We start from the raw sequence: 114,534 nt of genomic DNA, 5'->3' as shown, positions 1-114,534 counted from the left end.
ACTAGAGCTGTAGAGTTCTCTAGATGTTTTTAGGATCTTAAGATCCAAACTTCTGAGTGTTGGGAATTTTGGGAGTCATGGACTAATAGATTTGGAGAGTGCTAGTCTGGAGAAGGATACTGTTGAACATACCTTATGACAAAGTTTATAGGATTGTATAATCCCCTTGTACCAGGGTGACATGCTACCGGTTTGGACCGGTTCAGGCGAACCGGTAGTGGACATTGGGGCTCCTTTGCCGAACCGGTAGCGACTGGTAGCTGGCCACGCCCCTGAACTGGTCCGCACCCGCAGCCCTGCCATGCTTCCCTGCCTTCCGCGCTGCCTTCCCAGCATCCCCATGGCCAGCTTGCGAAGGCAGGCAAGCGGAAGGCAATGTGGAAGGCAGACAAGCATGGCAGGGCTGCAGGGAAGGGAGCTAGTAGCCTACTCCCTTCCCTGCAGTCATGCCATGCTTGCCTGCCTTCTGTGCTGCCTTCCCGGTGGTCCCCCATCCCCATTTGCCTTCCAAGGTCAGCATCCAGCCCGGCCCCACCAATGGGTGGGTGGGTGGCCCTTGGTGGAGACGCTGCTGCTGTGCTACCCCGAGACATGTGCAGCAGCCCGGGACATTTGCCTGCCCTCCCGGAGCACCACCACAGAGCTGCTGTTTGCTTTCTTCCTTCTCCCGCCGTGAAACGAAAGCGAATGGTGGCGGCAGTGCTCCAGGAGGGCAGGCAGACAACTGCAGCCAGGCAGGGAGGGAGGGCAGCCAGTTGTTCCAGAAAGGGCCTGGCGTTTCCCTAAACTGCAAGCACTGAGATTTGAGGTCTACAAATCATGTTAAAGGACAAGCTATTGATGGTTGCGTGGAAGGGAAACGAACTGAGTGTGGGACGGAGAGAGCACAGGACTGGCCCTGGCCACAGCCAACTTTATCATCCCACTGCGGCCTGCCTATGAAGTCTTCAGCTCCCCATGCAGCACCAATGGAAGCTTGGGGGGTTCAGGTGAGGAGCTAGCACGCACCCCAACCCTGAGGTTTTGGCAACAAACTAAAAGGCACTTATTTCCCCGTCGCTCCAGGATTCGAACCCTCCTTCTAAGTAAACATGACAGGTGACAGGGAGTCTTGTGCAAGTTCTAAGAAAGCCAGCTTTTGGGTTCCCAGGCCCCGTTTAAAACCCTTCGACCTCAGGAGTTCTTCAGGAAGTTTAGAATGGGATTGGTTGCCAAGGAGGAAAGGGCCCGGGACTGAGCTTCCCAATCATTCTTTAGGCAGCCTTGAGCACACTTAAAAAATGAACGCTTCTGCCCGGATGCTTCTCTCAGCATTCCTAAACAAACCTTGACAGCCCCAAACAATCCACACTGAAACCGGAGTTGGCAAATGGTTTATTGCTGCTGCATGGTAGCTCTGAGGCAACGCTAAGTTACATTAGTTTAAAGTTGGCTTTGAGAGCAGCCGCTTCTCAGCGCTTTTTATATGTCCATGCAGGCTCCACCTGTCCCACACACATAATGAACAGCTGAGCTAGTCTTTAGCTGATCAGTGCATTCAAACGGGCCACCAATTATCCCTCCGTCGGCCCATGATGTCATCAAATGCTGCTGTCACCTCCATTTGCCTCTGAACCTCCATTGCATCCATTCTCTGCCAATCCCCTCCCCGATGTGTCCAGCTGCCTAACACCCAATGCCACCATTCCCATCCCCTGTGAAGAGCTTCCCCGTTTCGGCATCCAGGTAGCTTGAGTTCGTGTTCCCACAGCCTCCTCTCTGCCTCCCCTATGCGTTGTCGAGCAGGAGACCGAGCTGCTTCTCAATCTGCCTGGATTTTTCTCAGTGCTCTCCCCGTCCCACACCAGATGGCGGAGGGAAACTCAAAACGTTGGGGGCTTCAGAAGTGCAGAATGTGCTTCAGAATGTGCAGCTCCTGGCTCTAACAATGAATGACGTGAGTGACATCAAGTTGGCCACGCCCACCCAGTCACATGACCATCAAGCCATGCACACCAAGCCATGCCCACAGAACCAGTAGGAAATTTTTTTAGATTTCACCACTGCCTTGTACTTAATTATTCCTTGACAACAGCACTTTCCTATCTTGATTCTCTTATTAGCTATTCCTAATAAATCCTATTTTTCCCCTTTTGTAAACTATCCCACATCTTCAACATATTTATTTAATTTAAATAAAGATAAAGATAAAGATAAAAATTTATTTATTTATTTATTTATTTATTGGTTCGATTTATATGCCGCCCTTTCTCTGGAGACTCAGGGCGGCTTACAACGCGTTAAGCAATAGCCTTCATACTTTTGTATATACCTGCTTAGTAGGGCTTTCAGGCCCCCCTAAGCGGTGTTCTTTTTTTTTATACAAAGTCAGCTTATTGCCCCCACAATCTGGGTCCTCATTTTACCTACCTCGAAAGGATGGAAGGTTGAGTTAACCTTGAGCCTGGTGAGATTTGAACTTGCAGTAATTGCAGGTAGCTGGTGCTACTTAACAGCACTTTAGTCTGCTGCGCCACCAAGGCTCAGTATATAATCTGCACAAGTAGTTCTTGATTTAGAACCATTTGTTTGGTGACTGTTCAAAATTACAATGGCACTAAAAAAAGTGACTTATGACTAGTATTCACACACAACTGTTGCAATATCTCCATCGGCATATGACAAAATTTGAATGTTTGGCAACTGGCATGTATGGTATATATGACAGTTGCACTGTCCTGGGGCCATGTGATCACCATTTTAACTTTCTCAACTAGCTTCTGACAAGCAGAGACAACGTGGAAAGCCAGATTTGTTTTGCAAGTGCATGATTCACTTAATAAATGGAGCATAACAAGTTGTAAAATGGGGCACAACTTACTTAACAACTGCTTTGCTTGGCAATGGAAATGTTAGGCTCTACTGTGGTTCTAAATCAAAGACTACCTGTGATATGTTGTCTCTCATATATAAGGTGATTCACTATCACTGTCCTATTCAGAATCCAAAAGTGTGCTTTGAATGCTCCAGGCTATTGTGAGCATGCTTCATTTCTTCTGGTGACAGGCCAGCCCCCAAAGAAGCCATCTCTTTCTCACCATTTCCCTCTGTATTCCTTTTGTTTTGTGTTCCTTTTATATTCCTCATCCTATCCTTGACACCAGATTCTCTTCAAGATTCCAAGGAGACAAGGAGAACAGGGGACAAAAGCTGAGCTCTGCAACTTTAATTGAGGAAGAAGAGGTTGTACTAATCTACTTTCACACAATACATATCTGAAATACATTCCATTTATTTGGAGATGTGGAAGCTCAACTTTTCCTCATTGCAACATTCAGAGAATTAGAGATTTTTGTTGCTTATTTTCAAATTTCTCTGTAATTCTGAGTTTTGAAGATACTGTATTTCTCTCCCAAATTGTTTTTATTTATCAGGATAATTGAAGGATCTGACTCTTAATTGTACATAACCTCAGATCAGTTGTCTAAATCTAAACCTATGTTTGAGATGAAAATTAAAAGCCTCAAATCACTGAATGACTTAGAAATAGAATGTGAACCTCTTTCAGAATTTTATCCACAGCCTGTAATAGCTCACCAATTAATAAATAACGACCTCTTCCAATCAGATGCTCTTTTGTTTTGTTGGACTACAAGCTCCATGACTATACTGATTGGGAACAATGACAACTATCGATGGCCAGTATTGTGGTCCCTAACAGAAGTCTCATATCTCCATTTCTGTTCTTATTGAATAACAAACTAAATCATTTATTGCTTGAGAAGAAATCATTTATTGTCAGTGTGAGTATTGACAAACTCATTAATAAAGGGTACAAAACAGTTCAAATTGAAAAAGGAAAAGTAGATCCAGCTTCTTCCTCTAGGAATCTATGGAATCCTGAAAAATTATAAATGAAGATGGTGAAAAATCTAGTTTGGTAATAGCCTAATGATTTGAGAAAAAAAGGGAGTGTATGATCAGTACAATCATTTTTATCCATATCTTACAAACCTCAAACAAATTTTTCACTTTGAATAGTTTCAGTATATTGGTTAAATGAAGTTTCTGCAAATAATTACAGTAAACTGTATATCCCCCCCCCTCCCTTGAAGCAATAAATGTATGATTACTGACTAGCAACAGTGAATAATATCTGAGAAGTTCTATCACATATATTTTAATTGTGGACCTTGCAGTAGACAGGATACTGTTTTTGTGTTTCAATGAAAGACCCATGAAAACCACCATGTGTTTTTATGTACAGTTGATATGGTCCTAGTCTTCAGAACAAGGAAGATGTGAATAAAAGAGTGATTTACTCACACTAGCTTACAGAGGTCAGCAAAAATCAGCAACACCAGAAATTCTTGCCTCTGGATGTTCTTCCATTCATCCAAATCCATTGGAAAAGAAGGTCTACAAGAGAAAGACTATGGAATCTCAGAGACCAAGACAAGCAAATAAAAGAAAGAGTTATTAATTTTCTGGATGGAGCTTAGAGGAAACCCCCCCCCAATTCATAGTTGCCTAGGCAACCAAAAATATTAGGCCAGTATCTAGGAATGTGGAGTGTCTTTCAATATGCAGAACCTATTAGGGCATTTCATAAGAATTTTATACTTGACAGCTATTTCTATCTACAGCATTTAGAAGAGATTGTCACCAACTTGTAATCAGTTACAATCATCAAATTTAATCTGTACTACAGAAGAAAAACCAATTCAAGAACCTAAATTAAAAACTGTTATAGTCCCTTTGAATATAGCAAAGGTGGAGTTTATGCCCAGTTAAATTGTCTCCGTAAATATACAAAATGTGAGTTGTAGTCTTCACTTTTATGACATTTTATTTTTAGTCTTTCCTGCCTTTTTCCTTTTGCTTAACCAAACTGTTGTTCAAAAATGAAAGTATATCGGAAAGAGATCAGACTGGAATCAAGCTCATTCTTCACGGAGACTGTTCTGAATTTTTAAAAAAATCAAAAGGAATCTGATAGCATCTTCTCTGAATACTGTAATAATGCATTTTATTAAAAGACATAAGTTTTCATGAGCTGCATCTTTATTCCATCAGATGCTGTGGAATTTGTAGCAGCTTTGCTTGCCATACAGGAAGAGGATACTCAAGAAGAAACAGGAGAGAGAAATGCCATCCTTAATGTCCCCAAAGGCATTAAAGGTCCCTTCTCTATCTCTCTGGACATTAGCTGTTTGAAATCTCATGGTGGAATGGGAGAAGCCAGGGAAACTTTAATCTGAAATTAATATATCCCATTGCCTCAAATTAATTTGGAATTCCCTGAAAAGTTAGAAAATAGAAGTACAACTAACTTAAAAACATCAAATATTCTACAAAAGCTGGGTGAAACAATGAAAGCTTGAGAGGTGCTTTCTTAAAGGAGTTTCTGCGTGATCACAGCCACTGTAGTTGATAGACCATGGTTTTCAAAGCCATTGTGGTGAAATGGTTAAAATGCATTACTGCAATCATAGATTTCTCACAATCAATGTTTATCTTTCCTAATATTTGATTGGGGTTTACAATAATTGTAATCCAAAATAATTGGAGGTAACATGGTTGGTAAAAAGGCTGGTTTTGCTTTTAATCTGGAATGCAAACACTTCTCTTGTGAAAATCTTCAATGGTTATCTTTTCTCACCTCAGCTTTCCTATGATTTGCAAAAGCCATCCAACATAGTCCTTTGCTTCCCGAATCTCTCCAGCTTCATTGCCTTGATTCTTTTCATCTGACATTGTGATATCAGCTTGTCTCTTGGATGGTTCAAGTTTGTTTCTGGAGTGCAGAGAGGTACAAGAGGTTTAACTTGGGAATTCTAAGGAGTGCCATTCCAATTTATACCTGCTAATTTATATTCAATTTTACCTACAAGTTAAATGAAGCATACATATTTCTCCCACAATAAGGCTGCAAGAATATTTTAAAAATTTTTTTTTGCATACAGCCTTGCATTTTTCTGCATTTAATCCAATCCTCTATTATAATTTTTACTATTTGCTTTCAGTCTAGAACAGAGATAGATGATTCCTTTTTTCTCTGGGCCAATATTTGTTTAAGATTTTGGGGTTTTGTTAAAACAACAAAATACTTCAGTAGGAATTGTGCAGAGGTGGTATTCAGCCAGTTCGCACCAGTTCGCACAAACCTTTGGTGGAAATTTAGCCAAGCGTGGCCGAACCGGTCCCCCTGTCACTGCTCGCTCATCCCACCCACCATGTTCATCGCCACGTTCTTCACACACACACATCCTATTGCCTTGCAAGTCCAATGGGATGTACATGCGAGAAGAACATGGCGGCAACGGCAGCAGCTTTTTCCATGACTTTTCGGCAGCCTGTGGCAAGCTGCCGCCTCTTCGCCAGCTGCTTTCCAGCAGTGGTGGCTGGCTGGGGGCTGCCGAAAATTCCTGTCAGCTTGCCTTCCAGATTCTGGACCAGCCACCATGGAAGGTAAACAGCCCGAACAAAGATGCGGTGGTGGGGAAGGAAGCGGGGCTAGGGCTGGGGCCACTAAAGGAGGGGCGACTGGCAAAGGGAGGGCGGGGGTAGATAGGTGGAAATTCCAAAAATTTTCCTACCCTTTCCTGTGGGCATGGCTAGGTGGGGGGGGGGTCATGTGACTGAATGGGTGTGGGTGTGAGTGATATCATGTTGGCCACACCCACTCAGTCACATGCCCCCTAGCCACGCCTACCGAAGCAGTAGTGAAAATTTTTGAAATCCACCACTGGAATTGTGATGATATTATATCCCTTCAAGGTTGGATACAGTGAATTTTTTTATATCATTTTTGGTGGTTCAAGTGTCTTTAAAGGTTAAGGAAAGGGTTAAGGATACATGTGGATTAGGATGCCTATTTTATTTTATTTTTAGTTAAAATCAATAATAATTGTACCAATATTGCTCAGCAGATTGGAACCATTGAAACTTTGGGCTTATCTGGTCCATGGGTTATATTTTATATGTCCTTGTTATATCACTTCAGTTCTGAAAAACCTATCTGTCTTTATAGTTATCCATCTGATTTTCTCATATTAAGTTCCTTCTTATTTCTTAAAAGCTCATATAGCATCTAAAGAAGTTATTCCATTTAAGAGTCATAATGACCTCAGCAGACATTTTTGTCCATTAATATGGCATTCCATCCATGAAGCCACACTAAAAATATGTGAATTCTTTCTTCCTTTGAAATATGTCCAGTGTAGTATTGGGTGGGGATATTTTATAAGGTTACAACACTTAATCATAATTAGAGGTTGGTTTACCTTGAAGAATTTTCCTAAGCACTGAAACTCAGTTTAGAGTTCCAGAAAATCTGAGCTAATGCCAAGATTATCTTTCACATATTCATTTCATTTTCCTTTATATAAATTAATTATTTCTAGCAATTAATTGCATCAGGAGGTAATTTGGAACAGCTCATAATAGTAATTATTTCTTGGTGTACTTATAAAATGAATTAATGTAAATATCTATACAATATAGATCTTGGACAGTAATGTTGTTTAGATAAGAATCTTGGGTAAAAAGTTGAGGAATTTATCAAGAGTTAATTGCAAGGCCTTGTAACTTTTGAGACCCCACTGTAATATCATTAAGTTTAATTCGTTATATTAATTAGTGTTTAAAATGGCTTTGCTACATGAGTGATTTTATCTCCAGGCTAAAGCAATGGATATCATAATTCATGCCAAAATGAAAAAAAAAATCAGACTCTAAAGAGATGGTCAAAGTTTCTAAAATGTTTAGAATTTGAGCCCTAGGACATCACATATTCTTTTATAAAATTGCACAAGACTTTGGTCATTTATAATTTTAATTGGAAATGGCATTTGATTTTGTCAATTCATAGACAACATCCAGAGAAATTGGAGATAACTTATATGATTACTTCTACTCTAACTGTCTTTCTGAATCATAGTGAACATTTTTTACAAAAGAAAAGCATATTGTATGCATGAAATACACTGTAGGCTTTTGTTAATTTTTGGTTTACAAATCACAGATTTTTTTTTTTAAAAAAATATTTCATACCAACATCTCCAGACATATGAAGGCATCAATTATCATAATGGATGGAGAATGACATGAGTTGCAACACCAAGTTGTAGAAGATTGGTACTAAACATACATTTTAGCTGAAGTCAGTCTTTTCCCCCTTAAATTCATTTCTCCAATGTTACTGGGAATATTTTACAGTATATTCAACAAGCTCATTTTTAACACTGCTATGAAGCAGAAAAACAATAATGAGCTTCTTATATGATTTTCCTTTTCTTATGCATGCACTTGATCTTTCAAGCTACAGATTGACTAATATATTCCTTCTCCTGGATAAATCAAAACAATCTGTGATATTGACTTACTCATTCTTGTTCTCCCTATGGTTCAAGAGCCACTCCACAAAGTTCTTCTTCAGCATGTTATCCAAAATTCGACTATAATCACTTGCTAAAGTTCCCTCAGAATACCGCCTTTGCAGAAATGTAGAGTTTCTTAGATTTCCCCTAAGAATATAGAAGAAAACACATGGGCCAAGTTTACATATTGCATCAAGATATGGCCTGTATAACTATGGTTTCTTGAACAAATGCTATTTGATTGGCTTTGCCCTGCATGATAAGCTAAAATTAACCTTGTATGCTGAGCACAGTAACTGACCCTAATCAAATATGTACTTGTATGTATGTGAGAAATCAGTTTCTCTTTTCCATTTAGAGAGATAAGTCTAACAATTTATTGATTCAACATGGTTTGTCATATTAGGAATGCATGCAGGGGAAGTATCAAAGAGAAAACCATTTAAAAAACTTCAAATGATCATTTGGAAAACCATCTGAGTGCAGGTTTAAGATCTGAGACCTACAGTATATTTGATCTTCACCCAGAGATGTTGAGAGTTGGCATACAACTTTAATTAATAATAACAATAATTACAATGAAGATTTCTTTTTAATTTAAGTATCCTTTAAGTAAATATCTCAATATGACAAGAAATAATCTGCAGATTTGCTATAGTCTCAAACAAAACTCTGTATTCCAAAAAGCAGAGAAATTGGAAAGAGTGCAGGGAAGATCAACAAAGATAACTAGAGGACTGGAGGCTAAAACATATGAAGAATAGTTTCAGGAACTGGCTTTGTCTAATGAAAAGAAGGACTAGGGATAAATTGATAGCAGGCTTCCAATTTATAAGGGGCTATCAGAAAAAAGAGAGGATCAACCTATTTTCCAAAGCTGGGGTCCTTGCCTGCCCCTCTGTACCTATCCATGGCCTGATAGGAACTAGTGCAAGTTAGTGAAGCTTAATCTGTAGATGCACGGGATCTAGGTAGCATGTAAGACTATCCTTCTGGGTCTGTGGAAAAATTGTCTTCCATAAAATTGGTCCATGATAGCAAAAAGGTTGGGGACTGCTGTTTCATAGCACCTGAAGACAGGACAAGAAGTAACAGATGCAAATTAATCAAGGGGAGAACTAACCTAGAACCAAGGAGAAATTTCCTGACACTTAGAACAATTAATCAGTGTCTTCAGAAGTGCTTCTTCACTGAAGATTTGAAGAAGAGATTGGACAGGCATTTATCTAAAATAATATAGGAGCAACTTCCAACTTCCAGGCAGCCGATGAAGGGACCAATCTATCAATCTACCCAGCCTCTAGGATAGGACTAGTCTAGTGAAACTTCAGGCAGCACTATGGCAGAGTGACAGCACTGAAGTGGCCACCATTTTGTCAAATTTCTATCCCACAGGGATCATGAGTACAAATTTTGGATGCATTCCATGCGTTATCTTAGCCCCCTTTAGCTGAAAAATTGTTACCCTATGATGCATCGTTTTGCCCACTTGAAGATTACAGACTGAGAGTTTTAGTAATATATAGATACAGATGGAGCTACTATATCTTTAAATGCCCTGGTTAAATATGTTAGGTGAACATAGCCATTTTAAAATATATTTCATACATGTAATATAGAAATATATTTGACTAACAATGAGATCATTACTAGATTATGATAAAAGTGAAATCCAGTTTAATTGCTCAATATTGATGCGGAGGTAATTTATTAATTACCTCAGCAAAAAAATGAATATCAAAGCATCCCTATTTGTGTATTTACCTGGTGCCATTTTCTTCCATCAGCACAAAACTGAGAGAGATCAGAAGGAGAGAAACAATCTTGAAGGCTACCATGTTCACAACTCTGCAATTTAAAAGCATAGGAAACAGAAAAAGAAATTCTTCTGAACCAGAGCTTAAAAGGAATGTCTTCTACTATGAATTTTCCAAAATATAATTTTCAGAAGTTGTGTACAGAATTATAATGCAACCTTATGGAAAGAATGTACATTTGCATCTAAATTCAATAGAATGAGGCAGGTGCCACAGATGCTAGGATCAATTTATCCTTAATTCCTAACGGTACTCCTAACCAGCCTTCTGTAATCTAGTGCCTTCTAGCTGTGCTAATTTTAATTTCTATAAATCTCAGCCAACTGAGAATTTGGCAGCTGAAGTCCACCCCATCCAGTGATAAATTTCAGATGAAATAGAAGACTCTACTCCCTTGCCCACATTCAAAATAAGATTCCAGTACAAATAGCATTGTCATCTGTGTGAGGAATGGGGAGGTAGATTGACTGCTGCCTTGAGGCTTAGAATTGTCCTCATCAGTATTTACAGCCAATCATATTTATCAGCAATTTGTCATCTTTCTACATGGCAAGCTACTGTATATTCCTACACACACCATCATATAGCATTTATATGGTGCTCTTTTGCTCCATACATTTATGGATTTGGTTTGGGAGGAGGAAATCTCAAACCGCATCCTGTAGAGGTAGAAACTGATCACATCAGTATTGTATCAAAAACTTCAACATTTTTGTAAACCATTCTCTCAAACATTTGGGAGGAAAATACTTTCCAACAAAGGAAAAGGTAGTGAAAGGGTGGGATATGGTGCTGTTCCATGTACATTAGTAATGAAATGGCTGTGGGCTGTTGTTTCTCATTCCATTATGGATGATTATTTTGTTTGTTTTAAATGAGAGTAAGTCAGCCCTCTGGCCTTCAGAACCCATCTGCTCATTCTACTGAATGAGACTAAGGGCCACTAAGCTAAATTCCTTTATAAGGGCATCATTACCTAAGATATACTTACTTTGTGGAAAGATTGTTTAACTCTTGCCAGGCTGAGAAATTCTGCTGTACATTTTTTGTTTAGTCAAATGTTAATTCAATTTAAGAAAAGAAAATTTGCTTTAGTTTTTTTTTTTTTTTTAAACTGAATGTCATGGAGAAGCCATCTGGGAGAAGGAAGATTTGAAGAGGAGCAATATCAGTCTGGATAACAATTAAGTAACCCATTTCCATCACCCTCGTCATCACTGCCATCTCTCTATTTCAAATCGCTTTCTTCCATTTTCCAAAGGGTCATTAAGCAACAGCATTTCTTAGTGAAGTAGAAACTGGTCCTCTGACAGCTGAATGAAATCTGAGAACCTACCTGGTCGAGCTGCTTTTCATGAGAGGATCTGGCATCCAACAACAAGGATTCCTTATATACCCAAGGGCATGACAAGGCAAACCATTTCCTTAGGAACAACACAGGAAGCTCTGCACCTAATCAAACTAGATTAAAAGCAATTTAGGCCAGCTACTTTTAGGTTCACTGACCTTTGGAGCATGAAAATGCCCTTTTAAATTATGTTTGTATTCCTGGCAATTAAACTTGTGCTGTGTTGCTAAAATGAAGATCCGGTGCATTTTCTATAATTAAAGCCATTAAGCATCCAGATTTCCCCAGAACCACTCCTCAGTTAATTAACAGAACCTAAGGGACCATGCTAGCATACTTTGTCCTGGCTGAGACAATCCTGCATTTGGGTTGTTTTTTTTCTTTGATTTAGTCGGCTATCTTTCCAGATGACAAAATGACGGATAGTTCAGCCATTGACCCAGCAGCAGGGAATACAAGTAGGGTATCTAGGAGTCTGTTGGAACCATATTTTTAATATGTGTTATGGATGCATACAAAGTTGAAAAACTGATTGTGGTAATTCTTCCCATTTTATTTTATAGAAAATAAAATATAGTAGTTTCACAGAAAATAATAAGCCTATATTTTATATTAATTTTCTATCAATCAAACGACTCCCTCCCCCTTATTTTTAAATGTTAAATTTCCCTTTACATTTACATTCCTTGCTTCCTCATGTAAATAGACAACAGTAAAGAGATAGAAGGAAGAGAAGAAGCAACAGCGGCAGAGGGAGGCGTATTTCAAAAGGGAAGGTTGGCAGTAGCACAGGTATTATACTTTCATGTTTGCAAGTTTCTGTCGATGTAGCTTTACAATAAGGTAGAATTAGCTCACTCAGTTGCAATTCCTATCTGGTGTACCCCACGAGGCCAACATTAATTTTGCAAATATAGTATCAAAATACAATTTCATCTGTCTCTTTTGTAGCCCGAGAAATTGGGGGACAGTCTCTTTTGGCCTCTTGCTCCATCCACTATCTAACTATGTGCTATGCTGTTTCTTATCTGACTGTTTGCTCTGTAGTATCTCCCAAGTCTTTGTCACATAAATGGAAACCATCCCTTTCTCACAAAAAAGATTGGCTTTTATCTTCCACCACAGAGACCGCAGAAAGACAGCCCAAGAACCTGAATCTAGATTTTAGTATAAATAGGGTTTGCATTCAGGGCAGTTGCTGAAATTATTTTGTAACGGCTTTAGTGTAGTTTAGGGATTCTAGGACATCTACCAAGAGAGGTCTGACAGTAGCATCTGACAAAAAAAGGTTACCCTTCCTGAAACAGAGGATGATTTTAAAAAAAAAAGAGCCATTCTCTGTAATGGTCCTTGTTACTCTCTACAGAAAGCTATAAAAGATAGATTGTCACCCGGCACAGCAAAAAGTGTGGATCTGGAATAATACTGGAATGATGCCACATATAAAACAGTCCAAATAGCCAATCTAAGCATTATAAGCAGAATTGGTAATCAATTAGTGAGAACTATTTAGCTGAATGGTTTTATAGCCTGTGCGTTCCAGGCCTTGCGCTCCAAGGCAAACTAGATATCATATCACGTTTCCACAAAGTACTACTTGCACATTTGTTTCTCCTTCATTAAGTGCTTCTATGAAATGGAGAGTAAATAGCATGAAATAAATATCTTGTAATATCACAGACCTGCTGTTAGAAGCAATTGCTTCCCCTTACTTCCTATCAACCTATTAGAGCAGCAGGAGGAATTTACTTTGGAAAAAGCAACATTGCTCTGAAAACATCATATCACACATTTTATATATAGTACTTGGAAGAAGAACCACCATGCTGGCAATTGTGAAATGTTTGATTTTCGCACCATTTTATAGTCATTGCTGTTTTCTTCTAATTATGCCTTTGGTGGAGCAAAATGTTGAACAAGTTGATTACCCTAAAAATGCTTTATTTTCTTGGGAACAGGGGAAAAAAGCTATACCCATAAATCTTCACTTTTCAAGTGCATCATTCAACAATGGTTCAAACCTACAAAAAAAGTAGATTTAGGTCTGGTCCTCAGACTTACAGTCATCCCAGTGTGATCGTGTGATCACAATTCAGGCACTTGGAACCAGCATACAATTATGGCAGTTTCAGTGTCCTGTGGTCACAATAGTCTCCATTTGTGACCTTCGTATAAATAAGAAGCAAAGTCCTTAGGAAAACTGACACTAAGTTGTAAGTTACAAGTTGTGGTCATGTTATGTCATGCTTAATGACAGTAGGTGATTCACTTAATGACTTCAGTGAAATTGATATGGTAAGTATGATGCAGTGTGGTGATGTTTCATTTAATGATTATTTTGCTTAATGACAAAGTTGCCAGTTCCAGTCATGATTATTAAGTGAGAACTTTCCGTACTTTTACTGAGTCAAGGATACTTTGAACCCTGCTATTGAAGACCTTCATGGCAATATAAAGCCTTGGTGGCACAGCAGACTAAAGCACTGTTAAATAACACCAGCTGCCTGCAATTATTGCAAGTTCAAATCTCACCAGGCTCAAAGTTGACTCAGCCTTCCATCCTTTCGAGGCAGGTAAAATGAGGACCCGGTTTGTGGGGGCAATAAGCTGACTTTGTATAAAAAAGAACACCGCTTGGGGGGGCGCAAAAGCCCTACTAAGTAGATATATACAAAAGTATGAAGGCTATTGCTTAACACATTGTAAGCTACTCTGAGTCTCCAGAAAAGGGCGGCATATAAATCGAACCAATAAATAAATAAATAAATAAATAAATAAATAAATAAATAAATAAATAAACAAACAAACAAACAAACAAACCTTGGGTTGATTCTACAATCAGTGACAATATCATGGAATATACATATCGATACATCCTTAGAGATCTAGGTGTTCATATATTTCCATAAATACAATTTTTGAACAGAACTGGTTTCTCCATTAAAGCTAGAATAATTGTGAATAAAAGCTAAGGTCAGAATGCTGACTTTGCAAATAGAAAACCAATACATTAAGATTTTAAAGAAGCCCCATTTTTAGTTGTCGTGCTGCATGTTTTTTTTCACTTGAATGTTGAAATAGAAGAATATGCAAAATCTTGCTCCATCCCATTTCTGATCCAAAATGTAGGATAAAATTGTATGACTGCATGGGTTATTATGCAAAGTGGAATCAAATTATGGCTATTCTTATATGAATTCAATTTATAATCTAGGAAGCAGGTAATTGCTGGAATGGGGCATGTAGATAAATCATGGATAACAAATGGCCTCTTTCACAAAATTAACACTTTTAAAATGTGTTCAACATTGCAACTCGAGCTCATTTTTCCTAAAATACCTGTTGAGCACTGTTCCTCTCTGATATTAAATCTTTTTCAGATTCATTTAATTGATTCTTCTTCTTGCAGAGGATAGGCAATCAGATTCAGTATTGAGTTTTCATCTGCCAAATAGTGGGATTGTTTTCTCTCTCTCTCTCTCTCTCCCCCCTTCCCTCCCTCCCTCCCTCCCTCCCTCTTTTCCTCCCAAAATTGCAATGGGCAGGCTGTTAACCTTCCAATGCCACTAGAGGGGGCCAGTTGGCCATTTTCAATCTAATATTCCTATTTCAGAATAGGAGATGGGGCAGGTAGAGTTTCAGCTTCTCTGGATCCATTAAGCCTATGGAGTATTTTCTGCTCTCAGGGATTCTCCTCAGGTCCCTGCCTCCCTTCTTCTCCTTTTGTATAACTAGAAGTACCAGAGGGACAGCATGCTGAAGTAGAAAGACCACACTCTGCAGAATGAACTAAGGCAAGGAAAACACCATAAACTTGCCTTACATTTTGAGGAATATGACATCTTATTATACAGTAGAAAAAGACACAATTAGAATCCCCTTATTGAGTTTGTACTAATGCTTTGCACATCGTGCCGGATTCTTCTTTCTGTTTCAATGTGAGAAACAATATCTTTCTGAAGTCGAAGATGGACAGATATCCAAGAATATAGGGTTATTGGCTGTAGCACTGTCTAGTGGGAGTAAGAAATTTTATTATTACATTAGACAACATGTTAAGCAGCATAAGTACAAATCAGTTTCTTTTGTTTTTTGTTCACTCACAAACATAGGTTTGTGTTTGGTTGTTTTTAACTTACAAGTAGCCAGTTACATTATATTTTAGTCCAAGAATTAGGAGTGTGATGAATGGCCTGCTCAGCTCTTTTGTATCAGAAAATAATGTATTTATTTGTTTATACACTCTAGAGACAGAAAAACTACAGAGAAAAAATTGAGAAATTTGTTTTTGCTTTCAACCAGCTACATTATTCTCCTCTCAAAAAGAGCATTTAGAAAAAAGCATGTTAGGAGAAATTACTCCTTAACAGTGCCAGTGGTGTAAATTATGATAGAAAGAAGAAATGCAAAATATAAGTTTCACTTCATAAAAGAATAATAAAGAATGGAAATTTTAAAAAAAATTCTGAGCTTAAAACCTGATTTTTATGACACGCATCCTTATCCACATTGAAGTGCAACTTACTTAAATGTTTACTTAAAACATTTTAAAACAATTACCATAAAAATAACTTATTGTTAACAAAAGTAATAATGTGCTGAAACACAATATTTTAGTATGTTCCTTAGCAATGCTCAGCTTATCCAGCCAGGTGTTCCTTCATTAAATTGCACTACTGACCCAATCACTTTTGCTTTTTGTTTTGAAATGTGTCAGCATTCTGTGGTCACTGAACATACTTTTTCCTCATTGGACTACTTTTTCTTGCTTCTTCCCCTCAAAAATGTGTATTTTTCCAGATGTATTAATGGGCAGTAGATCCATTAAAATTAAAAGCAGTTTCTTGAATCTCCTTCACAGAGATAGCTGACATTTCTTTCTTGTCAGTTGAGGATGTCTTTTTGGCTATTTTAGAAAAGGTACTCTGAACCTTGGAAATAGGGAAAATTATGAAATAATATTAAATCATCCTTATAGTTATTATTAGAGATCTTGGCTTCTGCTAGTCTCTACAGTGTTTCCATTGGTAGTTTCCCATAAAAGATATTCTGGAATGTATACCCACAGTAGTGGGTATAACTAGAAACCTTAGTTTAAACCCATTACTATGAAGAAGGATAGAAGAATTATTTGTTTCAGCTTTTATTGTAGAGAAAAAAAAGAGAGAAAAGAAAAACTTGGGAAACCTATGACATTAACTATGTTTTAATGATTTCTCCTTATTTCTTGTACTTTTTGGTGTATGCATATCTGGATATGTATGTCTGTATGCATGTAATATATGTATGTGTATACATGTGTATATATATTTAATATTATTAGCCACCCAGGGTCATATTTGAGATGGGCATCATATAGATCTATTGTAATGAATAAGTAAAACTAAATGACTTACTAATATCACATTGTAACAATTCATCTGAAAGTTCCACCAAATAATGAAAATGACAAAGAATTTAGCAAAGTAAAACCCCTGAAATATTCACCTACTTAGTTTTAACATTGATCCCCCTGATCTTTTGATAATGATAAAACAGTTCTCTATAAAGGAATTGAGGATGGTGGCAGCAATCCATGCAATTTACAAAATATTAGCAGACCAGATAAAAATATACAAGTGTACTTGTATAAACAAAATTTTGTCTAATCTTGTAGAATTATCTAATAATCATTATTGATATGGTTAGGAATGCTTACAATATGGCTTGGACTACATTGTCCATCATTTATGTTAATTATTTAGGCACCACCTCTGAAAGACATCAGTTTGGAATGACTAATACAGATAATACATGTTGGCTTGACTTGGTCTTTGACCATAAAATTGTGTGTTTGTTTGTTACCTTAAATTGTGTATAAAAAGGCCGGATAAAATAATAATATAATCTTAGGTATTGACAAAATTTCCATTCTGTCAATTACAAAAGGCTACACTGCTTGAATCTGCACATATACTATATTGATACATTACCATATTCTAGATTCTGGGAAGAACTTGATACATTCTTTTTGCAAGCCAACACCAGTAAAGAACTGGCAGTTGTGATTTCACATTGTTGTATATACATAATAATAATTTTAAAAGCCCATAAACAAATAATAACATACTGGATTTTCAAACAGATTTTTTTTTTACAAAAATGCATTTGCTTGGAAACAGTTATTAGTGCCTGTTTTAGAGGCTTGTTTGTTTTGGTCCCTTTCGAGTCAGTTTTAGACTCCTGGAGATTCCCTGGACAAAGTCCTGCAATTTTCTTGATAAGATTTCATTAATGGTTTGCCATTGCCTCTTTCCTAGGGCTGAGAATGATTGGCCCAAGGTTACCCAGCTGGCTTTGTGTTTTGTGCCTAAGATAGGTCTAGAACTCATGGTCGCCCAATTTCTAGCCTAGTGCCTTAACCACTGCACAATCTTTAAATTGAGGGATTTTAGGATTAGAAAACAATTAAATAACATAAGAGGCAAAAAGGATTAGTGGAATTTTGCTTTACTTTGGAAACTAAAGGAATAAGCAATAGAGTGGTATATGAAAGGGCAACAAGGAGAGGTAACCAACTTCAGAATTAAAATTCTAAGTATAATTTACTCAGGCTACTTAAGAACCTCAGTATGGACAAGAACACGGCAAATGTGATTTAATATGAAGAAATGGAATCTGTAACATATTTTTGTAGCTTGGGGTGCTGGTATTCAAGATTGCAGTTGCTTCATCCCACACTACCCTCTTGTTTTCTCTTTGCCTTTTAATTAAAATTGACTGCATATTTTCAGTCTTCACTAGATGTCTTTTCAGTTGTTTGCTCATTAGGTTTTATGTTTTCATTCAGCTCTTCAAATGTCTTGTATTGTCTCAGAAAAATTGCAGCAAGCAATTTAAAATTATTATGGATGTATGAGTATATGGATATATAAACAGGCAGTGGGAGTCTTTGTACTAGTTACTTTCTTTCATCCCTAGCCAGTTGAAAATATGTATCTGCCATCCCACATTGGATAGATTTCAGCTAATTTTACATATGTATGTCAGTGGTGGGTTTCAAAAAATTTTACTACTGGCTCTGTGGGTGTGGCTTGGGGAGTGTGGCTTGGTGGGCATGGAATGAGAAGGATACTGTAAAATCTCCATTCCCTCCCCACTCCAGGGGAAGGATACTGCAAAATCCCCATTTCCTCCCGATCAGCTGGGACTCGGGAGGCAGAGAATAGATGGGGACAGGGCCAGTCAGAATTTTTACTACCAGTTCTCTGAACTACTCAAAGTTTCCGCTACCGGTTCTCCAGAACAGGTGAGAACCTGCTGAAACCCAACTCTGATGTATGTGCACATGAACCTGCACATATATATGCATGCACCCCTAAACTAACACTAAAATCTAAACTGTCAGGAGAGCAAGAAATGTGGTGATATGGATTGCTCAATGAAAGCATAAATTCAAAGGTGTTGTGGAAAATGTTGTGAAAGAAATTATAAAGCAGTTTTTCTCAATCTTTGTGGCTTTAAGTCTCAGTCAGCAATGCTCACTGGGGAATTCTAAGAGTTTAAGTCCACATATCTTAAAGCCACGAAGGTTGAAAAACATTGCTATAAAGAAGGGCACTGTTATATAATGTTTTTACATCAATCTCTGGTGCATCTACGTTTAGATTATTATGCATATTCTGATTGTTTTGAACAATTAAATATAATATAATAATATAAAAAGACGTATATTATGATTGTTTTGAACAATTAAATAAAATATAATAATATAAAAAAGATGTTGAGATTCTAGATTCTAGAAAGAGTGCAGAGAAGAGCAACAAAGATGATTAGGAGAATGGATGCTAAAACATATGAAAAATGGTTGCAGGAATTGGGTATGTCTAAAGTTTAATGAAAAGAAGGACTAGGGGTGACATAATAGTCACGTTGTAATATCTAAGGGGTAGAGAAAACGGAATCCATCTATTTTCCAAAGCATCAGAAAGCAAGACAGGAAACAATGGATGGAAACTAATGAAGGAGAGCAGTAACCTGAGGAGAAACCTAAGGAGAAATTTCCTAACAGTGAGAACAATTAACAATTAAGTGGAATGGGTTGCCTTCAGAAGTTACGGGTGCTTCATCACTGGAGGTTTTTAAGAAGAGATTGGAATGAAATTTGTCTGAAATGGTATAAGGTCTCCTGCTTGAGCAGGGGGTTAGACTGGAAGATTTTCATAGTCCCTTACAACTGTATTCTGTTCTATTTGTGGTACTGGGGAAGGATCAGAAAATGTATAGTTGGAAATAGCAAGAGTTTGAAATATCTTCTATATGAAGAAAACTTAAAATGTTCTTCCCTAATCTCTTTCAAATAAGAAATAGGCTAAATTCTGAAAATTTCAGTCCCAATATATTTGGGCTCCAGGTTGGGAAGACTGATTGAAGTATATGGGATATTTTAGTTTAACAGATAATTTTGGTGGTGGGTGATGATGTAACACTTTGCAAAACCATAAATGGAATGAAGATAGCATATCATTTAACTCACTGTTTTTCAAACTCGGCAATTATAAGATGGGTAGACTTCAACTCCTAAAATTCTGGCTGGGGAATTTTGAGAATTGAAGTCCATCCATCTTTAAGTCACCAAGTTTGATAAACACAGATTTAACTCTTCTTCTCTATGCCTGTGTCACTGAAAATGTTTTTGGTAATGCTTCTTAGTTTTACTGAGGGAAGATTTTTTTTGAACTGCAAATAGCAATTTTGGAGAGGCAATATCTATGGAAAAATGCAAAGGTTATGTATTGTAGAAACATACATGTGACATTTATTAATGTGTACACAGATTGTGCTGTTTTTTCACATTCCCCAAGAATTCGCAGTAATAATATAAAACATAACATACAAAGAAACATAATTGGGATGAAAGTGATAATTCAAATATGTACTGACAAGTACTTGCATCTTAAATACATTTACCATGCTTTTATATGCATTTGCAGGTTTGTACATGTATTTGTATGGCAGACAAGATTTATAGGTTGTGTGAGTCTTTATATTCCCTTATATGTTCCTGTGTAACTCTCACTGTGTAGGTATTTTTCCATTCAATTGTAGAATCTAGTGTTTTGACATAACTTTAAAATTAAAATATTGTAAAAGTAGCACTGTCTTTTGGTAATCAGCAGGTACAAAATAATAATTACCTCTACAGAAAAATTGCCTTGTGACCATTCTTCCTGTGGCATGGAGCTATGGAGCAGTGACATTTATGAGGACAAATACAAAAGGAGGAGGGGGCTGATGAACCCACAAGCATTTATAACTTGAGTTTGCTCTTGTATCCATGTGACTTTTCACTGATTCCCGATTGTGCTGGGTGAGGAAAAGAAAAAGCAGCCTCTGGGTTTAAGAGGACGACACTTTGGGGAGCTGTCAGGCTAGGTCTCTCTCCTCTTCCCTCAAATGAAAGTCGCTTGTAAAACATGGGTATAAATTTGCCAAACAATGTATAGAATGGGAAATGCAGGCTACCAATAAACAGTTGGAACAAGTTGGTAACCTCCTTTGCTGGGGTAGAGGCAGGTCACTAGTTCTAAGGGAAAAGATATAAGGCCCCCAATGTAGAAAAGTGGAATTTTTTTTCACTCCAGCATATTCTTGCATTACATTTTGCTTGTGACAAGGTTCCAAAACACCCAAACGAACAGTAAATGTATGTGTGTGTGTTTGATTGTAATGATAATACACAATCTCCTTCCTGCCCCAAATCTCTTTTCATTTTCAAATCCAGAGCTTCCTCAAATTGAGCCCCTTTTGTATAGGTTGTACTGTGCTGGATAACACCACCATGGAGGTACATAGGGTTACTGATGTTGGCAATCAGCCTTTCATGATGAAAAGTATGCCAGAGGCTCTAATACCCTGCACTGACCAACTATACTGATGTCATTGGGTAGGATAAAAGCCGGAAGATGGCACTACCATGTTTTTTGTGCACATATGGAAGGTGAATATATGACCATGGATTTGCAAAATTAATGATGTATAGATTGATAACTTCTTTCTCTTAAGGCATCAATCACAAAGACCAAAAGCTTGATAGCTTTATTTCAAGTTTCATTTCCAAAATAAAAGAAAATTTTGTGTAATTATCTTTATCAAATTATTCAGTTCTAATCTGCAGCACGACTGTCCATTTCAATTGTTTCTTAGGTATGTCAAACTTTATCTCCAGAATGATTAGATGAAATGTAATCCCTCTAAAGATCTATATCATTATAAATGAAATTGTTTCGAGCAATACATTATCAGGACAGAAAAATGAAAAGCTATACTGTACTTAATGAAATTACCTCTAGTAGTATTTGAACTAGAGTATCTCTGTTTCACTACTAATATCTTTGTTTGAAGGTTGTCTTTTTATACAAAGTGGTACAATTTCTGTTCTCCATTGTCTTTCTATTTTGATTCACAATACTCACCAGATTGAAGTAGGATATAGATTTTTTAAAAGTACAATAAAAGAATGCCAAATTATAATATGATGAGGTTGGGTTAATTTTGGCTTGCATGCTTGCAAATTTGGTTACTGTAATCTCTTAATTATGGTTTCTGGCTGAGCATGTTATGTAACCTACCAGTTATGGTTTATTAAATAAACTATTCTTAACCAAAATTTCATTGCAACAAAAACAAAATGCTGATAGTAGATAAGCACATGAAATGCATGGGTTAATTTGCTAATGCAACCTACTACCTGCAGATATGCAGACTGCTGGCTAGTATTGATGTGATTTGTAATCTAACACATCTGGAGAAAATCAAGATTGCAGAAGGTATTTCTAAGGCTTAGTTTTAAAAGGAGAAATTGCTGTCTAAAATCATGTTGTCTAAAGTTAATATGCAACTTTCAAACGGAATGACATATCCTGATTAATCTCCCTTCAAATATTTTTAAGCAAAGAAACTAGTTATTCTGAAAAATATGCTCAACATCTGATCAAATTCAAAAAAAAGCTTGTGATTAGTGGCAATAAATGGAGATTGGAAAGTAACATAAATATCACAACTTCACAAATATCAAAGGTGACAAGGTGAAGCTAAGGCTGGGGTGAGGAAGATTTCTCCTTATATCTTTGTCCATTTATTGAAACTTACCTTGTTATTGGTTTACTTCAAATGGGCAACATATTTGGATTAATTAAAAATCAGAAGCATCTTAAAAATTAGTTTTTAAAAAGACAACTGTTTTTATTCTTTCTAGATCTTACCAGTCATATACTCTATGTTCAGAAAAATATAGATTTAAATCCTACTAATTTCCAGGGGGAGCGGCAAAAACAAAAAATGCATAAAGAGATTGCATTAAACTTCAGGCATTCTTAAGAGTTATGTAGTTGAATACATTTTGAAATAATTATTTTGGAATCAAATATATAAGAATCTCATATCTAAACATAGTAAGATAATTCTGATTTTAACTCCTTTAGTTCCATAATCAATACACAATTCTTTAGGGTGATTTTTTAAAATTTCTAATTAAAATTCCTATTTGTTTTATATTGAAGTTCTGATACACAGTTCATTATCAAACGAACTTTAAATATTAGAACTTATCTTAACTAGTTTTAAACTGTAGATGTTTCAATGTAATCTACATTTTCTTCCTAATTTTTCAGCATACATTTGATTATCTGGAAATATTTTTTCTTTTTTAAAATTTATGATTAAGTTTATTGACTGCTCATCTTACCACAGGATAATTCTGATACATTATATCTTCCTGGGCAATCTATTTACAGATACATTCCTAGGGCTGTATTCTTATATTTAAATTCAGCTGTTTATGAAAATAATAATTGGTTTAGCAGGTATTGAGTTTTCAGCTTAAACTGAAACTTAACTGAAATATAAGTTTGATAAAAATAATTGCCAATTTCAAAGATGTACAATGTATTTTTAATATACAATAAAATACATTAAATGTGTCTGATATATACAAAAAATAACTGATTTCTGTATGCATTTGATGCAAATTTGCCATTTACAACTAATGCCTTATTGAGATTGTAAAGAAGAAAAAAAATTGAAGTTTTTAAAATATTATTTTTATCAAATTTATATCGCTTATGAGAGAACCTAACAATACTTAAAGATTAAAGGAAATGAAAATGATTGCTTTATTAATAAAAATAAGTTACATTGGGCTGTTACCATTAGAGGAAAATCAGATAAATGAGAATTTCAATCATTCAAACATTTTATTTTTTCAACTTAACTTTCTTATTCAAATGAAGTATCAATTATCCCAAGGTGCTTTGAATATAGAAATACAAGTTAAAGGAAATATAATAGAAAAAAAGAAAAATGAAATGAAGATAACAGGAGTTAATTGTGCAATATTCTGAAGTTAATTTGAGGCAATATTTTAATTTTAAGAAAAGAAGGAAAAGGGAAGTGAAAAAAAAAGGCTAATATATTCTTGATAAAATGTAATCATCAAATGTTAAATTATTGTTAGTTCTTTTTGCACTGACTGAGTATAGGCAGATTGTCCCATTCTTAAAAATGATTTTGCAAGTTCTTGTAGTTTAATTATTTAGCTGTATCTACTGAAATTACTATGCATCTACTAAACCCTTTTCACTGAAGACTTAAATTTTCAGTCAGAAAAGGAGCAAAGCCTCTTGGCATTTTAAAGATTAATAAATGTGTTGGGATACCTAGGTAACATTTCCAGTTGCTCTCTCTCTCTTTCTCACCCTCTCTTCTCCCTCTCTCACACACAAAGAGAGAGTGGGGGAGGGAGAGAGAGAGAAGGGGGGGAGAGAGAGATGGAATTAGACACAGAGGACTACATAGGAAAACAAAACAAAATTAATAACTTTAAGACTGTTTACTAACTTCATAATAAAAGTATTGTCATGTTTATAAAACACATATTGTAGATACACACTTTTTAAAGTCAAAACAATTATATTAGGAAAAAAATAAATTCAGTATTATCATCTATAAATAAGTCATTGAAATTACAAAATGTTAGGTATGCTATTTTTGCAGGCATATATTTAAAATATGGTGTTTAAAAGACAGTAAATTCAGAAAAGTTACTCAGGACACCTTGATTATTCAATCTGAAAGACCAAAAAACATACAGATAAAGCTTCTCTTTAATTGCAAGCAACTATACCTCAAGGGAAGAAACTATGTGTTAGGAAAATTATTTTAATATCTTTGCTAAGAGGGTAAATTGGTTTGGGAAATCGATTCAAAGATGATATTAAAATATGTGGTACAAATAAAAATAATTTTAAGCTACCTTCAGACTGCTTTTTAAAGAAGTTGCTAGTTTTAAATATTTCTGTAAACACTTGTTAGTTTTTGCATAACTTGATATTTCTAAAGTGAAATTTAGGATATAATTTTAGGGGGTTCTAATAAAAATAGTTCAATAATTGTAGGATTTTTTTAAGTAATCAAAGAAGGGCTTATTAAGTTGCATCACATTTGCAAAAAGTTCGAATTTATTTGTAGACCTTAACGTAAAAAAAAAAAAATAACGTTTAAGGACTATCTCTGTCCAGATCCCCATTACTATGAATTTTATTCATCCAATCTCTCCGGAAGACTTAAAAAGATCAAAGCCCCTGATCGCTACCATTTTAGGAGCCCTACTTCGCATTTCTAAAAGCAGAACGGAATTTCGAGACTGCTGTTCTCTGTAGATCAAATTTCTAGTTCAATTAGAAAATCGATCTCTCCTGCCCACCTTTCACCCTCAATAGTTGTAATGGGATTTTTGGTTAAAGTCATGTTTTGCTTTTAAAACAAAACAAAACAACCTTTGGCAACCTCATTGCGAGTTCACTACAAGGACTCAAGTCTTCCATTCATAAGCCCTGTGCAAATCAAGAATCCAAATGAAAGTTTTACTCTAGCCGGTTTATGGAAGAAAGCATGCACGCTGACGCTCGCACGGCAGCCATTTAAAGGGCCAGCACATTCCGACGATGCAAGCTCCCCATCCCCCCTTGCCATTTCCCTTTCCCGCCCCTCCCCCTGCCAGTCTCTGGATTGGTGGGTTGTGACTGGCATGCTTTAAAGATTTCCATCTCTGCTTGATAATGGCAGGCACCCACGTTGCTGAGGGACAGTTGGCGTCTCTTCAGAGGCAACTTAGCTATTGCCGTGACTAAATCCTTTCATTCCATCCCCTCCTCCTTGGGAAGATGGAAGAGCATTAAAAGTGAGGCTGGGGGTGGGGTAGCGGCTAGGAGGGTTGCATCCACCATCTTCCCCTTTGTCCCCCGCTCCCTATTCAGAAAAGCGTCCTTGATGTTGCAGGCTTCCTTCAGCTCGCCAAAGTGGGGATGCGAAGAAAGCCGCGCGATTTTTCTACCTGCAACAAGAAAGCCCTAATGAATTCACGGGACTTTCTTCGTAAGTTGTTGTGCCGCAACGCTAAACAGCGTTAGGTCTTTTAAAAGCTCTTAGACCATTGCACGCAAAATGGGACAGGCGTGCTCTCCCGACTGGATGATACATTCAAAGCTGAACTTATATAAAAAAAAAAATTGTTTTTCGGCGCGCGAGACATTTTCTTTTCTCCGTCTCGCGGATCAATTAAGACGGCCCTCCGCAGCCCTCCTCTTTCTGTGCCAACCAAAGCGCCTTTTTCCAATAACTGGACTCGCCCCCTCCCCCAAAAAAGGCATATGGATGGGTACCTCAAGGGGGTGGGGTGGAAGAGACAAGGTGCACATGTTGCCTCGCGCAACACAAGGGTTAAGCGGAAGCGGCTTCCCTCGCCGCCTTTTTGGTTGGTGGAGAAATATATAATTATTTTCAGGATTTTTTTTTTTTTTTTTTTACAAATGTCCATTCGTGGAACCAAGCGGGTGTTTGCGCGCCTATCTCGGAAGCCCGTGCCCCTTTCATGTCATTCCCCCACTTCCTTTTAAAGTATTTGTATTGTTAGGTCGGGGAGTAAAGAGTTGATGAAGCAAGAAAGCAACCAATCAGCAACCAATCGCCCTACAAATTTAAGGTGCGGAAAAACAAGACGCTTGTAAGGGACAAGGTATAGGGCGAGTCTAGCGTTTTTTTTCATCCATTCCGGTGAGAGTAGGTTTTTTTTCATCCATCTCTCCTCCCATTTTAAGCTTCGGTATTTGAGGCGAAGAGGGAACCCCCCAGCCCTTGATTGTAAAAGGAGGGGGGGGGACGGTTTTAAGAAATCGCCTTGTTGCAAAGAAACACCGTAGCGTGCCGGTACTTCCAGTCATTGTCTGTTCTTGCGTGCTTTCGCACAGAAACTGTATAGGCAGTTGCAACTATCCAAAAGTGGAAACGCTTTTCTACCTTTCCTTGTGGTTAACACTAAAGTGGCGGCATGCGTAAATAAAGATCAATTTGGAAACAAATGCATTTTCGGGCATTCAAGCTCTTTTCTCCAACACCGCAAGTTCCAAGTGTATTGGTTTTAGTTCTTGAAGACTCGGGTGTCTCAATTTACATCGGTAAAGGAGGTTCACCTTCACATACCCCTTTGTCCCGCATCACCCATTCCCACGATTGTATTTGGCCAATCCCGGCTTTTTAAAATTCCATCTCACCAAAGCCTGAAAAACAGCAACTGAAAGTCCAAGTCTGGTGCGCCCACACACTGAGCGTCACCTTCCACCCACTTCGCTATCTTTCCTTTCTAGGGAAGCAGAAGTCCGATTAAGTTTACACCCAGAAAATCTCATTCAAAGAAGCTGGGGGGGGGGGAGGGTGGAAGAGCAGGCCAGGAAAACAGGAGGAGGGGGTCTGCGATGGGGGCTGGGCTATGGCCCTCCTGGCAGCGAGAGGAAACCAGGAATTAGCGTCCTATAGTTGCGCTTCGCTGAAGAAATGCGCTCGATTGGAAAAAGCGGAAAAATTTCTCTTCGCAGGAGAACCGACGGAAACTGTAAATAAAAAACTCAGTAATGTTGAGAAAATATAACATGCCTCGGAACAGGAGTCATTCTATGTGTAGAAAGGGTGCCCCGCCCCCTTTTTGGCTCCACCACGTGGCTTCCTCTTGCAAACATTTTCACTCATTTTTCCAGGTCTATTTTATTTAGGGGCGGCGCTAAGTCCTGCCTCGCAGTCGGAGTCGTCCTTTGCCTCTTTCTCTCGGTGTGCGTGTATGTGTGTGCGCGCGCGCGTGTGCGACACACATGAGTTGCGACTCAAAAGGAGTTGGGGGGCCACTGGAAAAAAAAAAGAGCCATTTTCCCAAGCCCGCCATACGAACTTGCATCCAAATCAACCGGCCCCATTGATTCTGCAAAACAGGGAACATTCCCCCCTCTTTCCTCTTAGATTATCCCCCTCCCCCTTTCCTTCCCACAACCAAAATAGCTGGTTTTTCTTACTTTGCTAGGCCCCCAACATAGAATAAGAAACTTTTAAAATATAAACCAATTGTTAAAAGTTTCGAAAAGCCTAGTCGTCTCCCTCTCTCACCACCCGGTGTATGTGAGTTATTTTCTTCTTTCCCTCCCACCTCCCGTGACTCACTCCCGTTTTGGACCTACCCAACATTTTGTGCAAAAGGCATCAGCCATGAACAAGCTGTATATTGGAAACCTCAACGAGAACGTGACTCCGGCGGATCTGGAGAAAGTCTTCAACGACCACAAAATATCCTTCTCTGGCCAGTTCTTGGTGAAGTCTGGCTACGCCTTTGTCGACTGCCCAGATGAGCAATGGGCTATGAAAGCCATCGAAACTTTTTCTGGTAAGCCAATGGATTTATCGCTCGCTCGTTCTGTCTTTTTCATCTCTTTTTTCCCCCCTTTTCCTTGGAAACTTTGAGACTTTGGAATGAACAATTGCTTTGCAAAAAAAAAAAAAAAAAAAAAGGAGCAAACCCGCATAATTTTATAAAACGCATAGTGCCACTCAGAACCGCAAATACTAACGGGCCGGTTCTTTTTGTGGGTGCAAAGACTCGTAAAACGTGGTGTACAAAGATGCGACCAGGCTGCCACACTTTGCTCGTACTCGCGCTTCCGCCCTTTCTTTCTTTAGCTCTCTGTAGTCATCAATGAAAGTTACTTTCGTTTCGTATTTTCCCTTCATCCACTGGGAGGGGGGCACCCCTTCGATTTCCCCCTCCCACTTTTCTCCTTGAGTATTGAACTAGGTGGCGAGTATTTTAACTTGTTGGGCCTAGAATTTCCTATCAACTTCCATAGGCTTTCTAGAGGGCTCTTGTTTTTATTATCCAGCCAAAATGTCCTCCTCACTTAATAAAGTACCCCTATTCTTCTTCTACTACTAGGATATTACATAAATCAGGCCTTTCCTATAAACAAAATTTCATTTGGCAAACCTTGAATTAATATATTCCATGTGTCTGTATGTAGGGAAATGGGTGAATTTTTTTCCCCTTCAGAAAGCCCCCCCCCCCTCCATTTCTCCCCTCCAAATTAGTGATCTCTTAACAAATAAACAAAACTCTCCATCACTTTAATATCTTCTCTGGGATCAACACTGCCCCACTCGCGTTCTTTCAATGCCATTGGGGATTTATCAAGCAATCCAGTGTTGTATTTTTGCATGTTAAGCGTGTGTGGTACTTCAGGGTGGGAAGTGGGGAAAAAGGAGGGGAGGTGTTGGACTTTGGCCATTTTGATTTAAACAGGGGTTTCCTGGGGCATGTGATGGGTGTATTAGCCTGAAGGTCGCCATGCTGTTTAGAGATTTGAGACAAGAGAAGCAGACGGAACTAGCAGAGCAAACCTAATGTTGACTTTTGCTGAGACCAGATGTTTTGTTCCCTATTTAAAATACCACATCAGAGTTCTGGGCCTTTTTAATGTCACTTTCTTCTCAACTGAATGTTTTAATTTATCTTCTTTTAAAAAATGAAAATATGATATGAATTATCTTGATAGCCAAGCAAGTTGGACGTTGGAATAGGCCTTACAATTCCTGTTTTTTTCTCCTTTTCCTGGTGAACCAGATCTTGTAATGTGTATATGAAAATGAGTTAAATTGTTATCCTTGGAGTAAAATGTGTTTGGTTTTTTAAATCATATATTCTCCATTTGAAATCCATTTAATTTTTTGAATTAAGAGTAGAAAGATAAGAATGTCAATCTTCCCCTTAGTTGAATTAAAACATGAAGAGTAGGGGAAGGAGTAGAAGTTGAGTAATATATGACAATTGATATCCACCTTTTACTTTTTCAGTACACATTTTTTTAAAAAAGCAAACTTGTGTTTTTAGGCAAAGTGGAGTTGCATGGGAAACAACTCGAGATTGAACACTCAGTCCCTAAAAAACAAAGGTAATCCAATTGTTTGTTTTCTTTGAATTTATCTATGTTGAAAAGCGACAGAAGATAAAATGTGTTAAAAATGCTAAACTGGCATAAACAAAGCTAAGTTGCAAGAAGAATATGGTATATTTACATTTTTGTTTTCCACTCCAGAACAAAATTACTTGAAAAACAAACACATTTTTAAAAGCCTTTTGTAAACTGCTTGTTTATTTTTTTTCACCCCAAATTACTTTGGATGCATTAAAGAAACAATTAAATACAGATAGATATTATTACTTTTCATTAACACTAACAGTATAGTTCTTTGGTTTAAATTGCAATGTTATTTATATCAATTTCAACATGACATGACTTCTTTATGCTATGGCATTTTTTTAAAAATCAAGCTTTTTAGTTTTAAATTCTTGTTAAAATTGAGGAAATTAGAAATTTATTGGCCCAATTTCTGGATGTAAAAATACTTGCTTTCTACTTATTTCTGTAACTACTTTGTATTTTTGTGTATGTATGTTTTTATGTAGTGTTATTGCATTTTATACATTTTTGATCTTTTGTTCATTATATTGCTTATCTAGCTTTATTTTGGATGCTTTCACTAAATATGTTATAGCAAACAGCTTTTTCCTTCAGAAAAAAGTTGCAATTAATCCTTAGTCATATAAATCCTAGAAAGTCAACATAAAATGTACAAAGTATTAGAAATTGTGGTTCTTTTTTTTTTTTAAGAAGAATGGGAGGGAAGGGTAGCTGCCTATTCATATAATTCAAAAGATTATTTTTGTGCATGATTGACATCACAATTTCCTGCTCTTGTATTCACACTGATTCTCATACTTCTTGGACTTCCAAATCTTATATAGAATGTATTGCTAGAAGACTAAAAAAATATCAGATTTTCTGAAACATTGCAAGAATCCCCAAATCTGTTTAATTAATTTATTGGACCAGTAGCGAGGATTTTGTATAATGGATGAACAGTAATGTTTGTAAACAGTCTTTGTAGGTTAATATACAGAGTATGTATGGTGTTAAAGGGTGTCTAAGAGAAATGTATTCAGGAAACCAATTCCACAGTGAAAAAAACTTAAGAAATATTGTGGGGGGATTGGTAGCTGGAAGAGGGGCAAGAAAAGGAACTTTTATTCTTTAATGATTTTTTAAAAATAATTTGTACAGATTATAAACGATTCTGAGAGATGATTGATTTTTACATAATACTGAAATCAACCAATATATGTAAATTAAATCAACTGCGGAATTGTGTACCTAGTGAATTTTCTTCAATGCTTATAAATATAAAAGATAATTTTTTTAAAAAAATCAAATAATTTCCCAGATTAATATTAGCACATTCTTCTCAGTATAATGGCTGGGTTCAAGATTTTAAAATCTTCCCAAAATTTTAGATCATATCATTTAGTAGATGCTAATATTTTATTGATAGATTTCCCTTATGTATTTTGAACCTTGTGTTCAAATATTGTAATGAAGTTACTGTAATGGTTTCTTCCAAGAAAATTTATATTTAATTCTTATAAAAATAGATTGTTGATTCTTCTGGATTGCTAGGTTAAGCTTCAAGTATGTGTGAGTGTCTTTTTCAACTTGTCTTGGGACTTGATTTTCCTGTTTGGAATGATAACCAGAAGAGGAACAAGTTAATTCAGAATGTTTATAATAGTCCCAATAATAATGTAGCTAGTGAGATGTTTTCTACCACTTATTGAAATTTATAAATATTGCCAGTAATTTAGGTATAGAAATACCTAGGAATGGCTCTCTATATCTTTCAAGTTATCAAAATAAAATAAATCACACTCTGCTTATTTCATTAGAAAAAACATGATCCACATTCTTGAGCCTTGTTCAAACTGTTTCCAGATGCATTGAATTTGTAGTTCCCAGAATCCCCTTCTGGTATGATTCATGCAGGCAGAGAGTTTTAGTTCACTATGACCAGAAAGTGCAGGTTGAAGAAGGCTGAATTAGACAATGAGAAATTCAGGTTATCTAAGGAGGATAGTTTTGGTTAGCTTAAATATTTATTAAATCAGATGCAAAAATTATATTAAAAAAGAGCATTTAATACATATCTTAAAATTTATCTTCACCAGTATTGAAAGTTATTTAAAAACCTTTCTTCATTTTACTGAACTGGCACTTGAAAAATACAATTTGATTTTACTTATTTTTAAAATTTGTAAAATAAACAAATTTGAGATCATATATCTAGCATAATTAGCTAACAAATGCTTTTGAGGTAAATGTTTTGCATTTTAGAAATAACTTTTAGGTAATGATAATTATACTCAATCTTACAAATTTTAAAAAGTTGCATTGATTGAAAAGAACTTCTTCCAAGAAAGTGTGCTTTAATTTGCCACTTGAATATATATAGAGTTAGAAAAAAAAGATTATTTGTGTTAGGAGTGTTTTCAGTTGAACATTTATTGAAAGAAAAAAGAAAAAAAAGTTGGAGAAAATTTGCAATTTTGTCTCTAAAAAGCAGCAAAATTCTGTTAGTGAAGGAAAGAGTTAATTAAAACAACCTCAGAGATGTTTTAAGAACTCAAGAATGTTAAGAAATGTTTGGAGGTTAGGGGCGGGGTTGTCTCCCTCTGAAAAGATTGAAGTGGATAGAATTAGAGAGAGGTTGGGTGGGGGGAGAACAAATAAGAATGGGTAAAAAAAACAACAGGAGGGGAAATTAAGTGAATCCATCAAGCAAACATTCCAAATGAGAGGATTGGAAGAAAATACCCTAAACAGAATAAACCTTTAAGAACTGAAGTTAAAAAAAACTGTTTCAGAAGCATGTTTTTAGCAAGTTAGAAATAGGTATGGTTTTAAATCTTGTTGCCTACCTACAAAAGGATTTTTAAAATCAGGATGTGTGTGTTTGTATGTATACTGATATTTCCTGTTGATAAAGTGTTATATAAGTTAGTGAATAATAAAGTTGCCCTGTGGCTTCCATGCTTTTAAGAGCCTGGGTCCCATCATGATAGAGCTAAAAAGACAATTTTGTCAAAATTGTCCTGCATTTATATATTAAAAGATGTTCTCTTACTTATCTGCTCATTTATGATATTGTTTTTTTAAAAAAAATCTATGTCTTATCTGGACTGCTATGTTTTACCAGATGAGTACCACTGAGCATTTTAAAGATGAATATAAATACTCAAGGTTCTGTAAAAAGGAGGGATGAAATATTTTGATATGGATGCTTGTGTAATCTTGTATAGCTTCAATTGAAGTTGGTAGTATCTGTGGTTGTCTGTACAAAAAATAAAGATGTCCTTTATTAATCTATTCAGATTATGCCATCAACATTCCATGGTAAATGTCTGCATCATAAAGCTTAAAGGAACAATTTACATTATTTTCTTAATTTTAATTTATATTCGTTGTTTTCCAGTAAAAAGATTAAAGTGATACTTGTTTGCATCAACTATAATAGCCTCAGGAGAAGATAAAATACTTTCTTGATGCTAAAAGAATTTTTAAAAAGTTAAAATATATTATTCTATAATTTTTTGTTTTGCTTTCCATAGAAACCTTTGGAGGATTTATTGGTATCTTTTTGTATAAATAAGAAATAAACCCAGTTTATGAACTGGGTTTGCATGTAGTAATAAACTTTAAATAAAAGAAGAGAAGCAAGCTAAAAATTACATATTGACTGCATATATGTTTTATGAATTGGTTTCAAATCCAAGAATTTGAGGGACAGCTGAATACTGATTTACCATTGCTGTTCAGAAATAAAATTAAGATGAACTCTCAAAATAATCCCACTCTGTTATGCAACCAACATGTAGGTATGAGTTCCTGGTATAGAAATGTAACCTCATGATTCTGTTTGGGATAATGCATGTTTCATATATTATGCTGTTACTGGATATGTACTGATGTTCCCATGTTTTAGGCATAATAAATCTTCATAAAAGAAACTTCACAGATTTTTGGGGGAAAAACTTGCTTTCTTATTCCTTTAGGTTAAGGACAGACATCCTATAGGTCACTTGCAGCAATCAAAATTCTGCTGGAGGAATTCATTGCAAAATGGCTTAATTTTGGGAGAGATTAATAGAGAATCGACAAGTTTGGAGATCTGCTCCCATATGTACCTTTAAAGTCTCCCTAAAACCAAAACAAGTTCAGAAACAGTTGATTATGTCCTATCTGGTGATTTCACAGGATCATTAGTTGATTTCAGTTAGTGTTGTAGTCCTTGAGCCCTCAGATGCTGTACACACTTTTAACAATTAACAGAAATATATCTCTAATTGGAAAGTTGAGTTATATTGTATAGACATTTGAAATGCAATCTTGTTGATGTTTACTCAGAAAATAACTGCATGTGAAATTGCAATCTTGCTGAGTTTTTATAATTTTAAAGTGTCAAGGGAAGGAAGTAGGAAGTTGCAACCTGTTTCATCTAGTTAAAACAGGATTTTTTTCACTAGTTAAAAAAAAACTTAAGGTTTGCAAAGAAAAAAAATGAATAGAGTTAAATTTTCACCTCAGAAGTGGGATTTCTGTTGTTGCAATCAGTACTTAGTTTACAGAAGAATAATGAAAACTATACATTCAGTTTTGAAAATCTAAACATAAGAGAAAATACATAACATCCCAGTTTTAGGAAATCTTGCGTAAATGGCTTTCAGTTTGAAGAAATTTTCAGTTATGGCTAGTATTAGATTTGATAAAAAGATTGCAATGTGAGAAAAATTAGAGGTAACATGACTTTGGGCCACTCTCTCAGTCCAATCACAAGGTTGTTAGGGAGAAAAAAATGAAAGAATGGTATGTGCATTGCCTGAATTCCTGAAGGAGAGTAGGATATAAATTTAACAAAATAAATAACTTCATCTAAGGGATAGTGGATCTTGTGTTAAGATAATCAGATATATTAATATGTGTATGTGATACTTTAATACTTGCTTGTGCACATATTAAAGACTGGTAGAATTAAAGCATATTTTTCATATTCCACCTTGTGCTGAAATCCATTTACCAATTTAAAGCATTGCCAAGCCTAGACTGGAGAATTAAATGAATGAATATAATTCCTGAAACACAAATTGCCTTGAAAAATTGCAAGTTGGAATCCTGTGAAATTGCATTCTTGCAATAGGTTTCAAATCTGCGGTTCCCCATTAGTAAAATAATAATAGTAATCATCCTCAGAGGTGAGGTTTTTTGAAGCTTGAACTTCAGAAAAGATCCAAAGTAAAAATTGGCGTGCATAATGGCTTAGTGATATGAGCCACTGATAAAGAATTCTTCACCTCGAATCCTGCTAGTGTAATGATAGACTTATAAAAATCACCTTCCCACTATAATATCAGAGGTGATTACTATATATTGTTTTAGCTTACAAAATTTTGTAACAACTACAACTAAATATAGCACATAAAGTACTGAGCATATATACCCAATTAACCTACAATAAGCCCTACTGAAATGTGTAGGATTTACTGAAGGGAATTACTTGGGTTAATAATGGATTAAACCCTAACGATTTTCAATAGGATAGTAACTATAATCAATTTCCTGAACATGTACAATAACTACAAATTTTAAAACTTTATACATAGTAAATAGGAAGATTTCAGCATGTGTTTTCTAGCACGTAGGCTGCTTTACATTTTTTTTTAATTATTCTAGGCTAATATTCAAGGCCACAGCTTTTGTCACTAGAATAATTTATTTGAAGTGATTACCACTCTGATCTAATTACAATGATGACAGCAGCATACAGCTCCCAGTCAATGCATACATACTGCATAAAAAGGTGCAGACATTTAGCTTTGGTATCCAGGTGCTTAAAATATTTAGCTCTGGTATCCATAATGCCCGGTATGCCATAACATAGTCATGTTTCAAATAGTAATAGTGAAAAATTTTATAGGAACTTAAAATAGATTCCTTGTTCTTCTTGTAGCATCCTTTGGGACTTCTTTGAAAGTTTTTAATATCAAAGCATATATCCTTGAAATGTATATATTCAAACTCCCAGTGTTTTATCCATGTAACACAAAGTTGTAATTTAGAAATATGTTATTTTATATAATATGTTATTTATATATATATATATATATATATATATATATATATATATATATATAACATAACATATTTCTAAATTACAACTTTGTGTTACATGGATAAAACACTGGGAGTTTGAATTAAATTTAGGTGTCATATTTTTCTCACTCCTGTGCAACCAATTGAAAAATTTAATTGATTTAATTTCAGTTTCTACAATTTCCAGTGGGATATTACATATATGCTAGCAATGGAAGTTGAAGACAAATTCCTCATTAATTACATGAACAACATAAGAGTTTGCATAAAATGGACCACATCATATTAAAACTATGATGCCTGAATTTGCATGAATTAAAATTATAGAAAAAAGAGGAAAGAAGGATATGTATATGTGTGCTCATGTGATATTTTCAGGTTTGTAGAGTCTTTTTCATATAAAAGCTTAGTGTTACATATGTTATTAGCTGTTATGAATGTCTGTAGTAGTTCCAAACATACTTTTACTATTTCAAGCATTACCTTTTGTTTTATTTTTCCTTTTACCCAAGATTTAGCTTGACTTTTAGAGACATTTAATCTAGAGATAGAATATGCTGGACAGAATGGGTTGATTCATCAAGGATTGAATTCTTTTATCCATATACAAGATTCCATGGATGTGCCTTTTTGTACTTAAGCAGACTATTTTGTTAACAGCAACAACAAAAAAAGGACAAAACAACTAGATGGGAGATGGAATTAGCTGGAGAAGCAAAACAGAGGGCAAAATAATCCAGAAAAAGGAAAAGGAAAGCAAGACAAAAGCTTTTAAAAGAAAACAGACAAGAACAAAAGTGGAGGAAAAAATCCCATATCTGTCTGCTAAAAGGGTCACAGCTGGCAAAGGAACATGGCTATGGAGTCAGTATTGCTTTGTCAGTCTTAAGAGATCCTCCAGCAATGCCTCAGGGACAGATTAAGCACATAGGAGTAGCTGCCTAAACCGAGTAAGACCATTGATGCATTTAGGATAGTATAGCTAACTTTGAGTGGCAACAGCTGTCCAAGATTTCCAAACAGAGTTTTGGCCCTATCTGGGGTTACTGAGATCTGAACTACAGATTTTCTATAAGTTTGACTGATGATGTTCTATCACTGTTATGCCCTCAATGCGCAAGAGCCAGCAGATTTATAGGATCAAATAAACTCTGATTGTGCCGTTATATTGCCTGATCAGGTTTATTTGGAAGATAAAGTATCACTCAAGGGATCTCCACAAAGTAGCACAGCAGAGAAGATGCCAGGGACTTTCTGTTCCAAAAATGGTGGCTGACAGTAAAATGTTCTACTACTGATGCTTCTATTTTTATCTTATTTTTTGACACCTTGAAGTCAATCTTGACTCCTGCTGACTGCCTGGACCAGTCCTTGCAGTTTTCTTGGGAAGATTTTAGAAATGGTTTGCCATTGGCTTATTTGTAGGACTGAGAGAGAGTGATGGGCCAAGGCCATCTAATTGCTTTATGCCTAAGGTAGGACTAGAACTCATCGTCTCCTGGTTCCCAGCCTGGTACTTTCAACTATTATATAAAATTCACTCTCTCTGCGTTCCTAACACTTGTTAAAATCTTGCCAGTGATTCTCAGCCCCATGGAAAAATTAAATTAGAATTCTGTAACGTTGCAGTTGCAGTTAAATGATTTTGATCAGGATATTGTCTCTGTGTTATTAGATTTTGACAGAGGATAATTCTCTTTTTTTACAAAGTACTAAGAAATTCCAACCCTTTAGAACTTGGTCACTATTTTTTTATACTAGAACATAACTAGAACCTTTGGCAGAGGCCTTATTAACAAATCTGGTAGAAGGGAGTTCCATAGAGTCATTCATATATAGATAGTCCCTGACTTAAGACCACAGTTGAACCAGACATTTCTGTTTCTAAGTGAAACATTTGTTAAGTGAGTTTTCCCCATTTTACAACCTTTCTTTCTGCAGTTATTAAGTAGCACTTGTTAAGTTAGCAACACAGTTGTTAAATGAATCTTTCTTCCCCATTGACTACCTGTCAGGAGGTCACAAATGGTGATCACTTGACCGCGGGACACTGCAACCGTCATAAATATGCGTCAGTAGCCAAGCTTCAGAATTTTGATCATGTGACCATGGAAATGCTGCAATGGTCATAAATGTGAAAAACTGTCATAAGTCACTTTTTTCAATGTTATTGTAACTTCAAATGGTCGCTAAACAAACTGTTGTAAATCAAGGACTATCTGTAGAGGGAACTGGATATCTTTTTTGTATAACCAAATGGGTCATTTCCCATTTCCCACCTTCTTGTACAAAGCAGAAATGCTCCATGCAGATGTTGTCTTCAAAAATCAAAGGTTCAGATGTGGAAGAAGCCTGACATATGGACCAACTACATGCACCTGCTCCCAAGGTCACAATCTTTCAACTGCTAACCCTCACCTCCTCTATTTACAGTCTTTTTATATTGTACTCTTGTATGAGAGCAGGTGTAGCATACAAATGTGTAAGTAACAGAAGTACCTCTGGATAAAGAAGTCTCAATTGGTCATTAGCCAATCTTAACTGTTTCCATAAAACAAGAGGGGATTATTTTTTGATCCCAAACGTAGTTGATCAGTCAGATGTGGATTTTCTTCTTCATATTATTGCAATTAAGAGATTTAGGCTAGTAAATAGTTTGACAGTTGCTCTTCTACAGTCCACCCTCGCTGATGAGATCTTGGACTTGGGCCTAGAAGATTTTATTTAAGCTCGGGGGCTTATCCGAATGATGAGCCTAAAATAGGTTACTATCATATTTTAGGTATTGTGGAATGGTCTTTCAAAACACGATTTAAAAGTTTTATCTAAATAAAACACCTCTTTATTCTTTTTTCTACATATCATAAAAAAATCAGATTTTGCCAGGAGACATTTTAGACTGGTCATATAATTACCTAAATAGGTAATTTAAATTACCTAAATTTTAGACTGGTCAGTAAGTAACCTGGATATGTAGTTCATGATAGCACTTCATGGTTTGATCCTTCCATTACATCAATTATAGGCAATTTATAATATCATCCTAAGGGACTGGCTGACATGCAATCAATCATTTCAGCTCACTCAATCCTTTCATACAAAAGTCTAGTTATAGCCTAGCATGTTTATTTTAGCACTCCATGTTAGTCTTTTAGCTTTTGCTATTGTTAAATAACACGAGAAATTAAAATCCTTATTGACATTTTGCAACTCACCCAGAGAACTGCCAATATAAATCCTGGTTTATCTACAATCTTTCTAATCGCTCTGGCTCAAGTAGCCAGAAGAAAAGCAGCATTTCTGCATAACAGAAAGGTATCAACAGGCTTGGGGCAACCACAAATATTGTCTAACTATAGCACTTCTTAGAACACAACATCTCAATGGGGGAGAGGTTCCCTCTCCATAGGGACTGAGCATGCTCCAAAGTCATACAGTACTGACTCTTGGGAGATGGGGAAGAACAGAAAACCACAGTGGTTGGGCATGGAATGGAGTAGCTGGAGTCTGGCTGCAGAATTTTGTGCAAGTTCCATTTATTCTGAATTCATAGATTCTTTTACTTCATCGTGTAGGACAAGTTCAATGAAAATCTAGTGTTCGTTTTTTTTTATAACTGTGAATGGGGAGGAGGTTTCCCCAAGACCCCTTTTGCTGTTTCAGCAGATGGGTCATTGATTTTATTGTGGAAAGCATATGAAAAGCACAACATGATGAGGAATAAAATGAATTATTTAACTGACTGCTCCAGTGGTTTCAAACATATACTTGTAACAAGGTGGGCATAGCAGGCTTGGATAACCCAAATTGTGTTTTTTGTCCGTGAAGGTGATATAAATAAAGAATATATTTTAAACAGGTCTTCTCCACAAGAATACAAATAGGTCCAAATGTGTTCCATAGAGATTATTATGAATGAATATGGTGTATCCGCACGCAGTACAGAAAACTTGAATATATTCATGTATTTTTCTAAATGGATTGCATTCGCTAGACTGATATTTCCATATAACACTGCAGAAAGTCCAATACATAAGCCTGAGATGATTTTGTAATCTTAACATCACTATACCATGTCAAGTTGGGAGAGACTGCTCTGAGCTGCCTATGTAGCTTACTGTGTCCAGTAGTTTTTTCCACAGTTCCCATTATGAAGATCAGTGTGTTGGGATAGTAGGAATTGTAGCATAATAATTTGGAGTATGATAATTGTTGTCACATTTTATTCTGTAATATTGAGCGTGAATTTTGGATTAGTACTAATGGCCACCCAAAATTCTTGATGGCAATGATTCTGTTCCTGGGTGAGAACAATGCTACAGTTGAGACTTGATCCCAAGTAAAATATAAGATCAAATATTTTCTCCTTCATAAGTGATATGTTTTCTTTTTTTCTGGACTCAGGAAATGTGCAAGCATTACCACATTGACCGGAGTTAATTTAGTGGAGTCAAAGGTATTTGGGGTGCCTATTCATAGACAGCACACCAGATTTCGAAAATGCATTCTTACAGCTTCATCACAATGATTTTATTGTCTTTTCCAACCCTCCAAAAATCCATCTGATCTAAACTCAGCATCCACTATAAACTAAACTGCAACTGCAGGCACAACTCTAGTTGTGCCCATAGCTGCCCAGTATGTTAGGCCACTTTTACTTGCAATTTAATGGAAATCTGCTTGCCTAAAGCTCTCCTGTTCAGGGCTCCTGGAGGATGATATTACCGTATGCCAGTGGACTTGCACTCAGTGCAGTCATTTGTATATTGTGATTGAGTCCTTGAATTGAACTTTAGAATCATTTGAGAAAGAGTAGTTAAATAATATTTTGATAAATTAAAAAAAAAATAGTCTTTTTTGCTACTACCTGTTAACATGATTGATTGTTCCTCTGGAATTCAGAATCAAAGTTGGCACAGTCCGGTCGGTTTCTGTCCACTTTTCTGGAAAATTTTTGTGACTTTTTCTACCGAATCATCAAGAACTGTAAGAGAGTTCTAGCATCGAGGCAATAATCTTTCAATTTTGCTTTCTACCTTTGGGAGCAGATATGTTTAAACTTGTTATTAGACCAGTTTGGTATTCTGCTGCCATCCCTCGTCCTTACTATTTCTGCTTGTACAATACTTGTTCCCCTTCCTATACATGCTTTGGACTGCAATCTCCATGGGTCCCGGTCAACAGCCAGATACACTTAACAACTGTATTATTAACTTAATAAATAGCAGTGATTCATTTAACAACTCTGGCAAGGAAAGTTGTAAAATGGAGCAAAACTCACTTGACAAATGTTAGTACAGCAACATAAATTTTGGGCTCAATTTTGGTCATAAGTTGAGGACTTCCAGTACAACACAGACACACTTTTGTACTGGCCCTGCCGTCCCGCCCCCCTCCCCCCCCCCAAAAAAAAAAAAATCTCTGATGGAGTACCAAAATCTGCAGGTGCTTGCATGCAACCACATTCTGCATGAAATCAACTGTAATTATTAATCCTTCTGTTTCTTTTAAGGAATGGATACTCTCAGATGTCTGTCCAATTCTCAGGCATATTTACTCCCATGAGTATGAGGATAGCTTCTGTTTTTGAGTTTAACTCCTATTTCTTTTCTCCCTTTTCTGAAATAGCTGCCATTTTCCTTTCTTTCTGGCTGCCTAGTCAGTGGCGTGGTTAATTTTTGGAGGATTAAGGAAATAGTGGCCATGTTATTGAACTCCTGCTGGCTCCATCATCACTGTTGGCAAAATAAAATATATAATGGTGGGCATTGCCTTGGCCTTACTGCTAAAGCATAAAGGCCTTCAGAGTTTGACAAACTTCCTAACATAATAAATTAACACATCTACCTATTCTTTTAGGAGCTAAGTTACCTATTTTCGGTAGTTTCTACCTGAGGTTGATTCATCCTTCCATCCTTCCAAGGTGGATAAAATGAGGACCCAGAGTGTTGGGGGCAATATGTTGACTCTGTAAACCGCTTAGAGAGGGCTGTAAAGCACTGTAAAGCAATATGTAAGTCTTAAGTGCTTAGTGCTATTCTGTACAATCAGGCAGATTCAATATACTCTAGATTCCTTTGTTCTAGAAAACAAGCCTTCTCTGTGGTGGAATCTTCCCTCTGGAACAGCTCCCAGCCCCCTATACCTCCCATCTGAAGATGATTGAGAAATCTTTGAAAACCTGACTGCTCCCCCAGGACTTATAGAATTCTGTCCAATATAGAATTTATAATTTATACTCATTTGAGGTTTTTTGTTTAAATTTGATTGTTCATTGCTTTTAATATTGTAAACCATCAGAGTCTAATAGAATTTGATGGCCTCTAAATTACATAAGAACATAAGTGGTGCCTTGTTGGATTGGATCCCTGGAGTTGAACTCCATAGATCCTGAAATTGCCAAGATTCAGAAACAAGGGATCTAGACACTGCTGAACTACCTTTCTAAGCAGCTGCAGTCAGCATTGTCAGTAATGGAGGAAGCAAGGAGTGATAAAATTAGCAACATTTGCCAAGTCAGAAGAGAGTTTACTGCTAGGATGTACTAATATAGATAGCCCTCGAATTACAACCATAATTGAGTGCCACTTGTGATGGTCCTAAAGTGGGTCATTATGGGACTGGATCTGATTTTATGACCTTTTTTGCAGTGATCATTAAGTGAACAACGCAGTCATAAAGTGAATGTAGTGGTTGTTAAGCAAGCCCATTGTTTGTTACTTGGCAATTTTTACCTGAAACCATAAGTAAATATTTGTTTCTGTCAAAAACATGGCATGTGACCATTGGGTGCTGCAAATAACTGTATCTTTGAACGGTTGCTAAGTGACCAATCATAATTTGAGGACTACCTGTAGTTAACTCATTTTCTGAGTATGGGTCTGTTGATTGCCTGAAGAGCTCTTAAGTAGTACCAGCAGGATATGATAGGGTGCACAGGATAGAGTGGATAGGATACGGTGGATAGGATCAACAATCTTGAGAGGAAAGAGCAAGGAGCATCCCTCTCAAATTATCTCACAGGTGCATCAAGCATAGGTCACAGAATGCTGGTTGGCTCTTGGACGAAGAGGAGAGAATGAAATAGTCTAAAAAAGAATGTGTCTTGTTGGAGTTCTGACTAGGGGCCTTTCACCCTGTACGGCTTGATGCATATGAAATATGTCTATCAAGTCAGGAGTGGAAATCACAGGGGCTGTCAAAGCTTGTACAGAAATTCCCCTAGCCAGAAAGTGCCAGGGAAGCCCCCACAGTGGCTCTCCACGCAGCTGCTGGTCTTTGCTTTGCGCTTGAGAAACTTGGCTTTATCCACTGGGGATATGAGAATAATAAAAGAGGGGGATCACGATGTTCAGTGCCTGGATTGGATTTGCAGCCTGGCACGTGCCCATTTTTCAGTCGCAGCTGGCTTTTCCCAGAGCTTTGCCAAGTCTGTCGGCTCCATGGCTTCTGGTGAGATTGCAGCCTTTGATACCATGACATACAAGGTTATTTGTTCCTACCCTGGTTTCTTAATGCTGCCCCTGATGTCTAGGAAGAGCTTTCAAGCCTGGCAGGGCTAATATAGCAACAGGTTGCTGGAGTTTTTGCTCTTTTCCACGTGTGAGAGTCTCCAGTCAACTGAACTTGGCAGCTGGTGCATTCTAGTTCCTTCCTATTAATGCTGATAGTAGCTGACTCACTGCTTCTGAATTAAGCCCGCCTACTGTTTGTAGTCACTAATTATTCTCCTTTTATGTTAGACTTGAGCTATGTTACAATTAGGGATCCTGGACTAGATGGACTAAAAAGGAGATGTATTTTTATTGCTTTTATTCAAATTCTCTACCATTCAGTACTGCTTTTCTCTTCAAATTCCTATTAACTGAATGATATTTTCCTGAAAAAGAAAATTAATGCAGAATAAGATAAGACATTAGGGATAGCTGTTGTAAATAATGGTGTCACAGAAAGCTTATGCATGTATTAAGAGGAAAAAAAATCTGGATGTTCTTTTTGCAGAGTTGAAATTGAGAGAAGAGGACAAAGAATGGAAAAAAGAAAAGATGATTAAATAGCCCTTGACCTTTGAGATATTGTACAATTTCACTTTATACAATTATCATTTAACATACACAGATTCCAAGTATGTATGCTTACACATACATGTACATGCACTGAAACCTGCTATAAGAGATTATATAGAGATTTGAAGAGATATCTATCCTATGTGAATGCCACTTAACAACTGCCTTGCTGAGCAATGCAAGTTCCCAATTATCAGTCAAGAATTACCTTAATGTCTTATAATAGAAAGAGAAGGAGAGAGAATGTTTATCAACTGCGCATATGATACACAATTGGGACACTTAATAAATAGAAGACAATAAAATATTGGTAAGTTAGAAAATGAGTTGGAAATAAACTTAACAGATAAATGCAAAGGTATTCATTTAGGAAACAAAAAAGATAATTAGCACTTGTGGAATAGTAATTGAGTGCAAATTAAATATGTCAACAATGGGATATGGCTTCAAAAAAGATAAATGTCAACTGTGTAAATAGAAATAAAGTTGCCAAGTCATGGGAAAATAGTTCCACTTTATTCTGATTTGGCTAAATTTATTTCTGATATTGTGTCCTGCTCTGGGCCCTACACATTAAGAAAAATTTACAAAAATTGGAAAAGGTTCTGACAAGGATCACATAGAGTCTAGAACAGTGATGGCTAACCTTTTCCGGATCAAGTGCCTGGAACACGCCCGAACCCCCAAAATGCAATGCGTGTGTGACCCATGCGCCCCGCCCCCTTGAATGTGCAGCAGAGATCCGAAGACTAACTGGTCAACAGGAGGCGCGAGCGCATGCGCAGCAGAGCTGAACTGGGGTGATGGCTTGCATGTCCACAGAGAGCCATAGGTTCACCATCACGGGTCTAGGATATAGAGTCTATGAAAAGAGATGGAAGGAACTGGAAATAGTCCTGAAAAAACAGAGAAGAGATATATCACTCTACAGACAGATGAAAGGATGTCATATGAAAGTTCACAGCTTGTTCTCCACTATTCCAGAGTGAAAGAACAAAATAATAACCTCAAGTTACAGGAAGGCAGATTGAATGTTAGAAAACACTTCCTAAAAGTAAAAGCAGTTGGATCCTGGAAGCAATTGCCTCTTTTTGCTGAATACTTTAGGCAAAGGCTAGATAGCCATAGAGAGGGGAGTACTTTATTTTGGATTCCTGCATTCAGTGACCTAAATAGTCTCTTCCAAATTGGTGGTTCTAGATATCATCAATATGATACCATGAGAGTTTCCCTTCCCTTCTAATCTCAGGCATGGGGAAATGGGGAATAGAGATTCTGAAGTGCCTGAGATTAATAATGGATTTCATGTGATTAAACAAACTAAATCTTACACCAGGCAAGTTGGAAGGTTGTTTGACTTAACGTTGTTTGACTACCTGGGACCTTGGTGGAGATCATAAATTGAATGAATTACTTTGAAGCATGGGTAGAGACTCCATAGTCTTTCACATGTTGCAACTCCTGAGTACCTTTGGCTGTACTAGCTGTGGCAAGTGGAAACTCTAGTTAATCAATTTGGTTGCTCTTAAGATATTAGGCTCATATCTTGGAATTGAGGAAGACTTGCTGTTATATCCAGGTCAAAGAGCTGTGTTTATTAAGGTTTTTATGGGAAGTCCTTAACTTACAACTGTAATTGAGCCTATTAATTGAGTCATTAAGCAGGTCCTCACTTGACCATGTTTTATTTTCTATTACAAAGACCTTGCTTACTGAGTTTGTTGTTTAGCAACTACTTAAAGTTATAATGGCACTGAAAAAGTAACTTTATGGCCAAGTCATATTTATGGCTTGTGCTATGACCCTGTGTTCACATAATTGACATTCAGACGCTTTTCAATTGGCGGGCATTTAACATTGTAGGAGCATCTCATGGTTGCTTAATCTTTTTTTCTGTGCTTTGCAACTGTCTTACAGCAAACAGAATGAATGGAAAAGGTGGCAGTACGTCAGACGTCATGGTCATATGATATCTTACTTACTGACTACAGATGATTAGCTTAACAACCACAGTGGAAGAGAAGGTTGTAAGTCCGTCACAGTCATGTCATGATTTGCTTAATGACTTGCTATTTAGCAATGGAGTTGCCAATCCCAATTGTGGTCAATAAACAAGAATTACTCAAGATTTCAACAATTTTTTTTACATGAACCTTGATAAAAAGCGTACATGATATATACTTGTTGGGTGTCTTTATTCAGTGAAAATGGAAGCATCATTTATGACTTCCCTGCGCATGCGCTAGATGGTGGACCTCCAAGGGGCTCGCTGGTGAGGCCGATGAGGGAACAGAGGACTTTGGGAATGTTGGAGGCTGATTTAATGATCTTGGGCCCCACGTGCAGCATGCCGAAGGTCTGGCGGTTTGGATGAGCCATCCCCCAGCAGGATCGGCTCATGGATGGCAGAGCTGCGATGAGGATTGCTATCGGAGTGCCGTGAGGAGGGCGGCGGCGGCCTTTAGGATGACTCAGCAGCCACGATGCCCCGGAGATCGGGCGATTACTCTGCGGCCCGGAGGCTCTCAGGCCGCATCAAACGGACATTTATCCCAGACCTGAGGATTGGGGGGTGTATGGCCCAGCTGCTGCTGAGGCTTAAAATCCCCCCCCCAAACGGACCTGGACCTGGGAAGAGTGAGGCAGAGTTTGCATGAGAGGACGGGTAGGACTTTGGGGGGGAATTGGCCCGGAAAAGCTAAAGGAGGTGAGGTGATAGAGGGGGATTGATGAATAGCCAGCTGGTCTCCCCCTTGGATTCATTCCCTCCCCCGTGTGAAACGGCCTTCCCCTGTTACTGCCCGGACTCTCTGTTTGTGGTCGGGTCACTTTTTCTATCACCTCTGACTCTGGGACTTTACTACCACCCTCTTTGAACTTAGTGTTGTTTGATCTCTATCTCCTCGTTGCTGCTGTTTGTTTCAGCCCTGCCTCCCGATTACCGCCTTCTGGCCTGGGCGTGGGGGAAGGGAGATTGCAGGTTTGGAAGGAGAAACTGAGAATCTTGGACAATGGCTGCTGCTCCATCAACAGGAAAAGAGTTGAACTCTGCTGGCCTTATGTCATCCAGCCGCTGTGAGAGAACGGCTGTGGCCACTTGCTTGCACTGCAGCTATCTGACCTGGACGCCCCATCGCTGTGAGAGAGTGAGAGGCTCCAGTTTTGCCCAGATCCAACCGTATTGCTATCTCGCACCTCTAGGACCATCGCTGACACCCAGAGTTACTCTCCCTCACCTCGTCATATTTATATGGCTTACACCTCGGCGAATCTGCTCGTGCTGCGAGATGCCCCCCTCTCGCGGCGATGGCCTTCCACTTTATTGAAGCCTACCTTAAGGACGGGCTTTGGAGCCCCGAGAGGTGGCATGTTTTAAAGCGGGGATTGAGGGTTTTTTTTAATTAGGGCTTTTAATAATTTTTTAAGGGGAACTGGGAGGGCGACCAAGGGGGATGGGGGAGGTAATCCACCAAGGTCGGGGCCGAGCTCGGCACGGGGTAACGGTTTGGAGGGTGCAGGATGAGGGATTGGGGAGGGGAAAGCGGGCTATTTTAATGAGGGATGTACTATCAGCACGGTGGATGGGAGGGGCAGATATGGGGGAGCAGGGGACCATATCATGTGTCGGGGGTGCACACTCGCTACTTGAGAGCAATTGTGCACCTAGGCTCCTCTCGGATACTAGGTAGCACAGTTACTCAGGACCTGGGCCTCCGGCTGATGCTGTGCAACGCCAGGTCCGTGGTAAATAAGGCCCCCCTCATTTATGATCTTATTCAAGAAGGGGGAGCGGACCTGGTGGGTATTACGGAGACCTGGTTGGGCCCGGAGGGAGGGGCCCCTCTGGTTGAGATGTGCCCACCAGGCTTCAGAGCATTCCATCAGTCGAGGGCCTGGGGGGGGCGGGGGGGCGGTTATTATTAAAGAAGGTCTTGGTCCGAGAGAGACCACTGTGTCACAGATTGCCGGATGTGAGTCCCTCTTTGTGAGATGGGGTCATGGGGCTCAGATGGGCTTGCTGCTTATGTATCTGGCTCCCTGCCTCGTAGCAACGGCCCTGCCTGAGCTACTCGACGTGATAGCCACGGTGGCAGTTGATACACCCAGGCTTATGGTCATGGGTGATTTCAACTTGCCGTCCATTGGTGAAACGTCGGACATGGCTCGGGAGTTCATGGCTTCCATGATGGCCATGGACCTGACCCAGTTAGTTCATGGCCCCACTCACGGGGGGGGGAAACACTCTGGACTTGATTTTTGTCTCTGGCCAGTGGTTGAGTGGTCTTGTTATAGGGGATATAGACATGAAACCCTTGTCATGGTCAGATCACTCACTCCTTCGTCTGGACCTTCGAACTGCTACACCCCGCCGCAGGGAGGCGGAGCCAATTAGGTGGGTCCGCCCCAGGCGCCTGATGGATCCTGATAGGTTCCAGATGGAGCTTGGGCCATTTCCTGAAGATCTGGCACATGACTCGGCCGAGGACCTGGTGGCTGCCTGGGATCAGGCGGCTGGTGGGGCCTTGGATCGAATCGTGCCTTTGTGGCCTCTGACCCGGTGTCGATCCCTCACAGCTCCTTGGTTCACCGAGGAGCTGAGGGAGATGAAACGCCGGAAAAGACACCTAGAGAGCGGTTGGAGGGCCAGTCTTGCTGAATCTGACCGAACACTGGTAAGGTCGCATATTAAGACCTACTTAGTGGCGATAAAAGCGGCAAAGTTTAATTACTTTTCCGCTCTTATTGCATCATCAGAGAATCATCCAGCCGCCCTGTTCAGGGTGACCCGCTCCCTGCTCCACCCGGGAGCGTGGGAGGACCCCTTGGAAGGCAGGGCCGAGGATTTCGGACAATATCTGTATGACAAAATCGCTCAGATCCGGGGGGATTTGGACTCTGACTGGGTAGATTCGGGCAGGGTGGTGAGGAATAGTCTCGAGAACGTTATCTGGGAAGAGTTTGACTCTGTGACCCCTGATGACGTGGACAGGATTCTGGGGAGACTTAGTGCAGCCACATGTTTACTGGATCCGTGTCCCTCCTGGTTAGTACTGGCTTCCCGGGAGGTTACACGAGGCTGGTATCATGCTGCACCGGTTGGAAGAGTTGGGGTTGGGGGGCACCGTGTTACGGTGGTTCTCCTCCTTTCTGTTAGACCGGTCGCAGTTTGTGTTGGCAGGGGGGCAGAGGTCGACCTCGAGGCCTCTTATATGTGGAGTGCCTCAGGGGTTGGTCCTCTCGCCCCTTCTGTTCAACATTTATGTGAAGCCGCTGGGCGAGATCATCCATGGCTTTGGGGTGAAATACCATCAGTACGCTGATGACACCCAGCTGTACATCTCCACCCCAGGCCACCCCAACAATGCCCTTGAAGTGATGTCCCAGTGCCTGGAGGCTGTGCGGATTTGGATGGGGAGGAACAGGCTCAAGCTCAACCCTTCTAAGACTGAGTGGCTGTGGTTCCCGGCATCCTGATATAGTCAGTTGACTCCATCACTGGCTATCAGGGGCGAGTCTTTGGCCCCCACGGAGAGGGCGCGCAATCTGGGAGTCCTCCTGGATACGCAGCTGTCCTTGGAGGAACATCTGGCGGCTGTAGCCAGGGGTATCTGTCAGGTTCACCTGATTCGCCAGTTGCGGCCCTTTCTTGATCGGGATTCCCTGTGCACAGCCATTCATGCCCTTGTCACCTCTCGCCTGGACTACTGTAACGCTCTCTACATGGGGCTCCTCTTGAAGAGCACCCAGAGGCTCCAACTGGTCCAGAATGCGGCCGCGCGGGTAATCACGGGAGCCGCATGGCGCTCCCATACAACACCTCTCCTGCGTGAGCTGCACTGGCTCCCAGTGGTCTTCCGGGTGTGCTTCAAGGTGTTGGTTATCACCTTTAAAGCGCTCCATGGCATAGGACCTAGTTATCTTCGAGACCGCCAGCTGCTACCGACGGCCTCCCATCGACCCGTGAGCTCCCACAGAGGGGGCCTCCTTGGGGTGCCATCAGCCAAACAATGTAGGCTGGTGACCCCCGGGGGAGGGCCTTCTCTGTGGGGGCACCTACCCTCTGGAATCAGCTGCCCCCAGAGATTAGGAGAATCCAAGACCTCGGTGCCTTCCGCCGTGCCCTTAAAACCTTCTTTTTCCAGCAAGCCGGGCTGGCCTAACATTTTTTAAAATGTTTTTAATTGTTTGTTATTGTTTTTAATCATGGGGCCAAATTTATATATATATATTTAATTGTATTTTAATGTTTGTAGTTTATGTTTTTACTTGGCTGTTCACCACCCTGAGTCCTCAGGGAGAAGGGCGGTATATAAATTTAACAATCAATCAATCAATCAGTCAATCAATCAATCAGATAAAGGCATTGGGAAGCACATATAATCTGTGTGGATCTAGTAGATATAGAATTAAAAGGAATTGGAACTCATGTTTTCACTATTCTATATTAGTCCAAGCAAAGGGCATTATGATTTCATTAAGATTTTCTTAGAATCAACAGGAAAAAAAGTGACAAATAAGCTTTGCCACTGGAAAGGGTTAAAGTAGTGGGATCTAGGACAAGTTCTATCCTCATATTTGTCAGTGGGTCCTTGGGTCTATCTGTATATTAGCAAAACTCTCTTGTCTGTTTGTAGCCTTCAGTTAGGCCAAATGGTTCACCATAGCACAAACATTTTTGGATCAGGATATTTCAAATCTGGTAACTTAAAGGATGCATACAAAATCGTGGACTCGTTATTTCCATGTAATTGAGATTTCAAGGATCTTCACACCAGTTGCATTTGTAGTACTGTGGCCACTTTGGCATCATTGCAGTCACATGTTTGTGATTTCAGACCCTCCCTGATTTCCCACAAAGTCAGTGGGGAAGCCAGAAGAAAGTCAGAACTCAATCCCTCTCCCACTGCTTTTTTTGCCCACCCATGGTCATTCTGTTTATCTGTTTAGGTAAGGAAATATCTCTGAAAAGATGACCGTATGGGTCTTGGGTTATCTAATACATTGCTATGACCATCAAATGAGAAATGGGAGAGGCAAAAAAGTTGTAGTGTATCCTCTGTCCTATTCTTGAACTGTACAAGGAGCTATGAATCTTTAAGAAGAGAGAAAACCAGGTAATCAGCCATTCCTCTTGGCAGCCTTGATTGAATAGTATTCCTGTAAAATAATGTGTCTTTTTATCTGGCTGTAGTGATATATCTTGAAAGATGATTCCTATTATAGAGTATAATTTGAAGCCACCTTCCTTCTCCAAGGTCAGGGGAAAAAACCTAGGAAATTTCTATCTGGATACACACATAAGCATGGCCATAAGTATTGCATATTCCCATTTAAATATCCAGAAACAACATGTGTGGCCTCAGAGTCATCCAAAGATTGCAGATTCCTGAATTTAAAAAGCAAACAATTGAAGATACAGCACTGAATTTTAGCTCACCCTTCTATTTAAGACTGTACAATGATAAAACAGTAGATTATAGAATACAACTAAACTAAAATAAAAAATAGTCATCTATGTGTTTAACAATTAAAACCAACCATTTATATATTTAACAAATAAAGTCTTGATGAAAGATGAATTTTTACTATCTTCCTAAATATGGAAACTCAATGAATATTCTGTAAAAATTTCTAGAGGAAGCAAGACCAAATCTCCCCAAAACATAGGATTTCAACTAAAGGGCTGCTTCTCAGCTCTGCTGACACTAGCTCCTATCTTCTTTTTCATCCCTTCCCCCTAAACACTGGCATAATACTCTAAAGTTATACCAGCCTAAGACTGTCATAACCTGGACTGAAGCCAGCATAAGGAATTCAGTTGTAATCCTATCCAACATCCAGCTGGCATAATTCAGATATAAGTTTCACTGGAACAGAGTGGGGAGGAAGAAGAAACTAATTTTGTGCGATTCAATAGGAATAGCATGGTGAAGTCAGGAGCCAAGAGTTGGCATAAAAGAAGATTTAGTGTACTGCAGAAGATCAGTGTGTAGGCTTCAAACAGCTAATTTCAGATTTTAGACTTTAGAAAGTCTATAAACTTTCTCTTCAAGCTCTAAAATGTATTTTTAGTTCCTTTTCCTGCCACAAATTGTTTCATCCTGTTTGCATCTATAATTTTTATTAAGAATTTTGATAATAATACTAAAATTGAATACAAACTAAGTTTAAAGACAGAAAAGAGAATAAAAAGGAGTGAAAAGTTCAGAAAAAGAAAGAGAAAACTAAAAATATAATAAAGAGAAAAATAAAGACATGACATCAATCTTCATCTCAAATATAAACAAATTTACTGACTCTTCATCCTCTCTAAGGTTACAAATATTTACCTCTTCACCCCATATCCCATCTCTTATCTGTAAACAAATCCATAAAATATCATCTTTTAAATCCTGGTGTCAGCAAAAAGTCCATAAAGGATTGCCAGAAGATTAAAAAGATTACCAGAACAGAAAATTAAATTTCATCCTGAACAATTCTTACAAATTTTCTTCTTTTGTTCTTTCTTTCATTCACACTTTCCTTTTGAGGAAATCACGTATCAATTCAGATACACAGTAAAATCAACTTTATCTTGCATTTTTCATACTATTTCTATGCTAAATTTTCTGTTAAACAACACAATTCTTTCCCATTTCTTTAACCTCAAATGCAATATGTATGTATTGGCTTTTATTTATTTATTTGTTTAGTATTTTTCTTTCTCAAATACCATTTGGCTACATGTAACAGATGGAAATCTAACTCCTGTACATACTAAGAGTAAAATCTCTCTCTCTCTCTCTCTCTCTCTCTCCCCCTCCCCCCCCTCATGAGAGAGATCTAGACACTTGATGATTTTTCTTGGAGGCATTCAACATCAGCTAAGTGAATTGTTCTCATTTTAGGATTCTCAGTTTTCCTTCTATAAATGATGACAGGGAAAAAAAGCACATTATGTTCCTTTTGTGATATATTTTAACAACTCATTTTTGTGCTCCAAAACATCCATCTGACAAACCAGGTGGGAGGATTGGTTTTTCTCATTTGAACCTAGTCTTTATGAAGGTGAAATATAGGTGAAAATGTTCTGAGGGATAAGGGTTTGTAGCAGTCATGGTTCATCACAAGTTTGGCACATGTAGCTGGCATGCTGCCTTGAGATTTGCCTGCTTGCTGCATATATTACATAGTTTTTTGCTGTCTAACGGTAACAGTCATTCATTTAGTGTCCATTCAAAGTTAACAATGGCACTGACAAGAGTGACTTTACCAACAATTCTGATGCTTACAACTGTCACAACATCCCCACATGATCAAAATTTGGATTTTTGGCAATTGACATGTATTTATGACCTGGGCAGCATTCCAAAGTCATGTAATTGCCATTTGTGACCTTTCCAGCAGCTTCTGAAAGCAAAGTTAATGGGTAAAACTGGATTTGCTTAATGACTGTGTGATTCACTTAACAACCATGGCAAAAGAAGATTGTAAAATCAGATGTTGACTCACTTAACCTTGCTTAGCAATGGAAATTCTGGTCCCAATTGTGGTGGTAAATTGAGAGCTACCTGTGGTGCCTTCCAGGTGTATTACCCCGTCTGCTTTCACCCATACTTAGTTTATGAATTATTTGAGAACAACAATCCTGAAGCCCTGCCCTGATTTTAGACAGATCTCTAATCTAGCCTGCTGGGCTAAGAACTAGGACTGGTGGTGAGTGATCTCTAGTACTCATCATGCATTGAGCAAAGAGAAGAAGGGAACTGGTTCTGTTCTGTTCTTCCATCCTAGTTACTCATCTGCATAAAGTTTCTGATACCAACCTAATATTTAGCCACCAAAGTTGCTACATATGCGCCCATCTTTTTATGATCCTGGCCATTAGGCCACTAGGTTTATTTTTATTCAAGTTAAAATTCAGACATTTTTTCTAATAATGTTATGGGGTCATCAGCTTCATGGATAAGGATGTGGCATCTTTTTTTTAAAAAAAAATAGGGATAAAACCTACCAGTGCCTACCAGGAACTGTTCTCCAAACGGTGGGAACAACAGTCACAGATGGGAGGCGACCTAGCCTGTTTCTGTAGGACCGAGTCTGCCAATCAAAGAAGTCCTGCCTCTTCCTGTGACTCTCCAGTTTTTCGACTCAGTCTGAAACAGGACGGTCGTGTCTACCCTAGCTCTCCCTTCTCTTGTTAATTTGGAAAGTTTTATTAGCGATTCCAGCGTTTTGCCTTCTACATTGATTCCGGCGGGAGGAGAGAGTTCTAATCAGCTGAGGAGCGCTCGGAGGCTTCTGGACTGCCGGCTGGCAGATCCGGGGGCAGCGCGCACGTGCCTGCACCGCCGCGCTAGCCAGAAGCTCCATTTATTTTCTTATGGCCCTTCTGGCTTACTTCTGGCGTATTTCTGATTTTTCCTGGCAGCCCCTTGGCGCAAAGTTGTTCCCGCGCCTAAATTTGCTGCGCTTTCAGCCGGATGGCTAGCGGCTTGATTTTACGCCCCCGCATCGTCATCCTCACCTCGGATCAGCATTACCAGGCGCAGTGAGTCTCGCTGAACCACCAATAAGGTTTGATCGTGTGGGGTGAGAGTGTGAAGTTGTGTGCATTCAACTTCTTATTTTTCAAGCGGAGAGGAGTTTGTGGCTCCAAAATGGCGGACGCCAGGAGCAGTAGATCAAGGGCCAAGGGGAAAAGAGATCATGATCCAGAGAGGGATCCTCAGGTAATCATCGCCCCTCCAAGTCAGCTAAATCCTCTGAGAAAGCCTCTCATTCGAAAAGCTCCAAAACTACTGCCTCATCTAGGGGGGAATCCAGGAGGCATAAGGCAATGGAGAGGACTTTTCAGAAGGCTGCATCTGAAGCCGCTAAAGTATCTTCCCCTGCAGCGGGATCCATCCATCCCTCCCCTCTCCCCTCTGCCAACGTGGTCATTTCTCCTCAACCTCAGACAGAGCAGGATTTTTCTCCAGATCAGTCTGCTCATGGGGAGGATATTAATGCACCTGATGTTTCCTCTGTGTTCCCCTCAGAGAGGCCCCCTTCTAGAGTGTCTCCACAGCCTTCTCCCAGGGATGAATCTACTGAGACTCTTAACACGGTTGGCAAGCAGGGAGCAGATCCTCCTCTAGTTATAACTCCCGTCTTGGCAGATCTGATTTCTATGTCTATCAGGTAAGGTATTGCTGAAGGTCTGCAACAAAAGGCCTCATCTGAGATTTCCAGTTATGTGAGTCACCAAAGTCATTCTGTAAGGCCACAACCATCTAATGAGCCTGTGGAAAGTTGTGTTAGAGCTGCTTCTCCTGATAATGTGAGTCAGGATTCACGCTCAGAAGATGAGATTATCCTGGATCAGGATCTTTCTGAAGATGAGGGTCTAGAACCAGACCAACCCTCTTTTGTGCGCTTTTTCAGGCCTCAACTATTTAAATCTCTTTTGTATAAAGCTCAAAATACCATGGGCCTGGGGTACTCTTCTTCTTCTTCCCAGGGGAAGCTTCTGCTTCTTCTTCCTCTCAGGATCCAACTTCCTCTTTATTTCAAGAACCTTCTATTCCTGCAGAGGTAGTTCCAGCTCCCAGATTGTTTTCGGATGTTGTCCAGAGACAATGGTCTTTTCCTAGTTCTGGGCCAGTTCCCAATGGCCTAGATAAAAGGTTTTACAATATGGCTTCTGAATTTGCTAACATTCTTCAGGTTCCTTCTGTAGATGCTCCGGTGGTAGCTCTTTCTTCTTCGTCTCCCATTACGGGTCCTTCGCCCAGAGGATAAGAAAGCTAAATGTACTCTGATTAAAGGACACCAGGCTTAGGCCTGGTCTATTCAAGCCTCATCAGCCGCTTCCTTTTTCAACAGAGCTTCAATTCTCTGGCTCCGATGACTACAGGAACGGATCCCTTCTTCTGATGTTAGATCTCACCAGGTCATCAACAAGATTCTCGCAGCTGTTGAATTTTCAGCTGACGCAACGCTGAATGCGGCCAGGTTCTCAGCCAAAGCTATCGGCACTTCGGTTACATCTTGTCGCCTCTTATGGCTGAGACAGTGGCAGGCAGATGCCAGAAACAAATGGCGTCTTGCTTCATCACCCTTCTTGGGAGACAAGTTGTTCGGATCATCCTTGGACCCTCTTCTCATCAAAACCAGGGATCATCACAAGATTCTGCCATCTCTGCTACGTCACTCGGATTTCCGTCAACAGAGTTCCTTTCGTTTCCACTCCTTTCGTTCAGAAGGTTCCTCATACCAAACCAGGCCTCAACGTTCCTTCCAGCCCAGAGGTGGACAACAGCAGGACTCCCAGGTCAGACAGGGGTCCTGATTTCCTTCCTGCAGATCCTTCCAGGGGGGCAGAGGTTGTCCTTTCCGTAGATCCTGTTAGCCCCGTCCCAAGCTCCATAATTGGGGGTCGACTAGTGGCCTTCGCTGACCAATGGGACAGTTCAGTTTCATATCCCTGGATTAGACGCACTATCCAGTTTGGTTTAGCCCTTGAATTTATTTCTCCTCCGCCCAACCTTTTTTTTCATTGTCCGGTTTCCCAAGACAGAACCGAGCAGGTTCAGCTTGAATTGGCGATTCAACACCTGCTGGACATCAGGGCTGTTCAAAGGGTTCCCCAGGCTGAGCTCCGTCAGGGGTTTTATTCTCGTTTGTTTTTAGTTTCAAAGTCCTCTAGAGGTTGGAGGGCCATCTTGGATCTTAAATCCCTGAACCAGCCTATAGTATATCGCCGGTTCAAGATGCAGTCCCTCCACACTATTTTACTTTCTATTCGTCAAGGGGATTTTTTGTCATCCATCGACTTGACTGAAGCTTACCTTCGTGTCCCCATCTACTCTGAACATCGTAAATTCCTCCGTTTTTGTTATTAGGGTAGTCATTACCAATATAGAGTCTTGCCCTTTGGTCTCTCTTCGGCACCTAGAGTGTTTACGAAGATCATGGCTTCCCTTATGGGTCACATTAGATCTTTCCCAATTAGAATCTTGTTTTATCTGGATGATATTCTCATCCTTTCCAACTTGGAGGCCCTGGGCTATAGGGATATAAAACGCACCCTTCAGGTTTTGCAGTCTCATGGTTTTTTGGTTAACCGGTCCAAGAGTCACTTAGTCCCTTCCACTTGCATTCAACACTTGGGGGCAGTCATTGACACGATTAGCTTGAAGGTATCCCTCACTCAGGAGCTTCAGGCCAGTATTTCTGACTTAGCGGGTCGGTTTAAGGCCTCCCGTACAGCCTCCCTCCTGGGTCTTTCCGGTTTACTGGGGAAAATGGTCTCTGCCTTTGGCATCACTCCCTGATCTCGTCTCCACAGCCGGGAACTGCAGTGGTTTCTCCTTCCCTTTCAATGGGCTCGCAGGAGCACCTCGGTAGCTCGGGTTCCCCTGTCTCTGACAGTGCTACGGTCTCTGAACTGGTGGACCTCCCCAGGAGTGGGAAGTGCTCCTTCCGGGAGCCTCAACGGGTAATCATCACCATGGACGCCAGTCTCTTCGGATGGGGAGCCCATCTCGGTCCCCACATGGCTCAGGGGCAGTGGTCTCAACAGGAACGGGGCCTTCACATCAACATCTTGGAGCTCAGGGCAATTTCTCTAGCCCTTCGGAAATTTGCTTGTCATCTTCGGGGTTGGGACGTCCTCGTCCTAACGGACAATGTCTCGGCCAAGGCCCACATAAACAGACACGGGGGGACCCGCTCCAAGGCCCTCATGCGGGAGGCCCTTCGCCTGGGTCTGTGGGCAGAACCTCACTTGTCGATACTCGCTGCTCTCATCTCGGGAGCGACAAATGTCCAGGCGGACGTTCTCATTCGGTCCCTAGTCGATCAGACGGAATGGAGTCTCCACCCTCATCTGTTCTGGGACATTGCGGCTCGCTTCAGCGGTCCAGTGGTGGATCTATTTGCTTCTGGAACCAATCACCAACTTCCGAGGTTCTTCACACGATTTCCTACCCAGGGAGCGGAAGCAGTAGATGCCTTACACAGCCCGTGGCCTCCTGGGCTTCTTCTTTATGCTTTCCCACCTCTCCTCTCATATCCAAAGTCATCAGGAAAATGCCTGCTAACGGGCCGAGTTAATTTTTCTTGCTCCTTACTGGCCTTGTCATCCGTGGTTTGCGGATCTGGTGTCGTTGTCCGTGGAACCACATTGGAGGATACCAGACGACAAGATCTCCCTGTGGCAGGGACCTCTAGAACACCCCAATCCACAGTGGCTCCGGCTAGCTGCTTGGAGATTGAGCGGTTCCTCCTAACTGAAGCCCGGGTCTCTTCAGAGGTTATTTCAACTATCCAAGCTTCTCGCAAGGCATCGACCAACCACATTTATAACACTACTTGGAGAGCCTTTTCTTCTTGGTGCAGACGCAGGAAGCTTCTTCCTACTTCAGCCTCCATTATCAACATCTTGGACTTCCTGCAGGACGGCCTCAAGTCGGGCCTTTCTCCCAATACTCTCGGGTGCCAAGTTTCCGCCATTTCATCTATTCTCACCTGCGGATCCTCGGAATCTGTTTCTTCCCATCCCCTCATTCGTAACTTTCTGAGGGGCGCTTCCAACCTTCGACCTCTGACTATCCATCGTTTTCCAACATGGGATCTCTCAAAGGTTTTGTCAGTCCTCACCAGGCCTCCATTCGAACCCCTTCGAGAGGTTTCCCTGAAGTTCCTATCGTTTAAAATAGCCTTTCTCATTGCCATCACATCAGCACGTAGGATTTCTGAGTTAGCCGCTTTTTCTGTTCGTCAGAATCTCTACATCATACACAGTGATAGAGTGGTTCTCCGTTTGGATCCTACTTTCATTCCGAAGGTTAATTCTACGTTCCACCGTTCTCAAGAGCTCGTTCTTCCCAATTTTTGCCCTTTGCCTCGCCATAGGTTGGAGAAAGTTTGGCACAAATTGGATGTCCGTCGGGCCATCAAGACTTATATCGCTAGGACTTCTTCCTTTCGTCGCTCTGAGGCTCTCTTTGTTTCTTTCCAGCCCCACTCTATGGGATCGAAGGTTTCCTCCACCACTCTGGGCCGCTGGCTCAGAGCGACTATTTCATTGGCTTATGAATCCCAATCTCTCCCAGTGCCTCGTAGCATTATGGCTCACTCGATCAGGAGTGCGGCCACTTCAGCGGCCTGGTCTACTCAAGTTTCGCTCGAGGAGGTTTGCCGCACTGCCACTTGGACTTTGCCATCCCCATTCATCCGGCATTACCGGTTGGATGTTTATGCCTCGGCCGAGGCCTCCTTTGGTAGACGAGTTCTTCAGAAGGTCTGCTTGCAGGATGACATTCGGGGCCGGCCTCCCTCCCAATAGGTACCTGGGCTTTGGTATATCCCATCTGTGACTGTCGTTCCTGCCGTTTGGAGAATGGACGTTGGTCTTACCTGATATGCCCCTTCTCTTACAGGCGGGCATGACAGTCACCCCCTCCCGGTACTGGGCCGTCCCCGCTCGTGCTGGGAATCAGTCGTTTGGAGGGGGGTTGCAGGGGATGTCTCATTTTTCCTTTATATTTTGTAGACACGTCAGTCTACCTAGAGTCCTCGTCTCAAAACTGGAGAGTCACAGCAAGAGGCGGGACTTCTTTGATTGGCAGACTCAGTCCTATAGAAACAGGCTAGGTCACCTCCCATCTGTGACTGTCGTGCCCGCCTGTAAGAGAAGGGGCGTATCAGGTAAGACCAACTCCCAATTCCCGCTGATGTTTGTGCAAGAGGAAAACGAGAGAAGTTCAGCTAGCTGCTATTTAGGTCATCAAATTCCTACATAACATATTTTGTTTATTAAACATGATCAAACTTAGAAACACATGATACATGTAAACTCATGACTGGTTGCTTAGCAACTATTTGCAGTTACAACTGACCTCCAAAAAATGGAATTTATGACTTAGTTAGTTCTGGGTCCTGCTCCCCCCTCCACAATTATATGACTAAACTTTGGGTGCATGGTATGGCCATTTATAGCATCTGGGATCACTTGACTGCTTTTAGTTTCACTTTTCGGCAAAACCACACCCATAGCAAACCATTGGTTTGCTTAATAACCATTGCTTAATAACCACAACATTCACTTTTTGACTGCTGCATTTACTTAATGACAACTGCAAAAGTTCTAAAATCAGTTCCATCATGTGGCTAAACCGTTTTACAACTTGTGCCCAGCTCTGTTCTGGGTTAGTATGTCAAAGACTGTCTGTACTGCCTCCTGCTTGAACCACATTGCATTTCTCTAGTTCATTGTTGTTGGGTTTGGTTTTTGTTTTTTTTTTTTGTAATGGCAATCTCTTAAAATCTACCTGAAAGATCTTTTTTCTATACAAAGTATATACCATGTTTTCCAGTCTATAAGACACTCCGGACCATAAGATGCACCTAGCTTTTGGGGAGGAAAACAAGAAAAAAAAAATCTGCCTCTGCCTCCCAGCATCCATTGGTATTCATCTGGCTGGCGTCCTTGCAGCAAACAGCCTGATCAGCTTCAGCACGTTATCGCAGCCTGATTTAGCACAAGCAGCTGATTGGCGGTTGGATCGGCCTCTCGGAATACCGCCGATCAGCTGTTCCAGGCTGCTGGGATTGCTACTGCCACGTCCGCGTGTCCCATTTTTGGCCTATTCCAGGCGGCAGGGATCGCCGCCTATCGCCAGCGGCAGTAGGCAGTGATAGGCAGCGGCAGCGATACCTGTCACTTGGAATGGGGCAAAAATGGGATGGCGGAGGCCAAAAATGGGGCTCATGGAGGCCGAAAACGGGATGCGTGGAGGCCAAAAATGGCTGAAGGGTGGGGGCTGGTGGGTGGGTGGGGCTTTGACAACATTTGCTCTATAAGATGCACAGACATTTCCACCCACTTTTTTGGGGGGGGGGAAGTGCCTCTTATAATGTGAAAAATACGGTACTTATACATCTGAGAAATGCTCCCAGATTTGTATTATAGGAATGGGAGATAAATTCCAAAATCATATGCATCCAGTTACATAATTCAGTCTGGAAAAATCACAGAACACACAAGGCAATACATGTCCAAACCAATTTAGTTTCTACATAAGAATGAATTCTTCAAGCTTTAAAAATAATACACATTGAGCAATCATGCATACTTCTAAAAATAAAAACTGAGATTTGGGGAAGCTGAACATCAGTCTGTCTTCATTCAATATCCCACTATACAGAACCTCCCCTTTGTGCTTGTTTCCTGCTTGCTTTCAAAATCTGCTGAAATTCATTTCCTTAACTCAGCCATTCTACATATTTCTGTTATTCAGTTTTTAAATATGTCTTTAGTAGTGAAATCTGCAGCAAAAAGTAGCATTATGAAGAGATTCTATCTAGTATTCTACTTACTAAGTCAAGCCTTTCCTTTTCTCTGCACATTTCCATATTTTCTTCAGTTTGCAAGGCATTCTGTGGGCAATGAATTTTGGGAATTCTCATCACTGGAGTTTCCCCTAGACATGTTTTGGACTTTTGCCAACTTTGGGTTTCAACTAAGCCTGCTGATACTTCCCATCTGTGAGTAGAGGGGCCATTCTGGCTACATAAACAATGGCATATCTACCTGGATAGAAGGAAACTTAGAAGTCAAATTACTGACATTTAATGGTTTGTTCATTCAACTCCAACTAAAATATCTGTTCTTGGATTTGATTCAGATCATTGAAGTTACAGCAGGGGCGTATTGCTTGTTTTAGTGCCATAGTGTTTAAAATTGTATTAAAAATGTTTTCTTGCCGTTATGGGAGGAGATAGGGTCAAACAGGTTTGAGTGGATGAGGGCATTTGCTTATTAGCCTCTACTCTCCTTCATAGATGGAAGCAATTCTGCTTGGAATTTCATCATGTTCCTATAGATTAGATTTAGACTATAGGCACTCCTTGTCTTATGACCACAATTGGAACCTGATTCTCAGTGATTGAGTGAAGTAGTTGCTATGTGAAATGTTATAGGAACATTTTGCTCATTTTTTAAATTTTATTTATTTATTTTTAAATTTGTATACCTCCCTTCTCCCTGAGGACTCAGGGCGGTGAACAGCCAAGTAAAAGCATAAACTACAAACATTAAAATACAATTAAAAAGATATATATAAATTTGGCCCCATGATTAAAAACAATAACAAACAATTAAAAACATTTAAAAAAGCGTTAGGCCAGCCCGGCTTGCTGGAAAAAGAAGGTTTTAAGGGCACGGCGGAAGGCACCAAGGTCTTGAATTCTCCTTATCTCTGAGGGCAGCTGATTCCAGAGGGTAGGTGCCCCCACAGAGAAGACCCTCCCCCCGGGGGTCACCAGCCTACATTGTTTGGCTGATGGCACCCCAAGGAGGCCCTCTCTGTGGGAGCGTACAGGTCGGCAGCAGGCGGTCTAGAACATAACTAGGTCCTATGCCATGGAGCACTTTAAAGGTGATAACCAACACCTTGAAGCGCACTCGGAAGACCACTGGGAGCCAGTGCAGCTCACGCATGAGAGGTGTTGTATGGGAGCGCCATGTGGTTCCCGTGATTACCTGCACGGCCGCATTCTGAACCAGTTGGAGCCTCTGGGTGCTCTTCAAGGGGAGCCCCATGTAGAGAGCGTTGCAGTAGTCCAGGTGAGAGGTGACGAGGGCATGAGTGACTGTGCACAGGGAATCCCGATCAAGAAAGGGCCGCAACTGGTGGATCAGGCGAACCTGACCAAAAGTCCCCCTGGCAACAGCCATCAGATGTTCCTCCAAGGACAGCTGCGTATCCAGGAGGACTCCCAGATTGCGAGCCCTCTCCGAGGGGGCCAAAGACTCACCCCCAATAGTCAGTGATGGAATCAACTGACTATATCGGGATACCGGGAACCACAGCCACTCAGTCTTGGAAGGGTTGAGCTTGAGCCTGTGTCTCCCCATCCAGATCCGCACAGCCTCCAGGCACCGGGACATCACTTCAAGGGCATTGTTGGGTGGCCTGGGGTGGAGATGTACAGCTGGGTGTCATCAGTGTACTGATGGTACTTCACCCCAAAGCCACGGATGATCTCGCCCAGCGGCTTCACATAAATGTTGAACAGAAGGGGCGAGAGGACCGACCCCTGAGGCACTCCACATATAAGAGGCCTCGAGGTCTACCTCTCCCCCCCTGCCTACACGAACTGCGACTGGTCTGACAGAAAGGAGGAGAACCACCGTAACACGGTGTCCCCCATCCCCAACTCTTCCAACCGGTGCAGCATGATACCATGGTCGATGGTATCAAAAGCCGCTGAGAGGTCTAACAGGGCCAGAACAGAGAAGCAACCCCTGTCCCGAGCCCTCCAGAGATCATCTACCAACGCGACCAATGCCGTTTCCGTGCTGTGTCCGAGCCTGTAACTGTAACGGATCTAGATAAGACTTTCCTCCAGGTACTGTGGAAACTGTTGTGCGACCACACTCTCGACAACCTTCGCCACAAAGCGAAGGTTGGAGACAGGACGATAGTTGGCTAATACTGCTGGGTCCAGGGAAGGCTTCTTGAGGAAAGGCCTCACCACAGCCTCTTTCAAAGCCGTGGGGAAGTAACCCTCACTCAATGAAGCGTTAATAATTCCCTGGAGCCAGCCTCATGTAACCTCCCGGGAAGCCAGTACTAACCAGGAGGGACACGGATCCAGTAAACATGTGGCCGCACTAAGTCTCCCCAGAATCCTGTCCACGTCATCAGGGGTCACAGAGTCAAACTCTTCCCAGATAACGTTCTCGAGACTATTCCTCGCCACCCTGCCCGAATCTACCACTCAGAGTCCAAATCCCCCCGTATCTGAGCGATTTTGTCGTACAGATATTGTCCGAAATCCTCGGCCCTGCCTTCCAGGGGGTTCTCTCGCGCTCTCGGGTGGAGCAGGGAGCGGGTCACCCTGAACAGAGCGGCCGGACGATTCTCTGATGATGCAATAAGAGCGGAAAAGTAATTAAACTTTGCCGCTTTTATCGCCACTAAGTAGTTCTTAATATGCGACCTTACCAGTGTTCGGTCAGATTCAGCGAGACTGGCCCTCCAACTGCTCTCTAGGAGTCTTTTCCGGCGTTTCATCTCCCTCAGCTCCTCGGTGAACCAAGGAGCTGTGAGGGATCGACACCGGGTCAGAGGCCGCAAAGATCCGATTCGATCCAAGGTCCCACCAGCCGCCCGATCCCAGGCAGCCACCAGATGCTCGGCCGAGTCATGTGCCAGATCTTCAGGAAATGGCCCAAGCTCCATCTGGAACCTATCAGGATCCATCAGGCGCCTGGGGTGGACCCACCTAATTGGCTCCGCCTCCCTGCGGCGGGTGTAGCAGTTCGAAGGTCCAGACGAAGGAGTGAGTGATCTGACCATGACAAGGGTTTCATGTCTACATCCCCTATAATAAAACCACTCAACCACTGGCCAGAGACAAAAATCAAGTCCCCCCTGTGAGTGGGGCCATGAACTAACTGGGTCAGGTCCATGGCCGTCATGGAAGCCATGAACTCCCGAGCCATCTCCGACGTTTCACCAACGGACGGCAAGTTGAAATCACCCATGATCATAAGCCTGGGTGTATCAACTGCCACCGTGGCTATCACATCGAGTAGCTCGGGCAGGGCCGTTGCCACGCGGCAGGGAGCCACGCGGTACGTAAGCAGCAAGCCCATCTGAACCCCATGACCCCATCTCACAAAGAGGGACTCACATCTGGCAATCTGTGACACAGTGGTCTCCCTCGAACCAAAACCTTCTTTAATAATAACCACCACCTTCCCTCCCCTCCCCTGGGCCCTCGGCTGATGGAATGCTCTGAAGCCTGGTGGGCACATCTCAACCAGAGGGACCCCTCCCTCCGGACCCAACCAGGTGTCCGTAATACCTGCCAGGTCGCTCCCCCCTCTTGAATAAGATCGTAAATGAGGGGGGCCTTATTTACCATGGACCTGGCGTTGCACAGTATCAGCCGGAGGCCCAGGTCCTGAGTAACTGTGCCACCTAGTATCCGAGAGGAGCCTTGGGGACCAGGGCGCCAATTGCTCTCAAGTAGCGAGAGCGCACCCCTGACACATGATATGGTCCCCTACTCCCGCCATATCTGCCCCTCCCATCCACCGTGCTGATGGTACAACCCTCATTAAGATAGCCTGCCTTCCCCTCCCCAATCCCTTTTCCTGCACCCTCCAAACCGTTACCCCGTGCCGGGCTCGGCCCCAACCTTGCTGGATTACTCCCCCATCCCCCTTGGTCGCCCTCTCAGTTCCCCTTCAAAAATTATTAAAAGCCCTAATTAAAAAACCCCTCAATCCCCGCTTTAAAACATGCCACCTCTCGGGGCTCCAAAGCCCATCCTTAAAGTAGGCCTTCGATAAAGTGGAAGGCCATCGCCGCGAGAGGGGGGCATCTCGCAGCACGAGCAGATCTGCCGAGTTGTAAGCCATATAAGTATGACGAGGTAAGGGAGAGTAACTCTGGGTGTCAGCGATGGTCCTAGAGGTGCGAGATAGCAAATAGGTTGGATCTGGGCAAAACTGGAGCCTCTCACTCTCTCACAGCGATGGGGCGTCCAGGTCAGATAGCTGCAGTGCAAGCAAATGGCCACAGCCGTTCTCTCACAGCAGCTGGATGACATAAGGCCAGCAGACTTCAACTCTTTTCCTGCAGATGGAGCAGCAGCCATTGTCCAGGACTCTCAGTTTCTCCTTCCAAACCTGCAATCTCCCTTCCCCCACGCCCAGGCCATTGACCAACATTCCCAACACTCACGCACTAGTGCTCCTTAAGCACCTGGTGAGTGGTTAAGCAGAGTCCCTGATAACCATGGGATGCTCAGGGATGGGGGAGGTTTAGTGCAAGCCATGCTTGAGTTGGGGTTCTACTGCAGTGCAGCACAAAGCCGCAGTTACTCCATCACTTCATCACCCACCCAGCCTCCCAGCCTCCCAGCAAGGAAAGCTGCTGTGGCTCAGAAAACCTCATTGCCCACCTGGCCATGCAAACCTGCTGAGACCTGGAAAGACTCAACACCCACCTGGCCTGCCAGCATACACAAAATACTCTACTTCACTGTTTTTCTCCAGTTGTTCAGAGGTGCAGCCATCCTTCTTACTGAGACTCATTCTCCAAGCGGACTCTATTCTTATGTTCCTTTAGAAGACCCTTTCTCCCAATCTCTGTACTCTGGGGTTGAAAATCCTCTGTGCTGAAATTGAAACAGGAATTTCAGCCCCAGAGCAGGGATACTATTCTTTCCATTCTGGGGCAGCCTTCCATTCTGGGGCTGAAATCCTTCATGGCTGAAAATCCTGCTTGGATCTTGGCATGGACCTTTTTCAGCCAGCCCCCATAGACTAGGGGAGTCTTTTCAGAGGCAGTAGCTTGCAACCTTCTGTGCTAGCTTCCTCACTGACTTTCTGGGGAAGCTGGCAGGGAAGATTGTAAATGGTGATTGCAGAGGATTTTGCAACTGGTCATAAATACATATGGGTGGCCAAGTGCAGAGATCACAATAATGTAGTCACAGAGTGCTACAACAACTGTAATTGCGGTCACTTTTATACATTTCTTTGTTGAACACCATCATAACTTCATATGGTCACTAACTCAAGGACTATATGAATAAGACTTAGGCACACTTGAAATAAGTCATGCTGAACTTTTCATATTGACTTCAATGGGATCTAATTGTTTCTGGCAGTCTGAATCCCCACTAATATTTTGTTACTTGATGTGATTTAAATTCTAGTACATATAATTGGTTTTGTTGCTTCAGATGGCTATTTTACTCCATTATTAAACAAATATGAACATAATAAAAGTAAAAAAACATACATTAACATAGTAAAGGGAAAAAATATGAAATTCATCTTCTAATATTACTCAAGTACAGTATTAATAATGCATATGGTCTCAATTAAGCATTAACAGTTTGAAACATTAAAAGAAAAGAAAAAATGATTGGAAATGTATGTAATGATCCAAATGAGAAAACAAAGATTGCATAATAGTCTTATGATTTACTAATTTCTCTAAAATAATCCCAAAATCATGAGATGATGAAACACTGTTTCAAGAGTAATGTTTTTTTTTTCTGCTTAGGAAGTGGATATAATAAAGATAATAATGAATGATTCCTTTGAATCAACAAATGGAAGGATGGGTAACTTCCAAATGAATTTCTTATTTTGAAGACTGAAAAATATTGTTCTGAATTGATAATTTTGCTATGCTAGTTTTTGCATTTATCCAAGTCTTTGGAAACAAAGATGATTTTTATATCTATTTTATATCTATAATATATAAATACATTATAGTTATGCTAGATATTTCTGATACGGTTTGTAGTAAAAATAGGAAATGAAAAGGAAACAGTAATCTATTTTTCAGTGGAAAGAAAACTCTGCCTCATTTTCCCCCTCCGCCCCCCCCTTTTTTTTGAGGGGGGATGGAAATTGTAATGAAATCTCTTGCTTGAATGCCGTTCCATGTCCCCAAATGAATGGAGGAGCCATTGTTTAAGAAGTCTGGAATTCAAGGAATGCAGTACTATAGGAAGGGTCAGAGGGATTTAAGTTGATAGAGGAAAACATGTGTCTAACCAATTCCTACCCCAGCCAGTTCTGCCAGACATCTACTGAAAAAGTGTATGTTGGGGAGGGAATTGGGGGTGGAGGGTAGAGAGAATGGATATGCTGTGCAAATCTTTTATGAGAAATTCAAACTGCATATATAACATAAAGTAACTGCCTATATATAGTGTGTTAATCAACTATTTTCATTAATAATCAAAATATGCCCTCCCAATTTCAAGGTAAATGTTTGCTTACTTTCTCTTGCCAAGTTTTCTGGGTCATAAACAACAAAAAAATAGCCCACTTGAAACTCTCAAACATGAGCCTTTATTTCCTAATTTTTTATTTTAATATTTCCAAGTGAAACTTCTGATACCTTCTATTTTAATCTCATTGAAGTAAAATTAAAGATAATAAATTACAGCAGATCCCACCCTCCCAAAAAAACCATCTTGCATCTTCTGCAGTAGTAATGAGTTTTAACCTTGTTCTGGGGAGTACTTGAACCTTGTACGTAGAGTTCTGACTTCCAAGTGTTGATTTCGTCCCTATTTATCTAAATACTTTATTTCATCCTTCATTGTTACCTTTCACAGCAATCTCTAGCCTAATCAGTGTCAACCATACCAACAAGATAGCAGATAAACATTTAAAAGGTGTGTGGTTGGTTCAGTGAAGATTGTAATTCTTTCCAAATTTGATGGTAGAAACATCTATTAAACCCAGCACTTAATTTATGTATAAAACTCAAGCCATTACATGGTTATTTTGCTTTTGGTTTAGGGGGATTTGCAAAATACCTTATTGTGGCTTAGCTTGCTGTTGGAAACAGGCTATAATCATTTATTTAGCAAAATGTAGATTTAAATGCTCAGCTAGTTTTACGTTGAGATAGTGCTCCACTGAATAAAAGAAATAACTGTCAGAAATGCCTAGATCAGTCAAATGTTTTTGCCTGATGTCTAAAGATCAGTGTTGGCACCATGTCTTTCTAATGACTTAGCAAGGACCCATTTCCCTCTTCTCTGCAGTTAATGTTTGTTCGATGGAGGTATTGTGTGGCAAGGGGTTCCAACAGAGTGATGAACAACACACAATTTAAAACAAGAATAAGCACTTTTATCGTATGTAAGATATGTCCTTAGGTATACCTTGAAGAAATTATATTTTCATTCAAGAACCTTCAAAATTATAGAGGAATATACATATAGGCAACACACCATGGTTATGTTCTGTAGTATGGGGGTATCCCATTGGCTTTCTAGCTGGCCTATATATAAACACACACTTTAATTCAGCATAGCTCTTTTTATGTTCATACTTATTTATTTATTTTATTTATTGGGTCGATTTATATGCCGCCCTTTTCCGGAGACTCAGGGTGGCTTACAATGCGTTAAGCAATAGCCTTCATACTTTTGTATATAGCTGCTTAGTAGGGCTTTCGCCCCCCCCAGCGGTGTTCTTTTTTATACAAAGTCAGCTTATTGCCCCCACAAACCGGGTCCTCATTTTACCTACCTTGAAAGGATGGAAGGCTGAGTCAACCTTGAGCCTGGTGAAATTTGACTTGCAGTATTTGCAAGCAGCTGGTGTTACTTAACAGAGCGTTAGTCTGTTGCGCCACCAAGACTCTTATACTCAGTTTTGAACCACCAAAGATGGAAGAAAAGTGGATGATGATAACATCAAAATAGCTTTAACTTTAAATAGCAAAACTAAATGCAAGAACAAATGAAAGGAAGAATAATTGAACTTGGAAATGAAAGAGGAGGGGAGAGCGCAAACATTAACACTCCCTCGGTAAACTTGAATTATCTCAAAAGCCAAGATCAAGAACAAAATAGTATGGGGTAGGGTTGGGGTTGGGACTCTAGGATGGGTATTTCAGATCCCCTAAAAAAGATCCCCTAATGGATCCCCTAATCCTACCCTCAGGGTATGTACTTAAGTAATACGTTAGATGTACAAGGCAATAGTAGATTGAATGGCTGTTAATTGATTTTTAAAATCCTGTTATTAAATTGACAGTTATTAATTAATTAATTAAATCCATAGACTGCCTGACCTCAGAACAACTCTGGGTGGTTTAAAAAGAGTAGAAAATAATAAAAAAGGGAAAAAAATGTACATCTGGATAACCATACTACATTGATGGCTAACCATTTCCAGACTGAGTGGCCAAAGCACGCACGTATATGTGCAAATGCACATGTGTGCGCCTGAACCCCAAAATGCAATGTGTGTGGCCATGAACATGCGCCATAACCCGATGCATGTACGCATGGCCATACGCATATGCCCAGACCCCCGTGTGCCCCTGTGCATGCCCCCTGCCCCCTGTGCATGCCCCCTGCCCCCCGTGCATACACACGTGCCCCCGTGCGTGTGGCACATGCATGGCAGAGATCCAAAGACCAGTTAGCTGCTGGGAGGTACTTATGCGCGGCGGAGCTGAGCTGGGGCGATGGCATGTGTGCCCACAGAGAGGGTGCTGTGTGCCACCTTTGGAACGCGTGCATAGGTTCGCCATCACAGCGACAAAACACAAGTAGCAGGAGCTTTTCAATCACCCTACCTGAATATCTGAGAGAACAGCCACGTTTTACTGACTTCTGAACATGGGAGCCACATGAATTTTTGGGGTGGCGGTTGCTGTTTCAGAGTGTGGGCACTATCACAGATTTAAATGTTTTAATCTGATGCATTTTACTCAGTTTCCATGTGCTTTAGAATTTATTTATTTGTATCTCAATTTATTCATTTATTTACAAATAATTCAAATTGGCGAACACATCCATCATCTCTGTCTTCAGTTTTCCACCCAACAAAAACCTTGTGAGATGAATTTGGACTAAAAGAGTGACTGGCCTAGAGTCACCCAGCTGGCTTTCTTGAATGGCTAAGGCAGGACTTGAACTTACAGTTTCTTGCTTTCTAGCCTGGTGCCTTAACCACTAGACCAGACTGGCAGATGAATTTGCCCATAGATTACTATGCAGTGATGTACACCGATTATTTCAGGACAAAGTTTCAGGTTTACAGCTATAATTCTGAATTTTAATAGAATCTCAAATCCACCAGTTAAAACTTGATACAAAATAGTATCTCAGGTGGGAGACAAGGAATAAAAATGTAGCATATAGCCTAGGAATTTTTTTTTCTGTTTTTTACATCATGGGAGGGGGGGTACTCTCTTGTCTTTTACTCTCCGTAGGGGAGAATTTTTTAAATTATTTTTCCTTTTCTTATACAATTGGGTGAGAAACCTTGCTAATTACAAAATATTGTCCAGCTGCCTTCTTGGATGCATTGGAGGACACCATAGTTCATTCCAGGTTTATTTAATCCCTGCATTTCATGTAAACCTGGGAAAGACTGCTCTGAGACTTTGGAGAGATGCTGCCAGCAATACAGATTCCGCCAGATAGACTGGTAGTTTGATTTGGAATAAAGCAGTTTCTATTGTTATACAATAGAGTTCTCTAGAGCCTAGCTGTTGTTTTCCACTGCTTTCATCAGTTGGCACTTTCCAAATGTATTGGACTCTATTCTCATGATTTGTATCTGGCATACAAAGGTCATCAGTTAGCATCGGCTATTGTAGCATCATTGCCAATTCCTTTTAAAGTACAAAAAAATGCTATGATTTTCATCTAGTAGACATTATTTAGCTTTGAAATCTTCCGACTCTTAAGATTCTAGTGATTAATCTTGTCCAGGTTTCTCTTTTTATTATTTGTTTTGTTATTTTTATTATTTGTTTTGTTAATTGTTATTAATTGTGTAACGAAAAGCACTATGGTACATGGTTGCTAAAGGTAAAGTTAAAGGTTTCCCTTGCACATATGTGCTAGTCCTTCCAAACCAGGGTGCCCAAACCAGGGTGCTCATCTCTGTTCCAAAGCCGAAGAGCCAGCGCTGTGCGAAGACGTCTCCGTGGTCATGTGGCCGGCATGATTAAATGCCAAAGGTGCACGGCAAAGGCTGTTATCTTCCCACCAAAGGTGATTCCTATTTTTCTACTTGCATTTTTTACGTGCTTTCAGACTGCTAGGTTGGCAGAAGCTGGGACAAGTAACGGGAGCTCACCCCATTACGCGGCACTAGGGATTTGAACTGCTGAACTGCCGACCTTTCGATCGACAAGCCCAGCGTCTTTAGCCACTGAGCCAATCAATTTTGATTGTGATGTGTGACATCCGGTTGATATCTAACCTTTTGGGAATACTGAAGGCACTGCTTCCCAAACATTTTCCTTAATTACCGAAAATTACTTATCAGAAAGTGTTACCAAAGTTTGAGGATTACATATCCATTCCTTAAGCACTAGTGTAACTTCAAATAGTGGCTAAATGACTGTAATTCAAGGATAACCAGTATTCTAACAACAATATAATTGAACAGTACTTGTATTTCAACAAATTACCATTGATAATTCATCAGTTTTTGTCTTAATAGGAATATTTTGGGAGGTTTTCAAATATATTTTAGTAAACATGGCAGTCTTCAGGTCAGTTTAAATGTTCCTGTTGTGGTGGGTAATATGTTTTTTGTGTCATTATCCAAAAGGGGAAAAAAACACTTTTGCCCAATTTTGGGTAATGCACCTAGGTTTGGGAAGCATTGACTTAAGGACTGAGGCAAGAAATCTTTATGTCATCTGTAAAATGGCTAGCTTGACAATATTTAATAGCTATTAACCAAATACCCAATCGTTGTGGAATTCCAAAATTGCTTAAACACTCTTGTTCTGTCTTTTTGTTTTATAATGCCTTATGTCAAGGATCTGTACCATCAAAGAACTCAAAAGAGAATTAGGCAGAATGAGAATCCAGTGAATTATTGCTATATATTGCATATAATTGTGCATGCAAATAAAACTAGTTTCCCATATTTTGTGAGTGGGTGGTGGGTTAGCTGCATAAATTACAGAAACTGGCAGAGGCCAATAGATAAAATATAGATTTGTCTTGAAATATAGTCACAGCAGGTAGATAATGATACATATGGCTATGGATCTGTTACAGTATTTGCATTTCACCACTCTAAATCGCAGCTGTTTAGTGAATTTAGGGACCTCCTAGAAGTCTGATGGAATGGACATGTTCCACCTGTAGTTGTATGCGGCAGCTGTTACAGAGCAATGAATTATTTTGGCACTGAAAATTCTCCCGGTTTCTATTTTGAGAAGTAGACATTACAAAGAGCAAAATCAGGAAATAAGAAGTAGCTATTCCCTTTGTATCTGAGGACTTATTAAAATCCTCTGTTGACGTTATTCTTTTCTCCCCCCCCCTCCTTACTACATCTTTGCTTCAGTCTTGCCTAGCTGTTAAAATATGTTTATAGACAACCCTTAGGCTCTTTATAGAGATTCTTTCTCTTCTTTATTAACCCCCCGAGATTCAAGCTAACGCTCTCCAAGTGTAATTTTGTTCACCACATCTCCTTCCAACAGATGGGATTTTCAGAATGCTCTGGAAAGTCAAGTGGAGACAGGAATCTAGTCCTAAAGACAAGAAACATTAGGAGACTGTATATAATGTCTTGGATTTTCCTACAGGATGTGGTAAACGGCGAGAACCAGGGAAACCTAGGCCAGTGGGTTTATGGTTGCTAGATGCCGTTTTCACTTGGCCTTTGGCCAGTATTTGGAAGGGGGGCTATCAGATAATGTACATTGCAGTATAATATTAAGGTAAGCATCCTATTCTGATCCAAAGATCATTCCTAATGGTTTTTAATGAAATGGACACAGTACCTGGTGGCTGCTTCTAGCTTAGTTGCTTTTAAAGAATATCAAGATGCTGAAACTAAAATGTCTCCACTAAAATGGCTGCATTAAAAATTGAGGACCCATGCTGTGCTTATATGGGGGAAAAAATAAAAACAAGCAAGAAACAGATGCTATTTTTAAAAGTTTTATGACGGGTGAGGAATTGTATTTATTGGGAAGTTATAATTAAAACAATATAAATATGGCAGATACAGAATAGGAGAAAAATAAACTTCCAGAGATGGAAGTGTTAGGCAGAAAAGGTGTTAGGCAGAAAAGAGGCGTGCTGCTTTTTATTATCTTGTAAGAAATCCCTGCCAACTTAATTTCTCTGTTCTTGTTGCTCCACAGTGGAAGGGGAGGGGGGGGAATTTTGGATGAATTGGGGAGGCTTTGATTGCATTGAAAACAAAGCTTTCCTCTTTACCCAATGGGTTTCAAGAAGGAAATATCAATTCTGGACTTGGCTTCATGAGTATATACCCTATGATTGCATTGTTTTTTGCATTCTTTCCAAACCCATGGAAGTCAGGACTCTTTAAGTGCGTACATTTGTCTGTTTGTCAAAAGGATAATTCCAAAAATGAAACAGAAATGGATCACATTTGGTGTGGGGGGAAAATGGAATTTGAAAATGTCCAAATCTGAGAAGAGTGTAGGCAACGAAAAAAATCCAGAAAGCAATCCCTGGTGTATCTTTTTGGAAGAGATGGTTTGTTGTTGATTCCTCTATTCCAGGGGTGTCAAACTTGATTTCATTGAGGGCCGCATCAGGGTTGTATTTGACCTCGGGGGGGGGGCAGAGTGGGTGTGGCCAGGGTGGGTGTGGTGAACTCGATGTCACTTGTGTCGGAGTCACCTGCTGGTGAAAATGGACTCCCGAGCTCTGTTTTCGGCTGCCATGGCCCCCTTCAACCCTCTGCCAGTAAAAACTGAGCTCCATTTTTACTGGCAGAGGGTTGCAGGAGGCTGTGGTAACCGAAAATGGAGATCGGGAGCCCGTTTTCGCTGGCAGAAGCACTGTGGGCTAGTCCTTTGCTATTTCCAGGGTGGCCCTGCGGGCCAGATCTAAGCATCTCATGGGCCAGATTTAGGCCCTGGGCCTTGAGTTTGACACCCCTGCTATATTCCATGCCCATATCTTATTCCTTTCTATCTTATGATTTAGAACAGAAAGAGGAAAGAATACCAAGAGTTATCTCTGCATGCTTTCCTTGCCTTGTTTCTGTGACTTTTTCCAAGTAATATCCTTGGAATTTTAGTGTTAACACCAGGAGCCCTGGTTGGGTTGTTGTTTGTTTATTTGTTTGTTTGTTTGTTTTTTTTTTTGGTCCATCAGTTTAATTTTTGTGCCCAGTGTGCATTTTGAACTATTCCCCCGCCCCCCATTTAGGCCCTTTAATCTGTCCTAAACAGTTTGCCGAGACACAAATGATAAAACATTTTGCATTTTTACAACTAGGAGGGGGGAAAAAGCATTTTGAACTATTGATCTCAGGTTGGAACTCTTAAAACTTCCTGCCTTTGCATGTCCATATTGACGTGATTAACTTATGGACAAACAGACATTCCTCAAAAGCACCATACCATACCTGTGTGGCAAAGAGCCGTTTTCACCCTCCCCAGGCTCCAGGAAAGCTTCCAGAGCCTGGGGAGGGCAAAAACCAGGCCTAACGGAAGTCCGGAAACCAGCCATTTCCGGCCTCCAGAGGGCTGGGGGAGGCTGTTTTTGCCCTCCTCAGGTTCCATGAAAGCCTCAGGAACCTGGGGAGGGCGAAAAACAGGCCTACCAGATGTTCGGAAATGGGCTGCTGGCCCAAAATGGGGCACGAGTGTGTGTGTGTGCGTGCATGCGCGGGGGGGCGCATGCACATGTGTAAGGGATGGGCCACAACGGGGAGGCATGCATGCACAGGGGGCATTGCATTATAGGTGTGGGCATGTATGCACGTGACCCCCCCCCCCACCCCGTCCGAAAAAAGTTTTGCTGTCACTGGTCTAAGATATGAAATACCACTCACAGATCCACAAAGTTACAGTTTCCCTCTGCTGGGTCTCCAGAACTAGTTGGTTGATGAACTGTTAGCATATCTTGCCAATCAAAGCTGTTGTAGCCATTAGTTCAATAGAGGGTTTCAAAAATTGGAATTTCACACAGAATGACATGAAATGCCAGTTTTGTGTTTTGAATAACATTTTTGTATTTAAAGTGGGAAGCTTTGTGAAGGTTTGTGTTTGAAATGGTTAAAAAATGAAGTGTGTTTTATACTCCTACATATTGTTATTACCAAAAAAATGAACATTTTTATGGTATATAACAAACATAGATTGATAAAGGTTGCCTGGATACAGGTTGCCTGGATCCCGGAGAGCCTTTTACTTAGTGTGTTATGTATGTCTGGCTTAGACCCTGTCACTATTATACTCAATTGGACTAAATATGAGTTATCTAAATAGATAAACATTTTTTATCTATGAAGTGAATTTCTAGGAACTTAAAAAAGACCTCAAATATTGAAATCATGAATGTTCATATGGTGGTAAAAGACAGAACTGCCATTGTTCACATCCCCAAATTTGGCTGTCCTATTTTACATATTATGAAAATTGAATCATCTGCCTTATTTTCTGTTTTAAAAAATTTCAGGCCATTTTTCAGGGCAATAATAAAATCACAATCAAACAGAAAATCAATAATAGAAGCAAATATCTCTGATAAAAAGCTTTCGTTTGGGCAATAGAATATCTTTCATCCTCCAACTTGGAACATATTTTGATGTATTTTTATCAGATTATTTATTTATTTATATAAAATTGATAGTTTCCAAATAAAAAATATTGTATTACCATACCAACTAGTTATTTCACCGATTTTGTCTGTCTTGCTCTATAAATAATAATTAATTAAGGATGATCCTTGGTGGCGATTGATTGCTAGAACTCCTGCGCTTTCAAGACTTGAATGCTTATTGTTTGCTTGTGAATGAATTTCTCCTCCTGAAACATCAGGGGAGCATCTGCCCACTTGTTCATATGTCCACTCTTCCAATCAAGTTACTGCTGCTGCTGTTTCTCTTGCACTTTTCTGTCCTGACTCATGTGCTTTCTGGCACAAAGCACCGCATTGCAACTGAGAAAAAAACAAAATATAAATGGCCCGAATGAAAACAGCTAAATCCAAGCACTGTCTAGCTATCCAGATCACATGGCTATCTCTAGTTATAGAGACTTAGAATAACTTATACATGCTGAATACATGGACGTACTTTATCATACTCTGCAGTACATGCAGTTAATTTGCAGTTTATCGCTATGATACTTAGATTGTTGCAGTTTTTCTATCCCACAAAATTTGAGCTGAATAGGGATTCCCCCACCACCTGTGAACATCTATAATGATTTTTTTTAAAAAAAGAGAGACATGATCTTTTTGCTCTCAACTAGGTATAGCATGTACTTAGATCCTGTCATGCAAATAGACACTGAAAATACCAAATCTGGAGAAGTTTTTGTTTTAACAATCAGAGAGCTTTTAGGATACAGAAATAGAACGGGAAGGATTTCTGTTTCCTTTCTCAAATTTACCCACGTGTCTTGAGAATTTTTTTAAATGATGTGGAAAATTGGTTGGTTGGTGGATTGATTTCCTGTCTTTATTATTTTTATAAATAACTCGGGGCAGTGAACACACACAATACTCCTTCCTCCTCTTATTTCCCCCATAACAACAACCTTGTGTGGTTGTTTGGCTGAGAGAGAGAGTAAGTGCCCAAATCATCCAGGTTTTCATACTTAAGGCAGAACTACTGTGTTTCCCCAAAAATAAGACAGGGTCTTATTTTCTTTTCTTTTGAACCCTGAAATAAGGGCTTGTCCTTATTATCGGGGGACCCGGCAGAGAGAGGCTCCCTCCGTGCACCATCAATCCCGCCCCTCTGGGGGGAGAATGCAAGCGGCCCAAAGGCGCCAAGCAGCGCTAGCGCCTGTTCCCTCCTCCGCTTGCATGTCTCCCAGGCCTCATCATGTTAATGGGTCAACTTTGCAGGTGAGGCGGATGGATGGGTGGATGAATGGATGGGAGGCAGGCGAGCGCCAAGAACACTGGGGAGAGAGAGAACGAGAGGCAGCTCCCGATCAGCTCAGCTGATCACGGGTTGCGATTAAGGGGCCCAGCTTCCATTAACTGACTGGGGAAAGGAAGGGCTGCTTCTGTGCTGACCACACCCACCCTTCACTAGGGCTTATTTTCAGGAGAGGACGTATATTTATGCCCACCTCAAAAATCAGACTTGGCCTTATTTTCAGGACATGTCTTATTTTTGGGGAAACACGGTAGAACTCACAGTCTCTTGGTTTCTAACCAGCATTTTAACCACTAGACCAAACTGGTTCTTCCTAGGAAATTGGAGACCAATCTCTTAGAGATTATCTTCAATTTTTGAATGTAGTAATCCTTCTTGCCACTTAACTCACCTTCCAGTCCAGCTCTTCTTATATGTTCACTCTTGGTACTGAAGAAACAGATGTTATCATCTTGCCAAGGAGAAGAATAAAATGAATGATAGAAAGTTGGGTATGACAAGCAGGAAATAGGAGAAAGGAAGTAGAGATGCAAAGTTTTTCATTTTATTACTTTATACCCTTTTAGGTCTTGGTTCTGCAATTCCTTGAGGGACCCTATTTTTTTAAAGATAATATGGTGGTGAAATCAGGGTTGCTGATGGATATGGGAGAAAGATGTATTGTAGAAAAAGAAAACTTTGGGATACCATGGGAATAAGGAAGCCTACTAGATATTGCATTATGTTTATGTTTGTCCATTCTCCCACAGTATTGGTTTTATTTCTGGTTAATAGTTATTTTTTAATAATAGATAATTTGTTTTTAACTGTTTTTGCTGTATGACTCCCAGAGTCATGTTTGTGAAATGGTCAGATATATAAATTGGCTAAATAAATAAATAAAATAAAATAAAAGCAGATTTGAGTAGCTATTAAGTGAAATCCATCTGTATCAACAGAGAAGAACAGTGAGACTCAGTTTGTTGGATGTGGCAAAAGGGAACTTTTACTAAGTTTTATAGGAAAAAGCTCAATAAATATTTTCCTTAACCAAAATACTAAATGTTTCATTTAGTTCAATGAAGTCACATTATAAGCTATCATAACATTCTTCCTCTTTTATATCAGTATAAACTGTTTGCCCCTTAAGCGGTCACCAAAATGATTTGTTGATTTTTCTCTAGAAGAACTTGCCATGTAGAGAAAGCTGCTTTCTCACACTTTTTATCGGGGCAGTTATAACTCTGAGATAATACCCTGTGAGAAGTAGTAATGCCTTCTCCGTTTCTTTTTTTCTTTCCTTTTTTTTTATTAGTTTTTTATTATAATATATAATAGTACAATTCAACGTTTTTCGGTTCCGTGGTGTTAACACACATATATACATTAATTACATATTATTTACATAGTATTGCATCTTTGCATTGGTTATAGTTTAAAAGATAGTGCAAATGGTAATGCTCAATTCTATTTAGTCATTATTGATTATTCCTTGTGCCTCTCATGCTATGCATTTTGTTTCTTTTCTCCATTTCTATATAAAGTTATTTACTTTCTTCAGTATGAAACATTTGTGCTACTTGTAAGTAAATTTCTTTTACTGAGCTACCATAGTTGGATTGCAGATATCCAGACAACTGTTAGAAGGCAGCAGATGGTTAGAATTTGCTGTATTCTTTGACATCTATCTATCTATCTATCTATCGATCGATCGATCGATCTATCTATTTATTGTTTATATTTATATACCGCTCTTATCCCGAACGACTCAAGGCGGTGAACAGCCAACAGATAAAACACAAGAAATACAAAATTTAAAACCAGTATTAAAATCCAATTAAATTAATTTGGCCCACAGTTAAAAGCACCCCTGTATTAAAACCCATAATTAAACAGTTTAAAAATTAAAACAATTTAAAAGAGTTTAGGCCAGCCCGGCTTGTTGAAATAAAAACGTCTTTAGGGCACCGCAAAAGGTGCGTAGATCCGGGATCCGCCGTATCTCCGGAGCCAGCTCATTCCAGAGGGTAGGTGCCCCCACAGAGAAGCTCTCCCCCTGGGGGCCACCAGTCAGCATTGTTTGACCGACGGCACCCTGAGGAGCCCCTCTCTGTGGGAGCGTACTGGTCGGTGGGAGGCTATCGGTGGCAGAAGGCGGTCTCGTAAATACCCAGGTCCTAAGCCATGGAGCGCTCTAAAGGTCTTCTGTAGAGAATGTATATGTACTTGTACATATACAAGTAATCCTTGACATATGACCACAACTGGGACTAGAATTTCCTTTGCCAAGTAAGGTGATTGTTAAGCAAGTGATGCCTGATTTTTTTATGAGTTTTTTTGCCACAAATGTTAAATGTTAAATGAATCACTGCAGTTTTTAAGTCAATCACATGGTTATTAAACAAAAAAGGCTTATAAATAAAATCTCATGATCATCTGTACTTTTATAAGTCAGATTTAGTATACTGAAGCTATAGTATTATGATTGTTTCAAGATAGAGCATGTTGTTAATTTAAATAATTTTCTTCTTCTTTTCTTTTTTCAATTAGGAGCCGCAAAATTCAGATAAGAAATATCCCCCCTCAGCTTCGATGGGAGGTAAGTCTGATGATATGAAAGAGAATGTGGGCTTAGCACTCAGCCAGGAATTGTTTTTATTTTTAATTCAAAGAGCTTTGGTATCTTTTGAGATTTGTGTTTCTGACAAAATATAAGAAAATCTCCTCCCTTTGTTTCCCATCTGTCCTCCTGCTGCGACATCTACTAGTACAGAACAAGAAAAATACTACTATTTTTAACCAGATTTTCCAGTTGTGTTGAGTTGTACAAAATAAAGGCAGAATATAAATCTAATAATAATTCCTAGTTGATAGCTATTCTTTTCTATTGTATAAGGATCCAAAATTGTCCCCTATCTCAAGATCGTTAAACAGAGGCTACAGAATGTCATTGATCAAGAGTTACCTGATGTATTAGTTAGCTTTAGAAAGGGGTATGTCACTCGAGATCACATTGCCAATATTAGATGGATCATGGAAAAGGCACATGAATATCAAAAGGATCTATATCAATTACAGAAAAGCTTTTATGACCATTATTTGAAATCATGGAGTTACTTATCTTTGTTTAGCCTTGTAAAAACCAAGACAGAATACAGGTAGTCCTTGAGATATGACAGGCCATTTAATGAATATTTGAAGGTACAACACACACTCCAAAAGCTACATATGAACCCGTTTCAAAGTTACAACTCCTGCAGAGCCCCCATAGTCATTTGCCCTTACGATTGATTCCAGAGATAGTACAGCACACAATACTTCAGTACTACAGTGACAGGGTGCAGTACAGAGGAGGCCCATAGACTTTGGTGAGCCCAAAGGGCAGGGAGCAGAGCATGGAATATCTCAAAGAATGGGTTTGAAACAGTTGCCTACAACAGAAAATGACTAGTACCTCATAATCTGAAATTTGTTTACTGTGATAGGAATCAATTTAGACTCCCTTTCCAGGCTCCTACTAAGAATAGTTAATTGCAGAAATACGTCAGTAATTTCAGTGTGAACTTTGCCTTTTTTTCTTCATTACAACAAACTTGAAATAGGATCTAAAGTGGGATTCAGTTGCTGCAATGAACTGAGTATTCATCATATTTATCACTTATAAACCAATTTATTTCAACATTAAAGTGAGTTCACCTGTCCAAATGTTATAGAACAAGACATTTTGGGTTTGTTCGTTGGGTCAAGTAAAGGTGAATGCAGAAAGGCTTGTAATAATGTATAATTACATTATTTTGATTTGCATTGCCAGTTGAAAGCCTTGGCTGTCTCTAGTTTTTGTTCTTAGTTATAGATTTTTGGGGATAAGTAGAAAATACCTCTTCAGTTTTGTATTGCTTTGTATAATTTTAAGCATGACTTAATCCCTCCCTCTTTTCTATGTCCATGTTTGTGTGTCTTATGTATGCGTATGTTTTTAACAGTAGTTTTTTTAAAAATCTGAATAGGTCTTGGATGGTTTGCTAGCTCAATATGGTACTGTGGAAAACTGTGAACAAGGTAAGTTTTCATGAGAAGGTTTGGGAAATTGAGGTAGTCCTTGACTTATGATGGAACACTCTCCAGCCAAGGTACTTATGACCCAATTCTGAATGGCAGGATGCTTCCCTTTAACAGAAACATGACAACATTTCGGGCACTTAGCACCCAGTCCACATTTATGGCTGTTTGCAACATTCCTTGGTCACATGGCCACAATTTATTGTGTTTTTGCTGAAAGCAGACATTTACTTCTATTTTTTTGCAGAAACACCTCATTGCAAACAATGGGTCTGCTTAATTACCACTGCAAAAAAAGGTTGTAAAATTAGATAAGTTACATGATGACCCACTTTATGCCTGTCGTGACTCATGATCATAATTGGTAAGCTCCGTTGCAGTCGTAAGTAGAAGAAAACCTGTATATCTGCATCTATCTTAGTGCCACAGATTGAAGGAGGAACTTCTAACTTAATTCTAAATTTGTTTACTGCAAAGTAGTTTCACTGAACTCATAAAGACATACATTTGAGGAAATATCTTTGTGTTATTGATTGATTCTGATCAGTGATGAAATCTAAAATTTGTTACTACTGGTTCTGTGGGCGTAGCTTGGTGGTGGTGGGGGTAATGTGACTCGGTGGGCGTGGCCAATTTTTTTTTTTAACTTTTAAAATCATTTTTTCTACAACCTCTTCGGTGAAGAGCTTGTAAGAAAATGCTGTCAAAAGGCTCTGACGATCCCAGCTGAGTTGCCTGATTGGCAGAGGCTTTTTAAAAAGCCTCTGCCTATCAGGCAACTCAGCTGGGATCGTCAGAGGCATTTAAAAGAAAAAAAGGTTTTTTTTCTTTTAAAAGCCTTTGACGATCCCAGCTGAGCCACGCGATCATCAGAAGCTTTTTTTTTTACTTTTAAAAGCATTTTTTGGCCGAAGAGGTTGTAGAAAAAAATGCTTTTAAAAGTTAAAAAAAAAGCCTCTGATGATTGTGCAGCTCAGCTGGGCATGGGGTGGGGGCAGGGATTTTTGCTACCAGTTCTCTGAACCACCTGCCTCCATCGCTACCGGATCAGGCGATCCGGTCTAAACTGGGAGCATTTCACCCCTGATTCTGATTCATCTGATCCTGCATGTTTGCTTACAGTGTATTCCACCTCATTTCTTCAGTTGCTGTTAGTATTTTTTTTTTTAATTTTTCTTTAAGCAAATGTACTCTTTACATGCATTTGATATGCCTTAAGATGCATTTAATACAGTTTTGGAATCAAAAGCGATTCTTGGATATTCTGAAAATACAAAAATTATTGGGTAAAGTTATTTCTAATTTGCGCACATTAGCACAGAAGGCAAGAATGAAGTCAGCATGTATTGGAGTTCTCAAAATTAAATTGTGAAGCATCTCTGTGTGGGATCAGAGTATGGCCATACCACTGCTTTCCTCACCATTCATTGTTTTCCCATACTCAGCAACTCAAACAATGATGGGGAAGTCGAACTCTTTACAGCCACATATGAAGGAAGCACTCTTGAGAACTGTAATTCCTTGAGATGAGAAGATGGAATATAGCCTAGTTGTGTTTAAATCTTAAACAATGACTCTAAATCAATACCAGGATTAAGTTGTAAATCTAAAATAAGGATTTCTAAATAATAGCAATAGTACTTAGATTTATATACCGCTTCACAGTACTTTACAGCCGTCTCTAAGCTGTTTACAGAGTCAGCATATTGCTCCTAACAAGCTGGGTTCTTATTTTACCAACCTCAGAAGGATGGAAGGCTGAATCAACCTTGAGCCAGTGAGACAGCCTCAGCAGAAATAGCCTCCAGTACTGCCTTCTAACCACTGTGCCACCACGACTTCTATAACGATGTGATAAATAATGTAATAGTCTGTTTTTCTCGTATACTTAAGCTATAATGAGTGAGGTTCACACATCCTACTAAACCAAAAATAAACAAGTCATTTTACATGTTTTTGCTATTCTTGGAAAAGTGGAGATTTAGCTACTAATTCTAAGCTATTTTAACCATAAAGGACATTTTAACTACATATATTTTTCTTCCTTTTTTTATTTGCAAGTGAATACGGACAGCGAGACAGCAGTTGTTAATGTCACCTACTCTAACAGAGAACAGACCAGACAGTAAGTTTAAAGCGTTTTATTGGTTATAGGTGTTTCTGGTTTGGTATTTTTGTGTGCGTATAATCCTGCACAGAATACTGAACTCAAAGCTAACAGAAAGATATTTATATTAGCTGGTTCTGACAGGTTGTTAGATCTGCAACATATTTATGGTTTATTTATCTAAGAATCTTTGTCTCATCTAATTATAGTCTATCACTTGTGCATTAAGATATCCTCGATCAGTGCTTCTCTGAAATCTTGGACACGATCAGGGAAAGAGTCTCTGAATTACATATGTCTTTTTCTGGGGCTCTGAGAGAATAGTTTTTTAAAGGAGAACAAATAGATGCTCACAATCAAGGTATATTGTTAGGTACTGCTTATTTTTGCCTGGATAAATTGTTCCATTCTCTACTGGAAGAGAAGGAAGTTCTTAAAATCCTGTCACATATTGTCATCATCATCACTGTCATCCTTCTTTGTGGAGCAGCCCAGGAGTTCTTGCAGAAAAAGGTACTCCAAATAGTTAGGGAAAACTTGTTCTCTAGTAAGTGCATGTAGGAATGCTGCTTTAGTTAAATATTGCTTGTAAGATTAATTAATGGATATTTCTTTCATCAAACAACAAACCAGTTCAGATATGATCTCTGGCAAATTCTGTGACATATTAATTATTAGTTAGCCATCTAAAAGCAAATGTTTCCTATACAGAATTATTTGCTCTCCTTGCTCACTGCTCCACTATGTGGAGGCAATGTGTAGAATTCATGGAACTTGGCAGGAGAATTTTAAACCTAGGTTTCAGATAACAGATTTTAACCGAGTGGCAAATGTACATGTGATGCTTGGTTGCATATAGATTGTCCCATGCTGAGTTTTAGTTAATGTTAACACCCCCATCTATAGTTAGCTTTATGTATTGCAGTCTATTATCAAAGCCATATACAATTCTTGATGTCTTTGGGCTGTTCTCCATTTAAGGTGCTCTCCCTACAGTTTGAGACCACCAGAAAATTAACCCTGCATCGTTTTTGCTGCCCCAGTTCCCAGTCCCAATTTCCTCTGTTCTAGCTTGCAGCTGGGGGGCGGGCAGGCAGGGGAAGGTCAGTATCCTCATTTTCTGTGCACATTCCTTTTAGATATGTTCGGACAAAAGGAGACAAGTTTATTTTATACATATTTACACTTTCTAAGTAAAGAAATCTTAACATGATAAAAAGAATGCATACTACAGAAAAGAAATAAAAAATAGTGAAGCGATCAGGCAGAAAATAATAAGGAAATAGAAAAGAAGCAGTTCTGATCTTATAAAGTTATAAATGCAATTATACTTTGCCCTCTCTCTCTAAAATTGCATCATAATTTCCTTTTTCAACAACCTGCTGCAAAGGGAGGTGAGTTTAGAGAATTAGACATATACTTCCCTGTGCCCCAGTCAGCATAAGCTTAGCCATCTGTCATTACTCAGTGCTCCTTGTGAAGGGTAGAAAGTCCTCCTCTCCTGCCAATCACACTCAGTGTTTGTCAACGATTAATAAAGCTCCTTTTGAATACATATTTTTCTTAAAAGTCTTGTGTTATTTGAATAACAAGAAATGGGTCCCGTTGAGGGATATGCCATGAAATTGCAGAAAATAAGCCTTCCTACCAGCCCTGTTCATTTGTTTCTATTTGGAGATTTGCATAGAGACATAGCAGGTTAACAGAGGAACTCAGAAGGAATATTTCAAAAGGATTTTTAAAACAATCTTTCAGAAAGTCCTATGCTCACCCAGTCCAAACCAAAATGACTAGAGTCACAGGGAATATGGAGCATGTCTGTACTAGTATAAAGTGTTGAATAATTTATGGCTGATCCATCTTCTAAGGTACCCAGACTGTGACAGTATTGGTAAAACATGTCAGGTTATAGTCAAGGTATGATTGGCTGTGTTGCCCGCCTAAGGCAGAATATACTACATAACATCAAAACAGCTAAGGATGGTCTGGCTGCCTCAATTATGGCTGGATTCAAGATGAAGATAATGATTTGCGGACATGGCAGAGAAAAAGGTTTCCAGAGTATTCCTGCCTAGTTTAGGTCCACCTGGAAAAAGGCATTTTGTTCCCTTTGGTACCCTGCACAATTTTTAGTTTTCCAAATGTGTTAGTCATATAAATTTAAAGGAATGTGACCTATTAAGAATAGAATTAACAGAAAAAGTGTGTGAAGAAACCTTAAAAGTGCTATTACCTTATTTTTCAGAGTATAAGACGCACCTTAGTTTTTGGGGAGGAAAATAAGAAAAAAGCTGATTGGTGGGTAGATTGGCCTCCCGGAATACCCCTAGTCAGCTGTTCCCAGAGGTGAATTTTAGCAACAGGTCCCTTGGTTGTGAGCTCTGTGCCTTACTTTTTTTTTTTTTTTTGCTTTTTTTTTTTCCTGCCTCTGAAACTTCTGAAACTCTGTTTCAGAAAAAACTTTTTTTTTCCGCTCTGAAAGCCTCCGAAACAGAGCTTCAGAAAAAAAGCCTCTGAAGCTCTGTTTGGGGGCTCCTTTTCTGAAGCTTCATTTCTAATGCTTTTTTCAGCCTCTGAAACCTCCATTTGAGAAGCTGGGCAGGGCTACATTCGGAGTATAAGACGCACCCAGATTTTCACCCTCTTTTTTTGGGAAAAAAGGTGCATCTTATACCCCGAAAAATCCAGTATATAGAAATCATTTAATCACCCAGACATAGATGATGTAGAAATAATATGTAATAACTGGATCAGCAGAATAGAAAAGAAAGAATTAGAGAAAATCACAAAATACCCAAGACTGCAACTAGAAATAGCATGACTGGCAAAAGAAAGCAAAGATAGTGCCAGTAGTGATAGGTGCCTGGGTGTAATCCTAAAACATCTAAAGCACCACTTGAACATCATTGGCATTGACAAAAACGCTATCAGTTAATTGCAAAAGGCAGTTTTACTTAGAACAGCTTATATCCTGTGACAATATCTTTATCACCATCAAACAACGTCCTATCCCAGATCCGTGGAAAAGACTCAATGAATGGATAAAAATGCCCAATCCAGCCAAAGCAATTGATTGATTGTGCAATGAAGTATAATAATAATGATAGTAATAGTAATAGTAACAATAATAATAGAAGGATTTCCCTACTTTGAATTAATAGTCAACTAAAAGAATTTCCCATGTATTACATTTTCATTTTCCTTTGACAAAATAAAAGAGCAGACAAGAAAAAAAAAAGATTGCATTGGTTGTGAGATGGGAATGTGGTTTTCAGTTTATCAGTTTAGAAAAGGCTTACTATACTATGATTTTAAAGTAGCTTTGTTGGCTTTTCTTTATCCTTTTGTATAGTATTGGTTTTAATGTAACTTTACACTTATTTTCCCCATAATGTATATCCAAGGTTGGCAGCAAAATGCCCATAGCTGTTCAAATGAGAGAAATTGCTAAATTTTGCAAGCCTCTGTTTTTTCATATATGAACTCATGTGTTACTCAATGAGAATGGTGAAAAAATCCTTTTAGGGTATTTTTTTCTAAAGATTCTTTGATTCCTTTTGCAAGCTTTGGCATGGCTTCTAGATTGCTGAGACCATTTTGGGATAGATGGTGTTCTTTATTCTACATGAGTGTTGGATTCCTGAAGGCTTCAGGACTGATATATAAGATATAATTAAGATATTTAATAATAAAATTGCTAACCCAGGCTGATGATACCTTGTCCCTTTAAAACTCCTTCCTAACTACCATAGCATAACCTGCCCTCTCACAGATTAGTTTTCCATCCATTTTATCTCTCTTTTTCTTCTCCAGAGCTATCATGAAACTTAATGGACATCAACTGGAAAACCATGCATTGAAAGTCTCATACATACCTGATGAACAGATTGTGCAGGGTGCAGAGAATGGACGTCGAGGTGGTTTTGGAACACGGGGTGCCCCACGGCAAGGTTCTCCTGTGGCTTCAGGAGCTCCAGTGAAACAGCAACCAGTAGATATCCCCCTTCGGCTTCTGGTTCCTACCCAGTATGTGGGAGCCATTATTGGTAAAGAAGGTGCCACCATCCGCAACATAACCAAACAGACACAGTCCAAGTAAGACGTTGTTTTGTTAGCAAGCATTTTAGCTGCTTCTTTTTCACATGTTGCTAAATTCCATACAGGGCACAAAGCAAATCCAATCCAGAAAATTAGATTTTGGCTAATGCTCCATCTACACTTGGCATCTAATTTATGAGAATCAGCCCAGGATCAGTTTGAAATTTGGATTGAAATGGGTTTTCTAATCTGTTTCATTGCTTAAAATTGGCAACTGAAAAGGAAAGCAAAAAATCTTCAGAAAACAAAAAATTCCTTCCCAGGGTTAAGATGAGGCTAAGATGAAAGAACCACCTTGAAGATTTTAGTTGCCATTTATTTTTTTATAATTATATATACATCTCTGACTGTAAAAAGGGGGTCATTAAAGTAAAATAGATAAATAAAGACTGAAAGAAATATTTCCACAAAGGCAGTAAAATATAGAACATATGTATATATATCCTGTTTCCCCGAAAATAAGACATCCCCTGATAATAAGCTCAATCGGGCTGTTGAGCGCATGCACTAAAATAACACCTCCCCCCAAAAAAAGCCCTCCCCCAAAATATTTAAACGCATGTACAGTTGGTCCCCACCATTTCCTCTGGTTAGGGAGACTGCTGAAAATCAGATAAGATGGCAAGAGGAGCCCTGCCTTGCTCCACCCGCCCCAAAATAATAAGATCTCCCTGAAAATAAGGCTTGGTATAAGCATGCTATTTCCTTTTGAATAAGCAGAATAAGAAGAGAAAAATAAGAAACAATCAAATTTCATTAACTACTTTTACTTAATTAAAAAGAAATCTAAGAAAACAAATGCATCCTCAACAACCCAACGTGGATATAAATAAGAATCTGAATCTTGAACATTATCCTTAAACAGAAAAATTCCTATTTCCCCTGTTCTTCTTTCAAGGAATGTATATTGCTGTCACTCCCCTTTTCCCCTTCCCACACTAACCCTATAATATTGCTGAGGTCCCATAGTGACCATAGTAATTCAATAAAAATTTCAAGCAAGGATTACAGAGCCATAATCCAAAACTCAAATCCAGTATTATTCTGTCTGTGTCCTCCAACTCTGGTTTTATAGTTTGCAATAGATCTGCAGGGCATTAGATGGAAAGTTGTTTTGTATTACTCTGCTTTCAAGTTTTGTTTTGTTCCTTATTGTGTTCCCTATGAGAATGAATTGGGAGTTATTCGAGTTTCAGCATTTCTGTTGCTAAAGTTTGCTTCATAGTATATGAAGCATATTTAACCTATATATAGGTTAAAGTAGATAACCAAGATAATTCAGATCAGTGCAGCTTATTGTGATTAATCTTTATTATGGTTCTTTAAAATTAGATGCCTTGAAACCATGAATTATAAAAATGGCTTCTTCTTTTTTAAAGGCAGTTGTACACAGTATAGGATTAGGATGATATAATAAACTATAGATAATTAGTTTACAATTATCTATAAGAGGGAGGTTACAATGTTGCTATAGCTATTCTGCTAAACTGGAGTTTATAAGCCTCAATATTCTTCATGTTGTTCAGCACTGCACCCAAAGATGGTCACTATGCCAAAGAAGTCTCACTGTAACTGAGACTTTATGGGTTTCATAATGTCCATCTAGTGCAGGGGTCAGCAACCTGCGGCTCTGGAGCCGCATGTGACCCTTTCACCCTTCTGCTGCAGCTCCCTGGCACTCAAAATAAGTGTCACAACCGCTAATGTGCAAAACCCGTCGGCATGTGATTTATTGAGCTTTTCAACCCCCGGTAGGCTAACCATGGATAAATCCAAGAAAGGAAAAGTTTCAGAAGAAAACAATTAATTCAACTACATATGCTAGTTTTGTAGCCTCTCAAGAAATAGTCAGGCACAGGAAGGGTTTTGTGGCTCCTGGTGTTTTCTTTTCTGTGGGAAATGGATCCAAATGGCTCTTTGAGTGTTTAAGGTTGCAGACTCCTGATCTAGTGTATGTTGTCCTAGCACTTAACATTTATATTTCTATCACAAAATTGGGTATTTTCAAATTCTATTAACCTTGATTTTCATCAATTTTACAATATTATTACAATATTTGTTATAATATTGTAATAACTATAATAACGGTGATTGTTGTATCACATTATTTTGTCGTATACTGTTTTATCTTTCTAATAAGATGCTTCCATTATTTTGTAGATTACTCAGTGGCCTGTATATATTGGGCTATCTAGAGGAAGTGAATATAATTAAAATACATATGCACCCAAATTGGGAATAAATGAGAAATGAGGCATTTGAGATATTTTGTAAAGATAAGGAATTCAAGGTTTTGAAGCATCTTATGTCCTTTTAATTGGTTTCTGATTCCTTGGATATATAGCAATATTCAAGTGTTCAAATTGGATGATTTCTTGCTTTTCTTTGAATTCACCGTAGAATTGATGTGCATCGGAAGGAAAATGCGGGGGCGGCTGAGAAAGCAATAAGCATCCATTCAACTCCAGAAGGCTGTTCTGCTGCTTGCAAGATGATCTTGGAAATCATGCAGAAAGAGGCAAAAGACACCAAGACGTAAGATAGGCCATTGCCACGTTTGGCAGGCCTTTTTAGAAAGGCTACCCAGAATTATTATTTTTTTCTAGCATTATTCCATGAAATCTTTTCCAATGAAAGGCCAAGAAAATGGGAGATTCTGTAGCCAGTTTGTTTTGCTTCTGACTACTTGCTACCAGGTTCTTTTCTTTCACAAGTCAGTTGGATTTCATGGATACTGTCTATGAGAAGTAACTCAGTAGATATATTGGCTCCTTTAAGATGAATACCTGCATACATCTTGCATTTTTTGTTCCCTAACTTTGAAACTCGGGAGAAACTATGCAAATTAAGAATGATACAAAAGTTTACTTAAATGTAAATAGAGCAATGATAGTAAAACCAAAACAGGTTTCTTAAGTGATACAGGTGGTCCTCACTTAGTAACAATAGTTGGGACTAGCAACTTGGTTGTTATGTGAAACAGCTACTAAATGAAACCATCACTATGCTTATGATATTACTTCAACTTTATTGATTTGTGAAGATCATAAATGCAGGCATTGGTTGCAAAGTTTTCAGCACTGTCGTAACTGCAAACAATTGCTGTGCAAGGCAGTTGCCTACTGCCTGGAGGTCCACCTGGTCCATTTTTATTGATACCAACTGCCTGGCCATGATTCTCCACTGTTTTAGATAATCCTTATTGGAAAGGCAGGTGATTGAAGTGGGGGACTTTTCTGCATGCCCAGCAAATAATCTGACACTGAGTTTGAATTCACTTAATTTATTTTACATACACCAGTGCTGATGAAGTACCTCTGAAAATCCTAGCCCACAACAACTTTGTAGGACGACTAATTGGCAAGGAGGGCCGCAACCTGAAGAAAGTGGAACAGGACACAGAGACAAAGATCACCATCTCCTCGTAGGTTTTTTGTTATTTCCCCCTTTACTTTTAATGTAGTTACGAACTTTTTGAGCTTTCCTGTTCTGATGGAGAATATACAAACAATCTGTGTTTGTGTGCATATAATAACAATCCTATTCAGCCCTCAGCCCCATTTGCCAGGTTTTTTTTTTTTTTTTGACAAGTAGTCATCTACTTCTGCAAAAATAAGGGGCTAATGTACAAATAAACTTCTGAATGGATGCCTTGGCCTCTGAATCCATTACCAATTGACGTAGAAGGCAAAAGGCTGAAAAATAATTGAGTAGGATTATGGGACCAGAGAAAGCTCCTTTACCATCTAAGTATTTTGGAGGAACAAATTGTGGAATTTTGTCTCCCAGCCTGTAGCCATTATATATCAAAAAGATTGCCTAATATGTAGGAGTTCCTGTGAGCCATGCCTTTCCTTGCCTTGGAAAATAATGCCAGAGCATGTAACAGTGCTACCTACTTTTAAATGAATATTGCTAGAATTACATGACAGAGAAGATTCTTGGGGCACTTTCTTTGATAAACTGGTTGAACTGAATGCAGAAATGGAGTCTGAAAGATTCATCAGGCAAGGGTTTTTGACAGAACCACTTTTTTGTTTTGATGTTCCCACTCAGCCTTCAGGATTTGACATTATACAATCCTGAAAGGACTATCACTGTGAAAGGCTCCATCGAGAATTGCTGCAGAGCAGAGCAAGAAATTATGAAGAAAGTGAGGGAGGCGTATGAGAATGATGTAGCAGCCATGAGTGTAAGTGTGTTTGTACCTATTTTGGTTCATTCTTTAAGATTCAAGTCTGTTTATTGTACCATATTTGCCACAAGTTAGGCTGTCTGTCCTTTATAAATTAATGGGAAGATATATTACATCAAAAGACTCACCCATCATTAACATCATTTGCTCTGAGATGATCTCCTTCATTGAAGTCAGGAATAAAGAACGTAGTGGAACTGAATCTAATCTGAGTAGGAGAAAATATTGGTGAAATTATTGGGGGAAGATGCACATAACTGGCAAAGTGTGCAGATTCTATCCCTTTCATTGTACACTCGCCTCACTCTGTAGACTCCCTGGCTTCCCAGTCTTAAATTTATTTATTTATTATTTATTTATTTTATTTTATTGAATTTCTATACCGCCCTTCTCCCGAAGGACTCAGGGCGGTGTACAGCCAGAAATAAAACCATAACAAAATAAAAATTAAAAGCAATTAAAACAAATAAATTGGCCAAAAACTCTAATAGAAGAAATCATGAAGAAATATAGAACATTTTCTGACTGGAAAGGTTCACAGTCAAAAGAGGCTACAGAATAGTCTTCAATTTACAACACAACAGGGGTGGGTTCTACTTACCTTTACTACCGGTTCGCAATGGGGCCGCGCGCTTTCGCTTCGCTCGTGCACGCACATACACTATTTTGCGCAGAAGCATTTTGATGACGTCAGGGTCGGTGGGCAGAGCCTCCCTCCGGGTTTTACTACCGGTTCTATAGAACCGGTGCGAACCGGCGGCAACCCACCATTGAACCACAGCCAGAATTTCTGCTGCTAGGCAAGGTGATTGTTGAGTAAGTTGGGCCCACTTTTATGATCTTTTTTGCCACAGTTAGGTAAATCACTGCAGTTATTAAGTGAATTATATGGTCATTCAACAAATCTGATTTCCCCTATTAAATAAATAGCTCACAGGACACTGAGCCATTGTAAATACATGCTAATTGCCAAGTGCCTGAATTTTGATCATGTGACCATGGGGATGCTCCAATGGTTGTATGTAACTTTTTTCAGTGCTGTTGTAGCTTTGAAAGATTGCTAAACAATTGGTTGTAAGTTGAGACTACCTGTATAAAGTAATGGGAAGATATATAGCAGAGAATAACAACCTCGTCTTCCTTGGCACAGGGCCTGGTTATTTGAGAAACCACTTCCCTTCAGTTTTTTTCTGTCCACTTGTAAATTTGAGCAGGGAAGACATGCTGCAGATCTCTTTAATTAAATGATGCCATCTTGTGAGACCAAGGATGTGTGCCCCTGTGTCATGGCCCCCACCCTACAGAACAGGATTCCCCCCCCCCACTTTAAGACCTGACTGTTCCCAAGCCTAGGGTTTACTTTAATCTGTTTTCTCTGCATTTCAGGGGTGGCAGGCTATGTTATATATATATATTATTGTTCTACTTGTTTTAGTCTAGGCTGCCTATTTATAGGGGTTCCATTTTAATTGTTAAGCCATCTTCCGGGTGGCCATAACACTTTAATAAATTAATTAACATAATAATAAAGCAGACTCAAACTTTTTAAAGCATAATTCTAAAGGAATTATGGACCATCTTGAGAATGACGTATAAAAATAGAAACATCACTTCAAAGCAAGAGCTTTCAAACATAATATTAAATATGCTGTTTTTTAAAAAAACGAGGTGATCTTTGCTGTAAGCATTTCAGAGTTATTAGCTGAGTCCCAGCTAACTCTGTTCTAATGAAAAAAAATAATAATAAACATCCCCTTCCCCTTCTCTTTGTCTTGTTTTCTCGGTTTTTATTTTAGCTACAGTCACACTTGATACCTGGTCTCAACCTCGCTGCTGTTGGTCTCTTTCCTGCCTCTTCCAATGCAGTGCCGCCTCCTCCAAGTAGTGTCTCTGGAGCAGCTCCATATAATTCTTTTTTGGTAATGTTGAGATCTGTTTCTACATAAGCAACTCGTAGTATAGAATTGTCAGTCACTTAAACTATACAAAAAAGAGGCAGTTTATCTCGGTGGAATGTTTGTATAGCTTCCACTAAGCTGCACATTTGATTCCCACTAAATTTGGTTACATCCAGCAAAATGTATATAATGCATCCTTAGATGGGTGTTTCTAGATGTTGAGAATCTTTTTTTTTCTTTTGAGGTTTGTATTTTATTTCATATGGAACGTCATGTCTGGATACAAGATTGGATAGTTGCAAAATGGACAAGATTTTTAAAGTGGGGGGAGATCAGGTGTTTCACTGATTCTTGTAATGTCAGTAGTGTATCAGAAAAGCATGTACAATAGCAATAGTATTTAGGTGTTTATACTGCCCTGTAGCACTTTTCAGCATTCTCTGGGCAGTTTATAGTTTAGGCACTATTTGCATATTGGCCCCAGATCTGGGTCCTCATTTTACCAAACTTAGAAGGATGGTAGGCAGCCTTTAGCCTCTTCAGGATCAAACATAAGGCTGTAGGCAGAGTTTGCTTACAATACTGCACTTTAACCACTGCGACACAAGGGCTCCTCAATACAATACATTTCATTTCAATGAGGTTTATATATTTGCTTCTGAGCATGAACACTGTAAAGCAGTGGTCACCAACCAGGGGTCCATGGATCCTTGGTGGTCCGTGAGAAAATTTTGGTGGCTCGCAGAAACATCATTTGCATTTTTATATTGCACTAAATACTATTTATCTTTTAAAAAAATTCATATTAGTGGTCCACGGGATTTAAAATTATGAATTTAGTGGTCCCTGAGTTCCAAAAGGTTGGTGACCCCTGCTGTAAAGAGATGGTTTGACTGAGCTTTCATAACCACCATTCTAATTTGTTGCTTCCTGTTACTATAAAAACTTCAATCCTGTTTTATCTCTAGCCAAATTCACATATCATTTCTCCCATCTGCATTTATCATCTTCATCATCATTCGTTCCTTTCATGCTGAGTTCACTAAACTTGCACTAAACATGTAATGGTAACATTGCATTTCAGCCCGTAATGGATAGTAGTAGAAATTTGTTTTTAGCCTATCAGATTGTCAATTGAGAATGCCCAGTTTCTCTGACATTGATTGGTATTCATAAAATTACTTTCTTGGCAGCCTCCTGAGCAAGAGACTGTACATGTTTTCATCCCTGCCCAGGCTGTAGGTGCAATCATTGGCAAGAAGGGCCAGCACATCAAACAGCTCTCCAGATTCGCAAGTGCCTCAATCAAGGTGCCTATACCTTTCTGTTGCTTCAATGCTTTAATCTTTGCTAGCTAGTAATTGTTGTGAAACTTTTTGTGCAATAGCTACAGCTGTATTGGTTTTTGAAAACAAGGCAGAAACTTCCTATTAGTGTCTCTCTGATTGCACTGGTGAAATTAATAATGTATTTTTAACCTGTTCGTAAGAAAATCTGGAAACGCTTTTGGAAGGACATCACCATCACCATTGATTTTTTAAAAAAATAAATCATAATTCTTACTTTCACAACTAAATCAATCCTCCCTGCTCAGTTTGGGCATTGTTGTTAGACAGATTAGTATTTCATTTCATTGCCTCTTTTTGTCTTCTTTAGATTGCTCCTCCAGAGACTCCAGATTCCAAAGTGCGTATGGTGATAATTACTGGACCTCCAGAAGCCCAATTTAAGGTTTCTTTCTTCTGTGAATTATATAGAGAGGAAGTTACAATTATGGAAATGTGTTTCTTTCTTTCTAAAATGTCATTCTTTAGCATGGCTCCCAGAATGAAAGCATCATAGAAAGAAATTGTAACAAAAACAAAGCCATGCCCAAAGTTCTGCAAGTGGTCCTTGTTTAGCAACTGCCTCATGTAGTAGCTGTTCGCAGTTATGACTGTGATGAAAGAGTTAACTTCGTGACCATTCTTTGAATTTATAACCTTTGCAGTTCGCTAAAGCAAACAAAGGCTGAAGTAAGATTGTAATCACAGTTGCGGTTTCACTTAGTAACCACTTTGCTGAATGATGAAGTTGCCAGTCCCAGTGGTGGTCACTAAACAAGGAGTACCTGTACAGAAACCAGACTGATAGCCTGCTACTCCAGGACTGTATGCAATCCTCAGAATCCTTTTAGAAGTTATTGCCAGATGTTAATGTTTAACATGACAGAAATCAGAAAATACTAGTTTTAAGTATATTGAGTTTGTGCACAGCTGTTAACTTTGTGTTCTGCTACCCCATTTAATTATGTTTATTATTTAAGTATCACTATTACCATTCCTAGAGAGGAAGTCTGGTTTAGTGGTTAATGTATCAGTCTAGAATGTGAACTGTAGTCTTGCTATATGGGACTATATGATGCCAGCTGGGTGACTTTGGACCAGTGTCTCTCATCTCTAGGAAGAAGGAGGCAAAGGCATATTGCTTCCAAAAATCTTGCCAAGAAAACTGCAGGGATTAGTTACTAAGAGTCAGCAATGATTTGAAGGCACCCATAGATATTGGCTTACAATCTAGGTTTAGAGAACAAACAATAAGAAGGATGAGCTAGTTTGGTATGCATTTATATCAGGTATCAATTACCGTATTTTTCGGAATATAAAATGCACCGGAGTATAAGACACAGATTAGTTTTTTTGGGGGAAAAATCTGCCTACCAGGTATTCATCTGGCTAGAGTCCTTAGTCTGGTCAGCTTCAGCACATTAGTTTGCTGGTTTTGAGCGCGCACATTTTTTATCCCCTGCTTATCCTCAGTTTCTAAAGCACAGCTGAGAGGGAGCAGCAATGAGAAAAGTAGGCAAAATCGCTAGTGCCTCATTAGGGCTGAAAAAAAGCTTCTAAAGCACAGCTCAGAGAGCACTTCATTCGCTAGCGCCTCATTAGGGTTGAAAAAAAGCTTTGAAAAAGCTACATTCAGAGTATAAGACACACCCAAATTTTCAGCCTCTTTTAGGGGGGGAAAGTGCGTCTTATATTCCGAAAAATACGGTAATACCGCTCTTCCCGTATTAGATAAAGCTAAAAGATGTTGTAATTTCAGAGGAAATGGACCACCTATTTAATCGCTCTTTGGTGGTTTGATTTCTTTCAGGCTCAAGGACGAATTTATGGAAAGCTGAAAGAGGAGAACTTTTTTGGGCCCAAAGAGGAAGTGAAACTTGAGACGCACATCCGAGTCCCTGCCTCAGCAGCAGGAAGAGTCATTGGCAAAGGAGGCAAAACAGTGAGTGCAGGATTGGGCTGTGGAAAGAGACCTGAGAATGGGTTGTTTCATCTGTGGCCCAAGATGGGGTATTAAATAATGGACGGTCAGTATAATGCAGATCTTTCTCCCAAATGCCTGATAACTGAAGCACAGTTAAAATTTAGGACACGCTTCAAATTGCTACCTGTAGAAGGTTCTGAGGAGATTTAAACATTAACATCAGGCTATATTGTGGTTCCTTATATTGTTTAAATTAGCTTTTGATGCAGAGCAATGTGAAAGCAGTCAGAAACCAAGATCTGAGATCAGATTGGAGGGAGATCTACCATCTACCATTTTAAGTTACGATGGGACTGTCCCAAAGCTACTTATGACCCAGTTTCAGCGCTTCATTGGTTGTGCTCCCTCTTTCCCCTGTGGTCACATAGCCACATTTCAGGCACTTGGGAAGCAGCTTATCTTTATGACCAGTTGCAGCATTCCACAATTTATGACTTTCACTGGTTTCCAGCTTTTTTGGCTGGTTTCTTGCAAGAAATAGTCATAGATATACATTGATTCGTTAAACAGCCACCCTGTTCACTTTATAACCACAGCATTTGCTTAATCACCACTGCAAAAGTTGTAAAGTTGGATCTGGTCACACGGGTGTCTCAACGTATGACCATCAGGATTTAGGATAGAAAGTCCAGGGTCTATTATGGTCCTAGTTTGCTTACTGTTTGTACTTTTTAGCAAGCAAAATACTGTTTGTGGTGTTCTATGGTCATGAGAAAGACAACTCATAGTTTGAAATCTTAATTATGATAATTATAAATCCCGATTATACCTAAACTAGTTTTCAAATATATAGTCCCATATAAAATTAGTCTTCTAGATTTACAATATAAATTTTTAAGACTGACTTCATGGTTGGCCTTAAAACGTTGCATGCTTCGCTGGTTTTAACTTGAAGTGTTGCACTAGCTTAGCCAACTGTGCCTTATTTATTAAGCTTTAACTTCTTTAAAAACAAAACTAAGTGTGGGCCCATGTTTTAATGTATATAAAAGTAAGAACACTGACGGTAATGGCACAATTTCAAAATGCTGACTAATTCTTTTTAAGTTTCTGCATATCTGATTATCAGCAAGCTGGAATTGTGTGTCCTAATAGAGTGGGACATGACCACAAAATAGGGTATTTGCAAAGCTGTTGGTTCTTTTCAGTATAGAGTAATTAGCATTTTGAATCATGGTGGTGCAGTGGTTAGAATGCAGTACTGCAGGCGACTTCTGCTGATTGCCGGCTGACTGCAATTTGGCAGTTCAAATCTCACCAGGCTCAAGGTTGACTCAGCCTTCCATCCTTCTGAGGTGGGTCAAATGAGGACCAAGATGGTTGGGTGCCATAGGCTCACTCTGTAAACTGCTTAGAGAGGGCTGTAAAGCACTGTGAAGGGGTATATAAGTCTAAATGCTATTGCTATTGCTATTTTAAATGCCGTCAAATTATTTCACTTTTTGTCTCTAGGTCAATGAACTTCAGAACCTGACAGCAGCTGAGGTAGTTGTTCCCCGGGATCAAACCCCTGATGAGAATGAGCAAGTCATTGTCAAAATCATCGGACATTTCTATGCTAGCCAGGTAGCAACTAATACAGATCACTGTGTACTATGCTAACATAGGCTCGTCTAGCATCAGAGTTGATGCTAGACAAGGAGCAGGCAGCTTGTTGTGACATTCATTTTCTCAGCCCCTTTTTGGCAGGAGATCAGCATTCCTTGCTCCTTCAATATTACATTGCATTTCAAAAATAAATAGTGACTAGATCTCTTAAGCCTCAGATAGGTTTGCTGTAGAACTTTACTGGGCAGATAATATAAAAAATGCCCCCAAATCTCATACCATGTCTTTGAAGATGTTATTGCAGCACCACCATGCTCACTTGGCTGCCCCCCAAGTGGTTTTAAAAAGCAGAGACCCCAGCTGCCTTTTTGCTAAGCCGCTAACATTAATTTGGATAAGCCCAGCATGGTTGAGAAAAGAGCAATAAAATCTATATTAAATAAAGTTAAATAAACCAACAATTCTTAAAAACTATAACTACACAAATGAAAACAAAGTTAATTTTGAAAAAACAATAAAATAAGCAATTTTCAGCCAAAGGGGTTGTAGAAAAAATGCTTTTAAAAGTTAAAAAAAAAAAGCCTCTGATGATTGTGCGGCTCAGCTGAGCATGCGGGGGGGCCAGGGATTTTTGCTACTGGTTCTCTGAACCACCCGCCTCCCTCGCTACCGGATCGGCCGATCCGATCCGAACCGGGAGCATTTCACTCCTGCCTTAACTCAAGTACAGCTACAGTTAGCACATCAGTAGGAATTAGAAATAGAACCTCCTTGCCACTGGTGCCATCTGATCTCACAAATACTAGCCCAATTGCAGTCTCTAAATTCAACAGATCTTGCACTAATAGTGATGTCTAATGCTGAGCAAGCAATTTTACTTGTTAACAGTCCATTGCAAATAGTTACTGAACTTCTGAGGACTGGCCCAGAGGACTCAGTCCATTATCATAGAAAGCCCTTTTATTTTTTTTTATTTTTTTTTTATTTAAAAAGTTTTACAAATACATTTTCTCCCCAGTTCCCCCCCCCAACCCTCCCTAACCCTCCCCTTTTCCCCCCAAGACTTCTACTAGATAAAATCCTAATCAAAAATACATTTTATGAAACTTAAACCCCTCCACCCCCTGTATACTATTTATACCTTCATAAAACTCAATCTATCCCTACATAATACATTCATACTTTACCAACCCTCTACTCTCCTCCCTGTGCACTATACATTTCTACATAATAAGCTATTTTACCCCCTATAAACTATACATTTCTACACAACATTCAGCTAAAAGCTATCTGATATTTCCTTGTTTGATATTTATTCTGCACATAATCTATCTACTTTTTCCACTCCCATACATAAGTCTCTTGAGTTCGGTCTTTTAGATATACTGAAATCTTCACCATCTCTGCAAAACTGGCCATCTTCAAAGTCCATTCTTCGATAGTGGGCATAGCATCATTTTTCCAATATTGACCTATCAATAATCTCGCTGCTGTCACCATATGCAATATCAGCTTTGTTTCACCCAATGTAAAACCCTTAACTATACCCAATAAAAACAATTGTGGAGAAAACTGAAGTTTTTTCTTCAAAACATTTTGCATAACCCACCAAATTTTTATCCAAAAAGCCTTCACTTTCTTGCAAGTCCACCACATATGATAATATGTGGCATCTAAGCAATCACATCTCCAGCATTTTGGTTGAACATTAGGATACATAATACATAATACATACGATTAGGAACATAATACATAATACATACGATAATTTCTTAGGATCTAAATGCCACCTATAAAACATTTTATAAAAATTTTCCCTCAAATTCTGCGACTGTGTAAATTTAACATTCTGGACCCATATTTTTTCCCATGTTTCCAACATCATTGGTTCTGCAAAATTTTGTGCCCATTTTATCATACAATCTTTAACCAGTTCATTTTCCGAATCTCTTTCTAACAAGACATTATAAACCCTCTTAATGTGCATTGGACCTTTCTCTTTTATATGTCTAATCAATTCTTCTTCATGCATCATTATACCAGTTTTTTGGTCTTCTTTCCATCTCAATTGAGTTGCTGCTTACGATCTTGTGTCATATTTTTAACATGACTAATCATCTTAGTCTTTTTCTGGTTCAGTCTAAATCCTGATATCATACCATATTCTTTTATAATGTCTTTCATCTGAATTATTGATTCCATCGGCTGTGTTAGGGTAACAACCAGATCATCTGCAAATGCCCTGGTCCTATAATCCTCATGCCTAATAGCTATGCCATGTAATGAATTTGAATCCCGTATTGTATTCAACAAGACTTCTAATGTTAGAATAAATAACAATGGGGATAGCGGACAACCTTGTCTTGTTCCTTTTTCAATACTAAAATTTGTAGTCAGACTTCCATTAATAATAATTTGAGCCGTTTGTTGTTGATAAATTGCTGAGACCGCCTGTATAAATTGATCCCCAAAATCCATTTTTCTCAAAGTCTTTAATAGAAAGTTCCAGTCCACTCTATCAAAGGCCTTCTCCGCATCCAAAAACACCAGCACTGCAGATATCTGTTTATTCTTCTCAAGATAGTCCAATAAATTTATTATTTGCCTAACATTATCCTTCATGTATCTGCCTTCTATAAATCCTGCTTGGTCATGATGAATCACCTCTTGAATAACTGGCATTAACCTGTTGGCTAATACTTTTTGCAAAAATTTTGTAATCATTGTTCAGAAGAGATATTGGTCTAAAATTCTCAGATTTTTTAGGACCTGCTTGCTCTTTCGGTATCAATGAAATATAAGCTGCTTTCCATGAAGGAGGTATTTTTCCCCCTTGTTGTATACTACAAAATAAATCTTTAAGATGTTCAATCATTTCTGCTTGTAGAGTTTTATAGTACACCGCAGTTAAACCATCCGTCCCTGGTGCTTTAGCTGTTTTCAATTGTTTAATTGCAGCAATAATCTCCTCAACTGTTATTGGATGGCTCATTCTTTCCTTTTGATCACTAGAAATTTTCATAACTCTTCTTTCTTCCAAATATTTATCTATAAGTCCAGTCTTTATATCGTCTTTAGCATATAATTTGATATAGTAATCTAAGAAAGCTTCTTTGATTAATTTTTGTTGAAAAATTTCCTTCCCTCCACTCTCAATGCTACCAATGACCCGTGTACTCTGACGCTTCCTCAATGTGTAAGCCAGCCATCTGCCCGGTTTATTAGCGTTGCAAAATGTATTATGTTTCACAAATTGTAAGTTAGTTGGTGTTTGTTCCGCCATAAGCATATGAAATTGATCTTTCAAAAGTTTTATGGCTCCTCGTATTCTTTCATCTGTTGGATTTTTTATAAGTAGCTGTTCATTCTTCTTTATCTCTGCTTCCATTTCCAGTCTTTTCTTTTGTCGGTTTAATCCATGTTTAGAATTCATATAAATGAGTACCCCCCTCATATATGCCTTACTCGCATCCCACACAATTTCAATAGGGGTACCCTTATTCAGATTCATTTCAAAAAATTCTTTCATTTGCTTTTTAAGTTCATTTACATTTTTTTCATATCTAAACAAATTTTCATTTACTCTCCATGATCTTCTCTCAGTCTTTCCCATTTCAATTTCTATCCATACCGGGCTATGGTCAGTTAGAGTCCTTGGAAAAATCATTGGTTTTTTGGTTTTTACAAGTAAATCAGATGATAATAAGATAAAATCAATCCTAGAGAAGGATTTGTGCCTGTCTGAGAAGAAAGTAAAGTCCAAATCTTTTGGATTATGTATTCTCCAAATATCTTTCAGTTCCAAATCTTCTTTCATTTCAAAAAAAGTCTGTGGCAATTTAATCCTTGACTTTGCCATACTCTTTTTATCTATTTTGGGATCAATTACTCCATTCCAGTCTCCCATAATTAAAATAGATCTGTAATCCCATTGCAATATTTTAGAATACAATATTTTATAAAAGTTTTCTTGTTGATTAGGAGCATAAATTCCAATCACCAAAATTGGACCATTTTCTGTATGAAGCTCAATTGCTATAAACCTCCCAAAGTCATCTGGTTCTATAATTTTAGCTGACAGTCTTTTATTTATATAAATCACTACTCCATTCTTTTTTTCCGAGTTAGAAGCTATAAATTGTGTTCCTAATCTAGAATTTATTAAGTATTTTTGATCTTGTATTCGAATATGAGTTTCTTGTAGGCAAGTAATATCATTGTTAAACTGTCTCAGATAATTAAATAATTTCTTCCTTTTCTGTGGTGAATTTAGTCCATTCACATTCCAAGATAAAAACTTAATTGTCATCTGGAGCCTCTTGAAGCGATAGGAACATCTGCTGAAGGCTTTCTTCCAAGTTGATAGTCTTCGGCTTAGCTCCCCCCATGGCTTCACGTGCTTGTGTACCCTTAGCTCCCTTCTTGTCTTGTTGTGGCTTGGACCTCTCCTGTTGTTGTTTTTCTTTAATTTGCTTATAAACTGCTCGAGTTATACGCTGATCTTTAGCTTCACACGTCCGGACCAGGTCCAAAGCCACTTCTCTTGTATTCTTAGGTAATCCAGTTACAGTTTCTAGAGGGAGATCTAACAAGGGCTCATTCAGAAATCCCCCTGTAGCTCCCTGCATTTCCATTGCCTCCCGCTCCATCTGTTTACACTGCTCTTCAGTGTAAAGCCCTTTTAGAGAGTTCAAAAAAGATGTGGTAATTGATGAGGACCTTCTATGTTCTAACTTCATAATTGAACTCCATTCAGTTCATTGCTCAAAGTTAAGTGGTAAACCAAGGATATTCCAGTCTTTGTGTAACCAGAGATTGTTCAGTGTCCCTTCTTATTTCATTGTTCTACCTGAACACGAATATATGCTATTGCTTCTGGAAAATCTTCCAAAACATTTGAGAATATTTCTGAAGGCAGACCAACTGAATAACTTCCTTGCCTTTTCAAGGGGACTTGAAGAGATTTAGCCATTGATGATTAAATCTCATAATCTTAGATAATTAAATCTTATAAGAGAGGTGGATTTTCTTAAGAGAATCCATCTGTCTTAAGGCCCATCCACAAGAAAGGTGGATTCTTAAAGCATAAATGACTGGATCACTTCCATTCTGATTTCTCCCCCAAACTGGATTTAGATGAAGTTCTGTACTATGTTTTAGACCTATCATGTTCTGAGATTATCCAATAGCTGAGATGCACTTGAGTGAATAGCCACTGCAGGGATATTGATGTTTCCTGGGATTCTCTATGGTGACTTTAAGAGATTAGCTAGCTGAGGCAAGGAGAACATTGAACAGCAGAGCAGGTGATTCATCAGTGAAATCCTTGCTTTTTGCCTCTGATCCAAAATCAGCCCAAAATTAGTTTTGAAATTCCTGGATAAGACAAAATTCTGATAGATGAGTTCCTCCTCCCTTTTGTGTTTCTGAACTGAGCTGCTGCTGGGCCAAATACCTGGTTGGGCAGAACTGGGTTACATCTCCCGCTGCTGCCACCAAATCTCACAGATGTAAATGAGGCTAGTCTCCCCTTCTTCCAACCTGATTTGGCATTGACCAACAATGTCTCAAGGTAAGAGAGAAGGCCTACATAGTAATCCAAGATAGAGTGATGGGGTAGCAAGGCAGAGCACTATTTTTATCTATACTTTTCTAATGGCATGCTCCCTGCACCCCCATCTCACCACCCAGCCACCCCCAGCCTCTTCACAACCTTATGCATAATATTCTTATATTTAGGTAAAGAAGGGAAATCCAGTAACAATTTATTCCAGACAAAAATATGGTAGTAGTAAATATTCTCTCTGTCTTTCTCTCCCTCCCTCACACACAGACATGCACACACACACACACTTAAATTTTTAAAAAAGAAAGATAAAAAGGAACACAAACTAAAGTAAAGTAAACAAAAGAAAAGAAATGGGAAAAAAATAAAAGAAAACTAAAAATGCAAGAAAGGAAAAAACTAAAAGAAATATAGAAAAGAAAAAAGTTACAAAGAAACAACTCCTTATCTTACAGGAATTTTTTTTTTTAATTGAAAAAGTTTTTCAAATACAAATTTTTCCCCCTTTCCCCCCCTCCTCCCTAACCCCCCCTCACCCTCCCCTTCCCCTGTGACTTCTTCATAATAAAACCCATATTCATAACAGATTATATCATACTTTACCATCCACTTACTCCATCTCCATATGCTGACCCTTTCTTTCTAGTAAAATTATCATATCCCCCTTATACTATACTATACTATACATTTCAAAGTGACATTCTATTATAACATTATCTAATAACTCCTGATTTAACATAATATTATATCTCCCAATTTAGCGATTTCCGCTCATAATCTACCCTTTTACTACCCCCCATACGTATATCTCTTAAGTCAAATATTTTATATATATTAATATAACATTTCAAAACAACCTTCCACTATAAGACTATATAGTAAATCCTAATTTAACATTTATTCAATTCAGCTACCCATTTCCTTCCTCCCCATCATTATATCTCTTAGCTCAAATCTTTTACATATATTCACATCTAGACATAATATCCCTTTTCTTTAAACTAAACAATCAATAACCTAACCTATCTCCACCCACTTTCCTACAAAACTACCATATTAATATCTTTATTCTTCTGCCCACTCAACTAGAAAAATATTCCCGTATGTAAATAAAATCCTAAAAAAAAACCTTTAAGCTTGTAATCCATACAATATCTTCTGTAATGTCTTTCAGCTGAATGATAAACTCCATCGCCCATGTTAGGGTAACATCACATCCTAATTCCAACAGTATTTTCAGTATCTTCAATCTTCAATTACCATCTGCCCCCATCCATAACAAATATCTTCATATTGCAAAAAAAAAACACAACAACCACCCGAGTGACTTTATATTTGTATTCCATATAATGTCTATAAAGGTGTCTTTTATCCAGATTATTAATTCCAACCACCATAATAGGGTAACAACCAGATCTTCTGCGTGCCCCAATCCAGTAAATCTCTTGCCATGTAACTCAGCATAAACGTAATATATTTATCAAGAAATCCAAAAAACGAAAAAGATATTTCCAATCCATTCGATTTAAGGCCCTTTTCACATCCCAAAAATTCAGCACTGCAGAGATCTGTCACTCTCCTCAGGAGAAAATAAACCAATACTTTGCCCATTATCTTTTCATTTATTCAGTCCTCTCATAAATAACTGGCATTACACTGTTGTTTAGTTTAAAAGTTTTTGTTTTTGTGAGACCTACTTCTTCTTTTCTTGACTTTTTGTGGGTTGGATCTCCATCCTGAATTCCTTTCTGTAGATTGTGTATCGACTATTTGGTTTTCATGCTGATATATAACTTGATCTTGTTGGTTTTGCTTTTGTGACTTAAATCTTTCTGGTTCTGTAAATTGTATATCAACTGATTGACTTCCATGCTGGTTTGTGGCTTGATAAATCATTACATTAGAATTCGGAACAACCTCTCTTATATTAAATAGTCCAGCTGAGACCTCTGAGAGAAAATCCAAAAGCGGCTCATCTGTGGAGACCTCTGTGACTTGTTGTTTCTTCATTACTGCCATCTCCTTCTGCTGTTCTTGAGTTTCTATCTCTTGTTGATTTTGCTTTTTAAGGACCTTGTAGTAAAATTCTTCCGCTTTTTCAACAGTATTTAACTGATATCTTACTCCTTGATATCTCAATATTATACCCACTGGGACATCCCACCTGAATAAAATATTTTGTTTTCTTAGCTCAGTCACCAAAAGTCCAAATTTCTTTCTATCTCTTAACATCTTAGGCGGCAATTCTTTATATATCCAAATTTTTCTCCCATACAGTTGTAAAGTAGAATTAAAGGATTTTTGCACAATATCATTTCTTATTTCTTTATCTGTAAAATAAATCACCACATCTCTAGGCAGTTGCCTTTGCTTTGCAATCCAAGAATTTACTCTATAGGCCTTATCAATTTTACAGGATACCTCCTCAGGATGAACCTTTAAGATCCCAGCCAGAACTTGAGCAGATATTTTTCTTAGGTCATCACTGTTATTTTCCTGTAAGCCTCTGATTCTAATCGCAAATTCTGTCAGCCTGTATTGCATCATTACAACTTCTCTTTCAATCCCTTGCTTTATATCTTCTGCATTATAAGTCTCGTGACCAGCTTCGTCTTTAGACTTTACTCCTAAACTATTGTCTTGAATATTTATTAAATCCTTTTCAATTCTTAGTATTTTGTTGTCCAAATTATAAATCTTATCATCAATTTCCTCCATTTTAGACTCTAGTAATTTAATATTTGTATCCAACTTTATAACAACTTCTGAAAAACCATTAGTCACTGTTACAATCTTTCGTTGCAAGTTATCATACTTTAGTTGTATCATTTCTTTAATTTCCTGCCTTAATTTTTCAAATTTCTGGTTCACAGTCTCATGATATTTTGCCATTTCCTCCTGAAGAAATTCTTTTAAGTTAAAACCATTCTGCAAAGTCTGTAGGCTCAAAGCTTGTTCAAACAGTTGTGAGTGGGGGAGCACCCCCCCCCCCGCTTGTCTATCAGGCTTTATAAGTTTTAACGCCATCCTGCCAGCAAACTCTTTTTTTTCCCCCAAACAAGATCAAGTACAAATCTCCAAGAAGAAAGGAACTTAAAATAACTAATTTTCTTCCAAATTGTAGCCAGCACTATATATTCCGCTACTTTGTATCTATTACGGAAGGACTCTCACTTTCGGCTTTGTTCTACTTCCCAAGCCTCAGCGGTCGCCATTTTAAAGTTTTTTCCTCTTTCACTCTGAAATGCTTATAAATTCATTAAGGATACTTGCAATTTAGGGTCCCAAGTCCAAGTCTCATCTTTTTTAATAAATCCATCTGTTAAGTTTGTTGATTAATCCGGTTCCAGCGCCTAGCTCTGCAAAAACTTAGAGTTCTCCCGATGCCCGGAGCGACGGCGAGCAGGAATAGAGAGCCTCAACCTGCTTGTCCCCAAGAGTCAAAAAAAGCCTCTGGGGACTTCGCAGAGGGCTCTACCTGCCCTCGCCTGCTCTGACTCACATTTCCGTCAGGAAATGGAGTTTTTCGAGCCGCCTTTCAGGTGTAAAGGCAGCTCTTTACAGGCAACGGGGCTGGTGGTCACGGAGGACTGTCTGGCGGCGCCGGAAGCCAGACAGGAAGTCCATCTTACAGGAATTTTAAGCAGTCATTCATTTACCTCTTACACTATGGTTACTACATACAACTATCTTGTTTCTATAATACATCGTTTCTAAGCCTCAAAACTATAAATCCTAAATTTGTTTTTTCTGTTTTATGCAAAAAATGGGCTGTAGAAGGGGTTTCAAATCAGCAATAAAGTTGCAAAGTTTGAAAAACACTCATTGGGGAGCATTGGGTTTATAACTGCTTATAATTATGATAAGAAACAAAGAGAAACTTGTAACTACCTAAATTCTTAATTTATTGATAACAGTGTCAATTCATGGGTTTTTTTATCTTAGTTTGGTTCTAAAAGCCACCCATTTGAAACCTAGCTAGTATCCTCCTCTAGAATTGCTGAAATGTAATTACCATAATTCCTAGAGTTAGGAAAGAGTTATTTGTCTTTATCTTCCTTTCCCTCCTCACTCTCCCATTGCTCTTTTTTACCAGATGGCTCAACGCAAAATACGTGATATCCTTGCTCAGGTGAAACAACAGCATCAAAAGGGACAGAACAACCAGACACAAGCACGAAGGAAATAGGAAATGACTTGTACCCGGTGTGTGAAAGAAGAGAGAGAGAGAGAGAGATGGACAAATGGATGAACAACAATGACAATGGATGAAACAAAGCCAAGCAGAAAAGAATGATGATCTATTTCAGAACCCTAAGAGTGGCTGGGATTCAGTTTACCGTAGGCAGGTCTTAGTAATTTTTTGGAGATGGGTGTTTTACTCTATCATGAGCATATACATGTCTGTTTCCATAGAGATGTGGCCTCTCACACAAAGGTATTTTCACACGGTATTCCTTTTTTTGGTGGGGGGGGATACTTGGTTCAGCAATAAACAAAAAGTTCCTAATCAAATTACTCCTCTGTCAGAATATCAAACTATATAGGATCATGATTTTATCTAGGAAAGCAAGAAGCTTACACTTGGAAGTATGTCATGCTTTACCAGATCAAGGCCAAACTTTTTTAAAAAAACAACCCTTAATGCTTCCTTCCGCAACCACCCCCAGTAGTTTCAGGATATATTTGGGCAACCCTCTCCGTAACATGAATTAGGATTAATGTTTGCATTTGACAAGAGAAGGGCAGAGAATGGAACCAGATTCTTTATAACAGCCTCCTTATCTGATACTTTCCAGATAATTGGCTTCTATGGGATACAGTATTACTTCAAAGGTGCTTTTTTCTTTAAAAGGCAATTAGACTGTTTTTTTCCTTGAGGAGGAACAAGAAAATGTTTTGCTTTTCATCCAAGAAGCTTCATCAGTTGATGGTGGGGGATGGAAGGATAGGTACTGACAAGTTGAGACTTGATGGTGGGGGAGATGGAAGCATAGGTTCTGACAGAATGGGAGGGGGATAGAAAGTTTGTATTCCTTTGCAATCATCTGGTCATTAGAACTATTGAGGCCATTTGGGAGTTTATCTGTGCCCTAATCTAGTGCCCCAATCTAGTTTATCTGTGCTCTAATCTAGTGGCCTCAACTGACAGCTATTGCCATTTGGGAATTTATCTGTGCCCTAAACTAGTGGCCTCAACACCTCAGAGAGTACTAATGACCAAATGACTGCAAAGAAGTACAATCCTTCCATTTTCCCCTCACATCCTATCTGAACCTATCTTTCCACCTCAGCATCCAGTCTCAACTGTCAGTACCTATCCATCTCCCCGCCATCAGAACTGAGGAAGCTTCTTGGATGGAAAGTGAAACACTTCCTTCTTCTTCCTTAAAGAAACAACAGTCAAGTTGCCTTTTGGAGAAAAAAAGCACCTTTGAGACAAGTATGACCCGGATAACTGAGAATCTCCACAGACAGATACAGTATTATATCCTTAAGATTATGAAAGTCAGATGTCAAATTTTTTCCCTATAGTCCTATTAGCATACAGTGGAGCTGTCCATTGTTCTAACCTAGGCTTCCCCCATCTGGACAAGACATTTTGGCTACATTGCCACTATGGGAGAATGAGCTCAAGAATCTGATTGGGTGATTTTCATGTTCCATAGTGTCTGGGAGAAAAGACTGAAGACTGACTCTGGACCTCATATCCATCTCGGCTTTTCAGGAAGGTCATTCAACTTTACATTTAGAATACAGCACAGTTTCTCTCTTAACATCCATATGTCCCCGAGAGGCATCCTGTCACTTTAAAAATGTTTTGAACATCTAGAATTCATTCTACATGTTAATATGACATCTTTTCCCCCACTTCCTTGGAAGTTGTCAAAATATGAGGAAAGATTACATTCTTCAAATTGGCTGCATGTTTCAATTGTCCTAAAAGCTTATAAAAATGGGGAGAAAAAATAAACAAATTTGACTTTTTGGTACTCTCTCCTGGAATGGTGCACTGGCTCAATTCAGAAATTTATACCAAATCATGAATTGTGGGACTCCATAGTTTAGAATTCAAGCTATTTTTTAATTTAAAATCTACGCCATGATTTGATATTCCTAATATGTAGGTAATTCATGGTCAGGATTCATACAACAGGCCAAGCTAGATGAAAACACTAACTTGGTGTACTCTGTAAATTCATCGAAATTGTGATTAATACATTTAAGAGTTTTGTCCAAAGAAGGAAATTTGGTTCATTCAGTAAATCCTTCTTAAATTACTGTGGGTCTTTGTGTTGTCCACATATAACTATTTATTTATTTACCTGCTTTCCATTGTTACTACTATATTTTTTATAATATGGCATGGTCTTAAAATCTTTTTACCTGATAAACCACCTCAAAATTGATCCTGCAAATTTATTTTTAGCCTGGGTTTCTGATTTTTGTATGTTTGGCAAATAACAAAACATGATTTTATTACAAAGGAGTTTTGTATGATATCTGAATTGAGCCAGGTTGATCCTTAATTGAGAAATAAATAGCACATCTGTCTATCCGTCTCTCTTCCTCTCCCCTTCCCCTAGTCCTTCTAAATATTTTAATTTGTTAAGCCAGAAAAAGTATTGAAATAATTAGAAAATCAATCAGTGAGGAATATGCTTTAATCCACCTAAGATGTATATTCTTAATGAACAATCCTATTTGAATGAGATGGTCAACGGAAGACAAAAATTGTGGCAAGTGGCCATAGAGTTTTAATTCTCTTGAACTATTAAGTCGTCAGATTCAGATTATTTCCAGTTCAATGGATAAAGTGGCTTTACTTTTCGTTTTGTCCAGTACCCTCTCTCCTAATTTGGTATGTACATGTTTTGACATGTAAATCCAAGCCACAGTAAAATCCCTATTCCAGGCAGACACAAATGAAAATCCTATTCCTATTTCACCAGTGTTTAACATTTTAACATTTCAGGACTTTTACTTCTTCCTGTGGTTAGTACACTGAATGTTTTCAGATGAAGTTAAACACTCTGTTAAAATAAGTGTGATTTAGGATTCACTTTTAGATTCTGGAAGATGTATAGTTTTCCCCAATCTGTTGTTCTCCTGATGCATTCAATTTCAGCTCCAATACTTCCTAACTAGTATTTTGTTGGTTGGGAAATTCTGAGGGTTGAAGCCAAACATATTTGGAAGGTGCAAGATTGGGGAAAAGTGCTTTACATGAATTTTAAAGTCGATACTATGAAGCAATGAATTGTGAACTGCAGTGTAAAGACAAATAGCATTTAGATCTCCCTCAGTTCAGCCTTTCCCCAATGGTAAATCAACTTGCCCTTGACTTCTACTGAACAGAAATTGCAATTACTGCTGTATGATCTCTAGCAAATGACCTGTAGTTGCTATATTTGGAGAGGTTGCAGCCATCTCACTTTAATTGTTGAATGGCGGCTTTAGATAAAGTAGCAAGAGGTCTGCCAGTCTTGGAGAATCTCAGCCTCAAAAGCGTTGTCTATTTAGCTGTCATTTGAAAATGCCCCATTCTCTTTCTGATTGCCAGTTTCCATGGCTTCCTCTGTCCATGTAATTACTGCTTCCTCCTCCTCCCAAAATCAGTGGAGAGTAAAAATACAATATATGCGTAAGTGTTTGGGGTACATTACATGTACCTGGCTTTTAAACACATTTTTAGGGGAAGTGTGGGACAGTACATTGGTTACAAAAGAAAGATATACCTCAAGGCTACTTGCCATATAGATTTCACAATCAAAGGACTTTAGAATGTAGCAGCCCAGGTCCTTTTTTTCCCGAGAATGGTCAGGGCTCCTGTCCACTTTAGAAGCTTCTCACATGAGACCGTGTTACGCTGCTGGGAAAGATTAAAGACAGGGGACATGACTTGCTATATTTCCTCCAGAGTTTTAATAACATCAGAAATTATTTCTTTTCATATGTTATCCTACCTTTAGAAGAACCTCAGTGCTTAGTCATACCAAAAAGGAGGAGGAGGAGTTCCTGTCTTGATACAGAGAATAACAAAAGGCTTACAAATTGGTGCACTAAAAACTGTGGCCTATTTATGAAAAGCGCCTTTAATGCAGGCACTCTTGGAGTTGTTTCTGGGTGACTTTTCTCTAGGGAGCAGGCTTCCCCATACTTGAATGAGTGAAGATACACAGAACATCATCTCTGAGTTGGAGCAAATAATTACTTCATTGATCTTAACTATGAGATTAAAATGGATGATTTACCAGCACAACCTTACACCTTGGGCATTGAATTCCAAGTATGTACTGGATTGCACTGTAAAGGATTTAAACCCCAGATTAAAATTAGTGCCAGTTTATCTCTGTAGAAGACAAACCAATGTGTCAGATAATCCCCAGAAAAGGAACTAATTACCTCCAGAGGGAATGAAAGAAATAGCAAGCATGCATAGAGAAATTGCTGTTTCTTTTTCGGCTTGGAGGAAAAAAAACAATGGGGCCTAAAAATGAAACCAAAAGTGATTTTAATGAAAAAATTGGTGTGATTAAAATAATAGCAAACAACCCCCTAATTTTGAAATACTTGTATATATTTTTTTCTGCCACAAAGTTACTGATTTTCTTTAGGAGGCGATACCAAATATAGACATCAAAAGAATGTAATATGGTTACTAATCCCAGTCACTCTTATGCAAATTTTAAAAAGAAAAAAAAATATGTAAAATATTTACAATGGGTTTTTAGAATTTATGAAGAGCAGCAACTGCTCACCTGGCAGCCTGAGCCCAGAACAAAGTTTTGTCTCTGCATCGACTTGGGCATCAATTAAACTGTTCCTCTGAGGATAAGTTATTTTCCCCAACAGAGCCTTGAATCCTTACAACCAGCACTAATATAACAGGGAATTGATTTGAAACAGTCCACCCAGCGAAAAAACTCTTGCATCCTTATCTACCTCAAGGCAGTTTGATCGGTGGACATGGAAAGCTGTTTGCCCAGAGTGGTCATTACATACCCTGGAAAGCAACAAATTGTATACTTTTGCCAAATTAATGGAAAAATCAAGTTAATGGTTTGAATTTCATTCAGTGGCTGCAAAAGCCCTGTTGATTTCAATATGGACATTCTGTTTTACGTGGATTCCTGAGTGTTAGGTCTCTTAAAAATGTTAATGAAATAACTTGACACTTGGCAGCGATTCAAGGCATGGAAATTGTAAACATTAATTCATTTGATTACAGATGTATTGACATAGAGTGCAATCATGTTGCATTCTAATTTTGTAATTTCTTTCTTTAAAAAGGAAATAAGTAACAATATGGGGCAAATTATCCCTCTTTGTCTTGATATATTTATATCTTAGCAGAGACAAGACTTTTGTTATATATTGACTCATCGATTGTCCAGGTTTAAAATGTTTTTGCAACTGGGCTGTTTGTGACAACTGCAAATCCAGGTCCAGTGTATTTCCATATACCTGTTACCCGAATGACATCTTTGAATTGAAGCTGAAGTGGCTGCATGGATCTTGCTGTTTACACTGAAGCAGCTGCTTTCCTTTTTTTCTGAAACCTTGCAAGGACGGGCATGTACAGAAATGTCAGGCATTGCTTTGTGTTTTAAGGGAAAGGAGGAAAAAAAAGAAGAAAAAAGAAATGAGAGAATAATGGAGGGGAAAAGCTACCTCAAGGTATGAAGTTACCTCAACAATTGTTTTGTTTTTTGGGCTTGCTGATATTTTATATAAAAGCTGATAGTCTTGAATATTTTATTTTTTTAATGAAAAGAGAAGTTACGTTTCCTAATTTCTAATGAGCCAGAAGTTATTATGCAGGTCGGAAATGTTACAAGCTCTTTATGGAGAACTGCAGAGACTTCAGATGTAGCGGAAAAGACGGCAGATTTTTCCCACTCTCAAATTTGCAGCTTAATTTTATTTATATCTAAAATTCAAATTATAAATTCTGTCCGCTCAAAAATTTGGCAAAATTAAAACCTGTGTATTTCAATGTCAGTGTCCAGGTTGTTAGCATTTGTGTGAAAAGAAGCAGCTGTCTAAAAGACAAAGTAATATGGCAATCTTGAGGGCGTAAATTGGCTAATTCTACTTAAATATATTTAATTTGGAAATTAGGGATAGTTGATATCATTCTGTGGCAGTTGGAATTCAGATTTATGATTTTCTCTTTGGCTGATTATCTGGTTTATTAAAGCTGGGGTTTCTTTCACATATTTTTCAACACTTGGGGTTGCTCAAATGCTGTTTGTGCAGAAAATGGCATTATGAAAACAAAAAGGAGACAAATCTCATGAAAGTGATTTGTCCATTGGATCATGCAAAAGAGATATTAGCATCTCAAATATTGAACTACAGTACATTTATACAAAGAAATTTGTGATAGATCACTAGAAA

The 114,534-nt window shown here is 39.1% G+C and overlaps 2 protein-coding genes across 3 annotated transcripts; one reads left to right on the top strand and one right to left on the bottom strand.

Annotated features, from left to right (window-relative positions):
• Window positions 1-3,748: 3,748 nt before the first annotated feature.
• GIP (gastric inhibitory polypeptide) lies at window positions 3,749-28,178 on the bottom strand. 2 transcript variants are annotated; one of them, XM_087892052.1, is made up of 6 exons: window positions 28,064-28,178; window positions 10,125-10,208; window positions 8,367-8,507; window positions 5,642-5,776; window positions 4,306-4,398; window positions 3,749-3,879 (listed from the first exon to the last, which is right to left on the bottom strand). In XM_087892052.1, the coding sequence occupies exons 1-6, from the start codon at window positions 28,084-28,086 to the stop codon at window positions 3,870-3,872; spliced, it is 486 nt and encodes a 161-aa protein (XP_087748178.1). In that variant the 5' UTR covers window positions 28,087-28,178; the 3' UTR covers window positions 3,749-3,869. The 2 variants fall into 2 exon arrangements, with proteins under 2 accessions (XP_087748178.1, XP_087748179.1); XM_087892053.1 differs by lacking the exon at window positions 10,125-10,208 and having other exon boundaries at window positions 28,064-28,147.
• On the top strand, window positions 28,075-110,412 carry IGF2BP1 (insulin like growth factor 2 mRNA binding protein 1). Its single transcript, XM_034415506.3, has 15 exons — window positions 28,075-28,266; window positions 29,764-29,824; window positions 79,901-79,949; window positions 81,358-81,409; window positions 83,471-83,534; window positions 87,330-87,611; window positions 90,015-90,149; window positions 90,916-91,038; window positions 91,671-91,806; window positions 93,606-93,728; window positions 94,901-95,017; window positions 95,364-95,438; window positions 96,843-96,974; window positions 98,469-98,582; window positions 108,227-110,412. The coding sequence occupies exons 1-15, from the start codon at window positions 28,092-28,094 to the stop codon at window positions 108,317-108,319; spliced, it is 1,731 nt and encodes a 576-aa protein (XP_034271397.1). The 5' UTR covers window positions 28,075-28,091; the 3' UTR covers window positions 108,320-110,412.
• Window positions 110,413-114,534: the final 4,122 nt, after the last annotated feature.

The sequence above is a fragment of the Pantherophis guttatus genome, chromosome 4 (genome assembly GCF_059756535.1).
Source record: "Pantherophis guttatus breed Tessera chromosome 4, ASM5975653v1, whole genome shotgun sequence".
Classification (NCBI taxonomy): Eukaryota; Metazoa; Chordata; class Lepidosauria; order Squamata; family Colubridae; genus Pantherophis; species Pantherophis guttatus.
This window is presented reverse-complemented; position numbering and strand designations above follow the sequence as displayed.

What these genes read in the sequence shown, in the direction of transcription:
- GIP (XM_087892052.1), bottom strand. Translation starts at nt 28,086, where the DNA reads ATGCCTTTTGCACAAAATGTTGG. An exon ending in ATGGAAGAAAATGGCACCAG is followed by an intron (nt 8,508 to 10,124) that starts GTAAATACACAA and finishes CTATATTCTTAG; the next exon opens with GGGAAATCTAAGAAACTCTA. An exon ending in CATAGGGAGAACAAGAATGA is followed by an intron (nt 5,777 to 8,366) that starts GTAAGTCAATAT and finishes TCTGCACTCCAG; the next exon opens with AAACAAACTTGAACCATCCA.
- IGF2BP1 (XM_034415506.3), top strand. Translation starts at nt 28,092, where the DNA reads ATGAACAAGCTGTATATTGGAAACCTCAACGAGAACGTGACTCCGGCG. An exon ending in CTCCATATAATTCTTTTTTG is followed by an intron (nt 93,729 to 94,900) that starts GTAATGTTGAGA and finishes CTTTCTTGGCAG; the next exon opens with CCTCCTGAGCAAGAGACTGT. An exon ending in TTGGCAAAGGAGGCAAAACA is followed by an intron (nt 96,975 to 98,468) that starts GTGAGTGCAGGA and finishes TTTTGTCTCTAG; the next exon opens with GTCAATGAACTTCAGAACCT.